The 105,000-nt window shown below is 41.6% G+C and overlaps 5 protein-coding genes and 1 long non-coding RNA gene across 9 annotated transcripts in view; 3 read left to right on the top strand and 3 right to left on the bottom strand.

Moving 5' to 3' along the window:
* plod3 (procollagen-lysine, 2-oxoglutarate 5-dioxygenase 3) overlaps nt 1-8,517 on the bottom strand; it is a 39,317-nt gene extending 30,800 nt beyond the window's left edge. The window contains exon 1 of the mRNA XM_067445369.1: nt 8,303-8,517. Coding sequence (XP_067301470.1) covers nt 8,303-8,384 — 82 coding nt within the window. The 5' untranslated portion in view covers nt 8,385-8,517. The remainder of the gene's footprint in view (nt 1-8,302) is intronic.
* Nucleotides 8,518-10,042: 1,525 nt separating this feature from the next.
* On the top strand, nt 10,043-22,161 carry asgr1a (asialoglycoprotein receptor 1a). The gene is made up of 9 exons (XM_067445411.1): nt 10,043-10,114; nt 14,630-14,752; nt 16,433-16,549; nt 18,040-18,144; nt 20,243-20,314; nt 20,408-20,482; nt 21,100-21,251; nt 21,653-21,762; nt 21,851-22,161. Exons 2-9 carry the CDS (start codon nt 14,647-14,649, stop codon nt 22,002-22,004), a joined length of 891 nt encoding a protein of 296 aa, XP_067301512.1. The 5' UTR covers nt 10,043-10,114; nt 14,630-14,646; the 3' UTR covers nt 22,005-22,161.
* A 2,712-nt stretch (nt 22,162-24,873) lies between these two features.
* LOC137078201 (FH2 domain-containing protein 1) lies at nt 24,874-36,005 on the bottom strand. 3 transcript variants are annotated; one of them, XM_067445312.1, is made up of 12 exons: nt 35,873-36,005; nt 34,106-34,660; nt 33,416-33,477; nt 33,220-33,322; nt 31,197-31,282; nt 31,024-31,124; nt 30,880-30,950; nt 29,167-29,274; nt 28,955-29,019; nt 28,729-28,846; nt 28,484-28,648; nt 24,874-26,371 (listed from the first exon to the last, which is right to left on the bottom strand). In XM_067445312.1, the coding sequence occupies exons 2-12, from the start codon at nt 34,529-34,531 to the stop codon at nt 25,085-25,087; spliced, it is 2,592 nt and encodes an 863-aa protein (XP_067301413.1). In that variant the 5' UTR covers nt 34,532-34,660; nt 35,873-36,005; the 3' UTR covers nt 24,874-25,084. The 3 variants fall into 3 exon arrangements, with proteins under 3 accessions (XP_067301413.1, XP_067301414.1, XP_067301415.1); XM_067445313.1 differs by having other exon boundaries at nt 35,778-35,910; XM_067445314.1 differs by lacking the exons at nt 28,729-28,846; nt 28,955-29,019.
* Nucleotides 36,006-46,037: 10,032 nt separating this feature from the next.
* LOC137078251 (C-type mannose receptor 2-like) lies at nt 46,038-97,365 on the top strand. Its single transcript, XM_067445405.1, has 5 exons — nt 46,038-46,072; nt 71,386-71,424; nt 91,056-91,457; nt 91,690-92,031; nt 96,962-97,365. Exons 2-5 carry the CDS (start codon nt 71,388-71,390, stop codon nt 97,315-97,317), a joined length of 1,137 nt encoding a protein of 378 aa, XP_067301506.1. The 5' UTR covers nt 46,038-46,072; nt 71,386-71,387; the 3' UTR covers nt 97,318-97,365.
* Nucleotides 55,173-61,927, top strand: LOC137078260 (C-type mannose receptor 2-like). 2 transcript variants are annotated; one of them, XM_067445417.1, is made up of 3 exons: nt 55,173-55,221; nt 59,330-59,704; nt 59,937-61,927. In XM_067445417.1, exons 1-3 carry the CDS (start codon nt 55,185-55,187, stop codon nt 60,299-60,301), a joined length of 777 nt encoding a protein of 258 aa, XP_067301518.1. In that variant the 5' UTR covers nt 55,173-55,184; the 3' UTR covers nt 60,302-61,927. The 2 variants fall into 2 exon arrangements, with proteins under 2 accessions (XP_067301518.1, XP_067301517.1); XM_067445416.1 differs by lacking the exon at nt 55,173-55,221 and adding an exon at nt 57,949-58,320.
* LOC137078274 (uncharacterized) lies at nt 69,549-70,567 on the bottom strand. Its single transcript, XR_010905280.1, has 3 exons — nt 70,495-70,567; nt 70,330-70,394; nt 69,549-70,256 (listed from the first exon to the last, which is right to left on the bottom strand). It is a non-coding gene; the product is annotated as an uncharacterized lncRNA (long non-coding RNA).
* Nucleotides 97,366-105,000: the final 7,635 nt, after the last annotated feature.

Raw genomic sequence — 105,000 nt, 5'->3', positions numbered from 1 at the left:
CCAAATCATTATAAAGTCATTGATTTGTTGACTAGATGCTTTAGCAGCGGAAGAACAGCAGTATATGTACTTTGTCGTCGAGGCTGACAGGACGCTAATGTTAGCAGCTACGGTTACCTCAAGCATTTAAAACTGAGAAACTTTTTTTGATGTGAGAAACTGTATCATGCATCCGACAGAAATATACGCATTAGACGTCAATACATATGTTGTGATTTTGATACGAAAACCGTTGTGTTCTAAAAAAGCGAACTGTTTGGATTTATATGAAATGATAACACTTAATATAATACAATAATATTCCATTTGTAACATTAAGTAAGGTTAATAAATGCTGTAGAAGTATTATTCACTGTTAGTTTTATCTGTTAACCTTTTTATGCACTATGAACTAACATGAATGATTAAGGGAGAATTGTATTGCTCGAATATTAATACATGCTGTAAAATGAACATTACATAATGCATTTAGTTCATGTACGCTAATAAATAAATACATCATTGTTAACAAATGGGATTTGCAGTCTGTTACCTGACATTTACACACATGTTTCTAGGTTATAGCGTAAGAAACATTTATTTGTAATATTTTAATGTTTTAGTTATTTTCTGAAGAATTTTATTTCGGTTAGAACTCATTTTAATATTTTCATGTTTTCATATGAAATTTAACACATTTTCATGGTTCAGTACTTTTTAAAATTTCTTGTAATAAAGTTCAGCACTGCTTTTTTACCTGTTATTTTATGCATTATTATTATATTTTAATCTAGTATCTTTTTAAAAATTATCGGTCGATTAATCGGTTATCGGCAAGCGAGGTCCAACCTAGCTATCGGTATCGGTATAATCCACTATCGGTCGACCTCTAGTTCTAACCTGCTTGTGATTTTTTTAAACTGTATTGTGTCTTAAAAACGGCGGTTGCTAACAAGTTGCTAAAAGGGACTACATCCTTTGGCGGGACTTTAGACGTCATCGTGACAAACAGGAGATCTCACCAGCCCGCGTTTCAGTCACTTCTGAATTCTGTAAGTAAATGTTTAATAAAAATAAAAAAATAGCCCGCGTTTCAGCCTCACGTTTTCAGATGTTTAACTTTCAGTTAATATACATAACGTTATATATTTAGTCCTTTCAAATAGTAGTGTTTCCAAATATTGTTATACACAGAAATCTGTGATATTAAGGTAACCGATCACCAGTTCTTCATTTCTGTGGAGAGACTAGTGTTTTGTTTTGTCCCGAGATGGAAGCACAAGTCGTCGAATGAAAGCTGCGCTGTTCTACATGTCCGGATTTATAGCGGTTCTCTCCTCGATCAATCGTCTAAGAAAAAGGACATACGATTGTAAATTGATACGGCTATAGCTTACGCCGTTAGTGCTTCTGAGGTGGTAAAGACAGGTTTTTTTCCTGGCAAATTAGCAAATGGTATGCAAACATACAATCAAACACAATACAGTGAAAGATAATCTTTAAAGTCTATTTGGGGCACGAGGATCAGGTATAATAGCCTAATCTTAATCACAAAGAAAATAGTATTAAGGTTTATATAAACTAACAAAATAATAAACAAATAAATAAAACATTAACAAACGAGAAAACAAATCTCAGAGAGGCACGCATAAACCCAATTCGTTTCTAACATTTTTGGAAAAAAACGAATGGTCAATATTTCTCATGAAAAAGTGGATAAGTGTTCATCCACAGCGCAGATCATAATGAGCGAACGTGTTTTTTAAATAAAGTTTGAGGAAGCCTGATGATGACGTAGATCCGCGACTGTGTGCTGTCGTCCGTTTATAGCCTACCGTTAGCATTTTATATCTGACGGCTTTATTTAGGCTTCAAACGGTATACATGTTGGATTCACTTGTAAAGATTATCTTGATAGACAAAACGTGTAAGGGTCATAACTCTTTGTTGAACACAGATCTTATTTGTTGCGATTGTCCAAAAGTCTATGGGGAAAATGCATAGCTTTTGATCGAGGGAACCCATGCGCCGCTAACTTCCGGGTTGGCCTATGAACTAGAGGTCGACCGATAGTGGATTATACCGATACCGATAGCTAGGTTGGACCTCGCTTGCCGATAACCGATTAATCGACCGATAGTTTTTAAAAAGATACTAGATTAAAATATAATAATAATGCATAAAATAACAGGTAAAAAAGCAGTGCTGAACTTTATTACAAAAAATTTAAAAAAGTACTGAACCATGAAAATGTGTTAAATTTCATATGTAAACATGAAAATATTAAAATGAGTTCTAACAGAAATAAAATTCTACAGAAAATAACTAAAACATTAAAATATTACAAATAAATGTTTCTTTAGCTATAACCTAGAAACATGTGTGTAAATGTCAGGTAACAGACTGCAAATCCCATTTGTTAACAATGATGTATTTATTTATTAGCGTACATGAACTAAATGCATTATGTAATGTTCATTTTACAGCATGTATTAATATTCGATCAATACAATTCTCCCTTAATCATTCATGTTAGTTCATAGTGCATAAAAAGGTTAACAGATAAAACTAACACTGAATAATACTTCTACAGCATTTATTAACCTTACTTAATGTTACAAATGGAATATTATTGTATTATATTAAGTGTTATTATTTCATATAAATCCAAACAGTTCGCTTTTTTAGAACAACGGTTTTCTTATCAAAATCACAACATATGTATTGACGTCTAATGCGTATATTTCTGTCGGATGCATGATACAGTTTCTCACATCAAAAAAAGTTTCTCAGTTACATCGTTTTAAATGCTTGAGGTAACCGTAGCTGCTAATATTAGCGGCCTGTCAGCCTCGACGACAAAGTACATATACTGCTGTTCTTCCCCTGCTAAAGCATCTAGTCAACAAATCAATGACTTTATAATGATTTGGCAACATGTACTGAAGTGTTCTGCATTCATACCGTTTCTCTGTTGGTGTTTTAAACGCGCGTCAGATGTGCAGCGTTCAGTGAAGCGCGGAGCCTCACGTGTCCTCACGTGTTAATGTAAACAGTGATAGTTCTTCATTTGTCCTCTAGGGGCCGCTCACGTGCTATATAATGCCAGCAGACCCTTCTCAGAGCTCTCGTAGGCTACTGTGTAATGACAGCAGCCTTCTCAGCCGCTCCCGCAACGGACGCAAACCGGAAAAACTATCGGTATTGATTTTTGCCGATAACCGATTGTTCCACCAATCAGCTATCGGTGCCGATTAATCGGCAAATCCGATGAATCGGTCGACCTTTACTACAAAGTGACGTCATGACTTCGGCACTCTATATTCAGTCCCTCCAGGATTTCGCAGGCCTTTTTTGTGATTGTTGCAGTCTAAAATGCCTGCTGTTGCGGCCACTTTTCTCAAAAGATGGATGGCTTTTGTTTTTCTAGGTTAAAACGGCAAAGGAAGATCAATTTTTACTTAAAGTGCTGATCATGCTTATTTGCTTTTCCCTTTTCTTTATTGTGTTAGAATATCTTTTTTGTTTATGTTGTAGGTTAACAAAGTGAAAAAGTCCAAAGTGCAGTTCTTCCCCCATGAAAACGCTGTTCACCATCTGCTCAATTGTAGTCCAGCCTTTACAACTTTGTAACACACACTATAATGCTCTCCTAGCTGCTAGCATGAAACACCCTCATCATTAATTTGAATAATTAAATCATTATAAATTAAAAAGGATACCAATAAGGAGAACAAAACTAACCTTTAGTAGCCCTAAAAAAGGGAAGACAAACAATTTAACGACAGCAAAATAGAACAAACTAAGCTTTATTTTTAAACAAGATATGCACCAGCAAAAATTTAAATGTGCATTATAAACAAAAAAAGTGTAATCGAAAGCAAACGTCTGATTATATAATAAGCGAATCGAAAGCAGAGATGTATGGAGATATGTCTGCAGCCCACACTGATTCAGAAAACACTTGTTTATTAATTTTACCTCTTTATTTTTTTCAGACATACAGTAGGGGTATTATTAGCCCTCTTTTGCCGAAAAAAAGCTATATTCATCCATGCAACCCGTATTTCAACAGAAATCTAAATATGAGATTAGTCGACTACTTGCTTAACCCCTTAAGTGTCAACCCCCTTTTTGAAAATATACATGAAAATTCACTATCCAAACTTAAATGGTTGCAATTCAAGAATGCTTTGGAATATAGACGTAAGTTTGGTCTCATTTTAAAGAAAACAGTCAGCAGAGTATTGCTCAAGTGAAATCACTTACAAAAGTGGTTAAATTTAAACCAAAATTTAAGTATAAAAAGTTATGGAAGTTTAAATGTACTGTAAATTAAATATACTGTACTAGATATTTAATATTTAATATAAATATATATATATGTTACAAAATAATGTGTACTCTAAAATTACTATTAAATCAAAGCCATATGTCTAATTAATTTGTGTTACAAATTTGAAGTTGATATCACAAAAAATTAAGTTCCCATGAGATTTTGTTTAGGTGTTGCACCACAAATAGCCACCGGGTGTCATTGAAATTCCATTGATATTTTTTAATGCAATTTCCTGTGTCAAATGTATATATTTTTGTGTAAATATCACAAAACAGTTTGCAGATATAGAACCGTGAGACTCAGACCTTTCCGACGATATGTGTTTTGTCAAGATAAGAAAAGGTTTTTATAATAAAGTAGTTAAATAAATATGAAACATGACGACGTCACTTGGGGAGGAGCCCGCTGGAATAATTTAGAGCACCGTTTCCATGGTAACGCAAGGTCCGATTTCAAAACGGTTTGCACAGGATGAATCTTGAGTTCGTAAGCTTTCAAATTATATATAGTTTGTCAACATTAGATCAGGATAAATATAGGATATAATTGTTTTAAACATGCAGTGGCAAATGGGCCCACCGGTGGGCCAGTGACTTTTAAGGGGTTAAATAAATGACTACTAGTTGGCTTGAAAAATCTTTAGTCTATGACAATTCTAATCTATACGTTGTTTACTATATTTAATTAGTATTTATAGCTCTTTACATTAAATTAGTTGAGTTAACAATTAGTTAATGAACTAATAAAATAATAAAACAAAGATTAAATTAAGATGCTAACTCTTTATTTCTATATAGCATTGCTTGTTCCACCACAAAGGACTGTTGTCTTCTCTTATAAAGATGAAAATTGACATTACATTAATTAAAAAAAAATGCACATAATGCTGTAAAACAACTTATGTTCTGTTAGATGTTCTGCGTTTTAAATACATTTTGAATTTTGTATAATTATATCTCAAGGTAATAAAGATACGAGTAGGAATATAGTGCGGCCCCTTAAAGAGTTCACTGCAGAAAATGCTTTTCCTACTCAGTATTTTTGTCTTGTTTCTAGTCCAAACATCTAAAACATTTACTAGACAAGCAAAAGTTATTGTCTTGTTTTGGGGAAAAATAACTCAAAATGAAGAGAGTTTTTGCTTAAAATAAGATAAATAATCTGCCAATGGGGTGAGAAAAATAATCTTGGTTTCTGTTTTCTGCATTTTAGCCAAAGGAGTGCCTTTGATAGGGTATTTTCATCTACAATAGCCTATAACTCTTTGGATATTTTCATATTTACTAACATTAAACATATTAAAAGATCACAACTCGTTATCATACTTTAATGTAACTTTTGCTAAGATTTCATATTCAGCATTTAATATGATTATCCTACCCCCTAGGCCTATTCAACTTGTTACACACTTTTCACGTTAGAATAGCCTAAATAACTGGATGTTATGTTTCCAAAACGAGAAATCGTCCCTAATATAAAAGAACCCGTTCCAGATAGTGTTTACAAGCGGAGCAGCAGTCGATATAGTGTCTGACTCCATAGCGACCGAAATGATCGCCGGTTCGTGCCCCGCTCTTTACAAGGTCTGGTTTGAAAGAGTTTAGCCCATTTGCTAAATTAGATATAGGCGATTTTAGTTGACCCTCACTCTATCTGAAATATAATGTGGATAACACTGAATATATATTGTCGATATTAATTGATCACTCAAACCCTTAATTCAAACCTCTCTTAACCGTCGGACTCGCACATCCGCCACGTTTTAGTTAAACACTTTTTATCCGCGTTTGTAGTTCTAATCAAATCCTTGTTCAAATCGCAATAGGTTGTGGGTGCCTTCTTATATTTATATCTCATTCTGTAACTGAAAAAGAAGGGAAGATCGGCTCATGTGCGCATGATCCGCTTGATCTACCGCTTACACCGAGGCGCTCAGTCACGCTTTAGTAAAGAGCGTGACATCTACTGTTTGAATTTTGATACAAATTAAACTGAACTTGAAAGCAGAACCTTTTTTTCGTATTAAAACAAAGCACGAATATTATTGCAAATATTGGATATGGACGGATATACGGTAGGCTACGCCTGAAACCGATCAAAGTAGTCAAATAGTCATATGATTTAATATGAAGCGTCCGTAACCGTCACGTCCGTAACCGTCACGTCCGTAACCGTCACGTCCGTAACCGTCACGTCCGTAACCGTCACGTCCGTAACCGTCACGTCCGTAACCGTCACGTCCGTAACCGTCACGTCCTTAACGGTCACGTCCCTAACGGTCACGTCCGTAACCGTCACGTCCGTAACCGTCACGTCCGTAACCGTCACGTTCTTAACGGTCACGTCCCTAACGGTCACGTCCCTAACGGTCACGTCCCTAACGGTCACGTCCGTAACTGTCACGTCCGTAACCGTCACGTCCGTAACCGTCACGTCCGTAACCGTCACGTCCGTAACCGTCACGTCCGTAACCGTCACGTCCGTAACCGTCACGTCCGTAACCGTCACGTCCGTAACCGTCACGTCCTTAACGGTCACGTCCCTAACGGTCACGTCCGTAACCGTCACGTCCGTAACCGTCACGTCCGTAACCGTCACGTTCTTAACGGTCACGTCCCTAACGGTCACGTCCCTAACGGTCACGTCCCTAACGGTCACGTCCGTAACTGTCACGTCCGTAACCGTCACGTCCGTAACCGTCACGTCCGTAACCGTCACGTCCTTAACGGTCACGTCCCTAACGGTCACGTCCGTAACCGTCACGTCCGTAACCGTCACGTCCGTAACCGTCACGTTCTTAACGGTCACGTCCCTAACGGTCACGTCCCTAACGGTCACGTCCGTAACCGTCACGTCCGTAACCGTCACGTCCGTAACCGTCACGTCCGTCCGTAACCGTCACGTCCGTAACCGTCACGTCCGTAACCGTCACGTCCTTAACGGTCACGTCCCTAACGGTCACGTCCCTAACGGTCACGTCCGTAACGTATTTTTATGCTTGCTCAGAGCAAAGTAGTGAGATGAATTGTCGATCCTAATAAGCATAGACATAATTTAGCTTTGTATAAAAAAAGTTTCAAGCTATTTGTATTTATAATTGTTATATTATATAAACTTAACCTTTAAAACGTTATGAACGTGACAGAGCATTAAACTGCCATGACCTCTTATTTATAGTCCTTATAAATTTAACAGGAAGTGCTGTTATGACAAAATCAGTTCATTTCTCAGATATGCCTGCATCTTTCTGCAAAATGCTTACTGTTAAAATAAATTTTAAGAAGAGGGGTCTTTGATCCCTCTTTTAAAAAGCATTCAATATGGTTAGTTAATAAATGTAATTTTAGCATTGTTCCTCATTTCCATTTTCTAATATATGGAAAAACATAAAGTTGAAAAATTTTCTTCAAATTGTGACAATTGGCCAGAAAGCACCAGCCAACAATGCTGAACATCTCAAAATGATCAAATGTTGGTCAATATATGCTAAACAACACCAGTGTTCAATAAATTATTGTTCCATTATTTATTAATATAATCCCAACAGTAAAATTATTTCTGAAACCCAGTTTCTTCTGTAGAAGCTTCTGGAACTCCTGCCTGGTTCTGAGGATCCAGAAGCTGAATGACCTTATTTTTAACACATTTTCCTCATGTTTAGTCACCCTTAACAAATTTACCATGGCATCGTTTCCACCATAGTACTACCTGAACGGTAACTGTTAGTTAATATGAATAGTTATAGGAACTAACTCAAACAGTCAGTGTAAGAACTTTAATGCTTCACTTCTTTGAGATGACAGTAGGGTAAATGTCGATTTTACCATGATTTTACTCTATTTTGACCCAAACAATAATGAGCTTATGTTCGGTTTGGTTTTGGTCGGTTGACGCAGAGACTGTGATTCGGATTGGCAGTTACATTCAAATTCAAATCTGGACATTTAAATTTTAACTAACGGTAAATAATTTAACGGTTCTTACTGGGTTTCCCGGGCCGCGGCTCGGTTCGGCAGAGCTGGACGAAGCCCAGGATCACGATCAGGAGTACGCGCACGGAAGCCATCGCGCTCGCGGGTCTCGTTCAGGTGCGGTTCCCGTTTTCACGGAGCTCCGGTGCAGAACTCTCCCGAAATTCGCGTACGGGGGACAGGAATTTCAGCGTCAACACGAAAAACCCGCCTTGTTTCCGCTCGGACAGCAAATGACCGCGGAGCAGAAGATGACGGACAGAAAAGCAGCCAATAGGAATAAAGAACGCGATGGCGTTCGACCAATCAGAGGCAGACAAATGGAACGTGTTTCTCCTAAAAAATCAACCCCTTCGGCCACAGAAAGAGAGTTTGAGGGAGGAGTGCCACGTTTTAGGAATATCTTCAGTGTTTCTAAAAATATAATTAATAAATATGTATACAATACAAATATGTTGCCTACTTTTAAAACACACACACATATGTGTTTACATTTACATGAAAAAATCTCTATAATTTGTTTATTTCGTTTATTTATAAGTTATGCTTTTAAAGATACACATTTGGCCACATTCAACTATTCTTGAAAACTAAATAACAGAAACCTAGTTTAGTTTAACCCAACATTTGTTATAAGACTCATGAGCTTTGGAGAACAATGCTATAAATATGTGTTTCTGCTTACAAATATACACTGAATCCTTCCTTGTGAAACGAGATTTTTACAACCAACCTCAATAATATCTATACATATAGACTGGGTCAGAGCATCTCCAAAACTGCAGCTCTTGTGGGCTGTTCCCGGTCTGCAGTGGTCAGTATCTATCAAAAGTGCTCCAAGGAAGGACCAGTGGAGAACCGGCCACAGGGTCATGGGCGGCCAAGGCTCATTGATGCACGTGGGGAGCGAAGGCTGGCCCGTGGGGTCCGATCAAACAGACGAGCTACTGGAGCTCAAACTGCTCATGAAGTTAATGCTGGTTCTGATAGAAAGCTGTCAGAATACACAGAGCAGCTCAGTTTGAGGCGTATGGACCAGTCAGGGTGACCTCTGACCCCGCCGAAAGCACCAACAGTGGCACGTGAGCATCAGAACTGGACCACGGAGCAATGGAAGAAGGTGGCCTGGTCTGAGGAATCACGTGTTCTTCTACATCACGTGGATGGCCGGGTGTGTGTGTGTGTGTGTGTGGCTTACCTGAGGAACACACGGCCCCAGGATGCACTATGGGAAGAAGGCGAGCCGGCGGAGGCAGTGTGATGCTTTGGCCAATGTTCTGCTGGGAAACCTTGGGTCCTCCATCCATGTGGATGTTACTTTGACACGCTCCACCTACCTAAGCATTGCTGAGACCATGTTCAGCCTTTGATGGAAACGGTATTCTGGTGGCTGTGGCTCTTCCAGCAGGATAATGCTCCTGACACAAAGCACAAATGCTTCAGGAATGGTTTGAGGAGCACAACGACCAGTTTGAGGCGTTGACTCGGCCTCCAGATTCCCCAGATCTCAATCCAATCGAGCATCTGTGGGATGAGCCGAACAAACAAGTCCGACCTCACAACTTACAGGACTTAAAGGATCTGCTGCTGACATCTTGGTACAGCATACCTTCAGGGTTATATATATATCTCCTATATATATATATATATAACTATTGTTGAACTGAGGTCAGCTGGACAAACGCACTGTGTTTGGAGCTCCTGTTTGTACTCCACATGCATGCACAAAGTAAATATTCATCCACTTCATCAAGCTCAAAGTACACTCACAGACACACACACACACACACACACACACATAAGAATCTCTATTCCCGTGCTTGAGGTAAGTAGAAAATTAATGTCTATTTTCAAGAGAAATCCCTGAGCAGCTCATGAATTATAAATAATGTATCAATTACCCGAGTGTCTGATCTCGTTTAGTGAAATATTCACAATCTTAAAGTGAGAAACTCAGATTTTGTGAAATCAATCAGTGGCATCGAGTGGAAAGTGTGTGTTTTTACACACTGTGGATGTTCTGTGATGCTTTGCTAAAGTAGTTCAACTTCCTCTAACTCTGAACCATTTCTTCTTCTTCTTCTTCTTCTTCTTCTTCTTCTTCTTCTTCTTCTTCTTCTTCTTCTTCTTCTTCTTCTTCTTCTTCTTCTTCTTCTTCTTCTTTCCGCCTGTTCGGGGTTACTGCGGTTCTTTAGAGTTTAATAAAGTTCTGGATGTTGCATCATATGGTTCAATGTTTTGCCTTCTAAAGTGGAAAGTATGACCAGAACTACACTGTAAAAATTTTTTGTTGCTTTAACTTAAAAAAGTAAGTAACCTGGTTGCCTTCAAATTTTGCGTTTATTAAAATTAAAAAATTTAGTTGACACAATGAAGGAAATTAGTTTAATAAATAGAAACTCAAAATATTATTGTATCTGAACCACATAAAACATTTGATAAATCATGAAAATAGCACAATTTGGCTGCGTCATCACAAATAAAACACACAATTACCCAATATGCTCACAACATCTGTTAATAATATTCGAATAAAGGTTGTCGATTCTCAGAAATGTTCATTGTATTAACTCAAATTTTTAATTTAAGTGAACTTAAAATTTTAAGGCAAACAGGGAACTTTTTTTAAAAAAATAATGTAGATATTTGCCTTTGATGACTTAAATCGGTAAAATCCCCGAAAAATCATCTAACTGGGGCTTTAATTTATTAAGTTTCTCTGAAAGTCTAAATCATTTTTAATATGTCAGTAGTGATTGAATGCTACATTTCCAAATTTCCGTTTATTTCCTCTTAAAATGTCGTCATTAAAGGGCGCTCAGTGTCAGTCAATCTCATGTCAATCTTGAGTACCTATAGAGTAGTATTGCATCCTTCATATCTCCGAAAAGTCTTTAGTTTTATTATATTTATAAAAGAAATATGGGCTGTACCGAGTCTTTCTGGAAAAAACCGAGCGCCTGGAGGCGTATCGTGTGGGCGGAGCTAAAGAATGACGAGGCGTGTCGTGTGGGCGGAGCTAAAGAATGACGAGGTGTGTCGTGTGGGCGGAGCTAAAGAATGACGAGGTGTGTCGTGTGGGCGGAGCTAAAGAATGACGAGGTGTATCGTGTGGGCGGAGCTAAAGAATGAAGAGCGCCCAAAGCGGTGACGTCCTCAAGCGTGGAGAAACCCATGGCTATCGATCCAGAATCAGATCCGGAGGCTGAAATAAACTGAACAGGAGAAGCAGCAGCAGCAGGACGTCCGTCTCTGTGGTATGGACTGTATTTAGTGGCCTGTCAACATTTGTGTGTCTTTACTCGCAGTTTATGAGGACATGATTCGGTTTATGGACTATTGTATGTGACTTAACGGTAGCAGTAGCAAGCAAAATGGTTTTGCATGTCAGACTAGTGTAACGTTATACAGAGAACAGCAATGGAGTCCGTTAGCGCATTTGAATGACGAAGCACGCGATCGTGTCGTTTACTGATGTTTACTCACGCGACGATAGCCGACAGCACAGACATCTGAAGCAGTTCAAATGCAGCGCTGCCTTCCCAGAATGCTGTGCTGAAGCGTTGAAGTCGCTCGACGTCACCCATAGGAATAAAGTGGAGCGCGGCGCGGACTATAACGACAGAAGTGTTCACGGACGACTGGATCTGCAGCTGAGAGTGTTTATGAACGTGCGTTTCCTCTCTCGCTCTAGTCACGCGCGCGCACCCTACCGGGAGAAGAGCCCGTACGGCCCATACAAGGACCTTCCGCTCTATTAACGTCAAGCCGACCCATACTCGAAAAAAACTCTCCGAAACTTGTGAGAAACCGGAAGGAGTATTTTTGACACAGAAATACTCCATCAAACGTCCAACATTAGTTTTTGAAACTTTGTCTATGTTTAGGATGGGAATCCAAGTCTTTAACAGCGTAAAGCTCAGTATGCATGAAACAGCATTTCACCGCCCCTTTAATGAGCAGTTAAAGGTGAGTCTGTTTGGTGTTTTAGTGTTTCTTAACTGTCTATTTTTGCTCTATAAAGCTGAATTAATAACTGGAAATCGTTATAATGCGTGTGTTGAAAGCGAACTAGACATAAACAGATGACAAACGCACGTGGACCGGAGCACTCTCATGTGAAGCGGTTCATCTTCTGCGGACTGCGGCGAATCAAAGTTCAGGCTTGCTGAAATCTGACCTGTGAAAGAGATATAGAACAAAAACATTCAATCCAGTTCAATAACAGTGTCAATGTTGCAAAGTTCATAAATTATTAAAAATTAATTCAATTCAGTTTAGTAAGTGTCAATGCTGCAAAGTTCATGAATTATGAAACAAATTAAATTAAATTTGATTCAATTCATCAAAATTTATTTAAAAAAAATGGCAATGTTACTTCTGTCAAAAAATATCCCCCATAATATGGACTCTTGAGACGCAGAGCTTTCAGACGATATGTATTTTGTCCAGATTATAAAAAGTTTTGATTATAAAATATCTCTTGACCCCGCCCACTAAGGGGGAGGAGTCCGCTAGAGTAGGTTAGTACCATTTCCATGGCAACACAATGCCTGATTTCAAAATGGTTTCCGCTGAAGTTTTTAAGCTTTCAATTGGCGTCTAAATTGTGATGATTACTAAAATATGTGAAAAAAAGACAACGAGGAAAACAAGAGAGATTTGATTCAATTCAGTTTAGTAAGTGTCAATGCTTATCAATTATGAAACAAATTCAATTCAATTTGATTCAATTCAGTTCAATAACAGTCAATGCTGAAGAGTTTATCAACTATGAAACAAATTCAATTCAGTTTAATTTGATTCAGTTCAGTTCAATTTGATTCAATTAAATTCGATTGGATTTAATTTAGTTCAATAACTGTCAGTGCTGCAAAGTTTATCAATTATGAAACAAATTAAATTAAATTTGATTAAATTCAGTTCAATAACAATGTTAAATGTTAAAAGGTTCATCAATTATTAAATTAATTTAATTCAGTTCAGTTTGATTAAATTCGGTTTAATAGCAGTGTCAATGTTGCAAAGTTCATAAATTATTAAATTAATTAAATATAGTGTAAATTGATTCAATTTAGTTCAGTTCAATTTGATTCAATTCAATTCAATTCAATTTGATTCAGTTCAGTTCAATTTGATTCAATTCAGTTCAATTTGATTCAATTCAGTACAGTTCAATTCAATTTGATTCAATTCAGTTCAATTCAATTCAATTTGATTCAGTTCAGTTCAATTTGATTCAATTCAGTTCAATTTGATTCAATTCAATTCAGTACAGTTCAATTCAATTTGATTCAATTCAGTTCAATTTGATTCAATTCAATTCAGTACAGTTCAATTCAATTTGATTCAATTCAGTTCAATTCAATTTGATTCAGTACAGTTCAATTCAGTTTGATTCAATTCAATTCAGTTCAGTTCAGTTCAATTTGATTCAATTCAGTTCAGTTCAATTCAATTCAATTTGATTCAGTTCAATTCAATTTGATTCAATTCAGTTCAGTACAGTTCAATTCAATTTGATTCAATTCAGTTAAATTCAATTCAATTCAATTTGATTCAGTTCAGTTCAATTTGATTTAATTCAGTTCAATTTGATTCAATTCAATTCAATTCAATTCAGTACAGTTCAATTCAATTTGATTCAATTAAATTCAATTTGATTCAATTCAATTTAGTTCAGTTCAGTTCAATTCAATTTGATTCAATTCAGTTCAGTACAGTTCAATTCAGTTTGATTCAATTCAATTCGGTTAAATTTGATTCAACTCAGTTCAATTAAGTTCAATTCAATTTGATTCAATTCAATTGGATTCAATTCAGTTCAGTACAGTTCGATTCAATTCAGTTCAGTTTGATTCAATTCAGTTCAGTTACAGTTCAATTCCATTTGATTCAATTCAGTTCAGTACAGTTCGATTCAATTCAGTTCAGTTCAGTTCAATTTGATTCAATTCTGTTCAGTAACAGTGTCAATGTTGCAAAGTTAATCAATAATGAAATTAATTTAATTCAGTTATAAAAAGCTCAATAAAAAGCCAATCTTGTCATTATTCAGATAAATTCAGTTCACGTTTTGTTTTCATCTGATAGTGTCAGTGCAGTTAACTCAATAATATGAATATTAGATATATAGATATAGAATATTAGGTATTTTAACTGTTTCCCGAATTGTGACGGGTTGGAGGCATTGAAGAGAGATTTGACTAGTGCTCAAAAATCAAGAGGTCGGATGATTGGCTGGAGAGATTGACCTGTGATTGGTCGAACAGGCCCTTGGCTGAGGATCTTCCTATAGAATATTAAATGAATGAATATGTAATGTTGTGTGTGTTTGCAGGTCCAGATTTGCTCGTTATGAGGGTCGTTAAATCAGACAGCGGATCCGTCGCCGTGGGACACCAGTATTCAGACGAGCTGGACAATCCAGAGGCCGGTGACGACACGGAGTTCTGGAGGAAAGGTCAATAAACGGATAATTCGTGCTTTAATTAATGCAATACAGACCTGCGGCTCGGCTCTTTTTAAAAGAAGACAATTCGCAGATTAAAAATAATTATATAAAATAATTAAAGTATGAAAAAAGTTATAGAAGTTTACGTTTATAGTTTATATGAATTAAATATTTTACATTATATTATTTACTCTGAAATTGCCTGAAAAAGTCATGCGTCTCAATAAGTTATGTTCCAAATTTGAAGTTGATATAAAATAAATTGAGCTTCCTGTGAATTTTTTAGGCGTAATACCAAAAACAGCCACCGGGTAAAACTCAAATCCCACTGAATTTAATGCGTCACAAATTTATTTAAATATTTTACATTATGTATTTTTAATCTAAAATTGCATTTTCAAAATGTTATGTTCCAAATTTGACTTCGATATAAAATAATAAATAATTTAATAATAATAATACATTTCTGTGAATTTGTTTAGGCGTAATACCAAAAACAGCCACTAGGTGAGACTCAAACGCCATTGAATTTGATGCGTCACAAATTTATTTAAATATTTGGCATCATATATTTTAACTCTGAAACTGCTACAAAATTAAAGTCATGTGTCTCAATAAGTTTTGTTACAAATTTGAAGTTGAATTTAATGCGTCTCAAATTTATTTAAAAAAATGCCAATGTTAAAATTAAATCGACGTCTAAATTATGATGATTACTAAAATATGTGAAAAAAGACAACGAGGAAAAAAAAGAGCGGCAAGGGTTGAAGGGTCACGGGGTTAAAGCGTGAACTAACGTTAACCAATGAGACCTTACTGTGAAGCGTCGATGGAAAGACCTCACAAACAAACGGATGTGTGTGTGTCAAACATTCCTCTGCTATTTGACTGGATAGATAGTTTATACAGCTGCTCGACCTGACCTTTAACCTCAACGTTTGACACACACACACACACACACACACACACACACACACACACACACACACACACACACACACACACACACACACACACACACACACACACACACACACACACACAGCCCCTAAACCTACCTATCACAAACACACACACACACACACACACACACACACACACACACAGCCCCTAAACCTACCTATCACAAACACACACACACACACACACACACACACACACACACACACACACACACATACACACACACACACACACACTGCCCCTAAACCTACCTATCACAAACACACACACACACACACACACACACACACACACACACACACACACACACACTGCCCCTAAACCTACCCATCACAACACACACTGCTACTAAACTTACCCACCACACACACACACTGCCCCTAAACCTACCCATCACACACACACACACACACAAAATTATTGAATAGTAATTAGTACAAGAAACTAAGCTCATAAATCCAGCCCTAAAGAGAGTATAACCTGCGTCTCTCTCTCTCTCTCTCTCTCTCTCTCTCTCTCTCTCTCTCTCTCTCTCTCTCTCTCTCTCTCTCTCTCTCTCTCTCTCTCTCTCTCTCTCTCTCTCTCTCTCTCTCTCTCTCTCTCTCTCTCTCTCTCTCTCTCTCTCTCTCTCTCTCTCTCTCTCTCTCTCTCTCTCTCTCTCTCTCTCTCTCTCTCTCTGTGTGTGTCTCTGGTCTCCCTCTCTCTGTGTGTGTGTGTGTGTGTTAGACTCGTCTGTGCCCAGGTTTGTGGCAGCGCCCTCTATCGGCCGCTGGCGGTGGCGCGTGTTTGCGGCCATCGGTGTAACGGCTCTGCTGGTGTTGATCATCGTGGTTTCTGTAAACCGTGAGTAATAAACTCATATTCTCATATTGACAACATGCTGTATACTATTTTTAGTCTTTATTAATTCCTTAATAATCGGCCTATATTGTCAATGTATTAACCCCAAAACGTAAAACGAAGATGGAATACCCAGCAACAGATCGTCGTTTTATTTTTATAACTATATGCTAACTGAAAGGTGTAATTTTTTATAAACAAAGTATATTTTGCAGATACGTTTTATTAAAAACCTGGATTAGATCAGTCAAAATGCATTATAAAACGCAACTTTATAGGTAAAAAATATTAAGAAGTCATAAAGTCTTTATCTCACCTAACCAATAACAAACTTTACAAATTCAGGGCGTTAATATATTTTGTCACAATCTCTGTATTGTGAAAAGTTTACCCGAAATGATCATCAATGTGAGAAAAAAATTCTAATTTACAGAGTTTTAGTTTCAGTTCTACATTAAACTTCTACACTGTAAATAAACAAAATAAATGAAAATGCAGGTCTCCAATTGAACATTTTCTAGTGACTGATCACATTTAAAGTTTTTAGTTGGCCGAATTGAATTTCTGTTAATTAAATCCCATCAATTCGCAGAAATTACTGAACATTTTGATGTGATCAGTCACTAGATTTACAGTTGGAGACCTGATTGCTTTTTCTTTTTACAGTGTATATATAATGTTAAAATTAAAAATATAATGTGTAATAATGCAGTGGGGAATGTTTGCGGGTCCTGATAATGATGACTTCTGTCACCAGTAAAAGTGACCCACGTTATTTTAAATATATATAGTAAGTGAGCGAGTGCAAGCATATTCGTCTAAAATAATTTATTGATTGATTGAAAAAACTTCAGAATCATATTTTTATTCTTATGTCAGCTTTGCATTGGGTTCCCATCAACAAGTCCAAACCTTTTAATTTCCGCTGCCAATGTAAAACCAAATTTAGCATTTTAATCAACAGGACATTTTTACAATATTTAGTCTTAGAATATGGGTGGACAGGGGTCAGCACTGGCAACTTCTGGAGCAGTTTGAGCTCCAGTAGCTCGTCTGTTTGATCGGACCCCACGGGCCAGCCTTCGCTCCCCACGGTCATCAATGAGCCTTGGCCGCCCATGACCCTGTGGCCGGTTCTCCACTGGTCCTTCCTTGGAGCACTTTTGATAGATACTGACCACTGCAGACCGGGAACAGCCCACAAGAGCTGCAGTTTTGGAGATGCTCTGACCCAGTCGTCTAGCCGTCACAATCTGGCCAAACTCGCTCAAATCCTTACGCTTGCCCATTTCTCCTGCTTCACACACATCAACTCTGAGGACAAAGTGTTCACTTGCTGCCTAATATATCCCACCCACTAACAGGAGCCGTGATGAAGAGATCATCAGTGTTATTCACTGCATAATGTTATCCCTAACTGGAGGATATTTTAATCATTTGCAAACTAGAGCTACCAATATGTCGTCTAATTTCTGTGATTTTTGTTTTGTTAGACGTAAAGTTTGACCGGAAGTTCTCGACGACAGACACAAACTTGGAGAATCTGACAGAAAGGATCCTGAGCATCATCACCAGAGCAAACGCCCTGGAGGAATACGGTAATATTAGTCTTCATAACCTTTTATCAAATTGAAATTATTACACCCCAGCGCTGGACTGGGGCTAAAGTTCGGCTCTGGCATACCCAGCACATCCGGCCCATGAGTTCCCCGTGAGTGTTTTTCTGGGGTTGGGGCCTTAAATTGGCGTACATAAATAAAACTAGGACAAGGACAAATAATGATAGATATTATCGAATTTGCTACAAATGCAGATAAACTTAATAGTGCTTTTTTGTCACGCAGAAATGCCCTTGGCAGTAAAGCACTGATGATCTAGAGCTAGGATGCAGTACATTTTCTTCTTTTAAATGCTGTCATCATTCACTCACTCTCGTGTCGTTCCAAACCTGCATGACTTCTGTGAAACACAAAAGAAGATGTTTTGAAGAATGTTGGCGACCGAGCCATTTTGGTTAGGCTACCATTAGAATATTGTATGAACAAAAAAACAGAATTATTTTATTTCTCAAATTATTTTATTTAATGCTACACAGAAATAAATTCATTCAGGTTTGGAATGACATTAGGGTGAGTAAATGATCACATTTCTGGGTTGAACAATCATATTTTTCAAGAGTTAACACATCATTTAAGTAAGACACAGATAACTGTCTTTCATGAGGCTATTACATTTCATTAAATCTATTAAAAAAAAGGTAATAAAACTTTTAAAGAAGAAAAAAAGTTTGTCCTTTAAAGGTGCACTATGCAGCTTTCTGTCCACTGGAGGTCGCCTGTTGAAAACAAATTCGTAGTTTGATGGCGCAAAGTGTGAGCGCAGTATCTCGAGAGATGTGGTCTTCTCATCACAGCCGGTGGAAAATAGGACTCGGGCAGAAATCACGTTCATGCATGCGGTTATTAACGTTACTGTAGTGTAAAGCAGAGCAGGACCGAGTGTTGTGGACCTGAGCACAGCTGCTGGAGCGATTGTTAAACAAATACCCGCCTCGCGAATACCGGGACTTTTATTATGACGGGACGGGACACAGTCGCCGGGCGCCTGCACAGATCCGCTCTTCCGGTTATGATTTTGAGGTAATGCAGCTCTGTTTATCATATTAGATACATTTAAGTGTGTTTAAAACGATGTTATGACGTTACTCTGTGCGTTCACTTGTTCACACTGCTAAGAGTAAAGCGCTCCTGCCAAATAAAAGCCGAAACCGAGGGTAACGCAGATATGACGCGATTGACAGGCGACTCCCTCAAATGCTATGCTGAAACGTCCCTGTCCTGAGTTAAAATAGCAATTTTCTCACAATTTACAAATAGTTGGAAACATCTGGGATATTGTAGGTACTCAACTGAACAAAATATATAACACCGGCCTAGTGTTTTTTTGATATTTTACTGCAAAAATACTACATAGTGCACCTTTAAAGCTGTTTTATAGACTGTAGTTTAACTGTAGGCCAGTTTTATTTAAATGTAAGATCATGGCAGTCACCGGGTAAAAAACAGACTGTACAAATCTTGCTCCTCATTATATGGCTATATGGTTTCTAAAACTATATAAAACATATATAATAAACTATTATATTTGTAAGTAAAAAAAAATGTAAAAACCTGTAGAAAACAGCCTCTATAAAAGTGATTTATATTCTGCCGTTTTCCACTTTACCTCGTCATAAACACATGCTCGCGGCTGTGTTCAGCTGATTCACCACAGCACCTGTAATGTTCCCATAGGCTATCATACCATAGTATAAAACAAAACTTGGAGTCCAAGTGCCGTATAGAGCAGCATTTAAACGCAGAGTACGTTGGTCAGCGGCTGCGTTGGGTGGATATTCACCTTTTGCGGTTCCATGTGCTCAAATAATAATAAATAAATAAATAGAAAAAAAGCGCCTAATATGGAGGGGAGGTCTCTCTCGCTTCGGCTCGTCAATTCAGAAGACAAACCAATGGGCCGCTGTCGCTGCATGTTGTCAGTGGCACACACAAAAAAAAACACTACCGGCCCCAAAGTGTGTCGGCCCACCGGGCAAATGCCAGATTACCAGTCCAGCCCTGTTACACCCTACACCTTATACTAATTTTCTTGACTGGATTGTAACTGCATCACACTCGGTCTAATGTGTGTGTTCAGGACATAAAATGTATACGGACATCAGCAATCTGGAGTTTGACCAGGAGACGATGCAAAGAACGATGACTGAGTGTAAGAACCACACACACATACACTAGAAACTAACTGAACGCCACTGTCGATCTTAACAGATGTGTGTGTGTGTGTGTGTGTGTGTGTGTGTAGTGTCTGATTCAGCACAGGCTCTTCGTGACAAAGTTTCGCAGCTAAACTGCCAGATCGACAAGTACATAAACAACAGTAAGTGAAGCTGTAGTGGTTTGTGCAGGTGTTTCACTGTCTCTGACCGACTGACGTGTGTGTGTGTCATATGAGGACACAAATGTGTATAATGCCATGGGTATGACACAGGTATTACAGGAGAGGGTGAAATATGAGGACATTACCCATGGCCCCACTTTACAAAAGGCTTATAAATCACACAGGAGGAGTTTTTATGAGAAAGTAAAAATGCAGAATGTTTCCTGTGATGGGTAGGTTTAGGGGCTGTGTGTGTGTGTGTGTGTGTGTGTGTGTGATGGGTAGATTAAGGGGCTGTGTGTGTGTGTGTGTGTGTGTGTGTGTGTGTGTGTGTGTGTGTGATGGGTAGATTAAGGGGCAGTGTGTGTGTGTGTCTGTGTGTGTGTCTGTGTGTGTGTGTGTGTGTGTGTGTGTGTGTGTGTGTGTGTGTGTGTGTGTGTGTGTGTGTGTGTGTGATGGGTAGATTAAGGGGCTGTGTGTGTGTGTGTGTGTGTGTGATGGGTAGTTTTAGGGGCAGTGTAAGGGGATAGAAAATATAGCTTTTACAGTTTAAAAACCATTACGCCTATGGAATGTCCCCACAATTCACAAAAACAAACGTGTGTGTGTGTGTGTAGACACCCAGGAGCTGTGCTGTCCTGACGGATGGCTTCTCTTCTCCACACACTGTTATTTCTTCTCTGATGAAGGGATGCCGTGGGATCAGGCTAAAGACGAGTGTGAGAAGAAGGGAGCAGGGTTACTCATCGTAAACAGCAAACAGGAGAAGGTCAGATCGATCAGTGCTGTACCACTCATCATTTAGTTCATAATCAGTGTGTGTGTGTGTGTGTGTGTGTGTGTACTTGATGACCAAATGTCCCCACAATGTAAATGGATTCATAAACAAATAAATAGTTTTTTTGAAAATGTAAAAATGCAGAATGTTTCCTGTGATGGGTAGGTTTAGAGGCAGTGTGTGTGTGTGTGTGTGTGTGTGTGTGTGTGTGTGTGTGTGTGTGTGTGTGATGGGTAAGTTTAGGGGCAGGGGCAGTGTAATGGGATAGAAAGAACAGTTTGTACGGTATAAAAACCATTACACCTATAAAAAGTTGCCACAATTCACAGAAACCTAACGTGTGTGTGTGTGTGTGTGTGTGTGTGTGTGTGTGTGTGTGTGTGTGTGTTCAGAGCTTTGTGGTGAGTAAGACCAGGCCTCTGTACTACTGGTTGGGTCTGACTGACGGCCGCACCGGTGAGTGGGAATGGCTGGACAAAACGCCATATGTGCACGTCAGGAGGTGAGTGTGTGTGTGTGTCCGCCATCAGAAGCCTCATCTACAGTCTGCCGTTTGACACGTGTGTGTGTGTGTGTGTGTGTGTGTGTAGTGAATGGATGCCCGGTCAGCCTGATAACTGGCAGAATCATGGTTTGGGTGGCGGTGAAGACTGCGCTCACTTTCACCACGACGGCCGGTATAACGACGACCACTGCACTCGACGTTATCGCTACGTCTGCAAAGCTCACGCATCCTCCATCTGACACCAACACTCAGCATATTTAATCATATTAAACACTTACTGTACATCAGAAACTGATATTTTATGCCTGACAGTTTCAGTTTTTCCTGATTCTCTTCATCCAGTTGTCATACAAACAAAAGTTGTTCTGAATAAAAGCATCTGCTGAACCAATAAAATATGTGCATGTTTCTGTAACACTTAACTAGTAATAATATTTCAGTTACACTCACCTAGAGGATTATCAGGGACACCTGTTCAATTTCTCATTAATACAATTATCCAATCAACTAATCACAGTTGCTTCAGTGCATTTAGGGGTGTGGTCCTGGTCAAGACAATCTCCTGAACTCCAAACTGAATGTCAGAATGGGAAAGAAAGGTGATTTAAGCAATGTTGAGCGTGGCATGGTTGTTGGTGCCAGACAGGCCGGTCTGAGTATTTCACAATCTGCTCAGTTACTGGGATTTTCACACACAACCATTTCTAGGGTTTCCAAAGAATGGTGTGAAAAGGGAAGAGCATCCAGTATGAGGCAGTCCTGTGGGAGAAAATGCCTTGTTGATGCTCGAGGTCAGAGGAGAATGGGCCGACTGATTCAAGCTGATAGAAGAGCAACTTTGACTGAAATAACCACTCGTTACAACCGAGGTATGCAGCAAAGCATTTGTGAAGCCACAACACACACAACCTTGAGGCGGATGGGCTACAACAGCAGAAGACCCCACCGGGTACCACTCATCTCCACTACAAATAGGAAAAAGAGGCGACAATTTGCACAAACTCACCAAACCTGGACAGTTGAAGACTGGAGGAATGTTGCCTGGTCTGATGAGTCTCGATTTCTGTTGAGACATTCAGATGGTAGAGTTTGACGTAAACAGAATGAGAACATGGATCCATCATGCCTTGTTCCCACTGTGCAGGCTGGTGGTGGTGGTGTAATGGTGTGGGGGATGTTTTCTTGGCACACTTTAGGCCCCTTAGTGCCAATTGGGCATCGTTTAAATGCCACGGCCTACCTGAGCATTGTTTCTGACCATGTCCATCCCTTTATGACCACCATGTCCCCATCCTCTGATGGCTACTTCCAGCAGGATAATGCACCATGTCACAAAGCTCAAATCATTTCAAATTGGTTTCTTGAACATGACAATGAGTTGACTGTACTAAAATGGCCGCCACAGTCCCCAGATCTCAACCCAATAGAGCATCTTTGGGATGTGGTGGAACGGGAGCTTCGTGCCCTGGATGTGCATCCCACAAATCTCCATCAACTGCAAGATGCTCTCCTATCAATATGGGCCGACATTTCTAAAGAATGCTTTCAGCAGCTTGTTGAATCAATGCCACGTAGAATTAAGGCAGTTCTGAAGGCGAAAGGGGGTCAAACACAGGATTAGTGTGTTCCTAATAATCCTTTAGGTGAGTGTATGTTGCTGTTTTAAAGTTATGGTACTGTTGTGGTAATAATGTTTGGATACTGTGGTAATTTAAATATATAACATTATAATATGTTATATATTTGCTTTAGATAAAATATGAAATCATGTAAAATCTCATTTGTTCAGGTTTTAATTCCCATGTATAATTAATATAACATAATATATAATTTATATTATATAGTATACTTAATGCAATATATCAATTGTTATTAATAATGAGCAAAACTACATTTAAAGGGAAAATTAAGTGATAGGTGGGTGGGTGGATGGATAAGTGGATGAATGGATGGGTGGATGGATGAATGAATGGATGGATGGATGATTGATGAGTGGGTGGATGGATGAATGAATGGATGGATGGATGAATGAATGGATGGATGGATGATTGATGAGTGGGTGGATGATTGATGAGTGGGTGGATGGATGGATGATTGATGAGTGAGTGGATGGATGGATGATTGATGAGTGAGTGGATGATTGATGAGTGGGTGGATGGATGGATGATTGATGAGTGAGTGGATGATTGATGAGTGGGTGGATGGATGGATGATTGATGAGTGAGTGGATGGATGGATGATTGATGAGTGAGTGGATGGATGGATGATTGATGAGTGAGTGGATGATTGATGAGTGGGTGGATGGATGGATGATTGATGAGTGAGTGGATGGATGGATGATTGATGAGTGAGTGGATGGATGATTGATGAGTGAGTGGATGGATGGATGATTGATGAGTGAGTGGATGGATGGATGATTGATGAGTGAGTGGATGATTGATGAGTGGGTGGATGGATGGATGGATGATTGATGAGTGAGTGGATGATTGATGAGTGGGTGGATGGATGGATGATTGATGAGTGAGTGGATGGATGGATGATTGATGAGTGAGTGGATGGATGGATGGATGATTGATGAGTGAGTGGATGGGTAGATAGATGGATGGATGATTGATGGGTGGGTGGATGGATGGATGGATGATTGATGAGTGGGCGGATGGATGGATGATTGATGAGTGGGTGGATGAGTGGATGGGTGGATGGATGGATAGATGGATGAATGGATGGATGATTGATGGGTGGGTGGATGGATGGATTATTGATGAGTGGGTGGATGGATGGATGATTGATGAGTGGGTGGGTGGATGAGTGGATGGATAGATGGATGGATGATAGATAGGTGGGTGGATGGATAGATGGATGAATAGATAGATAGATAGATAGATAGATAGATAGATAGATAGATAGATAGATAGATAGATAGATAGATAGATAGATAGATTTTCTGAGTCTAATGGGCTTTTTCAATGCAGAAACTTTCAGTGTGGTTGATAAGGTACTTAGGGTGGTTGCGATGCGGTTGCTAGGGTACTCTGGGTGGTTTCTATGGTGTTGCTAGGGTATTTTTGGTGGTTGCTATGTTTGGAGTTTGTAGAGTTAAAGCTCTAGTCAGAACAATAATAATACGTTTATTAGCATTTGGCTCTCTCAAGACAACTTAAATGCTGTTCTTTTAGACATTCTGCTGGATCCTGAAAAATAAAATGCATCACGGTTTCCAGCACTGATGATAATCATAAACGTGTGTTGAGCATCAGATCCTCATATGAGATTAAATCTCCAAATGTTTGAGCTCTAGTTTGAGTCATTACCCCGCTCTCTACCGCCAGACGGGTTTGGCAGGTTTATCACGTGACCTGCGGATGAACACCGAGAGGGCGGAGCTGCTTTTCCTCGGACGGCCAGCCGGAGTCCGAGTGAGCAGAGGCGGAATCTGAGTGAGTGAAGGCGGAGCCTGAGTAAGTGGAGGTGGAGTCTGAGTGAGTGGAGGCGGAGCCTGAGTGAGTGGAGGCGGAGTCTGAGTGAGCAGAGGCGGAATCTGAGTGAGTGAAGGCGGAGCCTGAGTGAGTGGAGGTGGAGTCTGAGTGAGTGGAGGCGGAGCCTGAGTGAGTGGAAGTGGAGTCTGAGTGAGTGAAGGCGGGTTCGGCTTGTGTATGGGCGGAGCCTGAGTGAGTGGAGGTGGAGTCTGAGTGAGTGGAGGCGGAGCCTGAGTGAGTGTAGGTGGAGTCTGAGTGAGTGAAGGCGGGTTCGGCTTGTGTATGGGCGGAGCCTGAGTGAGTGGAGGCGGAGTCTGAGTGAGTGGAGGCAGGTCCGGCTTGAGTGGAGGCGGAGCCTGGGTGAGTGGAGGCGGAGTCTTCGGCGTGGCAGTGCGTTTTGCAGATGCCGCAGTGCTGCGAGCGAGGCCGGAAGGTCTGATGGCGGAGGAGGTTCGAGGGCTGCGGCACATCTTCTCCCGAACCGCTGCCGTCTTCTTGGTGTTGCTGAGGGCGGGAATCTGAGTCTGGAGAGGAACCACCTTCCTCAAACACGTAGAGGAGGACACTTTAGAGGAAGAGGAAGGGCTGTTCTTAGAGCTGACAGGTCGTTTGCAGCTTGATTGTGTTGCTCTAGTTTCATTTGTAGCTGTAGGTTTAAGAGCGTCCTCTGATTTCACCTGTGATGGGTCAAAGGTCACCATCGGGGTCACTTCTGTATTTCTGACTTGTGTTTGGTCGTTATTCTGCGACTCCTCTATGGAAAGGTTTGTACTTTCCATTAAGGAATCGTTCTTGGTTCGTATCTCTGGCTCCTCCGTCATGCTGTGCGTGATGGAGAGCGAGTGTATAGGAGGGAGTGGATCTGCAACCCAGGGGTCAGAGGTCACGGTTTTCTGTCGCCGCGGGCGACGAGCACTGCCGAAGCACATCAGCGAACTGTGAGGGCTCGTCATCAGCAGCTCCAGAAGCCCCTCCCTCTTTAACGCCGCCTCCACGTCTGCTTCGCTATTGGACCGCAGTCCGAAGGCCCCGCCCACACCCTCATGCCCCGCCCACGAGTGCCGCTTGTCCTCCGCCTCCTTCAGACGCTTGCGCCGAGACTCCTCCCTCATTTCTCGCTCCACGTTTTCCTGAGAAAAGAGAAGATCAACGTCTGAAAAAACTAAATAAATAAATAATAAAAATTATGATTAAAATAAATTTATATATAATATATAAATATATTATATTTATATATATATTTTAAAATTATATTTAAATAAATATTAAAAAATATTAAATTATACATACACATATACAAGTGTTGTCACAGTTACTTTGAAAAAGTAATCTGATTACTGAGTAATCCTTAACTCTTTCTCCTTAAAATTTCCGTTATTTGTGAGAAAACACTTCCAGGCCAATAACGGAATTTTCTGTGTTTCCGTGTTTTCACTTCCGGGCGCTAGGGGGCGCTATTGCGCATCTTCTGAATGAGTACTGAATCTCCTGATCAAAACACACGTGAGGAAGACGCAGTGAAACGAGCGATCGCATGTAATCATATGCATATTAAAAATAACCTGATCATCATCAATAAACAGCATATGAATCAAAACTGCCTAATGTGGGCGAGCTCCAGGACTGAAGCGTTAGGGGGGATTGATGGACTCGATCTCCTCATCTGTGTTTGATCATCTCTGAATCTGATCTGGAGTCAGTCTTTCACAAAAAAATGATTTTCTCAGTTTTTTGTTCAAAATGTTGCTTTTTTTATGAAACCTACCCATATTCAAGTGTTGATAAAAAAGGAATGTATCAAGCTAGAATAAAATGTTTTTGTTTTGTTTAAAAGAAGAGGGTCAGCTCTTTATTTTGATATATTGCATGCTCAGATATTCATTCAACTAAATATTCTATGCACTGTTAAATTTTGGTGAAAATTGTCAAAAACCCTGGCGGTGGCTGGCAACTTTTTTTTAAACGCTGGTGGGGAAAGAGTTAAAAAGTAACTTAGTTTCTTTACAGATTTCTTCATTTTAAAAGTAACTAAGTAAGATTACAAGTAACTTTATTAGTTACATTCAGCAGTTGCCGCCTCAACACAGAAATGATGACCGTTTTTGCCAACACACACTTTATTGAAAGTGCATTTTTAACAGTAAGGTCAACAATGTATCTCCTGACATTTAAAGTTTTTAAAAATATTTCCTGAAACAGTACTCTCCCCAAGACGCAAGAAGAAAACAAAAATATATTTTTTAAATTTTTACTAAGGAAAAAGACTAAAATAGTAACTCACAGTGACTTGGATAAATTACTTTAATCTGATTACTGGTTTGGAAATAGTAGCGCGTTAGATTACTCGCTACTGGAAAAAAGTAGTCAGATTAGAGTAACGCGTTACTGGCATCACTGTACGCATAGTGATAAAAATAAATACATTTTGAAGTAATAAATTAATAAATAAGTTCAGACTCAGCTCATCCCACAGATGCTCGATTGGATTGAGATCTGGGGAATCTGGAGGCCGAGTCGACGCCTCAAACTGGTTGTTGTGCTCCTCAAACCATTCCTGAAGCATTTGTGCTTTGTGTCAGGAGCATTATCCTGCTGGAAGAGCCACAGCCACCAGAATACCGATTCCATGAAAGGCTGAACATGGTCTCAGCAATGCTTAGGTAGGTGGAGCGTGTCAAAGTAACATCCACATGGATGGAGGACCCAAGGTTTCCCAGCAGAACATTGGCCAAAGCATCACACTGCCTCCGCCGGCTCGCCTTCTTCCCATAGTGCATCCTGGGGCCATGTGTTCTCCAGGTAAGCCACACACACACACCCGGCCATCCACGTGATGTAAAAGAACACGTGATTCCTCAGACCAGGCCACCTTCTTCCATTGCTCCGTGGTCCAGTTCTGATGCTCATGACCCTGTGGCCGGTTCTCCACTGTTCCTTCCTTGGAGCTCTTTTGATAGATACTGACCACTGCAGACCGGGAACAGCCCACAAGAGCTGCAGTTTTGGAGATGCTCTGACCCAGTCGTCTAGCCGTCACAATCTGGCCAAACTCGCTCAAATCCTTACGCTTGCCCATTTCTCCTGCTTCACACACATCAACTCTGAGGACAAAATGTTCACTTGCTGCCTAATATATCCCACCCACTAACAGGAGCCGTGATGAAGAGATCATCAGTGTTATTCACTGCATAGGTGTATAGCTGACATGCATGGTAAGGCGTTTCTTTTTGTAGATGTTTTACCTGAACTGCTTTTTTGAATTTGGAGCAGAAGTTCTGGAAAATTCGGAAGCACTCGTCCAGTTTGAAGACGTCTTTGTCTTCGCAGAAGAAATCGACCAGAGCGTCTCCTTCCCTCTGAAGCTCTTCGATCCTGATCCTCAAATCCTCCAGAGCCTCAGCTGTGCTCTGAAAAACCCAATCAGAGGAACAGTTCAAAAGAGTTAGTGGAAGTGGACGAGCAGTAAAGGTCAGAGGTCAGGGGTCACCTTTAGGAAGGACTGCAGCTGCGTCAGGAGGTCATCGTCTGTGTGGAGATGCTGCTCTAAATGATCAACTCTTCTGCTCAGAGAATCAAACTCTACATGGATGCTGTCAACACACACTCTACACACACACACACACACACCATTGTTTCTCTAGCAGGATAATGATATGTCGTTTTCTGTCATGTTTATTAGTTTCTTCTGAATGGTTTTATTGGTTGACTCTCACCGAGATGCCTGCTGAACATGCAGAAGTTTCTCTGGAAACATGAGCAGATCTTTCTTCTGAGCTTCCTGTAAAATGTGCATGTTTTGCCTCAGTGAGATGCTCTCTGACCTTTGTGGCATAAAAGAGCCTGTGTGTGTGTGTGTGTGTGTGTGTGTGTGTGTGTGTGTGTGTGTCACATTACAAATCAGACCAGATCACACCGACACACTCACCAAAGCGACAAAGTGCAGCAGGTTCATTCCAGGTTTGTTGGCTTTAGTATCGGCCAGAGACAGCAGAGAGGAGAGCTTGAAGCCCACGGCATCACCGGCAGACCCACCCTACAGACAGACGGACGGATGGATGGAGAGAGAGACAGATGGATGGAGAGAGAGACAGACAGACAGATGGATGGAGAGAGAGGAGAGACAGGCGGATGGAGAGAGACAGACGGATGGAGAGAGAGACAGACAGACGGACGGAGAGAGAGACAGATGGAGAGACAGACAGACAGATGGAGAGACAGACAGACGGATGGAGAGAGAGAGAGACGGATGGAGAGAGAGAGAGACAGACAGACAGACAGATGGAGAGACAGACAGACGGATGGATGGAGAGAGAGACAGATGGAGAGAAAGAGGGACAGACAGATGTGGAGAGAGACAGACAGAGATATGGAGAGACAGACAGATGGAGACAAAAAGAGACAGATGGAGACAGAGAGAGAGAGAGAGAGAGAGAGAGACAGACAGACAGACGGATGGAGACAGACAGATGGAGAGAGAGAGAGAGACAGGCGGAGAAAGAGGGACAGACAGATGTGGAGAGAGACAGACAGAGATATGGAGAGACAGACAGATGGAGAGAGAGAGAGAGACAGGCGGAGAAAGAGGGACAGACAGATGTGGAGAGAGACAGACAGAGATATGGAGAGACAGACAGATGGAGACAAAAAGAGACAGATGGAGACAGAGAGAGAGAGACAGACGGATGGAGACAGACAGATGGAGAGAGAGAGAGAGAGAGAGAGAGAGAGAGAGAGAGAGAGAGAGAGAGAGAGAGAGAGAGAGAGAGAGAGAGAGAGAGAGAGAGAGAGAGAGAGAGAGAGAGAGAGAGAGAGAGAGAGAGAGAGAGAGAGAGAGAGAGAGAGACAGGCGGAGAAAGAGGGACAGATGTGGAGAGAGACAGACAGAGATATGGAGAGACAGACAGATGGAGACAAAAAGAGACAGTTGGAGACAGAGAGAGAGAGAGACAGACAGACAGATGGACAGATGGAGAGAGAGAGAGACAGGCGGAGAAAGAGGGACAAACAGATGTGGAGAGAGAGACAGAGATATGGAGAGACAGATAGATGGAGACAAAAAGAGACAGACAGACATAGATAGATAGATAGATAGATAGATAGATAGATAGATAGATAGATAGATAGATAGATAGATAGATAGATAGATAGATAGATAGATAGATAGATAGATAGATAGATAGTGATAATAATATATGTTTAAAATACAGTTTATAATATTCACGTTTTGTACCAAAACATTTTTTTTTTTATTGGTCATTACATTAAGTTTTAAATATGTTCTTAAGTTTTTGTTTTTGTTTTTGTGTAATGTGTGAGAAGCATTAATGTTGAAGGTTAACTGTTTTTAACTATAGAATTTTTGGGCAATTAAACTGAAACCAATAAGGGTATAATTACCAAAATAATTAACCAATTTGACCCAGGATATAACGAATACACCCAGAATATTAATTTATATATATATTAAATGTGATGTAGTTGTGCTTGTTGTGTTCCTGCAGTTCAAACATGATAAAATGAATATTTTAAATGCACTGTAAATCCCTTTGGATAGAGGCGTCTGCTGAATGCAACTGTGAATATACTTTGATTTATTCTTTATTATCTTCTTATATGTGTGAATGTGTTCATGACTTACAGCATTCATGATGTTTCCAGATTGCAGCACTAAATGAAGGACATTGTGAAGCTCCTCACAGTTCAACAGCTCTATACAATAAAAGGATTTAATATTTATTAACCTCACAGCACAGTATTTAGAGAATAAGGACAGAGATATCACCGTTAATGGCGGTCAGGACCATGGCGATGTCGTGTTTCATGAGTGTGTATGAAGGGAAAAACTCTTCCTTTAGCAGCAGAGCCTTGAGGCGGAGCTCATACCTGCGGAAGAACCAGCTGGATGAGGATCTGGACCACACCTGATCGCTGCCACATTCAGACACTTTACTGTACCTGGGCAAATGGATGAGCTGGTGTATGAAGGCATCAGGCGGCGGCAGATCTTTAGGGTTCCCGCTGAACATCTGTAGATTCTTCACCTGTCAATCAATCAATCAATTCAAACCAAACTGAATCAAATCATCAAACCAAGCAACCAAACCATCAACCAACCAAACCACACCAAACCAAACCATCAACCAACCAACCAACCAACCAAACCACACCAAACCATCAAGCAAATCAACCAACCAAACAACCAACCAACCAAACCAAACCATCAAGCAAATCAACCAACCAACCAAACAACCAACCAACCAAACCAAACCATCAAGCAAATCAACCAAACCATCAACCAACCAACTAAACAACCAAACCAACCAACACACCAAACCATTAACCAACCAACCAAACCAACCAACACAACAAACCATCAACCAACCAACCAACCAACCAACCAACCAACCAACACACCAAACCATCAACCAACCAACCAAATCAACCAACCAACCAAACACACCAAACCATCAACCAATACACCAAATCAACCAACCAACCAACACACCAAACCATCAACCAAACCAACCAACCAACACACCAAACCATCAACCAACCAACCAACCAACCAAACCATCAACCAAACCAACCAACCAATACACCAAACCATCAACCAACCAACAAACCAAACCAACCAACACACCAAACCATCAACCAACCAACCAAACTATCAACCAACCAAACCAACCAAACAAACCAAACCATCAACCAACACACCAAATCAACCAACCAACCAAACCAACACACCAAACCATCAACCAACCAACCAACCAACACACCAAACCATCAACCATCCAACCAAACAACCAACCAAACTATCAACCAACCGACCAAATCAACCAACCAAACAACCAACCAACCAACCAAGCAACCAAATCATCCAACCAAACCAAACAACCAATTAACCAAATCAACCGAACAACCAACCAAACTATCAACCAACCAACCAAATCAACCAACCAAACCAAACAACCATCCAACCAACCAAATCAACCAACCAACCAAATTAACCAACCAAACTATCAACCAACCAACCAAATCAACCAACCAACACACCAACCCATCAACCAAACAACCAACCAACCAAATCAACCAACCAACAAACCAAATTAACCACACAACCAACCAACCAACCCAACCCAATCAACACACCAAACCATCAACCAACCAACCAACACACCAAACCATCAACCAACCAACCAAACCAACCAACCAACACACCAAACCATCAACCAAACAACTAACCAAACTATCAACCAACCAACCAATCAACCAACCAAACCAAACAACCAACCAACCAAACCAACCAAGACACCAAACCATCAACCAACACACCAAATCAACCAACCAACCAAATCAACCAACACACCAAACAACCAATCAACCAAACCAAACAACCAACCAACCAAACCAACCAACACACCAAACCATCCACCAACACACCAAATCAACCAACACATCAAATCAACCAACCAACCAACCAAACCATCAACCAACCAACCAACCAACACACCAACCAAATCAACCAACCAATCAAAACAACCAACCAAACACACCAAACCATCAACCAATCAAAACAACCAACCAAACACACCAAACCATCAACCAATCAAAACAACCAACCAACACACCAAATCAACCAACCAATCAAAACAACCAACCAAACACACCAAACCATCAACCAACACACCAAATCAACCAACCAACCAACACACCAAACCATCAACCAACCAACCAACACACCAAACCATCAACCAACACACCAAACCATCAACCAACCAACCAACACACCAAACCATCAACCAAACCAACCAAACAACCAACCAACCAAATCAACCAGCCAAACTATCAACCAACCAACCAAACCAAACCATCAACCAAGCAAACAACCCAATGACCAACCAACCCAACAACCCAACCCATCAAATAACCAACCAAATCAAATATTTAAAGCGCAATAATCCGTCAGTGGCCTGTCTACCTCGTCCTCCTCCGGCAGGAGCTTCAGCAGCTCTCGGAGAGACTCCACACTGTAGATGCCGGTGTTCCCATGGAGAACATCATCCAGAAGACACTCACTGGACCTGGACATACAGACACACAGGGAAGGAATGAGAGCCAAGGAACCAAACACAAACACACACACACACACACACACACACACACATCTGTCTTACTTTTTTAAGTGCTTAAGGAAAATGGAGATATTCAAGCTTCTCTTGGAGTCCAGGATGCTGATCTAAAGACAAACACACACACTTATAGTAATCTGAATTATATTTTATATTTTTATGTTACGTAAAGTTTTAGTAATTTTATTGCGTGTTTTTGTCTTTTATTAGTTTTTGTTTTTTATAAATAAATCTCTGCTTTATCTATTTTAGTACTTAAATTCATACGAAATGAAAATTAGAAGTGTTACCTTGGCAACTAACTGAAATAAATTAAATGATTCATGATTCGGATCGCCGAAGTCACGTGACTTCAGCAGTTTGACACACGATTCGAATCATGAATCGATTCACTGACTCATAACGGTTTGAATCATGAATCGATTCACAGACTCATAACGGTTTGAAGCTTTGTTCTGAAATCGGCCATCACTATATAAGTCGTTATTTAGTGTTTTTTGCGCTCTAACTCTATTCTGGCCTCTTCATCAATGATTGTAGAGCCGCTGTAGTGAGATGGGCTTTGTAACGACGTCTTTAGTGCCTTTATGGGTCTTGAGAGAGGGTAAGTAATTAATGACAAAACTAACCCTTTACATTTTTTTAGATATATTTTAGTTCATGAAAATGTTACTGGTTTTATTTGCCGATAATAGCAGACCCCCAGGAGTCTTGATGGTTTATGTTGAACCGCACCTGCTGTCTTAAATCTTTCCCAGAAGTTTGTCCTCGTTCGACATTTTTCCCGCTGGATTGTCCGACAGTTTTCCCGCCGGATGCAATGGATGACGGCTCATCCTCATATTGTCCGAAAAGCTCCTCAATGGCTCTAATGTCGATGTGGAATGCCGGCTTTCTGCTGTAACGTCCCAAAGTCCACAGATTCGGCCCATCCTGCTTTTTAACACGATCTTCAGGAATCGGTTTCCAAAAGAAACTTCTCACCCTCCTCTTCTTTTCTCCTGGTTTTCCCACAGGAAGGGGCGGAGGAAGGGGAGGAGCCGGAGGCGGGGCGTACAAGGGGGCGTGGTCATGCAATACAGGAGGAGGGGTCATTAAAACACCATCCCCGCCCTCTTCATCAAATCTCTGTCTCTCATTGGCCAACGAGACACTGCTCATAGTAGGCGTGGGCGGGGTCAGAAGATGATTGACAGCTGTGCTAGTTGACTGTATCACATCATCACAGTGTTTCTTAAAGCCACGGCCACCACATATGGACGCCTGAATGTCAACATGAAGATGCAGCTTCTGTAATAATAATTAACACAAAACACGGCTAGATTTGGATATGTCGATAAATCTGCTGGCATTCGTGCACAATTAAACACACTTCAGTGATGATACACACACACAGAGGATCCAAAGAACGACAAACTCATCACTGTTTTATAGGACACACATCCAGTTTTTCATAAAAAATGTATGAGCAGTTACACAAGCAAACACTGCAAAAAATGCTTTTCTTACTCAGTATTTTTGTCTTGTTTCTAGTCTAAATATCTAAAAATTCTTAAAACAAGAAGTATTTACTAGACAAGCAAAAGTAATTGTCTTGTTTTGGGGAAAAATAACTCCAAATGAAGAGAGTTTTTGCTTAAAATAAGATAAATAATCTGCCAATGGGGTGAGAAAAATAATCTTGTTTTCTGTTTGAATTAAGATTATTTTTCTCACCCCATTGGCAGATTATTGATCTTATTTTAAGCAAAAACTCTCTTCATTTGGAGTTATTTTTCCCCAAAACAAGACAATTACTTTTGCTTGTCTAGTAAATACTTCTTGTTTTAAGAATTTTTAGATGTTTGGACTAGAAACAAGACAAAAATACTGAGTAAGAAAAGCATTTTTTGCAGTGAGAGCAAAGACGGTAAGAAAAAAAACACTAAATTAGATTAAATTAACAGACACCCTGTGGGATACTGAGGGTTTAATTCAGATATTCAATCACTAATATGTCTTTATGACATTTATCCAGTTTATTACGGAACAAAATATTAATCAATATCAGTTCTTTAGCACACAGCAAATATTGACACATGCAATCGGGACAACCTGTATGGAAATTATGCGTAACATACAAAAACCTCCAACAAATGTAAGGCAGATTCAGTTTCAACTTTTGGAGATGAATATGATGGTTTTTTTTCATAAATAAAACAGTAGAAATCATTCATATGAGTAAATTTGGTTACTCTACAACGGAATAATTAGGCATACATAAACTCACGGCGTTTAAACAGCTGCTTCATGAAGATAACACTTATATTTAATCTTTAAACTTATATTTAATGTAAGACGAAAACTATGACACAACATATAGTAGTGCAATATGTTCAAAACTGATCAGTAAAGAGAATAAACTTACCTTTATGTGCTAGTGAATGTTCCTAAAGACTCTTTTAACTGATCATAGCCGTAATAAAATGCATCTGAGTTATTTTCAATAATTCATTACTTTACCTTAATTCCATAAAAAATTGAGGCAAGTGAATATTCCCTGCGTCCGGTTAGTCCGACCGAAGCTTGCACGCATGCGCACACCACACACACACACACACACACACACACACACACACACACACACACACACACACACACACACACACACACACACACTATAATAAAACACTCATATTATTATTAGTACAGACTCATCTAAAGCAGAGTAGTGGACCAACATATGGCATACATTTATGTGAAATGGAAATGTTGCATTATTAAAGAAGATGTGTATACAGTGTGTGTGTGTGTGTGTGTGTGTGTGTGTGTGTGTGTGTGTGTGTGTGTGTGTGCGTGCCTGCGTGTGTGTGTGACTGATAACAGCTCTGCCCGTCACACCCAGCATCAGTAAACTGTCAGTCCTGCCATTTTCAATGCATTTCATTATCTGCACGATTGCTGTTCAAACAGATACAGTTTTGCTCAGAATTATTGTCACTCTTCATGAGTAAAGAAGGCTGTGAAAATAAAGCTGCATTGTTAAACGTAAATCTTACTGTTAATTGGATATATTTGTCTTGAAACCCTCCCGAACAACATGTGGTGATGTAGGTGCTGTTTGATATTATTTTGAGGATTTCTGATCCTTTGACTCAAATCATTTCTGCAGTCGACCTAATGCTCTTCGCGGCAGCCTCTCCCAATCCCGTCTCTTGAGACTGTGTTCCTGACTCAGCAAGACATTTTGGACAATTTCACGCTCCTGACTTTGTGGGATCAGCTTGTGGACGGCCCCTTCCTGTCCCAGCATGACTGCGCTCCAGTGCACAAAGCGTCGCTCCATAAAGACATGGATGAGGAGTTTGGTGTGGAGGAACTTGACTGGCCTGCACAGAGTCCTGAGCTCAACCCGATAGAACAGCTTTGGGATGAATTAGAGCGGAGACTGAGAGCCAGGCCTTCTCGTCCAACATCAGTGCCTGACCTCACAAATGCTAATCCTATCTCTAAAAGGTCCCGTTCTTCGCGTGTTTTCGAAGCTTTGATTATGTTCACAGTGTGCAATATAACATGAGTTCATGTTTCGCGTGTAAAAAAACAGTATTTTTTACACAATTGACTTATCTGTACAGCGCTGTTTCCTCTGTCCTAAAAACGGCCTGATGATTTCCTTGTTCTGTGAAGTCCCTCCTTCAGAAACACGTAACGAGTTCTGATTAGGCCAGCGCTTCCCGTGTTGTGATTGGACAGCAGCTTAGCGAACTTTGCCTGGCACTTTGTCCCTCCTCTTACCATATCGGGGAGATGCAAGCGCTGAATGCGAGCTCTTCTCCACGTGGGAGAGCAACGAGACCACGCCCCCTATTTTGCGTGTTCTTGTGGGCGGAGCGTTAGTCAGTTAATCACAGCAGGAAGTGCAGCGGTGTAGTCCAAACCGGCCATTCGTAGTCCAAACCGGCCGCTCGTAGTCCAAACCGGCCGCTCGTAGTCCAAACCGGCCGCTCGTAGTCCAAACCGGCCGCTCGTAGTCCAAACCGGCCGTTTGTAGTCCAAACCGGCCGTTGGTAGTCCAAACCGGCCGCTCGTAGTCCAAACCGGCCGCTCGTAGTCCAAACCGGCCGTTTGTAGTCCAAACCGGCCGCTCGTAGTCCAAACCGGCCGTTTGTAGTCCAAACCGGCCGCTCGTAGTCCAAACCGGCCGTTTGTAGTCCAAACCGGCCGTTCGTAGTCCAAACCGGCCGCTCGTAGTCCAAACCGGCCGCTCGTAGTCCAAACCGGCCGTTTGTAGTCCAAACCGGCCGCTCGTAGTCCAAACCGGCCGTTTGTAGTCCAAACCGGCCGCTCGTAGTCCAAACCGGCCGTTTGTAGTCCAAACCGGCCGTTGGTAGTCCAAACCGGCCGCTCGTAGTCCAAACCGGCCGTTTGTAGTCCAAACCGGCCGCTCGTAGTCCAAACCGGCCGTTTGTAGTCCAAACCGGCCGTTGGTAGTCCAAACCGGCCGCTCGTAGTCCACACCGGCCGCTCGTAGTCCAAACCGGCCGCTCGTAGTCCACACCGGCCGCTCGTAGTCCAAACCGGCCGCTCGTAGTCCACACCGGCCGCTCGTAGTCCAAACCGGCCGCTCGTAGTCCACACCGGCCGCTCGTAGTCCACACCGGCCGCTCGTAGTCCACACCGGCCGCTCGTAGTCCACACCGGCCGCTCGTAGTCCAAACCGGCCGCTCGTAGTCCACACCGGCCGCTCGTAGTCCACACCGGCCGCTCGTAGTCCACACCGGCCGCTCGTAGTCCACACCGGCCGCTCGTAGTCCAAACCGGCCGCTCGTAGTCCACACCGGCCGCTCGTAGTCCACACCGGCCGCTCGTAGTCCACACCGGCCGCTCGTAGTCCAAACCGGCCGCTCGTAGTCCAAACCGGCCGCCCGTAGTCCAAACCGGCCGCTCGTAGTCCAAACCGGCCGCTCGCTGTCGGCTTTGAAAGGGAACTTCTGTTAAATAAAATATCTCGCTTGGCATTGAACTTTGAGCTTTATAATCTTACAGGTATTATTTATGCTCTAACAGCAACATTACAGACTAACTAAAGTTTGAAAGATGGGATCGCAAAGAACAGGACCTTTAAGACTTCCATCACGAGGGTCAATCAATGACCTGCAGGCATTTTTGGTCAATGATTTGAGTCTTGATTTCAGGCTGGCATCTTCTCACATGATCCTGAGACCCTGGCCTGAATACGTGCCCAAAGTTTGAGGCAGACCCAGTCCTTTAATGGGATAGTGCCTTGGTGTACCAATCCCAAGCTAACCCTCATTACTAGATCCGACACCAGGCCCAGTTTTTGAGTTCCATGCCTGGTCGGTCAGCCCTTATACTGGGCTAGATATGGTGTTATTCCCCTTACTCATTTTCAAGTCATTTTGTCTTGTTTCTAGTCTAAATTAGCCTGCCTTGGTCATCCTCAGCTCTAGTCAGAATATGAGTCTGAGTCTCCATGGGGCTGTGATTATGGGGTGTGTTTCAACTCAACCAGGAAAGACCTTGATTGGACAGACCGACAACCAATCAGAGCAACGAAGCGATGCATTGTCAAACGTCAACAGAGCTCAACTGCACTGTTACAAAGTCCGTGTTTTTTTTGTCCACGGGTTGAAGCGACTATTATATGATATATAGACCCATGAGTGCGAATTTTAGCAGCAACCTTGCCAAAATAACACACATTTTATCCCCCCAACACCTTTTTTTTTCCGGTGAACTCCCCCGAGAAGCTATTGTTCAGGGCTAGTAGTTGGCGGGTTTTGTTGTAAAAACTTGGCAACCCTGACTGAACGCGCTGGAATAAACGATCTTTGCCGGTATTGTAAAAAAAGACCAGAATTTAATGATACACAGAGCACTTACCCAACATGATCATCATTTCTGAGAGAAATAGTGAAGGTGATGCAGATATGAACAAGCTCTCCGTTTAGGATTAGAACAAATATAACCCAAGCCCCTTTGATGACGAGATGATTACGCTACTGTTGATCATCTGTCCGTCATCGGCTAAAGCCCGCCCTGATGATCTCATTGGTCAGTTTCTGTTGATCATCTGTCCGTCATCGGCTAAAGCCCGCCCTGATGATCTCATTGGTCAGTTTCTGTTGATCATCTGTCCGTCATCGGCTAAAGCCCGCCCTGATGATCTCATTGGTCAGTTTCTGTCGATCATCTGTCCGTCATCGGCTAAAGCCCGCCCTGATGATCTCATTGGTCAGTTTCTGTCGATCATCTGTCCGTCATCGGCTAAAGCCCGCCCTGATGATCTCATTGGTCAGTTTCTGTCGATCATCTGTCCGTCATCGTCTAAAGCCCGCCCTGATGATCTCATTGGTCAGTTTCTGTCGATCATCTGTCCGTCATCGGCTAAAGCCCGCCCTGATGATCTCATTGGTCAGTTTCTGTTCGGGGTTAATTACTCCTCTATGGAGCGAGGCCAGACCGAATCGCCCGACCTAAACATTTTGTGGGTAGGGCTGAGGACCCACCCACACGGAGACGCGTTTAGCGATATACGTATACATTTTGTACCGTATCAGCGTTTCGTCCGCACGGATCCGGCGTTTTTGAAGCATGAATCCGATATTTTTCGAAACCGGGTCCCAAAGCGGATAAATCTGAAAACGATCATCTTCCGTTTTCGTGTGTACAGCGAATCCGTATATTTTCTGAAACGTTGATGTCATCACACTACGTCCGGCACGGTGAAGAGTTACGGGATACAACTACGGCACTGGTCATGAGCTCATCAATATCGCCTCATTTAATGATCGTATCTGCATTACTGTACGGGTATGTTTAGGGTTGGGGTAGGCGTTAATAAAACACATCTGTTAAGTAGCAAATGTATTTATTGTTATTTTATTGTGAGATTTCGCCTCACCGCCGACCACTGCTATACCCCTGTTAGCCACAACTCTTCTTCTCCGTTTTTAGTGTATTTCTGTGGCAGAATTACAGCGCCACACACTGGCCTGGCATGCAAACCACAGCGTTTTTAGTCAGTTTGGGTAATCTCGAGTGGACGCAGATATTTTTTGAAACAAGGGAAAAAAAAGATTGGATTGGGAAAGCGCTGGCTTCGTGTGGACGGGGCCTAAGTTCGACTGGCATCCAGGATAAGTCTAAATATGTAACAATTGTTAAATCAAGATGCATTTACTATATAAGTAAAACAACATTTTGTGATAAATGAAACCAAAATGAGTTTTTGCTTAAAACAGGCAAAATTATCTGCCAATGGGGTGAGAAAAATCTTGTTTTCGTCCCAATCAGAAATAAGATTATTTTTCATGTTTTAAGCAAAAATATCTTAGGTCATTTTACTTATCTGTCACCTTTGGCTTGCTCAGTTGGGGACACTAACATTATGATCCAAGTTATTCAACTAAATATCCAAATAAAATGAATTAATTAGGTTTTATTTAATTCTCTAAACTATAATAGTGATCTGCCAACATTGTCTCTCTCTGATAAATTAAAATAAGCTGATAACATCACTGTTTACTCCAGAACGACTGTACAGCCAAATCTAATTCTGCTGCAGTATTGTCCTGTTTAACACTGAAGTAGTGATGTTATGTATGACACTGAAGCTTCGATGCGCGTATTGCGTATGTGAGACCATTTCAAGTGAAGCTCCGTATCGGGGTGTGTATTGGTTTCCCAGAGTCACGTGATCGATGACAAATGAAGCCTCACTTTCTGTCCAATCACGTGCGCGTTTCGCTTTGCGTCTCAGAAGGTTCGAACTTCAGATCGAGTTGTTGGCTCAGTCAGTCTGATTGATGTATTTGCGAGGAGAGTGCTGTACTTTAAAAGTTAATCAATAAATGTCATTTAGATAACCAAAATGTAGTTGTCACTATTTATTTCTTTGTCTCTTTTTCTTTTTTTTTTGGTAAAACATTTGCTTTTTTTAGGTAATTCGGTGTTAGTGTTTGTATTTAGAGTAATTGAAAAGAAAAGAGTAATGGCCGGCATTTCCCTATCTGGGTATATTTTGAGTTTACAGCTTTCAATGTGTGTATGCTTTACAAAATAAATAAATGGGGAACTACTGTCTAAGAGAAGAAATAGACTCTGTAAAACAGCTTTTATGTCTTAATAAAAATAATTCAAAACTTTATCACTTTTCTGTCATTCACTGTACACAAGTATTATCATTCCTAAGTGTCATAAGCACATTTAATGATCATATCACACAATGGCCTTATTCACTGTGTGTGGAGAGAATATGCCTACATTAGATCTTGAATCACATATAAAGCTCATATATTTTATTGTCACACTTTAATTGGTAAATTCATTTATTTAATGGACAAATTAAACACAAACATGTAAGGCTTTTATTTGTACACATAGCATTGAAACGGTAGAGTGTGATGTGATTGCTTTATCGGACAGAGCTTCGATCTTCCACAGGCTTCTGTCCGCTTTATTTTAAATAAGCACCAGATGGCGCTGTTCTTGACACTCGCGACGCTTCGAATCTTTTCCCGAAACAGTCAGGGTAACGCCTCACTGCTTCATGAGGCTTCATTTCCCCATCCCTACACTGAAGCTGCTCTGACACAATCGGCGTTGGAGAAGAGCAATAGAAATAAAGATGACTGATTGATTGACGAGAACAGACAAAGGACTAGAAGTACTAAAGCAAACAAGGCTAATGAGATAATTAATTGGACGACAGGTGGACTGAATAAGGCTACCAATAGAACAAACTAGAAACTTGGTCAAAGGACAAGACGGAGAAAAAAATAAGACACACACTTTACACTCGGTGTGCATTACAAGATATTAATGTGCGATGTGGAGGCAAATATCCACCCGAATTGCTGATTATCACACGTTTACCATGATCACTGTCATTGATGCAGCTTCCAACCAAACATACGATTATAGTTTCTATCAATGTTTTGAAATAGTTTTTATTTTTATTTTATTTTAAGTGTTTCTTTATATATATATGTGGTGTACTTCAATAACGAGGCAAGGCACGCGTTTTACTCTTTATCAGTGAAGAGGGGTGAACACATGATAACTCTACATCAGGGCATTACAGACACGACTTCCTGTATCTATAACATGCGCAGAGGGTACCCCAATACTAACTATGGCAAGTCTTCAGGCCCAACCTTAATGCACATATTAATAGTATCAAATACACCACATTACCTCCCCTTTTTAAAATTAAAGGTAATTTCAACATAGTGCAATAGCATAACACCAACTTTAACTACCCCTCTTACACATAATAGTAATTTCACTCCGGTTAACTAAATGAACCATGCTTAACCTTACAATTAACTCAACCCTCTTTAATAACTGCACAAGTCCAGTATTATACTATATTTAATCTCTGTAACGTGACGGTCGCTTAGTTATGCGCTCCGAGCGCCTCAAAGTCACTGTCTCTGGATCAGACAACTTGGGCTGGTCCAGCGTAACAGGTGGTATGGCAGGTGTTGCAGAGACTGGCACATCAAAGTCCCCCTCCTGCTCAGCTGACTGGGTTGCTCCTTGAGGCTCTGGCTCTGAAACGCCCTGAGGGTATCGAGGTCGCAACTGGTCTCCGTGACGCCTGTACACTTGGTCAGTTAACCTTCCCTGCACCCGGTACGACACCGGACCGGTCTGTTGTGTAACTACCCCTGGGATCCATTTGGGTTTATCTCCTGCAGTATTGCGTAGATACACAGGATCATCCACATCAAACTGTCTCTCAGCAGCCCTACTGTCATGTTCTTCCTTCTGCTGATACTGTCTCCTTCTCACTCTCATGGCGATGTTTGGCTTTAGAAAGTCCAGCCGCGAACGTACATGCCTCTTCAGGTGCTGTGTGCTGAATAACGGCTCCAATTCCGTATGCTGAAGCATCACATGCGAGAGAAAGCGGCAGGCTCGGATCATAGTGAACTAACACCTGGTCACTGGCTAACATTTCTTTGCACTTATCAAAAGCGCTCTGCTCCACCTTACTCCACCCCTATTTTGTTTGGTCCTTCAGCAGTCTGTAAAGTGGGGCCAAAACAGTACTTTGCTGCGGCAAAAAACGACCATAATAGTTCACTAACCCCAGGAAAGCTCTGAGCTCTTTGATGTTTGTGGGTGTTGGAGCATCATGTACGGCTCTGACCTTATCTTTAGAAGGGTAAACTCCTTTTCCATCCAACATGTGACCTAGGTATTCGATTTCTGTTTTCCCAAAGTCACACTTCGCTTTCTTTACTCTCAGGCCATTTTTCTGCAACCGCTGTAGAACTCTGTCCAGGTTCGTCAGATGCTCAGTTTCGTCCTTGCCCATCACCAGCAGATCATCCAAATAGACCACGACGTTGAGGTCCTTCATCACGTTCTCCATGATCCTTTGGAAAATACTGACAGCAGAATTAATGCCAAAGCAAAGCCGATTGTATACAAACAGTCCCTTATGCGTGTTCACTGTTGTATATTTTTTTGACTCGTCATCCAGAAGGACTTGTTGGTAAGCGGCTGCCAGGTCAATTTTGGAAAATATCTTTCCCCCACATAATGCTGCCAGCACCTCTTCAATGCGTGGTAGTGGGTATGTTTCAGTGTTTGTAGCCATGTTCACAGTTACCTTATAATCGCCGCACAAGCGGAGTCCACCATCCCGTTTGGCTACAGGGACCACTGGAGCAGCCCACTCGCTGTGCTTCACAGGGCTGATAACACCATCTTTTTCCAGGCGCTCCAATTCTTTTTCTACCCTTTCTTTCATTGCGAAGGGCAGGACACGGGCTTTATGGAACCTTGGAACTGCGTCAGGCTTTACAGAAATTGCTGCTTTAATACCTTTTAATGTCCCCAACTCGTCTTTGAAAACATCCGCATATTTATCTAACACATCTTGGATAGACTTGGATTTAGTTGTTGGGTGCGAAACGCTTTCCACGACTTTTTTAACTGTTTTCCAGTTCAGCTTGATTTTATCCAGCCATTCACGCCCACACAGCGAAGGACCTCCACCAGCCACTACTACGAGCGGTAGATCAGCAATCTGATTTCCATAAGTCACTCTTGCAATGAACTGTCCTTTCACTGGAATGGTCTCTCCTGAATAACCCTTCAGCGTGACGCTGCTGCCCTCCAGTGGCACATGTGAGAATGACTGCTCATACACATTTTCTGAGATAATGCTGACTCCTGCTCCTGTGTCAATTTCAATCGGCACTTGTTTTCCATTTACATCAAAAATGGCCCTGTATGGCCCTCAGCCAGCCCCACTTGCACTGAACACTGAAAACATCAGAATGTCGTCTTCTATCTCGTCAGCCTGTACGTAGCCTGTCATTGCTTCTTTTCGCTCACTGTTTCTCTTTCCCTTTTTCTCGAGCCCCTCACGTGTCCGCCCTCGAGCCCTACATGCTTTCTGAATATGCCCGACTTTGCCACATTTATGACATTTTATATTTTTGTAGTAACAATCACTGGCGCTATGATTCTTTCCTTTACATCTATAGCATCCCTCTTGTTTTGCCGGCGAGAGCCATCTCCCCTTTACCTTGTGAACAGCGGTGACATCATCACCTTTCCGCAACTGCTGCGCATCTCGGTGGGCTGTCTCCATGTTAACAGCTAGCTCCACAGCTCTCGCAAAAGTCAGCCTATCCTCTGAGAGTAACTTGCGCTGGCATGCCTCAGAACTGACTCCGCTGACAAATCCATCACGTAGAGCTTCATCCAGCTTGTCTCCGAAATCACAGTTCGCAGCGAGTTGGCGCAGCTCAGCAGCATACTCCGTCACTGTCTGGCCGCTTTTCTGGACACATTTACGGTACCTGAATCGTTCGGCGATGACCAATGGTTTAGGTTCATAGTAATCCTTTAGAATGGTCACAATCTGATTAAAAGTTTTGTCCTTTGGCTTGACAGGCTGGACTAGGTTTCGTAGAAGGCCATATGTTGCTGCGCCGACCGAGCTCAACAATATTGGAACTTTTTTTCCATCATTGACTTCATGAGCTTCGAACAGCAACTCCATGCGCTCGACGTATGCAGACCACATTTCATGTTCAGGCTTGAACTCGTCCGGTCTTTGGGAAAAGTATGCCATTTCACGAACTAAACCGATTTTCCTCGTCGCCAATTATGTGGTGTACTTCAATAACGAGGCAAGGCACGCGTTTTACTCTTTATCAGTGAAGAGGGGTGAACACATGATAACTCTACATCAGGGCATTACAGACACGACTTCCTGTATCTATAACATGCGCAGAGGGTACCCCAATACTAACTATGGCAAGTCTTCAGGCCCAACCTTAATGCAAATATTAATAGTATCAAATACACCACACTACCCATCACACACATTCACTTACACACACTCTCACTTGCACACGCACACACACACACACATAACCCTTGCCCTAAACCTGCCCACCGCTCTCTCTTACACACACACACAAACATTAACCCTAAACTTACCCATCACACACATTCACTTACACACACTCTCTCACTCACTCACACAAACACACACACACCCTTCTGGTCAGTGCATCGCCTTTGGGCAAGAAAGGAGAAAACAAACAAACAAATAAACCACAGAAGGGATTTTTTCCAGATCTGGGAGGAGCAGAAGGAGAATTAATCCTCAACATCAGTGTGTGCTGTCAGAGAACAAACACACACACAGAGAAATCAGCACATCCACAGGTGAGAGACTCGGAGTCTGAGACGGTTTACACTGACAATGGCAGGATTGATTTAGCTGAGTTTATGTGTTGGCTGATTTAGCCGAGTTTATGTGTTGGCTGATTTAGCTGAGTTTATGTGTTGGCTGATTTAGCTGAGTTTATGTGTTGACTGATTTAGCTGAGTTTATGTGTTGACTGATTTAGCTGAGTTTATGTGTTGACTGATTTAGCTGAGTTTATGTGTTGACTGATTTAGCAGAGTTTATGTGTTGACTGATTTAGCTGAGTTTATGTGTCGGCTGATTTAGCTGAGTTTATGTGTTGACTGATTTAGCTGAGTTTATGTGTTGACTGATTTAGCTGAGTTTATGTGTTGACTGATTCAGCTGAGTTTATGTGTTGACTGATTTAGCTGAGTTTATGTGTTGGCTGATTTAGCTGAGTTTATGTGTTGGCTGATTTAGCTGAGTTTATGTGTTGGCTGATTTAGCTGAGTTTATGTGTTGACTGATTTAGCTGAGTTTATGTGTTGACTGATTTAGCCGAGTTTATGTGTTGACTGATTTAGCCGAGTTTATGTGTTGGCTGATTTAGCTGAGTTTATGTGTTGACTGATTTAGCTGAGTTTATGTGTTAGCTGATTTAGCTGAGTTTATGTGTTGACTGATTTAGCTGAGTTTATGTGTTGACTGATTTAGCTGAGTTTATGTGTTGACTGATTTAGCCGAGTTTATGTGTTGGCTGATTTAGCTGAGTTTATGTGTTGGCTGATTTAGCTGAGTTTATGTGTTAGCTGATTTAGCTGAGTTTATGTGTTGACTGATTTAGCTGAGTTTATGTGTTGACTGATTTAGCTGAGTTTATGTGTTGACTGATTTAGCTGAGTTTATGTGTTGGCTGATTTAGCTGAGTTTATGTGTTGACTGATTTAGCTGAGTTTATGTGTTGACTGATTTAGCTGAGTTTATGTGTCGACTGATTTAGCTGAGTTTATGTGTTGACTGATTTAGCCGAGTTTATGTGTTGACTGATTTAGCTGAGTTTATGTGTTGACTGATTTAGCTGAGTTTATGTGTTGACTGATTTAGCTGAGTTTATGTGTTGGCTGATTTAGCTGAGTTTATGTGTTGACTGATTCAGCTGAGTTTATGTGTTGACTGATTTAGCTGAGTTTATGTGTTGGCTGATTTAGCTGAGTTTATGTGTTGGCTGATTTAGCTGAGTTTATGTGTTGGCTGATTTAGCTGAGTTTATGTGTTGACTGATTTAGCTGAGTTTATGTGTTGACTGATTTAGCCGAGTTTATGTGTTGACTGATTTAGCTGAGTTTATGTGTTGACTGATTTAGCCGAGTTTATGTGTTGGCTGATTTAGCTGAGTTTATGTGTTGGCTGATTTAGCTGAGTTTATGTGTTGGCTGATTTAGCCGAGTTTATGTGTTGGCTGATTTAGCTGAGTTTATGTGTTGACTGATTTAGCTGAGTTTATGTGTTGACTGATTTAGCTGAGTTTATGTGTTGACTGATTTAGCTGAGTTTATGTGTTGGCTGATTTAGCTGAGTTTATGTGTTGACTGATTCAGCTGAGTTTATGTGTTGACTGATTTAGCTGAGTTTATGTGTTGGCTGATTTAGCTGAGTTTATGTGTTGGCTGATTTAGCTGAGTTTATGTGTTGGCTGATTTAGCTGAGTTTATGTGTTGACTGATTTAGCTGAGTTTATGTGTTGACTGATTTAGCCGAGTTTATGTGTTGACTGATTTAGCTGAGTTTATGTGTTGACTGATTTAGCCGAGTTTATGTGTTGGCTGATTTAGCTGAGTTTATGTGTTGGCTGATTTAGCTGAGTTTATGTGTTGGCTGATTTAGCCGAGTTTATGTGTTGGCTGATTTAGCTGAGTTTATGTGTTGGCTGATTTAGCTGAGTTTATGTGTTGACTGATTTAGCTGAGTTTATGTGTTGACTGATTTAGCTGAGTTTATGTGTTGGCTGATTTAGCCGAGTTTATGTGTTGACTGATTTAGCTGAGTTTATGTGTTGGCTGATTTAGCTGAGTTTATGTGTTGGCTGATTTAGCTGAGTTTATGTGTTGGCTGATTTAGCTGAGTTTATGTGTTGGCTGATTTAGCCGAGTTTATGTGTTGACTGATTTAGCCGAGTTTATGTGTTGACTGATTTAGCTGAGTTTATGTGTCGGCTGATTTAGCTGAGTTTATGTGTTGACTGATTTAGCCGAGTTTGTGTGTTGACTGATTTAGCTGAGTTTATGTGTTGGCTGATTTAGCTGAGTTTATGTGTTGACTGATTTAGCCGAGTTTATGTGTTGACTGATTTAGCCGAGTTTATGTGTTGACTGATTTAGCCGAGTTTGTGTGTTGACTGATTTAGCTGAGTTTATGTGTCGGCTGATTTAGCTGAGTTTATGTGTTGACTGATTTAGCCGAGTTTATGTGTTGACTGATTTAGCCGAGTTTGTGTGTTGACTGATTTAGCTGAGTTTATGTGTCGGCTGATTTAGCTGAGTTTATGTGTTGACTGATTTAGCCGAGTTTATGTGTTGACTGATTTAGCTGAGTTTATGTGTTGGCTGATTTAGCTGAGTTTATGTGTTGACTGATTTAGCTGAGTTTATGTGTTGACTGATTTAGCCGAGTTTGTGTGTTGACTGATTTAGCTGAGTTTATGTGTTGACTGATTTAGCTGAGTTTATGTGTTGGCTGATTTAGCTGAGTTTATGTGTTGGCTGATTTAGCTGAGTTTATGTGTTGGCTGATTTAGCTGAGTTTATGTGTCGGCTGATTTAGCCGAGTTTATGTGTTGACTGATTTAGCCGAGTTTATGTGTTGACTGATTTAGCTGAGTTTATGTGTCGGCTGATTTAGCCGAGTTTATGTGTTGACTGATTTAGCCGAGTTTGTGTGTTGACTGATTTAGCCGAGTTTATGTGTTGACTGATTTAGCTGAGTTTATGTGTTGGCTGATTTAGCTGAGTTTATGTGTTGGCTGATTTAGCTGAGTTTATGTGTTGACTGATTTAGCTGAGTTTATGTGTTGGCTGATTTAGCTGAGTTTATGTGTTGACTGATTTAGCTGAGTTTATGTGTTGTCTGATTTAGCCGAGTTTATGTGTTGACTGATTTAGCTGAGTTTATGTGTTGACTGATTTAGCTGAGTTTATGTGTTGACTGATTTAGCCGAGTTTATGTGTCGACTGATTTAGCTGAGTTTATGTGTTGACTGATTTAGCTGAGTTTATGTGTTGACTGATTTAGCTGAGTTTATGTGTTGACTGATTTAGCTGAGTTTGTGTGTTGACTGATTTAGCCGAGTTTATGTGTCGACTGATTTAGCTGAGTTTATGTGTTGACTGATTTAGCTGAGTTTATGTGTTGACTGATTTAGCTGAGTTTATGTGTTGACTGATTTAGCTGAGTTTATGTGTTGACTGATTTAGCTGAGTTTATGTGTTGACTGATTTAGCTGAGTTTATGTGTTGACTGATTTAGCCGAGTTTATGTGTTGACTGATTTAGCTGAGTTTATGTGTTGACTGATTTAGCTGAGTTTATGTGTTGGCTGATTTAGCTGAGTTTATGTGTTGGCTGATTTAGCTGAGTTTATGTGTTGACTGATTTAGCTGAGTTTATGTGTTGGCTGATTTAGCTGAGTTTATGTGTTGACTGATTTAGCTGAGTTTATGTGTTGGCTGATTTAGCTGAGTTTATGTGTTGACTGATTTAGCTGAGTTTATGTGTTGGCTGATTTAGCTGAGTTTATGTGTTGTCTGATTTAGCCGAGTTTATGTGTCGACTGATTTAGCTGAGTTTATGTGTTGGCTGATTTAGCTGAGTTTATGTGTTGTCTGATTTAGCCGAGTTTATGTGTTGTCTGATTTAGCCGAGTTTATGTGTTGGCTGATTTAGCTGAGTTTATGTGTTGACTGATTTAGCTGAGTTTATGTGTTGTGTGATTTAGCTGAGTTTATGTGTTGGCTGATTTAGCTGAGTTTATGTGTTGACTGATTTAGCTGAGTTTATGTGTTGACTGATTTAGCTGAGTTTATGTGTTGGCTGATTTAGCCGAGTTTATGTGTTGGCTGATTTAGCTGAGTTTATGTGTTGACTGATTTAGCTGAGTTTATGTGTTGTCTGATTTAGCCGAGTTTATGTGTTGTCTGATTTAGCCGAGTTTATGTGTTGGCTGATTTAGCTGAGTTTATGTGTTGACTGATTTAGCTGAGTTTATGTGTTGGCTGATTTAGCTGAGTTTATGTGTTGGCTGATTTAGCTGAGTTTATGTGTTGACTGATATAGCTGAGTTTATGTGTTGACTGATTTAGCCGAGTTTATGTGTTGTCTGATTTAGCCGAGTTTATGTGTTGGCTGATTTAGCCGAGTTTATGTGTTGTCTGATTTAGCCGAGTTTATGTGTTGGCTCCCATACGGAAATGTAATATATGTCTATATATGAAATATCAATATATGCGATATATGTGATATATAAAGTAAAAACATATATGAACATATTAGAAATTGGAACAATTCCATATATTGACATATATATGTATCCCATATATTATATATGTTAATGTATGTATAAAACATATTTTGACATATAGGTCTCATATATGAAATATCCTTATATGCTCATATAGAGTAAAATCATAAATGCACATATATGCACAGCATCAGAAATTCCATATATTGACATATATCTTTAGTCCACATATTATATATGTTTAAATTATATATGTGACAAATCAGTATCACTGTCAAATGCTGTAGAGTCTTAAAATCTATACTATGTATTAAACAAATGACATTTAAAATATAAAATATTTATAATGTTACTTATTGTCAGGTTAGGCAAGAGATGAAGGACTCAAGGGTGCAGAGGTTAATGGGCTTTTTATTAGACTTAAAAAATAAACAATCGAAACAAACAAACCCCTTCATGCTTGTAACTGGCTCGCCTTCGTTTTTTATACAATAAGAAATCCTCAAAAACACGGGAATTCACTTTTGCCAATAGTTTGTGTTCAAACTAACTGTAAGATTCTCAATGAGGGAGTGAAAATAAATTGTATCTATTTAACCACTGAATGAGATAACATAGTAACAATTAGCACATGGATGGAAATCCAAGACAACATTGTGCATATCAAAGCTCAACACTATAAGTAAACAAATAAACAGTAAATCAATTTCAAAACCCAAAATACTAGTGATACACAAACAAAAAACAGTACCAAACAATTCAAAATGCCCTAGAGGGAAAAGGATATACAGTCTATAATGCAAGTCTATTGAGTGTTGTAGAAGTCCCAGTCCTAGCAGGCAATGAAGATATACAATCCTAAATCCCAGATAAAGCACTGGCACAATCCAACACAGGTAAGAAGTAGGTATCAGTGCACTCAAGCCCCATAACAGAGTCCTCTGCAAGCTTCTCTGCAAACTTCCAAACACTATGAATTAACATGTTTATGGGTACATAAAAATGTGCATTTGAATAAGATTGTAAAGCATTAGAATGTACAATTCACTTAACTCTCAAACACAATGTGATTCCAGGCATTTTCACCCATTCTCCATTGCCATGCCTCTCCTCTATGCTACTCGTAACCTTAAAACCACTTCCTCCCTCTGTTGCCCTCTAGAGGACAGGATGAAAAATGTCACCCATGTACCAGAGTAACCGTTACATGGAACACAGAACAAAACATGAAAGTACACGCCATGGCTATGATGAGCACAAGCCGCATGCTAATCAAATAACCCTAAACACATGGACAAAAGAGTGTATACTGCCCAAGCAAAACTAGATGCTCACACGAGACCAAGCGAATGCTCAAACTGTACACCTACAACGGGGAGAAAAACACACATGGAGCTTTTAATGTCCGAAGCCTGAACCAAAACCAAATTATGAAATGCCAGGATTCAAACACCACTATATAAATCCATATAAAATCCTATACAAGCATACTGAATGTTTGCATATATTATGTTTAAATAAACTTACATATATAAATTCAACATATATTGTTTACATATATGGCATTAACATACAGTACCATATAAAAAATCATCATATAAATAATTTTAATATATGTATATATAATAATTATTCTATGGGTATTTCATACATGGTATAAACCTATATCTTCATATATCATGAGAATGTATATATGGGCTAATAATGTATTGCCTTATATGAAACATATATGACATCACTACTCGGATATAGGGACATATATGTACATATATTACATTTCCGTATGGGCTGATTTAGCCGAGTTTATGTGTTGGCTGATTTAGCCGAGTTTATGTGTTGACTGATTTAGCTGAGTTTATGTGTTGACTGATTTAGCCGAGTTTATGTGTCGACTGATTTAGCCGAGTTTATGTGTTGACTGATTTAGCTGAGTTTATGTGTTGGCTGATTTAGCTGAGTTTATGTGTTGGCTGATTTAGCCGAGTTTATGTGTTGGCTGATTTAGCTGAGTTTATGTGTTGGCTGATTTAGCCGAGTTTATGTGTCGACTGATTTAGCTGAGTTTATGTGTTGGCTGATTTAGCTGAGTTTATGTGTTGACTGATTTAGCTGAGTTTATGTGTTGACTGATTTAGCTGAGTTTATGTGTTGACTGATTTAGCTGAGTTTATGTGTTGGCTGATTTAGCTGAGTTTATGTGTTGGCTGATTTAGCTGAGTTTATGTGTTGGCTGATTTAGCCGAGTTTATGTGTCGACTGATTTAGCTGAGTTTATGTGTTGGCTGATTTAGCTGAGTTTATGTGTTGACTGATTTAGCTGAGTTTATGTGTTGACTGATTTAGCTGAGTTTATGTGTTGACTGATTTAGCTGAGTTTATGTGTTGGCTGATTTAGCTGAGTTTATGTGTTGACTGATTTAGCTGAGTTTATGTGTTGGCTGATTTAGCCGAGTTTATGTGTTGACTGATTTAGCCGAGTTTATGTGTTGACTGATTTAGCTGAGTTTATGTGTTGGCTGATTTAGCTGAGTTTATGTGTTGACTGATTTAGCTGAGTTTATGTGTTGACTGATTTAGCTGAGTTTATGTGTTGACTGATTTAGCTGAGTTTATGTGTCGACTGATTTAGCTGAGTTTATGTGTTGACTGATTTAGCTGAGTTTATGTGTTGACTGATTTAGCTGAGTTTATGTGTTGACTGATTTAGCTGAGTTTATGTGTTGACTGATTTAGCTGAGTTTATGTGTTGACTGATTTAGCTGAGTTTATGTGTTGACTGATTTAGCTGAGTTTATGTGTCGGCTGATTTAGCTGAGTTTATGTGTTGACTGATTTAGCAGAGTTTATGTGTTGACTGATTTAGCTGAGTTTATGTGTCGGCTGATTTAGCTGAGTTTATGTGTTGACTGATTTAGCTGAGTTTATGTGTTGACTGATTTAGCTGAGTTTATGTGTCGGCTGATTTAGCTGAGTTTATGTGTTGACTGATTTAGCTGAGTTTATGTGTTGACTGATTTAGCTGAGTTTATGTGTCAGCTGATTTAGCTGAGTTTATGTGTTGACTGATTTAGCTGAGTTTATGTGTCGGCTGATTTAGCTGAGTTTATGTGTCGACTGATTTAGCTGAGTTTATGTGTTGACTGATTTAGCTGAGTTTATGTGTTGACTGATTTAGCTGAGTTTATGTGTTGACTGATTTAGCTGAGTTTATGTGTTGACTGATTTAGCTGAGTTTATGTGTTGACTGATTTAGCTGAGTTTATGTGTTGACTGATTTAGCAGAGTTTATGTGTTGACTGATTTAGCTGAGTTTATGTGTCGGCTGATTTAGCTGAGTTTATGTGTTGACTGATTTAGCTGAGTTTATGTGTTGACTGATTTAGCTGAGTTTATGTGTCGGCTGATTTAGCTGAGTTTATGTGTTGACTGATTTAGCTGAGTTTATGTGTTGACTGATTTAGCTGAGTTTATGTGTCAGCTGATTTAGCTGAGTTTATGTGTTGACTGATTTAGCTGAGTTTATGTGTCGGCTGATTTAGCTGAGTTTATGTGTTGACTGATTTAGCTGAGTTTATGTGTTGACTGATTTAGCTGAGTTTATGTGTTTGCTGATTTAGCTGAGTTTATGTGTTGACTGATTTAGCTGAGTTTATGTGTTGACTGATTTAGCTGAGTTTATGTGTCGGCTGATTTAGCTGAGTTTATGTGTTGACTGATTTAGCTGAGTTTATGTGTCGGCTGATTTAGCTGAGTTTATGTGTTGACTGATTTAGCTGAGTTTATGTGTTGACTGATTTAGCTGAGTTTATGTGTTTGCTGATTTAGCTGAGTTTATGTGTTGACTGATTTAGCTGAGTTTATGTGTTGACTGATTTAGCTGAGTTTATGTGTCGGCTGATTTAGCTGAGTTTATGTGTTGACTGATTTAGCTGAGTTTATGTGTTGACTGATTTAGCTGAGTTTATGTGTCGGCTGATTTAGCTGAGTTTATGTGTTGACTGATTTAGCTGAGTTTATGTGTCGGCTGATTTAGCTGAGTTTATGTGTTGACTGATTTAGCTGAGTTTATGTGTTGACTGATTTAGCTGAGTTTATGTGTTGACTGATTTAGCTGAGTTTATGTGTCGGCTGATTTAGCCGAGTTTATGTGTTGACTGATTTAGCTGAGTTTATGTGTTGACTGATTTAGCTGAGTTTATGTGTCGGCTGATTTAGCTGAGTTTATGTGTCGGCTGATTTAGCTGAGTTTATGTGTTGACTGATTTAGCTGAGTTTATGTGTTGACTGATTTAGCTGAGTTTATGTGTCGGCTGATTTAGCTGAGTTTATGTGTTGACTGATTTAGCTGAGTTTATGTGTTTGCTGATTTAGCTGAGTTTATGTGTTGACTGATTTAGCTGAGTTTATGTGTTGACTGATTTAGCTGAGTTTATGTGTTGGCTGATTTAGCTGAGTTTATGTGTTGGCTGATTTAGCCGAGTTTATGTGTCGGCTGATTTAGCTGAGTTTATGTGTTGACTGATTTAGCTGAGTTTATGTGTTTGCTGATTTAGCTGAGTTTATGTGTTGACTGATTTAGCCGAGTTTATGTGTTGACTGATTTTTTTTTGACTCTGTCTCATCTTTCCCTCAGGAATGGAGAAAATCCCGCTAACGTCTCTCCTGCTCTCAGGTGAGTGAGTGTTTAATGCTGAGCTTCACCGCTTCTGGAGCTCAAAGTGTTAAAACGTCTCAGAGTTTGAGCTTCAGGCAGGAATCAATCCCAAAATCAGAATCAGACCCACAACTTGACTGTTCACTGCAAAAAATGCTCTTCTTCCTCAGTATTTTTGTCTTGTTTCTAGTCCAAACATCTAAAAATTCTTAAAACAAGAAGTATTTACTAGACAAGCAAAAGTAATTGTCTTGTTTTGGGGAAAAATAACTCAAAATGAAGAGTTTTTGCTTAAAATAAGATAAATAATCTGCCAATGGGGTGAGAAAAATAATCTTAATTCAAACAGAAAACAAGATTATTTTTCTCACCCCATTGGCAGATTATTTATCTTATTTTAAGAAAAAACTCTTCATTTTGAGTTACTGTCCCCCAAAACAAGACAATAATTTTTACTTGTAAAGTAAATACTTCTTAATGTAAGAATGTTTAGATATTTTTACTAGAAACAAGACAAAAAAACTGAGTAAGAAAAGCCTTTTTTGCAGTGCAGCCAACAGAGCAAGTGTGAAAGTTGTGTGCGATGGACATTTTAGAGATTAAACATTGTGTTTTTACATTTACATTTAGATTTATGCATTTAGCAGACACTTTTATCCAAAGTGACTTACAACTCAGGAGTACAGGAAGCGATCCGTCAAGAAGAGGCAAAGAAACGCAAAACGTGCCCCAAATAACAAGATTTGTATACTACTCAGAGTAGCAAAAACCAGAAAAGGGAAGAAGAAAAGAGAAATAGAGGAGGAAGAGTTTTATTTTTATTTATTTTTATAAAAAGATTGAGTTTTTTACCTGATCGTTCCACCAACCAGGAACAATGAAATAAATTTTCATGCCACTCTGTGATGGTACCACAAGCCTTCGCTCATTAGCTGAGCGAAGGCTTCTGGTGGGGGTGTAGACTCGTAGGAGTGAGTCGAAGTATGCGGTGCTGAGCTTGTGGAAGATCCATAAGCAAGAGTCAGGGCTTTGAATTTGATCCGGGCAGCGAGTGGTAGCCAATGCAGAGAGATGAATAGAGGTGTGACATGAGCCCTTTTGGGCTCATTGAATACAAGACGTGCCGCAGCGTTCTGGATCATTTGCAGCGGTTTGATTGCACAAGATGGAAGTCCAGCCAGAAGCGCATTGCAATAGTCAAGTCTAGAAATGACCAGGGCTTGGACAAGAAGCTGTGTTGCATGCTCTGTAAGGAACGGTCTGATTTTCCTGATGTTGTGCAACGCAAACCTGCATGACCGAGCTGTCTTTGAGATGTGGTCTTTGAAGGACAGCTGGTCATCAAAGATTACTCCAAGATTTCTGACCGACCCTGAAGGAGTAATCAAAGATGAACCTAGCTGGATGGTAAAATCGTGTTGTATGGTCGGATTAGCAGGGAAGACGACCAGCTCAGTCTTTGCTAGATTGAGCTGCAGGTGATGTTTTTTCATCCATGCCGAGATGTCCGCCAGACAGCTTGAGATTCGTGCAGCTACTGTGGGATCATCTGATTGACATGAGAGGTAGAGCTGTGTGTCATTTGCATAGCAATGGTATGAGAGACCATGTGCCTGAATGATGGCTCTCAATGATGTAGTGTAAATGGAGAAGAGAAGAGGTCCAAGCACTGAGCCCTGAGGAACCCCCGTGGTCAGTTGATGTGTTTTGGATACCTCTCCTCTCCAGGCAACCTTAAAAGACCTACCTGTGAGATAGGACTCAAACCAGTGGAGAGGAGTGATGAGAGGGTGGACAGAAGAATCTGATGATTCACGGTGTCAAAGGCAGCAGACAGATCAAGGAGGATGAGGACTGATGATCTGGATGCAGCTTTAGCCAGCCGCAGGGCTTCAGTAACTGACAGTAATGCCGTCTCAGTTGAGTGGCCCTTTTTGAAGCCTGACTGGTTTACGTCCAGTTGATTAGTCTGTGAGAGGAAAGATGAGACCTGGTTGAACACAACTCTTTCAAGTGTTTTCGCAATGAATGGTAGGAGAGAAACAGGTCTGTAGTTCTCTACAAGTGATGTGTCTAATGTGGGTTTTTTAAGCAGTGGGGTTACCCGAGCCTGCTTGAATGTGGTGGGGAAGATGCCGGTGGAGAGAGATGTGTTGATGATGTGTGTGAGTGCTGGTAAGAGTGTAGGGGAGATGGCTTGTAGGAGATGTGAGGGGATGGGATCTAGAGGGCAGGTAGTGGGATGGCTGGAGAGGAGAAGCTTAGATACTTCGTCCTCAGTGAGTGTAGAGAAGGAGGAGAGAAGATGTTTGGCTGTGGATGTGGCTGATTTGAAATCGTGTGTGTGTGTGTGGAGGTGTGAACTGACTGCTGGTGAGTTTTATCTGTGAAGAAATGGGCAAGATCGTCTGCAGAAAGAGAGGTGGTGGGAGGTGGCGGAGGGGGACAGAGGAGAGAGTTAAAAGTGAAAAGTGTGAAAAGTGTGCGTGAGTCTGAGGTGCTGTTGATTTTTGTGGAAATATGAGGATTTAGCTGTATGGACGTCCTGTGAGAAGGAAATGAGCAGAGATTGGTACTTACTCATAACCAAGGGTTAGAGGGAGTAACGCTAGCTGGTCTAGAAGACAGAGGGCAGATAGTATCTAGACAAGTGGTTAAAGTGGAACATAAAGTGTCTGTTGCAGTGTTGACATCCATAGAGGACAATTGTGTGGGTGACGGAAGAGAGGATGACACAACGGAGGAGAGGTGAGAGGGAGAAAGAGAACTCAGGTTTCGTCTGAAACTAACTGGTAGAGGAGGTGGAAGTGTACGGGTAGTAAGATGTAGATTAAATGTGATGAAGTAATGATCAGAGAAGTGTAAGGGTTTGACCAAAGTGTTTTCTGTAGTGCAGTTGCGTATGTAGACAAGGTCAAGTTGGTTGCCAGATTTGTGTGTGTGTGAGGTAGTAAGAAGTTTGAGATCGAATGAGGAGAGAAGGGAGTGAAAATCTGTAGCATACGGTTTGTCCAGGTGGATGTTGAAATCACCAAGGATTACAAGTGGGCTGCCATCCTCAGGGAATGAGGACAGCAGCACATCTAGTTCCTCAACGAAGGTGCCCCCACAAAAAAGGTGATATAATTGTTTGTAATTATACTATAAAATATAAGCCCAATAGGATAAATTAACAAGGATTTGGGGCACCAACATAATAAAAATCATGAAATTTGAAATATGAGGTGCAAAAAAATGCTTTTCTTACCTGGTATTTTTGTCTGGTTTCCAGTCATATATCTACAAATTCTGAAATCAAGATGTTTTTACCTAATAAGTAAAATCACATAAAACAGAAAATATTTCTCACCCCATTGGCAGATCATTTTGCTTGTTTTAAGCAAAAACTCACTTCAATTTGATTTTTTTGGTAACACTTTACGCTACAGCTGCGTAGTTTATCTACAACTAATGCTTAACTAATGCAGATAATCATGAGGTAATGTATGACTGATGAAGAACTAACACATTTATTAATGATCACTGCATCAGCAACTAATGAACATTCTACATGATTAATAGATTAAGTAATATATGATTTGCTATCAATTAAATGTGTCATTATGTATTAATTCCTTAATAACATGTTGTTTGCTTTAACTAATCATTAGCGATTTACAAAGGTATCATGATGTTATAACTTTACCTGTTAAGGCATATGACTATTAACTAATATGTAATTGTGGTTATGGGTTTTTAATTAATTCTGAGTTAGTTAATAGTCATGTGCCCCAACAAGTAAAGTCAGAACATAATGATACCTTTATAAGTCATTAGCTAATGATTAATTAAAGCAGACACTGGAAGCTGAAAAGCATGGCTTTGACCCAATGTGGTAATTCACATGTTAATTTACATTATTAGTTAATATAATAATAATAATATTATTTGAATGTGAATGTGATGCTGATGAGAGAGTTCACTCAAGCTCAAGTCAACACAAAGACCCTAAAATATGATGCATTTCACTCACTCATATTCTCGCTATAGCTCACGTTAGCAATCCCTCAATGAAGCGTCTGGCTGTTTGAGCTCCTGAAAGTGTGTTGATGAGTGTTGAGATCTGTGTGTATTCGTCTCTCCTCAGCCGTGGTCAGTTTGTCTGCAGGAGCTCTGCGTCAATATTACTTCGGGAATCAGAACCTGAACTGGACTGAGGCTCAGAAATACTGCAGAGACAATTACACAGATCTGGCCACGATCACCAACACACAAGATCAGAATGAGGCGGAGCTGGTTATGAATGGTGGCCCTAACAGTGTGTGGATTGGGCTGAGGAGCACAAAAGACTCATGGATATGGTCTCTGAGTAACCTCACGTTCTACACAGAGAACGAGTTTCAGTACAGGAACTGGGAACCAGGACAACCACAAGGAGATGGAAACTGTGCTTTTATGAATAATAATGGACATTGGCATGATATAACCTGCACTTCCACAATGCCATTCATCTGCTATAATGGTGAGTTCAGCTGTAGAAGCACACACTGAAATGTGCTAAAGGACCAGATTGAGTATTTCCATGTACAATAATAAGACTTGAATGATAATTGCATGAGTGAATTTGTCTTATTGTCCTTATGTTCTTATGTCATTGACCTTAAATATTTTCTTGCTTTTGATAAATTTAATTTCACTAATGTGAGATATTCTCTAATATCACAATATTAGTCAAATGTCTCTCTCTTTTATAGCCAGCAGTAAAGAATTCGTCCCTGTACAGGAGCGGAAGAACTGGACTGAAGCTCAGAGATACTGTAGACTGTATCACACAGATCTGGCCAGTGTGAGGAACGACACTGAGAATGAAGAGATTAAGGACATCATAGCACACAACCCACCGTCACCTAATGATGGAGCCTGGATCGGTCTGCGCAGACTCTGGTTTTGGTCAGATAACAGCACCTCCAGATTCACACACTGGCAAGATGGTGAACCCAATTTCGAAATGCTAAGAGATCAAGTCTGCACCACGATTGATACCAAATACTACCAAGGACGATGGACAGATGAGGATTGTAATTTACCATATCCTTTTGTGTGTTATGACGGTAAGTAGACTCTCACACATACACGATCATCTGAACAAACACTAGTCTACATGTGAAACAGCACAAACTCTCATCAGAGGAAGAGTGCACTACAACTTTAACCCAACACTAATCACACGTGTTCCTGACTGGGTTATTATAGTGGATAGTTCACCTAAAGATTAAAATCCATTTCAGTTCAAACCAAAAGGACCTCAAAACACAAATTAAGATATTTTTAATGAAACCTCCCATGTGTCACATGCATAGACTGTAAAAAAATATGGCTGTAGTGTCCGTGACGTCACCCATAGGATTCTGATAAGCCGTTCGAAGCGTAAAGTAGGGTCGAGCTGGGCGTCGCCATCTTGTGAGCGAGTCATCGCGTGTCACTCCCGGATAACAGAAAATGGGCAAAAAGGCGGGATGTGCGCGGAGCTTAGGTGACGCAATGACTATAGACGGCGGATAAATGGCTATCCACCTGTAACCACGCCCTTAATTATGCAGAACTTTAAGGCTTTATATAACGTAAAGAATGAGTTAAAAAAAAAAATCCCCCCCCCTCACAGTCGTCATGAAGCTCAAAATTAGCCGTACAGGCAATAACCACAATTTGTACCAGACTGTAAACATGTTTTTTTTTTCTGCTGTAAAGTTGGGCGTTTTAACATGAGGCTCAATGAGATTCTGCTCCTTCTGGAGCCGCTCTAGTGGCCAGTGGAGGAATTGCAGTTTACATTACTTCCGTATTGGCTTCAAGAGAGATCGCGGGAGGTTGCCACTTGGTCACATGTCACGCCTGTCCCGGACTCCATTTCCCATGATCCTCCCTGTTCCACATCTGAACTCACTTCCTCATTCTCATTCTTTGCCTGGATTCCCTGCATTTAGTCCTTGTCATCTGCACTCCCTTTATATTGGACTCTCTTCCCTGCACTCCTTGTCCGTTCTATTGCTATGTTTGTCTTTTTTGGCAGCCCTGAAACTCCTCCTCTGCTGCACCACACGACTGGTTTAAGTAATCAAAACGTCCAGAACAATAACGGCACTGAAAAACTAATCCATATGAATCGAGTGGAGTGTGAAGAGATGGGAGTTAATTTAGGCTCTTAAAACAAGGCCATTTTACTTACCTCACTGGCAGATCATTTTACTTGTTTTAGGTAAAATCTCCCATACTCTCTTGCTCTGCTGGAACCAACGGTTGACAGCTGGAACCTCCGAGGGCTCACCCGACCCGGGGGATAATGGAGGTTGCTATCCTAAGATACACAGGAATAAAGTGAGTCCTGTGGTGGATTGTCTCAGGGAGATCTAGGCGTACTCAGCCCAAAGAAAATGGCTCCAGCTGGCCTGGTTCTGGTGGCTGTAATCTCTCAGTTACCTCCAGATCTCTTGAATCTTCCGCTCAGTCTGGCTCATTCATTTGAGGGTGATAACTGGAGGAGAGGCTTACTGAAACTCCCAGCAACTTGAAGAAAGCCTTCCAGATATGAGGGATAAATGGGGGACTGTTATGTTCCCCTTTCTCCGTCTAGGCGTCGGAGAGGAGGTAACAAATGAAAAAGCATAAAAAGGAATACAAAACAAAAGGCGAAGGTGAGAACACACTTCAATCCTCTGTCCCAGAGTGAAGATGGGATGACACCGGATGAAAGGTCAAAGCAATAAAATTAAGAGAGAAGGCATAACAAAGATTAATGGGGAGCAATGGCTCAGGGGAGAGCAAGGCCTAAAATAACAAACAAAAATGTTCTCTGACTAATTTAGGGAGGGATTCTAACTAACCTAAGACAAAACAAACAAATAAACAACATAAACTTCCCTTAACTCCCTGGCTGTAGAAAAACAGGGACAAAAGCAGTATTAAAAGAAAAAGGCACTCTCCCCCTACAGCTTACCTTACAATAGTAACAATAAAATAAAATAGCGAGCACACTACTTCTCACTTCAGTTGATGGTAGGACCGGATCACTGGTCACTTGCTAAATTCAGTTAGCCACTGCTAACACACAACTATTTTGATTGCAATTCAACGTCAAAACACACGTTCAGTCTGGAGCAGGGGAAAGTGTGTCTCATCTCACTGCAACCAGCACCGGACTGCCCCAATATACTCTTCTCCTCAGGCACACGCTCACGCTCACAAACGAGCTACAGGTGGTGATGATTTGGCCTGTGAGGGAGTAGAGAGGGAGAGAGAGACAGCCAGCAGGCAACAACTACGCCCAAACCCTCAGGGGTTAAGCAAATCAAAAAGGATCAACAAAATAATAAATACATAAATATGTCTTTGGACTTAACGGGGACAATGGTCCAATGTGATGTTGTTTCATATGTTCTGTTTCTGGCACTCTGTGGTACTTTTATGGGTAAGTTTATCTGTGCATTGTTTCTGTATTCTATTTCTGTAGGCTTTCGGAGATTTTTGTTTCATCATGATTAGTTTCCCCCAGGTGTTCCCTATTAGCCACCCTCTTGGTATATTGTTAACCTTGTTATATATATATATATATATATATACGCGCGCGCACACACACACACAGGTGCTGGTCATGTAGCTAGAATTTCATCAGAAAGTTGGTTTATTTCACTAATTCCATTCACAATGACATACGTCATTGCATACGTCTGTGCGCATTGGTTCTTAAAGCACTGACTCCAGCAGCAGTCCACTCTTTGTGTATCTCCCCCACATTTTTGAATGGGTATTGTTTTACAATACTCTCCAGGGTGCTGTTATCCCTATTGCTTTTACACTTTTTCTACCACATCTTTTCCTTCCCTTCGCCTCTCTATTAATGTGCTTGGACACAGAGCTCAGTGAACAGCCAGCCTCTTTTGCAATGACCTTTAGTGTCTTGCCCTCCTTGTGCAAGGTGTCAATGGTCATCTTTTGGACAACTGTCAAGTCAGCAGTCTTCCCCATGATAGTGTCGCCTACAGAACTAGACTGAGAGACCATTTAAAGGCCTTTTCAGGCGTTTTGAGTTACTTAGCTGATTAGAGTGTGGCACCAGGTGTCTGAGATATTGAATTTGGGATTTTCCTTAGTTGTCAGTTATAATCATCACAATTAAAATAAATAAACATTTGAAATATATCAGTCTATGTGTAGTGAATGAATATAATATACAAGTTTAACTTTTTGATGATATTCTAACTATATTACCATCACCTATCTATATATATATATATATATATATATATATATATATATATATATATATATATATATATATATATATATATATATATATATATATATCAGGTCTTGAAACTGCTTTAAAGGGTGTGGGTAATCTCTTGAGGGGAATTAATTTGCATGCCTCTGAGTAGCGATTGACAATGACAGACACACAGGTATGGTTGTTTGAAGAGAGAAGGTCAGTTATGAAATCTATCCTCAGATGAGACCATTAACTGTGTGGAATGAGGAGAGGAACCAGCTTGCCTTCAGGAGTGTTAGCGGAGCAGACTGAGCATCCTTTGATGTACCAGGAAACATCCAGTAGCAATGACGTAGGAGTGAGAGCGTATGTTGATTACCTGGGTGTCCAGATCCCGGAGACGTGTGAGAGTCCAAGAGGGGTTAGATGATAGTTGGATGGTACGTAGAGGAGCCCATCCCAGTGGAGCAGGTTCGGAGCGATTAGCTTAAGCAATTTGCTCAATAATGGACCACTAGATTAGCCTAGAAATCTAGACGCACCCTAGCGGCAGCAAATCTAGTTTGCAGCCAGGGTAGTTTAGCAACTCTCCACAGACTTGCGAGCTGGAAAAAACTATTTATGGTCAGGCCAATCACATCGTGTATAGAGTCGGTGGGTGGGCTTAACATAATGACGGCAGAGTTGCGTACTACTTGTAAACAAAGAATCTGGCGAACGGCGGTCTTTCAAATCAGCTTTGGCTGCAAATCTGGAAGACTTGTTGTTAAGCTTTTCTTTGAGAAAAGAACAAATAACAGCATAGAAGTCATTCTTAAGAAGGGAAGATTAGATGCAGATGACTGGAGGGGAAGCAGACCACAGGAAGGTGGAGGAAGACAGATGACGGGGAAGGATCTTAGAAGCAGGTAGGTATCAGGTAGAGTCTGTGTAGTGTTTGTAAGGACGAGACCAGACAAGTGAGTGTTAGAGGAAGTGTCTCTTTCCCCCAGTCCCAAATGGCCCCCTAAACCCTCACGGTCTTCCTCTGAGTCCGCACTTTCACGACATAATGTCGCTTTGACTGCCAGGAAGAAGTCTGGTGTGAACTGGACAGAATTTCGCATCTCGACTTCAAAGGGGGTGCTCACGAGCAACCTTCTGAAGCCTAAAATGACAAATCGGACACCGTTTCGACACTCTCAAATGGGACACTCTCGTGGATTTAACGGACACATGCACACAGCGGCCATTGTAAGTCCACAAGGCCGAAAAGTGCACATGAAGTGTGCCATTTGGGAAAGGGCCTTTATAGTGTGTGTTGATGATTAGGTGCAGGATTCTGGTGGGAATTTGGAGCTTGCTGATCTGGTGATGATGGGTGGACTTGTGATGTTTGTGGCCCTGTGACACTAATGATGACATTTTCAATTTCTGGAGGAACTTTAACATAAAAATGCTTCATTTTTTTGTTTCTTGTTTTTCTTCATAATCATAATGGCAGTGAAAAACAAGTTGGCAAAAGAATCTGACAAAAACGATAAGAAATCATTATTTTTGTTTCTTGATCTGTTCCAGATAAGATGGTTCTGGTCAGAGAGTATCTGACATGGACTGAAGCTCTGAGGTATTGCAGAGACAGACACATGGACCTGGTGTCGGTGGACTCGGAGGACATCCAGAACCGGGTGAAGAACGTGACAGCGAGTGCCTCCTCTCCTCACGTGTGGCTGGGTCTCCGCCACTCCTGTGTGGTCGGACTCTGGTTCTGGGTGAACGGTCAGACCTTGTGCTATGGTCAATGGGCTTTGGGTTATGGTACCGGTGAGGAGAACTGCACTACGACAGTGAGATCTGGAGCCATTCAAACCAGCGGCCAGCGCTGGATCAGCCTTCCTGAAGACGAGAAAAACAACTTCATCTGCGTCAAGTGAGTGTCGAATAACGGGTTATGAGGATTAAATCAAGCCGTTTGGATTCAAATCATCGCCATTTAAACTCTATATAACCTATACTTCTCTGAGATCAATTCGTGTGGTGATGGATTCAAACATTTACAGTGGGGCAAAAAAGTATTTAGTCAGACACTAATTGTACAAATTCTCCCACTTAAAAAGATGAGAGGCCTGTAATTTTCATCATAGGTACAATTCATCATAGGTAAACTTCAAATATGAGAGACAGAATGAGAAAATTGTCAGATTTTTAAAGAATTTATTTGCAAATTACGGTGGAAAATAAGTATTTGGTCAATAACAAAAGTTAATCTCAATACTTTGTTATATACCCTTTGTTGCTAATGACAGAGGTCAAACGTTTTCTGTAAGTCACCACAAGGTTTTTACTGGTAGTTTGGCCCATTCCTCCATGCAGATCTCCTCTAGAGCAGTGATGTTTTGGGGCTGTTGCTGGGCAACATGGGTTTTCAACTCCCTCCAAAGATTTTCTATGGGGTTGAGATCTGGAGTCTGGCTTGGACGCCCCAGGACCATGAAATGCTTCTTACGAAGCCACTCATTCATTGCCTGGATTGTGTGTTTGGGATCATTGTCATGCTGAAAGACCCAGCCACATTTCATCTTCAATGCCCTTGCTGTTGGAAGGAGGTTTTTATTCAAAATCTCACGATACATGGCCCCATTCATTCTTTCCTTTACACGGATCAGTCTTCCCGGTCCCTTTGCAGAAAAACAGCCCCAAAGCATGATGTGTCCACCCCCATGCTTCATAGTAGGTATGGTGCAACTCAGCATTCTTTCTCCTCCAAACACGAAAAGTTGAGTTTTTTAACCAAAAAGTTCTATTTTGGTTTCATCTGACCATATGACGTTCTACCAATCCGCTTCTGGATCATCCAAATGCTCTCTAGCAAACTTCAGACAGGTCCGGGCATGTACTGGCTTTAGCAGGGTAACACATCTGGCACTGCAGGATTTGAGTCCCTGATGGTGTAGTGTGTTACTGATGCCAGCCTTTGTTACTTTGGTCCCAGCTCTCTGCAGGTCATTCACTAGGACCCCCAGTGTGGTTCTGGAATTTTTGTTTACCGTTCTTGTGATCATTTTGACCCCACAGGGTGAGATCTTGTGTGCAGCCCCAGATCGAGGGAGATTATCAGTGGTATTTTATGTCTTCCATTTTCTAATAATTGCTTCCACAGTTGATTTCTTCACACCAAGCTGCTTACCTATTGCAGATTCAGCCTTCCCAGCCTGGTGCAGGTCTACAAGTTTGCTTCTGGTGTCCTTTGACAGCTCTTTGGGCTTGGCCATAGTGGAGTCTGACTGTTTGAGGTGGTGGACAGGTGTCTTTTATACTGATAACAAGTTCAAACAGGAGCCATTAATACAGGTACCGAGTGGAGGACAGAGAAGCCTCTTAAAGAAGAAGTTACAGGTCTGTGAGAGCCAGAAATCTTGCTTTTTTGTAGGGTACCAAATGCTTTATTTTCCACCATAATTTGCAAATAAAATCTTAAAAAATTAGACAATGTGATTTTCTGGATTTTTCTTCTCATTCTGTCACTCATAATTGAAGTGTACCTATGATATAAATTACAGGCTTCTCTCATCTTTTTAACTTCCACAATTAGTGGCTGACTAAATACTTTTTTGCCCCACTGTATATGGGTTTCTTTCATTTATCGTTATTGTTTAATTAGTTTAGTGCATATTATCCAGTAGTTGGCACAAAATGGCATGGGATTTTCCTTTTATTTGTTAGTCACTTTGGATAAAATTATCTGCTAAATAAATAAATGTAATGTAATTTTAATCTTGTATTGATTAAAATATATAATGGAATATTTGTAAAGAACATCAGCAGAAGCATTTCAATGAACTGGTGGAGGTTAAAATGTGTTTATACTTGAATAAAATTGTGACCTAGAAATTGACAGTGACATCAAAAATTATTTGGACTTATGGATTAAAAATAACAGAATTTTTGCACAGATGACACTTGGTTTGATATTTTTTCTCATCTAATGCAATAAAACTCAGATATTTTCAAGAGTCTGATTATTTTTTGAGGCTGCTGTGCTTCTCTTCTATCAGCTAACCATTAATTTGGGGCATATAATTACCTAAATAACTGTCTGTATTAGAGCTGGGTTTAAAATATGAAATTATTGATTTAAATCGATTTTCATTTTTATAGTCTGCGGTAGAATAAAAGCTCCACTGCTCTCCTCATTACAACCCCGCCCTGCTTCATATTACCATAAAGTTAATAAATCTGTAATACATTAGCTCATGAATATGATTTCTGCCCGAGTTCAGTCTGATTATTTTCCACCAGCTGTAGATGAGAACAAAAAAGTTCCCACACTCTCAAAAAAAGGTACAGTGGGGGTACACTTTTGTTCCTGGGGGAACAAAACGTATAACTGTACCTTTAAAGGTACACAATTGGTCCTTAGGGTACAATTATACCATTGTTTCCTCTACTTTAGTAGGCAAGTTCGGTCTTAGTGAGCCGCTGTCCTCCAACCCTGAAAGACGTCTACAGAAGCTCTTATTCAGAGTTAACAGAGGGTTAGATATTTTATTGATAATGTTTGCTCACCATTATGGAGATCAGTGTTTCCTTTAGGTGGGCAGTTTGACTTTTGGCTTTTTATGTGAGCTTGTGCTTTTTGTTGCAGTGTTAACAAAACACATAATCAGTTCAAATCAAAATAAGCCGTGAACAAAAATTGTCATGAAGTGTTTGACTAAACTCATCACTGACTAAAAATGTTAATAAATAATATTCACCAACAATACTTTCTTGCCACAGATCAAGCATCCTGAATTCAGATCTTTAAATACATTCTATGGAGAAAAGGTTTAGATGCACACAGATATCAAGAATCAGCGACGATGGTGACATGCATAATGCTGCAATGCATGCTGGGAGTCATGCGTTTTATACTGTGATGGGTTAGTAGGGTTGGAGCTAAAATCTGCAGGACATCGGCTCTTTAGGACCGAACTCGCCTAACCTCTGACTTAAGGGTACCACCCCAGTGACGGCCACTTTTACCTTAAAAGGTACAATTTTGTTACTTTTTTTTTAGAGTGCATGATACCTCAAAATCAAGGCGTCATCAAGCCATGGCTTTGTTTTGTAGAAGTGACCTCTAGTGGCAAAACATTACATATTGCACATTTAACATTATAGTATAGTTTAAAGCATTATTTCAGAGATTTGTTCCCTGTTTAGAAACACACACAGAGAACCCGATATATTTAAATGAATTGATATTGAGATTGAAGCTCATGAACTGAAATTGAATCAGATTTTGAGTTTTGCGTCAATACCCAGCCCTAGTCTCTATTTAAATATATTTTAAATGTCAGTTGTTTTTTGTTCTTTGCTGGATTTCTGTGGGTTTGTGATTCATACTCATTAATAAATAAATAAATAAAGCTTCATTTGACATTGATGTCTTTTGTCTTGTGTAAATGTGATCTACTTCATCGCATGCTTAACAATGTGTATTCTGACATATGTGTTCTTTATGATCCTCGTGGTTTGAAGCATGATTTCAGAGACGAACACATGATAGTACCAGAGGGAGGCGAGTGAATCAGGACGTCCCGTACAGACGGTGCGGATGTGGAGATCTAGATGTGTCTCGCCTTGAAGGGTCTAAAGCTCTAATTCCCGGTCTGCAGTGGTCAGTATCTATCAAAAGTGCTCTGAGGAAGAACCAGTGGAGAACCGGCCACAGGATCATGGGCGGCCAAGATACTTTCGGTTTAGGACCCAAGGTTTCCCAGCAGAACATTGGCCAAAGCATCACACTGCCTCCGCCGGCTCGTCTTCTTCCCATAGTGCATCCTGGGGCCATGTGTTCCCCAGGTAAGCCACACACACACACACACACACACACACACACACACACACACACACACACGGCCATCCACGTGATGTAGAAGAACACGTGATTCCTCAGACCAGGCCACCTTCTTCCATTGCTCCGTGGTCCAGTTCTGACGCTCACATGCCACTGTTGGTGCTTTCGGCGGGGTCAGGGGTCAGAGGTCACCCTGACTGGTCCGTACGCCTCAAACTGAGCTGCTCTGTGTATTCTGACAGCTTTCTATCAGAACCAGCATTAACTTCTGGAGTAGTTTGAGCTCCAGTAGCTCGTCTGTTTGATCGGACCCCACGGGCCAGCCTTCGCTCCCCACGTGCATCAATGAGCCTTGGCCGCCCATGACCCTGTGGCCGGTTCTCCACTGGTCCTTCCTTGGAGCACTTTTGATAGATACTGACCACTGCAGACCGGGAACAGCCCACAAGAGCTGCAGTTTTGGAGATGCTCTGACCCAGTCGTCTAGCCGTCACAATCTGGCCAAACTCGCTCAAATCCTTACGCTTGCCCATTTCTCCTGCTTCACACACATCAACTCTGAGGACAAGGTTTTTTCTCCACATGATTTATGGATCTGGAATGATAGATATATTAGTAAACAGCTCTCAGTCACGTGACTGGAAACTATGATAAAGACCCAAACAATATTTCTTGCAGTGTGACGTCATCTTACAGAAAATATTTTTGTATGTAAATCAGTGTAATATTTTCTGACTATAAATGGTGGGTGGCCATCTCAGATTTGCATGTTTGACACACACTTCATGGCAACTGAATGTTATTGTAACACCATAGCAACAATGATGCACATTGTCCTTTGTTCTCCAACAATCTCCATCATTTCAGTGTTTCTGGTTCAGTTTAAGTCTCGAGCTCACCTGCACATTTACTGTACCTGTTCTCCTCAGGGATAGGCCATTCCCTCCACACCAATCCTGTTCAATTAACTATTCTGGGTTCATCCAGTCTCTGTAACAGATATTGCATTGCTGTGTTATTTCATAATGCATCAGTAATAAATGGAAAGAGACACAATGCTCACATTGACATGGTTTTGCATATAGCCTGAGCACCGCCCCTGGTTTCCTGGTTTTCCATCTCCTCCATCTTGAGGAACAATGGCACACACAAACGGTCAACAGACAATAAATACATTTACACCTTGTTTTTCTGAAATAATTCATTATAGATCAGGTGAATGATGAACCTTCAAAATAAAGATGTGGAAAGAGCTGTGAAGTCTGGTGTGTGTGAAGCTGCTGGAGTGGAGGAAAGCTAACGGTGTACTTCAGATGTTTTCTTTCCTCTAGTCTGAAACAACATTTTCTGGAAAAAAAAAGAATAGCCCAAAATCTCACAATTAAACAGAGCAAAAAACAATGTTTTTGCCTATAGTAAACACACACACACGCAAACACACACACACACACACACACACACACACACACACACACACACACAGAGACTCACTCACAAACTCACTCACACACACACTACCCCTACCCCTAAATCTATTACACACACACACACACACACACACACACACACACTAACCCTACCCTTAAACCTACCGATCTCACACACACACACACACACACACTAACCGTAGCCCTAAACCTACCCATCACACACATTCACTTACACACACTCTCACTTGCACACGCACACACACACACATAACCCTTGCCCTAAACCTGCCCACCGCTCTCTCTTACACACACACACACACACACACAAACATTAACCCTAAACTTACCCATCGCACACATTCACTTACACACACTCTCTAACTCACTCACACAAACACACACACACACCCTTAGGGTCAGTGCATCGCCTTTGGGCAAGAAAGGAGAAAACAAACAAACAAATAAACCACAGAAGGGATTTTTTCCAGAGCTGGGAGGAGCAGAAGGAGAAATAATCCACAATATCAGTGTGTGCTGTCAGAGAACAAACACACACACAGAGAAATCAGCACATCCGCAGGTGAGAGACTCGGAGTCTGAGACGGTTTACACTGATGATGGCAGGATTGATTTAGCTGAGTTTATGTGTCGACTGATTTTTTTTTGACTCTGTCTCATCTTTCCCTCAGGAATGGAGAAAATCCCACTGACGTCTCTCCTGCTCTCAGGTGAGTGAGTGTTTAATGTGTTAAAACGTCTCAGAGTTTGAGCTTCAGGCAGGAATCAATCCCAAAATCAGAATCAGACGCACAACTTGACTGTTCACTGCAAAAAATGCTTTTCTTACTCAGTATTTTTGTCTTGTTTCTAGTCCAAACATCTAAAAATTCTCAAAACAAGAAGTATTTACTAGACAAGCAAAAGTAATTGTCTCGTTTTGGTGAAAAATAACTCAAAATGAAGAGAGTTTTTTCTTAAAATAAGATAAATAATCTGCCAATGGGGTGAGAAAAATAATCTCAATTCAAACAGAAAACAAATACTTCTGAACTTTTACTCCAGTAATGAAGTTGTGTAGTTTGTCCACCTCTGATTATCAGTCACTGAGTTTCATTACAAATGGCCCACTGTATACTAATACTCAGTATTTTTGTCTTGTTTCTAGTCTAAATATCTAAAAATTCTTATATTAAAGGGTTACTTCAGCAATTAGCATATGGCTTTGTATCAGTAGAAACCCTGAAGTATAATCAAATGATTGTGCTTTCCCCCCTCATATCCCCCTGAGACAAGAGATTTATGCATTTTATTTCTGGAAAAATTCCTCCTATGATGCAAATTGACGATATTTGCATCATAGGAGGAATGTTTGGAATAAGGCTAAAGACTACAGCCAGCAGAGGGAGCCATTTCCGCATGTTTTGAACTCACGCATGGGGGATGGGTTACTACACTCATGGGTTACACTCAGCTCGCAGGGAGAGCTCAGCAGGAGCAGGCAGCTGCAGGCACTCATTTAAACGGAGCTATGGTGAGCAATGTAATTGTTTTAACTTCTCAAATTAATTTCTATGAAAGTTAAGCTTGCAAAGGCATGAACTGAAAAGCGCCAGACTGAACTCGCGTTGTGAATGTATGCCGCGAGTGTAGTCGCGATTACCTCAGCTCTCATCACAAGCTCATTTCTCTCACTCCTGCAGTTAGTGATCAGTGCTGTGATACTCGCGCGGTGACTCACTCATTATATTGAACAGACACGTTCAGGTTTTAATTGTAGTGTCTTCAACTCAGTCACACCCTGCGTCCCAATTCGCATACTATCCATCCTAAATAGTATTCGAAAATAGAATTAGTATGTCCCAAATCGTAGTATGTTGAAAAGAGTATTCCAAAGGTACCCGGATGGTTTACTATTTCCGGTCCGAATTCACAGTATGGATCGATGTGCACTCTAACGGCTGATATTGCCCACAACCCATTGCGAGTTGGACGAGGATTCAATTAGAACTACAAACGCGGATAAAAAGCGTTAAAAAACTACAAACATGACGGGTGTGCGAGTTCGACGGTTAAGCATGCGGTTAAGTAGAGAAGTTTAGATAAAGGGGTTTGAGTGACCCTATCAATAATTAACCTGACAAAAATATATTTATTCAGTGTTGTCCACATTATATTTCACATGCAGCAGCATTGTGAACTTTTGTAATGACACGTTTGGTCATTAACTTTTAAATGCATCATTATACTTTAACTACAAACACATGAGGAGAGTCTCTGCATTAAAGACCCACAAATGGCAGATCAACGTGCGGCTACATTTCTCTCCGATACGGTAGGAGATTAATCTGTATGTGGAGGATTTGAACTGTGACGAATCTGACGATGATTGACAGGGCAGATAAACGGTGACGGGATGCACGTAACTAAGCGACAGAGTCCGTTAAAGATGGCGAAGTAGTATGTCCCGAAGCTTGCATACTTTTCAGCTACACACTCAAAAGTATATACTTTTTCTTCACAAAAAGAGTGCATACTTTTAGGACGTAGTATAAGTAGGCGAATTGGGACGCAGCAACAGTAATCCAGTAATTTAGGTGGCTTTGGGAATGGCCTAACAGGGCAGCGAAGCATTCTGGGAATTGTAGTCTTTCATCCCCATGAGACAAAAATACATGTTCTGTCTTTTCTCAGTCTAGAAGGCAACAAATTCAAAAATAATTTCACATTTCTACTACATTGATGACCCAGTTTAAATACAGATTCATCTTCCCAGCGCTGAAGTACCCCTTTAAGAAACATTTACAAGACAAGTACAAATTATTGTCTTGTTTTGGGAAAAATAACTCAAAATGAAGAGAGTTTTTGCTTAAAATAAGATAAATAATCTGCCAATGGGGTGAGAAAAATAACCTTGTTTTCTGTTTGAATTAAGATTATTTTTCTCACCCCATTGGCAGATTATTTATCTTATTTTAAGAAAAAAACTCTCTTCATTTTGAAGAAAATGTTTTCTTAATGTAAGAATTTTTAGATATTTTTACTAGAAACAAGACTAGACAAAAAACTGAGTAAGAAAAGCCTTTTTTGCAGTGCAGCCAACCGAGCAAGTGTGAAAGTTGTGTGCGATAGACATTTTAGAGATTAAACATTGTGTTTTTACATTTACATTTAGATTTATGCATTTAGCAGACGCTTTTATCCAAAGTGACTTACAACTCAGGAGTACAGGAAGCGATCCGTCAAGAAGAGGCAAAGAAACGCAAAACGTGCCCCAAATACCAAGATTTGTACACTGCTCAGAGTAGCAAAGACCAGAAAAGGAAAGAAGAAAAGAGAAATAGAGGAGGAAGAGTTTTATTTTTATTTATTTTTTATAAAAAGATTAAGTGCTCATGGAAGAGATGAGTTTTTACCTGATCGTTCCACCAACCAGGAACAATGAAATAAATTTTCATGCCACTCTGTGATGGTACCACAAGCCTTCGCTCATTAGCTGAGCGAAGGCTTCTGGTGGGGGTGTAGACTCGTAGGAGTGAGTCGAAGTATGCGGTGCTGAGCTTGTGGAAGATCCATAAGCAAGAGTCAGGGCTTTGAATTTGATCCGAGCAGCGAGTGGTAGCCAATGCAGAGATGAATAGAGGTGTGACATGAGCCCTTTTGGGCTCATTGAATACAAGACGTGCCGCAGCGTTCTGGATCATTTGCAGCGGTTTGATTGCACAAGATGGAAGTCCAGCCAGAAGCGCATTGCAATAGTCAAGTCTAGAAATGACCAGAGCTTGGACAAGAAGCTGTGTTGCATGCTCTGTAAGGAACGGTCTGATTTTCCTGATGTTGTGCAACGCAAACCTGCATGACCGAGCCGTCTTCGAGATGTGGTCTTTGAAGGACAGCTGGTCATCAAAGATTACTCCAAGATTTCTGACCGACCCTGAAGGAGTAATCAAAGATGAACCTAGCTGGATGGTAAAATCATGTTGTATTGTGGGATTAGCAGGGAAGACGACCAGCTCAGTCTTTGCTAGATTGAGCTGCAGGTGATGTTTTTTCATCCATGCCGAGATGTCCGCCAGACAGCTTGAGATTCGTGCAGCTACTGTGGGATCATCTGATTGACATGAGAGGTAGAGCTGTGTGTCATTAGCATAGCAATGGTATAAGAGACCATGTGCCTGAATGATGGGTCCCAATGATGTAGTGTAAATGAAGAAGAGGAGAGGTCCAAGCACTGAGCCCTGAGGAACCCCCGTGGTAAGTTGATGTGTTTTGGATACCTCTCCTCTCCAGGCAACCTTAAAAGACCTACCTGTGAGATAGGACTCAAACCAGTGGAGAGGAGTCCCTGTGATGCCCAGAGATGAGAGGGTGGACAGAAGAATCTGATTGTAGTGAATGTTCGTGGGATGTGAAGGAAGAAGACGGGGTCGGCTTTGACTGGTACTCGCTCTCTTTATTCAGTCTTGTTCAAAAACAAATAACAACCACACATGTGTGTGTGTGTGTGTGTGTGTGTGTGTGTGTGTGTGTGTGCAAACTCAGTTTCTCCACGATATGGATCGCTCCTTCTCTATCAGACTTTCTTTCTGAGTTTCTCTCAGTTTCTCTGCTGTGCACGCGAAGTCCCAGTCCAGGTCTCTCTCTCTTTCTCTTTCTCTCTCTCTCTCTCTCTCTCTGTTCTGCTGGGGTTTAAATGCTGTCTCTCCACACCAATTATTGCAAACAGACACAGGTGTTAGTGATCTGCACTTGACCTACTTGCTCACCGCTCGGCTCCGCCTCCTCTCTCCCGCTACAGACCTCGCGAAAGAGAGGAAGTTCGCCACAACCATCTGAACACCCGGCCTGTGGACCACCTTGAACTTAAACGGCAGTAAAGCGAGATACCAACGGGTGATCCACGCGTTGGTATCTTTCATGCGGTGGAGCCACTGCAAGGGGGCGTGATCCGAGCAGAGGGTGAACTCTCGCCCCAGGAGGTAATAGCGAAGGGTGAGGACGGCCCATCTGATGGCCAAACACTCCTTCTCTATGGTGCTCCTGAGACAGGACTGCGCCCACGCCCCTGTCCGAGGCGTCGGTCTGTAGGGAAAAAGGGAGAGAAAAATTAGGAGCTTGTAAGAGCGGCCCACCACAGAGAGCAGCCTTTATCTGGGTGAAAGCCTGCTGGCACCGCTCCGTCCACTGAACCGTATCTGGTACTTCCTTTTTTAGTTAAATCCGTCAGAGGGCTAGCGAGGTCCGAATAGCCCCAGGAACTGTCTAACCTCCTTTTTGGTCTTAAGCCTTGGACAGGTCGCAATAGCTGCCGTCTTATCAATTTGGGGACGCACCTGTCCAAGACCTAAGTGGAAGCCCAGATATCTTACTTCCACCCGCCCAATCGCACATTTCTTAGGGTTTGCCGTGAGTCCCGCCCTTCTCAGCGACTTAAGGACAGCCCGCAAATGCTGCATATGTCGTTGCCAGTCTGTACTGTAGATGGTGATATCATCCAAGTACGCAGCGGCACATGCAGCATGCGGCCGGAGAATTCTGTCTATCAGACGCTGGAAGGTTGCGGGCGCCCCGAACAAGCCGAAAGGAAGGGTGACGAATTGGTGTAATCCGAACGGCGTGGTGAAAACGTTTTTTTCTTTAGACATTGGAGACAAGGGGATCTGCCAATAGCCCTTTGTTAAGTCCACTGTCGAATAAAAGCGAGCGGTTCCTAGCCAATCAAGCAGTTCGTCAATCCTTGGCATTGGGTATGCATTAAATTTTGACACCACGTTCACCTTTCTGTAGTCTACACAGAACCGGACCAAGCCGTCAGGCTTTGGAACCAAAACTATCGGGCTCGCCCAATCACTGCTAGACTCTTCTATTACGCCCATATCCAACATAGCCTCTAATTCTGCCTGAACTATTTTTTTTTTGTGTTCTGGCAAACGATACGCCCGGCTCCGCCTCAACGTGGTGCTGAATGAGGTCGGTGCGACCCGGTAGGGGCGAGAACACGTCCGCAAAAGCTGCCTGTAATGTTCGTATGTCGGTGAGCTGCAAAGGGGGAGAGGTGATCCCCCCCCCCCGGGGCCAGAGCGAAAGATTGAGGTTTTTGAACCGCTTCTGGCCCGAGATCCTCCTCTCCGCTCACTACCGTCGCTAGAATCAACGACTCCGCCTCTGACCACTTTTTTAACAAGTTGAGGTGGTAAATTTGACGTGCCCCATCCCTATCGGATCGTACCACCTCATAGTTGAGGTCTCCCACTCGCTGTGTAACCTCAAAAGGCCCTTGCCACTTCGCGAGTAATTTTGAACTGGAAGTGGGGAGTAATACCAACACTTTATCTCCCGGTGCAAATTGACGTAGTCTAGCTCCCCTGTTGTACAGCTGCCTTTGTCTGTCCTGGGTCTGTAACAAATTAAATCAATCAATCAATCAACTTTATTTATATAGCGCTTTTACAATCACGATTGTGTCAAAGCAGCTTCACAGTGTCAAACAGGATAATATTGTGACAAAATTAGATTTGGCTGTACAGTCGTTCTGGAGTAAACAGTGATGTTATGAGCTTATTTTAATTTATCATATAGCGACAATGTTGGCAGATCAGTATTATAGTTTATAGAATTAAATAAGCCCTAATTCATACATTTTATTTGTATAATAAGTTGAATAACTTTAATCATATTTTTAGTGTCCCCAACTGAGCAAGCCAAGCCAAAGGCGACAGTGGCAAGGAACCAAAACTCCATCGGGGCATGATGGAGAAAAATAAACCTTGGGAGAAACCAGACTCAGTCGGGGTGCCAGTTCTCCTCTGGCCTATTAACACACCATGTACGATTATTATTCTGGCAACCTTACAGGTCAGAAATCATATTAGATTGGAATATTCAAAATTTCAGGGTATCACGGAAGAGACGGATTTATTTAGGATGGGGCGTCGATTACACAAGAGTATGAATACATGAAATTCTCCATTGATAGCCGCCCCAACGTGTGAAGTTTTGTTCTCAGGTCCAGGACATACTGAATTTCATTTTTCGCAGCGGAAGGTCCGTCCTCCCAAGCCTCTCTAAGGACATCCAGCACCCCCCCGAGGCTGGCGCCCATAGAGAAGCTCGAAGGGGGAAAACCCCGTGGAGGCTTGCGGGACCTCGCGTACAGCAAACAACAGAGGTTCTAGCCACTTATCCCAATTTTTGCGTCCTCGTGAACGAACTTACGAATCATGGTCTTCAACGTGCGATTAAAACGTTCCACCAGACCATCTGTTTGTGGGTGATAGACGCTGGTGCGAATCGATTTAATGCCCAATAATTCGTATAGTTCGCGGGCCGACCGTGACATGAACGCCGTGCCTTGGTCGGTGAGAATCTCTTTCGGGATACCCACCCGGGAGATTAAACAAAACAGTGCGCCCGCCACACTCTTTGCCGAAATAGTGCGGAGGGGCACGGCTTCCAGGTATCGCGTTGCATAGTCCACTAGGACCAATGCAAAGCGATGCCCTCGTGCAGACCGCTCTGATGGCCCATTGAGGTCCATACCAATTCTTTTTAGAAGGGGACCTGCACTAGTGGAAGGGGGCACAATGGTGCTTTTGGGGTGGCCGGTGGATTCACCAACTGACATTCACGACAAGTGCACGTTCTCGTGAACGTTCTTGTGAACACCACCTGTGCACGTTCTCGTGAATGCCCGGCCAAACGAAGCGGGCCATTAGACGGTTAAGTGTTGCTTTTTGTCCTAAATGCCCTGCCATTGGATTACAATGAGCCGCCTGGAATAACATTTCCTGACGGCTTTTAGGTATTAACAACTGGGTTGTATCCATTTTTGTCAGGGTATCTTGGGTCACCCGATACAACCTATCCTTCAAAACTGCAAAATACGGATAGGTGAGCGGTTGTCCCGGTTGGAAGAAGTGGCCGTCGATGGAACGGACCTGCTCAAATGCATGTTTAAGCGAATCATCTTGGGACTGTTCCAGGGGAAAGTCATCGCGATCTGTGAGAGGAGTCATCTCCAGACCACTCGGTTCCCCTGAAACAGCTTCCCGAGGTCCCGAATCCACCTCTCCCAACTGAGCGACCGCCTCCCTCGGCTGCATATCCTTCCCCCAAGAAAATGGACTGCATTTATATAGCACTTTTATCCAAAGCGCTTTACATTTTTGCCTCACATTCACCCATTCATACACCGACCGCGGTGTCAGCCATGTAAGGCGCCATCCAGCTCGTCGGGAGCAAGTGGGGTTAGGTGTCTTGCTCATGGACACTTCGACACTTGGTCAGGTGGAACCGGGGATTGACCCACCAACCTTCTGGTTTGTAGACAACCTACATGAACCACTGAGCCACCGCCAAGAGGCATCCGCACATAACTGCCCTAATAATTTATGGAATGCTGGCCAATTGGTTCCCAGAATCAACGGATGCTGGAGATGCGGGTTAACTGCAGCCTCCACACTATGCTTTTGTCCCCGAAATTGAATAACGACCGGCACTAAAGGATACTTCACCACTTCCCCGTGTACACACCTCACCGTAACCATGCAGCTGTTACCCAATGCCTTGGGCTGTATCAGGCTTTGGTGGATGGAGGTCTGGTTACAACCAGCTTGCGGCGCGTCGGGGACCCGGACCAGCGTGCCCACCTCCATGATGGGACAACGATCAATGAAATGTCGCGGATCCCCGCAGTGCCAACAAGCTGGCCCAGGCCTCACCGCCGCCCTAGTGGCCGGAAGCAGGTCGGCAGATTGGCGTGAAGAGAAGGCGGGATTGGAGGGAGAAGAGACAGTGTCCGGCGCCGGCCCCCCACCTCTCGGTGCCGGGCGGGGAGGTGGCAGAGGCTCCCCAGATCCGCCCGTCCACCATCTTGGGGCCGGTTTGGGCGGCACTCCCCCGCGAGACCTGGGAAAAGGGATAGGGCGAGAGAGAGGGGGATTCGTAGCAGGAGAGAGAGAGAGAAGCAGATGGTAAGTGTTCGCCGACCCCGAGGCACGCCACCAGCTGATCCTCCGCCAATTGGATGGTTCAGCGACGTCGTGCGGTGGCACTGGACCCATTGCGCGGTCTGCTTGGGAAGCCGCGCGACGAACTGCTCCAGTATCACTCGATCTATGATGCCATCGACGTCGCTTCCACCTGCCATCAGCCACTTGCGGCAGGAGTCCCGGAGGTGGTGCGCGAAGGGCCGGCCGGAGTCGTCGAGGGTCAGGGTCCGGAACCGCTGCCGATGTTGTTCCGGAATCCGGCCGACCCGCTGTAGAATGGCGCGTTTTAGGTCTTCATAGACCAGGAGATTCCGGACTGGCAGTTGGTGGGCGGCTACTTGCGCCTCCCTGGACAGCAATGGCAGGAGCCGCATAGGCCAGTCCGAGCGGGGCCATCCCCTGGACTCGGCGGACCTCTCGAAGAGGTAGATGAATGCCTCCGGGTCATCCTCTGGCCCCATCTTCGATAGTTGGAACAGGGTCGCCGAGTCGGATGTAGCAGGGGGGGTGGCCCGAATCTCCCGGTCGATCCAGCTCCCGGTCTTCATGCTGAGCACGAAGGAGGACTTCAAACCGTTTTTCCTGGTCCTCCCTCACGGCCAGCAGGATTTGATGTTGCTCTTGGTGAAGACCGGCGAGCGACTGGACGATGTCCGCAAATGGCGTCTTTGGCGGGTTCTGCATGGCGGCGGCGATCTTCTTCCCTCCCGGGTTTCAGCACCAGTGTAGTGAATGTTCATGGGATGTGAAGGAAGAAGACGGGGTCGGCTTCTTGTTCAAAAACAAAAAACAACCACACATGTGTGTGTGTGTGTGTGTGTGTGTGTGTGTGCAAACTCAGTTTCTCCACGATATGGATCACTCCTTCTCTATCAGACTTTCTTTCTCAGTTTCTCTCAGTTTCTCTGCTGTGCACGCGAAGTCCCAGTCCAGGTTTCTCTCTCTCTCTCTCTCTCTCTCTCTCTGTTCTGCTGGGGTTTAAATGCTGTCTCTCCACGGCAATTACTGCAAACAGACACAGGTGTTAGTGATCTGCACTTGACCTACTTGCTCACCGCTCAGCTCCGCCTCCTCTCTCCCACTACAGACCGTGCGAAACTACGCCCCTCCTGCCACACTGATGATTCACAGTGTCAAAGGCAGCAGACAGATCAAGGAGGATGAGGACTGATGATTTGGATGCAGCTTTAGCCAGCCGCAGGGCTTCAGTGACTGACAATAATGCCGTCTCAGTTGAGTGGCCCTTTTTGAAGCCTGACTGGTTTACGTCCAGATGATGTGTGTGAGTGCTGGTAAGAGTGTAGGGGGGATGGCTTGTAGGAGATGTGAGGGGATGGGATCTAGAGGGCAGGTAGTGGGATGGCTGGAGAGGAGAAGCTTAGATACTTCATCCTCAGTGAGTGTAGAGAAGGAGGAGAGAAGATGTTTGGCTGTGGATGTGGCTGATTTAAAATTGTATGTGTGTGGAGGTGGGAAATAACTGCTAATGAGTGTGGTTTTATCTGTGAAAAAATGGTGGTGGTAGGTGGCGGAGGGGGACAGAGCAGAGAGTTGAAAGTTCTGAAAAGTGTGTGTGTGTCTGAGGTGCTGTTGATTTTGTGAGTCACTCTGGGCTGAAAGATGGCGCTTGTGTGTTGGGCTTGCCGTCTGCCGCTCTTGTGGTTGCTCGTCTGGTTGTCTGCTCTATTTTTAAACTGTTACACGCTTTTAACCTACGACCGTCAAGCACTTTTGGATATTCGCAACTCGGTTGCGACCTCACTTTCAACCGTTTACACTCTAGATGTGGACTGCTCTTTTAACAAGACTGATGAGTCGACCACATCGGCTGTCCCATGGCATATTCGCCGATGGCCCCTCAGCATCCCGCAGAAAAAACGAAGGAGGAAACGAGGAAACCGCGGAGGTTATATGGTGAAGCTAAAAGCTCACCTGCGGGCTGGTTTTCTCTCGGATCCTTCACTCGCATCACTTCACGGCAGTTCTACCTGGCGCCCACGGGACGTGGCATACCAGTGGCTTCGTCATGTGCTCCCTGTGCACCCGAGCCCGGTTTTTCGTTCCGGTGTCTACCGCATCGGCCTCGGCTCCGGATGTCGGGGACGGGGAGTGACTCACAGTAATCTGCGCACGCTGGAAAGAGCGTCCTCATCTCCCGCTATTATCCCTCCACCGAAGATGGCATTATTAAATGCCCGTTCTCTGGTGAACAAGACCTTCCTACTAAATGACTTTTATTCAGCACTCAACTTGGATTTTATGTTCATCACGGAATCATGGATAAAGGTTGGTGATCTAACTCCGTTTTCTGAACTGATCCCGACTGACTGTACATTTTTTAACTCTCCTCGTCCGAGTGGACGCGGGGGTGGCATAACGGGTTCTGTTCCTGCTGACCTTAAAGTCGCTACAGTCACTCCTCTGCTCAAGAAGTCTTCTCTGGACCCCACTGTCCTAAAAAATTTTCGTCCCATTTCTGTTCTGCCTTTTATTTCAAAAGTTTTAGAGAAAATTGTGCTGAATCAACTTCAACACTTTATGACTAGTAATTCTATTTATGAGGTTTTTCAGTCTGGTTTTAAATCCGCTCACAGCACTGAGTCTGCCCTTCTGAGAGTTGTTAATGACATCTACATCTCCACTGACTCTGGGGACTCTGTGGTTCTTATTCTCTTAGATCTGTCGGCTGCTTTTGATACCATAGACCACTCCTTACTATTATCTAGACTAGAGTCCTGGGTAGGCCTAAAAGCAAATGCTCTGAAATGGTTTCATTCTTACCTATCTGACAGAAAATTTTCAGTGAAACTGGGCAATTTTTCCTCCTCCCCCACCCCTCTGACCTGTGGCCTCCCTCAAGGCTCTATTTTAGCACCCTCTCTATTCTCTCGGTACATGCTGCCTCTGGGCTATATTCTAAGAAAGCATGGTGTGTCCTTTCATTTCTACGCAGATGACACTCAAATCTATCTTCCTGTCAAGAAAAATAAGGGGGGGGGGGGGGGGGGGAATAACAACAAAAAATGAATAACAAGTAAAAATATAGAATACTACAAACAATCAACCAACACAGAAAACAGAACAGAAACAGAGCTGATGGTGAACAAAAACAGAGCTGATGGTGGACAGAAAACAGCTGATGGTGGAAGTCTCTGTTAGCTCCGCAGCACACTGTGGTCCACTCCATGTTTCAGATTTCTCCCAGCGGCAGTGTGTCCCGATGACATCGCCGAGGCATGACAGCTGAAGACCAGATGATGGGTCTTCTTCATGATGATTCAAACGATGGGGATCGCCGCAGCACCATGCAGGAGGCAGAACATTCCACCGGGCACTTCTGTGGACACACCGGGGCCGGCGCAGATGTCCAAGCCGCTCCACGGTCGCAATGCAGGACGGAACAGCGGCGCAGCCGAGAAGCAGAACATCCCAACATCATGCCGGACGCCGACGACGAGAGCCCGGATGACGCTAGCCCGGTGCAAACTTCAGCCACCATGCAGCCCAAGCCCAAGGGAGACCACCAGTGAGCACCCGCGGCGAGAAACATCAAATGTCCTCCAAACCAGAAACCAACCGCAGCAATTCAAACGTAAACATTAGAGAAGGTTGAAAACGGCGAAACGACGAACAACGACCTCTCAGTTCAGTTCAGTTCAGTTTCAGTTTATTGTCCCCTAAGGGAAACTTGTCTTACAGCCAGGTAAACACACAGGTAGCACAACATGTAAACACCACATACACATACAAATAACAATACAAACTATTTAGTTAAAAACACTGTTACATACACTACTACTCGTCTAATTCAAGAACTATGCAAGTTTAACAACCGAATTGCACTTGGTATAAAAGAGTTATTTGTCCTATTGGATTTAAAACGAGGGACTCTGAATCTCCGGCCTAAGGGGAGGACCTCAAAAGAACAATGAAGGGGGTGATTTACACAGCCCAATATGGCATCTGCTTTCCTCATAACCTGCCTCTCATAAATATTTGTTAAGGAAACCTGTGGGCAGCCTATTAACTTACCAGCCACTTTTACAATATAGCTGAGGTTATTTTTCTCCCTCAGGCTGATGCCCCCATACCAGGCAATAAAAGCAAAAGTAAGGACAGATTCAATGAAAGATTTATAAAATAAAGACAGGATAACCTTATCAACATTAAAAGAGTTAAGCTTCCTTAGGTAGTACAATCGTTGTTGTCCCTTTTTACAGATCATCTCTGCATTTATGTTAAATTTAAGTTTATTGTCCAACACAGTGCCCAGATATTTGTACTGCTCTACCACTTCTATGCCGATTCCTTTTATATAGGTGGGTGGAGGACAACCAGATTGTTTTCTCCTAAAATCTATGAGCATATCCTTGGTTTTAGAGGTGTTAAGATGGAGAAAAGACCTGTCGCACCAACTTACAAACTCATCGACCACTGGCCCATGCTGAGATTCATGTTTCTGCAGTAAACTGACAATAACTGTATCATCCGCATATTTCAGAATGTGTCTATTACTATAATGACTCCTACAATCGTTAGTGTAGAGGATGTATAGTAATGGTGAAAGTACACAACCCTGCGGGGAGCCAGTGGAAGAGACACGCTTTCGAGAGAGACAACCATTCACCTTAACTCGCTGTGTTCTGTTAGTTAAAAAGTCCATAATCCAGCACACAAGATTACTCTCAATGTTAAATTCTGATAATAATTTACTGACTAAAATGTGTGGCTGGATAGTATTAAAAGCAGAAGAAAAATCCAAAAACAAGAGCCTGGCATGTGTACCAGGACCCTCTTAATGTCTATAGAGGAGATCTAAGAGTGCAATCTGGGCATCCTCTACCCCTCTGTTAGCCCTATATGCAAATTGCAAAGGGTCCAGGGCCCCACCCACACTGAACAGCAGAAGCCGCTTAACAATCCGTTCAAATGACTTCATGACCAATGAGGTCAATGCCACTGGTCTGAAGTCATTTAGTGTGCTCACAGAGTTGCCCTTTGCCACTGGAACTATGATAGACTCCTTCCAAGCCATCGGGACCCTCCCCTGTTCCCAGGACATCTCAAAGATTTCAGCAAACACCCCACAGAGCTGCTCTGAACAGCACTTCAACAATCTCCCAGTAATTCCATCCGGTCCTGGACTCTTATTTACTTTAATTCTCTTAAATACAGACCTAACCTCCTCTTTTGTAATTGAGAAAGGAGTAGATTTTACCTGAGCCTGTTCCTCCGTTAATTTCTTTAGTTTGTCTGAAAAGTCATGATTATCAAAACGTGAAAAAAAGGTGATCAATGCTTCAGATAACTCACTATCATTTGTATACATTGGCAATTGGACTGATTTGCAACCAGCAATCAGCAACAGTCCCAATTGTAGCTCTGACTGTTAGACTAGTCACAAACATAAGGACATAAAATAAAATGTAAATCTAATAGTACATTAACATGATTTGTTGTGGGTGGAGAAGCGGCGAACAGACAACGCCAGCGTCCTCTCCCCCACGTTGCCTAGCAACTCCCTATATAAGCCCTGAGCTAGAAAGTTTATCCGCTTTTAGATCGACAAGGGTCCAGAACCTAGGTATTATTTTTGACCAGCATTTAAAATTTGACAGACATATCTCCTCTGTCATTGGATCTAGTTTTTATCAGCTTCGTCTTCTGTCTAAAATTAAAAACTTTCTCTCCCCGAAAAACTCTAGAAATGGCTGTTCACGCATTTGTTACATCGCGTCTAGATTACTGCAATTCTTTATATTGCGGTATATCTAAATCTCAAATTGCACGACTTCAGCTTGTCCAAAATGCTGCTGCCAGATTTCTTTTAAAGCGTCCTAAATATGAACATGTCACTCCTATTCTCAGATCACTTCATTGGCTGCCGATTTGTCAGAGAATAGATTTTAAAATTCTCCTCTTCGTCTATAAATCCCTTCATAACAAAGCGCCTGTCTATCTATCAGAACTCCTTCACTCCTATACTCCTTCCAGAAGACTCCGTTCTTCTGATCATGCTTTGCTGGTCGTTCCACGAGCTAGACTGAAGCGTAGAGGTGACCGTGCATTTGCGGTAGCAGGGCCACGACTCTGGAATACCCTGCCTTTAGAGATCAGGCTGGCCCCTACCCTGTCTATTTTTAAGTCACTGTTAAAAACTTTTCTATTTTCTTTAGTGTACTGATTACCCTGATGTGTTTGACTTTTAAAAGTTGTGCTTTTTATTTTTTACTCTGTTCTGGTTTTATTTCTATGTATGTATGCTATTCTTGACCTTCTGTAAAGCACTTTGGTCAGCCTGGGGGCTGTGGGAAATGTGCTATATAAATAAAATTGAACTTGAACTTGAACTTGATTTTGTTGTGGAAATATGAGGATTTAGCTGTATGGACGTCCTGTGAGAAGGAAATGAGCAGAGATTGGTACTTACTCAGGTCAGATGGTTCGTTTGATTTGTGCCATTTTCTCTCTGCTGCCCTAAGTTTGGTCCGGTGTTCACGAAGAACATCAGATAACCAAGGGTTAGAGGGAGTAGCGCGAGCTGGCCTAGAAGACAGAGGGCAGATACTATCTAGACAAGAGGTTAAAGTGGAACATAAAGTGTCTGTTGCAGTGTTGACATCCATAGAGGAGAATTGTGTGGGTGACGGAAGAGAGGATGACACAACGGAGGAGAGGTGAGAGGGAGAAAGAGATCGCAGGTTTCGTCTGAAACTAACTGGTAGAGGAGGTGGAAGTGTATGAGTAGTAAGATGTAGATGAAATGTGATGAAGTAATGATGAGAGAAGTGTAAGGGTTTGACCAAAGTGTTTTCTGTAGTGCAGTTGCGTATGTAGATGAGGTCAAGTTGGTTGCCGGATTTGTGTGTGTGTGAGGTGGTAAGAAGTTTGAGATCGAATGAGGATAGAAGGGAGTGAAAATCTGTAGCATACGGTTTGTCCAGGTGGATGTTGAAATCACCAAGGATTACAAGTGGGCTGCCATCCTCAGGGAATGAGGACAGCAGCACATCTAGTTCCTCAACGAAGGTGCCCCCACAAAAAAGGTGATATAATTGTTTGTAATTATACTATAAAATAAAAGCCCAATAGGATTTTCATAAGTAAATTAACAAGGATTTGGGGCACCAACATAATAAAAATCATGAAATTTGAAATATGAGGTGCAAAAAAATGCTTTTCTTACCTGGTATTTTTGTCTGGTTTCCAGTCATATATCTACAAATTCTGAAATCAAGATGTTTTTACCTAATAAGTAAAATCACATAAAACAGAAAATATTTCTCACCCCATTGGCAGATCATTTTGCTTGTTTTAAGCAAAAACTCACTTCAATTTGATTTTTTTGGTAACACTTTACGCTACAGCTGCGTAGTTTATCTACAACTAATGCTTAACTAATGCAGATAATCATGAGGTAATGTATGACTGATGAAGAACTAACACATTTATTAATGATCACTGCATCAGCAACTAATGAACATTCATCATGATTAATAGATTAAGTAATATATGATTTGCTATCAATTAAATGTGTCATTATGTATTAATTCCTTAATAACATGTTGTTTGCTTTAACTAATCATTAGCTAACGATTTACAAAGGTATCATGATGTTATGACTTTACCTGTTAAGGCACATGACTATTAAATAATATGTAATTGTGGTTATGGGTTTTTAATTAATTCTGAGTTAGTTAATAGTCATGTGCCCCAACAAGTAAAGTCAGAACATAATGATAGCTTTATAAGTGTAACGGTGATTAGTGATGGGACATCTGAAGCGAGGCTCCGGAGCTTGTGTCGAGCAAAAAGCCTCAGTGGTTTAGGAAGCCTCATTTGGCCAGCACTAACAGTGATCCACTGGAGAGGGGAGGTTGATGATCCCAAGTGCAGTTTATCGACACTTAACATGAATCAAAGCAAAACAGAACAAAGACTTGACTTGAATAAACTTGGCTTGACAAAACTTGACTTAAACGAACACTCACCAACAGCGGGTTACACATACAATAACTGACAAAGACTATGGCAAACATGAGGGCTTAAATACACAAGGGCTAATGACAAAACGAGGGACACCTGTGAACAATGATTAACTCATAAACCAATGACAAGACACAGGAACACGAGGCAGGAACACATGAGGGCATGGAATCGCATGACAATAGACCACATGACAAAACCAGGAAGTGCATGACAACATGACAGTGAACATGAAAACCTTAAAACATGAAACCTACACCAAAACACCCTGTGACAATAAGTCATTAGCTAATGATTAATTAAAGCAGACAACTGGAAGATGAAATGAATGGCTTTGACCCGTTGTGATAATTCACATGTTAATTTACATTATTAGTTATTATAATATGTTATTAAGGAATTAATACATTATGACACATTTAACTAATAACAATTTAATGATTACTTAATCTATTAATCAAGTATTATCTTCAATAGTGGCTGATAGTAATCAATAATAAATGTGTTAGTTCTTCATGAGTCATACATTAACTCTGTGCATTAGTTAAGCATTAATTAATGCATATTAGTGGACCTGTATTGTAAAGTGTTGCAATTTTTTCTCTCCAGAAAACAAGAAAAAAACGTATTAGGTAAACACATTTTGATTTAACTTCCTAAAACCCAGGAAATCAAAGTCTTTTGAATTTAGTATTTCATGTCATTACATTGTTTAGTAGTGTTGTAGTCAAGACCACCTAAACCGAGACCAAGACAAGACCAAGACTTTGAAGGGCCGAGACCAAGACAAGACCAAGACTTTGAAGGGCCGAGACCGAGTCAAGACCAAGACCAAGACAGGCCGAGACCGAGTCAAGACCAAGACCAATGCATGTCCCCACACTTATGATAAAATGTGGAATATGCATATGATTGGCACTTCTCTCGTATGTGTGGGTGTGTAAGTGTACCATGAGAGAAGTTTTGATCAAATAATCAAAAGGTATTGCAGCTTTGTGGGAATTATTCTTTTTCTTCTATAAGCAAATAACACTTTAAAAATAAAACTTTTCGTCAATGGAAGGCACTGAAGATGACGTGTCCATATTGTTTACAGTCTATGGTGGACACAAACACCAAACTGACACTAACAGAGCTTTGTGTTTTGTTTTGTGAAAAGTGCTCAATCCCATTTTAAAACTCAAAGTTCCCTAAGAATGCTAATCTGGATGAGGTATTAATCTCAGACACAGTCCATTATGTCTTAAATGAATGTGAATAACAGGAGGTGGAAGATGTATCATACAGATATGCATTATATGCTGCTTAAGCAAATTATTTTACATATGTACATATTTTTCATTTACAATTGAAAATGTTATTGTGCAGCTTTATTGTGCAACAACAAGGAAAATAAACCCTGTACTTGCATTATTATGTATGATCTCTTATCTTGATATTTCTTTTGTTCCAACAGGTTGAATTGTTTTGGTATATGATCATATCAATATTAGAAATAGCATTAACAGTTAACAAATAGCCACATTTTCTGCCATATACAATTTAATAAAATTATCAGCTAGCTAACAAACAACTTTGTTCTGTTTTCACCTCACTCCAGTCTCTAAACTAAATGATTTTAGACTATTTATTTTACTACACATTCAACATACATAAGCTGAAATACTGTGGATATTTAAAACTAATAAATCTTACTCTCCACTCTCGCTAAATTGGGTAAGCACACTTGCGTTCTCATTTCTGAGGTGTTCTGAGTAAATGATTAAACTGATTCGTTCAGTTCATTGTTGAACAGATCAGTTCTTATTACCGTCGTTAAAATGATTCGGTTCAAATGAGTCATTTGGTCGTGAATCGGACATTAGCAGACCCGTTGTGTGTGAATCACGGCTGTCAGAACATCGCGGAAGGTTTGTCACACAGAAAACACTTCATAACTGGATAGAAATTGTTTCCTGTTTATTTAATGTATGATTTATGTCAGCTGTTTAGCTGGTCAAACGTTTTTTTGAGCGCAATTCACACCGAGCGGTACTTCAAAACAGTTGTTCGAACGCGCAACGTTCAACATGGATTCGATTTTCTGAACTTTTGATTTAGCTTAATATGTGAAGTGTCAGAGAGAGCTTATGTGCTTATTTTGAAGACAGAGAGAGTGCGCGCAGGGTGGAGTTCTCTGCTCTTTATATGCCTTCAGCTGTGGTCTTGACCGGTCTTGAGACAAAATCCCGAGTCATCTTCGCCCGAGACCGAGACGAGACCGAGTAAAAATGCGGTCGATACCGAGACGAGACCAAGACCTTTAAAAAGTGGTCTCGAGACCGGTCTCGAGACCAAGACCGATCTCGAGTACTACAACACTATTGTTTAGTGCATAAGAGACAAATGGATTGTTTTTTTTGTTGCTTTTTATTATTAATAATGTGTTATGCTATGTCCATTTATGCGGACAGCGGGACTTAGTTGTGTAAACATTAAAATAACATGAAATTACACGTATAGGCAAAAACAATGGGATTTATTTTTTTCCATTCACCAATCAATTTTCAGGTTTCAGGATTTTTTAAAAACAAACTTTGTTAAAAAATGATTGTGAACTATGTTATGAAATATATAACACAATGCAGTGATAAACAATTTTACTTTATGCAATATGTGTGTAAAATGGCCGTACTTGGGTTTTCCCATTCAATGCAGTGTATTTCTAATTTGCATATTAATGTGTTCTTGGAGTGAAAAAAATTGTATTGGGAGTAATAGTTGGCAATATTTTCATTATAATATCTTATATTTTATAGGAACGTGGATATGTAATTTCTTTTCATATTCACTTATGATTTAAGTCCCGGAGTCTCTATTGAGGATATTTATGAAATCAATTTAGACTGAAAAAAAAAAAAAAAAAAAGATGAACAGCTTTCTTTTATTCCAGTTCATATTTATATATTCAAAATATTATTATATTGGATTTTTAAACTAATTTAAATGAAAGAATCTGACATTGGGTATGTATTATTATTCACCAGTTTTACGCGCATGCATTTAATAAGGTGTGAATAAAAACTGCACTTGTAAAGGTAAAAAATTAGCCCACCAATCAATTTAAGTGGCAAACATTGGTCATAATGGGACCGACGTCAGTCATCGATCAGAAGTGCTCATAAAACATCTAAGCCCTAATATTGTTATGTGTGTGAATGTGATGCTGATGAGAGAGTTCATTCAAGCTCAAGTCAACACAAAGACCCTAAAATATGATGCATTTCACTCACTCATATTCTCGCTATAGCTCACGTTAGCAATCCCTCAATGAAGCGTCTGGCTGCTTGAGCTCCAGAAAGTGTGTTGATGAGTGCTGAGATCTGTGTGTATTCGTCTCTCCTCAGCCGTGGTCAGTTTGTCTGCAGGAGCTCTGCGTCAATATTACTTCGGGAATCAGAACCTGAACTGGAAAGAGGCTCAGAAATACTGCAGAGACAATTACACAGATCTGGTCACGATCACCAACACACAAGATCAGAATGAGGCGGAGCTGGTCATAAAGCGTGCAAACCCAAACCCAAACCCTGCTGCTGACTCTAACCGTGTGTGGATTGGGCTGAGGAGCACAAAAGACTCATGGATATGGTCTCTGAGTAACCTCACGTTCTACACAGAGAACGAGTTTCAGTACAGGAACTGGCAATCAGGACAACCAGAAGGAGATGGAAACTGTGCTTATATGCATGATAATGGACAATGGCATGATATAACCTGCACTTCCACAAAGCGATTCATCTGCTATAATGGTGAGTTCAGCTGTAGAAGCACACACTGAAATGTGCTAAAGGAAAAGATTGAGTATTTTCATGTACAATAATAAGACTTGAATGATAATTGCATGAGTGAATTTGTCTTATTGTCCTTATGTTCTTATGTCATTGACCTTAAATATTTTCTTGCTTTTGATAAATTTAATTTCACTAATGTGAGATATTCTCTAATATCACAATATTAGTCGAATGTCTTTCTCTTTTATAGCCAGCAGTGAAGGATTCGTCCCAGTACAGGAGCAGAAGAACTGGACTGAAGCTCAGAGATACTGTAGACTGTATCACACAGATCTGGCCAGTGTGAGGAATCTCACTGAGAATGAAGAGATTAAGAAGATCACAACACCTAATGCTGGAGCCTGGATCGGTCTGCACAGACTCTGGGTTTGGTCAGATAACAGCACCTCCACATTCACACACTGGCAAACTGGAGAACCCAATTTCGAAGAGAAAAGAGATCAAGTCTGCACCACGATTGATATCCAGAACTACCAAGGACGATGGACAGATCAGGGATGTACAGAACCACATCCCTTTGTGTGTTATGATGGTAAGTAGACTCTCACACACACGATCATCTGAACAAACACTAGTCTACATGTGAAACAGCACAAACTCTCATCAGAGGAAGAGTGCACTACAACTTTAACCCAACACTAATCACACAAGATCCTGACTGGGTTATTATAGTGGATAGTTCACCTAAAGATTAAAATCCATTTAATTTCAAACCAAAAGGACCTCAAAACACAAATTAAGATATTTTTAATGAAACCTCCCATGTGTCACATGCATAGACTGTAAAAAAATATGGCTGTAGTGTCCGTGACGTCACCCATAGGATTCTGATAAGCCGTTCGAAGCGTAAAGTAGGGGCGAGCTGGGCGTCGCCATCTTGTGAGCGAGTCATCACGTGTCACTCCCGGATAACAGAAAATGGGCAAAAAGGCGGGATGTGGGCGGAGCTTAGGTGACGCAATGACTATAGACGGCGGATAAATGGCTATCCACCTGTAACCATGCCCTCAATTATGCAGAACTTTAAGGCTTTATATAACGTAAAGAATGAGTTATAAAAAAATTCACCCCCCTCACAGTCGTCATGAAGCTCAAAATTAGCCGTACAGACCAAAACCACAATTTGTACCAGACTGTAAACATGTTTTTTTTTCTGCTGTAAAGTTGGGCGTTTTAACATGAGGCTCAATGAGATTCTGCTCCTTCTGGAGCCGCTCTAGTGGCCAGACGAGGAACTGCCGTTTACATTACTTCCGTATTGGCTTTAAGAGAGATCGCGGGAGGTTGCCACTTGGTCACATGTCACGCCTGTCCCGGACTCCATTTCCCCTGATCCTCCCTGTTCCACATCTGAACTCACTTCCTCATTCTCATTCTTTGGCTGGATTCCCTGCACCTGATCCTCGTCATCTGCACTCCGTTTATATTGGACTCTCTTCCCTACACGCTTTGTCCGTTCTATTGCTATGTTTGTCTTTTTTGGCAGCCCTGAAACTCCTCTTCTCTGCTGCACCACACGACTATAACACTATGAAGGTTTAAGTAATCAAAACGTCCAGAACAATAACGGCCCTGAAAAACTAATCCATATGAATCGAGTGGAGTGTGAAGAGATGGGAGTTAATTTAGGCTCTTAAAACAAGGCCATTTTACTTACCCCACTGGCAGATCATTTTACTTGTTTTAGGTAAAATCTCCCATACTCTCTTGCTCTGCTGGAACCAATGGTTGAAAGCTGGAACCTCCGAGGGCTCACCCGACCCGGGGGATAATGGAGGTTGCTATCCTAAGATACACAGGAATAAAGTGAGTCCTGTGGTGGATTGTCTCAGGGAGATCTAGGCATACTCGGCCCAAGGAAGAAATTGGCTCCAGCTGGCCTGGTTCTGGTGGCTGTAATCTCTCAGATACCGCCAGATCTCGTGAATCTTCCGCTCAGTCTGGCTCATTCATTTGAGGGTGATAACTGGAGGAGAGGCTTACTGAAACTCCCAGCAACTTGAAGAAAGCCTTCCAGATATGAGGGATGAATGGGGGACTGTTATGTTCCCCTTTCTCCATCTAGGCGTCGGGAGAGGAGGTAACAAAAGAAAAAGCATAAAAAGGAATACAAAACAAAAGGCGAAGGTGAGAACACACTTCAATCCTCTGTCCCAGAGTGAAGATGGGATGACACCGGATGAAAGGTCAAAGCAATAAAATAAAGAGAGAAGGCATAACAAAGATTAATGGGGAACCATGGCTCAGGGGAGAGCAAGGCCCTGAGAAACTAATCCATATGAATCGAGTGGAGTGTGAAGAGATGGGAATTAATTTAGGCTTAATTTAGGGAGGGCCTAAAATAACAAACAAAACAGTTCTCTGACTAATTTAGGGAGGGATTCTAACTAACCTAAAACAAAATAAACAAATAAACAACATAAACTTCCCTTAACTCCCTGGCTGTAGAAAAACAGGGACAAAAGCAGTATTAAAAGAAAAAGGCACTCTCCCCCTACAGCTTACCTTACAATAGTAACAATAAAATAAAATAAAATAAAATAGCGAGCACACTACTTCTCACTTCAGTTGAAGGTAGGACCGGATCACTGGTCACTTGCTAAATTCAGTTAGCCATTGCTAACACACAACTATTTTGATTGCAATTCAACATCAAAACACAAGTTCAGTCTGGAGCAGGAGAAAGTGTGTCTCATCTCACTGCAACCAGCACCGGACTGCCCCGATATGCTCTTCTCCTCAGGCACACGCTCACGCTCACAAACGAGCTACAGGTGGTGATGATTTGGCCTGTGAGGGAGTAGAGAGAGAGGAAGAGAGAGACAGCCAGCAGGCAACAACCACGCCCACACCCTCAGGGGTTAAGCAAATCAAAAAGGATCAACAAAGTAATAAATACATAAATACGTCCTTGGACGTAACGGGGACAATGGTCCAATGTGATGCTGTTTCATATGTTCTGTTTCTGGCACTCTGTGGTACTTTTATAGGTAAGTTTATCTTTGCATTGTTTCTGTATTCTATTCCTGTTGGCTTTCAGAGTTCTTTGTTTCATCATGATTAGTTTTCCCCCAGGTGTTCCCTATTAGCCACCCTCTTGGTATGTTGTTAACCTTGTTATATATATATATATATATATATATATATATATATATATATATATATATATATATATATATATATATATATATATATATATATACACACACACATACATAGATACATACATACATACATACACACAGGTGCTGGTCATGTAGCTAGAATTTCATCAAAAAGTTGGTTTATTTCACTAATTCCATTCAAAATGTCATGTCTTGCATATGTCTGTGCGTAGTAGTTCTTGAAGCACTGACTCCAGCAGCAGTCCACTCTTTGTGAATCTCCTCCACATTTTTGAATGGGTTTTGTTTCACAATCCTCTCCAGGGTGCGGTTATCCCTATTGCTTTTACACTTTTTTCTACCACATCTTTTCCTTCCCGTCGCCTCTCTATTAATGTGCTTGGACACAGAGCTCTGTGAACAGCCAGCCTCTTTTCCATTGACCTTTAGTGTCTTGCCCTCCTTGTGCAAGGTGCCAATGGTCATCTTTTGGACAACTGTCAAGTCAGCAGTCTTCCCCATGATTGTGTCGCCTACAGAACTAGACTCCGAGACCATTTAAAGGCCTTTGCAGGTGTTTTGAGTTACTTAGCTGATTAGAGTGTGGCACCAGGTGTTCACAATATTCAGATTTTCTGAGATACTGAATTTGGGATTTTCCTTAGTTGTCAGTTATAATCATCACAATTAAAATAAATAAACATTTGAAATATATCAGTCTATGTGTAGTGAATGAATATAATATACAAGTTTAACTTTTAGATGACATTCTAATTATATTACCATCACCTATATATATATATATATATATATATATATATATATATATATATATATATATACCCCAGCGCTTTAGTTGTTTTCTTGACAGATGTCCTATGGAAAGCTACGGAACAGGTCTTGAAACTGCTTTAAAGGGTGTGGGTAATCTCTTGAGGGGAATTAATTTGCATGCCTTTGAGTAGCGATTGACAATGACAGACACACAGGTATGGTTGTTTGAAGAGAGAAGGTCAGTTATGAAATCTATCTATCCCCAGATGAGACCATTAACTGTGTGGAATGAGGAGAGGAACCAGCTTGCCTTCAGGAGTGGTAGCGGAGCAGACTGAGCATCGTTTGATGTACCAGGAAACATCCAGTAGCAATGACGTAGGAGTGAGAGAGTATGTTTATTACCTGGGTGTCCAGATCCCGGAGACGTGTGAGAGTCCAAGAGGGGTTAGATGATAGTTGGATGGTACGTAGAGGAGCCCGTCCCAGTGGAGCAGGTTCAGAGTGATTAGCTTAAGCAATTTGCTCAATAATGGACCACTAGATTAGCCTAGAAATCTAGACGCACCCTAGCGGCAGCAAATCTAGTTTGCAGCCAGGGTAGTCTAGCAACTCTCCATAGACTTGCGAGCTGGAAAAAAACTATTTATGGTCAGGCCAATCACATTGTGTATAGAGTCGGTGGGTGGGCTTAACAAAATGACGGCAGAGTTGCGTGTTACTTGTAAACAAAGAATCTGGCGAACGGCGGCCTTTCAAATCAGCTTTGGCCGCAAATCTGGAAGACTTGTTGTTAAGCTTTTCTTTGAGAAAAGAACAAAGAACATCATATAAGTCTTTCTTAAGAAGGGAAGATTAGATGCAGATGACTGGAGGGGAAGCAGACCACAGGAAGGTGGAGGAAGACAGATGACGGGTAAGGATCTTAGTAGCAGGTAGGTATCAGGTAGAGTCTGTGTAGTGTTTGTAAGGACGAGACCAGACAAGTGAGTGTTAGAGGAAGTGTCTCTTTCCCCCAGTCCCAAATGGCCCCCTAAACCCTCACGGTCTTCCTCTGAGTCCGCACTTTCACGACATAATGTCGCTTTGACTGCCAGGAAGAAGTCTGGTGTGAACTGGACAGAATTTTGCATCTCGACTTCAAAGGGGGTGCTCACGAGCAACCTTTTGAAGCCTAAAATGACAAATCGGACACCGTTTGGACACTCTCAAATGGGACACTCTCGTGGACTTAACGGACACATGCACGCAGCGGCCATTGTAAGTCCACAAGGCCGAAAAGTAGACATGAAGTGTGCCATTTGGGAAAGGGCCTTTATAGTGTGTGTTGATGATTAGGTGCAGGATTCTGGTGGGAATTTGGAGCTTGCTGATCTGGTGATGATGGGTGGACTTGTGATGTTTGTGGCCCTGTGACACTAATGATGACATTTTCAATTTCTGGAGGAACTTTAACATAAAAATGCTTCATTTTTTTTTTCTTGTTTTTCCTTCATAATCATAATGGCAGTGAAAAACAAGTTGTCAAAAGAATCTGACAAAAACGATAAGAAATCATTATTTTTGTTTCTTGATCTGTTCCAGATAAGATGGTTCTGGTCAGAGAGAATCTGACATGGACTGAAGCTCTGAGGTATTGCAGAGACAGAGACATGGACCTGGTGTCGGTGGTCTCGGAGGACATCCAGAACCGTGTGAAGAACGTGACAGCGAGTGCCTCCTCTCCTCACGTGTGGCTGGGTCTCCGCCACTCCTGTGTGGTCGGACTCTGGTTCTGGGTGAACGGTCAGACCTTGTGCTATGGTCAATGGGCTTCGGGTTATGGTACCGGTGAGGAGAACTGCACTACGACAGTGAGATCTGGAGCCATTCAAACCAGCGGCCAGCGCTGGATCAGCCTTCCTGAAGACGAGACAAACAACTTCATCTGCGTCAAGTGAGTGTCGAATAACGGGTTATGAGGATTCAATCAAGCCGTTTGGATTCAAATCATCGCCATTTAAACTCTATATAACCTACACTTTTCTTAGATCAATTCATGTGGTGATGGATTCAAACATTTACGGTGAGGCAAAAAAGTATTTAGTAGGACACTAATTGTACAAATTCTCCCACTTAAAAAGATGAGAGAGGCCTGTAATTTTCATCATAGGTACAATTCATCATAGGTAAACTTCAATCATGAGAGACAGAATGAGAAAATTGTTAGATTTTTAAATAATTTATTTGCAAATTATGGTGGAAAATAAGTATTTGGTCAATAACAAAAGTTAATCTCAATACTTTGTTATATACCCTTTGTTGGCAATGACAGAGGTCAAACGTTTTCTGTAAGTCACCACAAGGTTTTTACTGGTAGTTTGGCCCATTCCTCCATGCAGATCTCCTCTAGAGCAGTGATGTTTTGGGGCTGTTGCTGGGCAACATGGGTTTTCAACTCCCTCCAAAGATTTTCTATGGAGTAAAGATCTGGAGACTGTCTTGGGCGCCCCAGGACCATGAAATGCTTCTTACAATTTTCTTAAATGCTGCCACTCATTCATTGCCCGGGTTGTGTGTTTGGGATCATTCTCATGCTGAAAGACCCAGCCACATTTCATCTTCAATGCCCTTGCTGTTGGAAGGAGGTTTTTATTCAAAATCTCACGATACATGGCCCCATTCATTCTTTCCTTTACACGGATCAGTCTTCCCGGTCCCTTTGCAGAAAAACAGCCCCAAAGCATGATGTGTCCACCCCCATGCTTCACAATAGGTATGGTGCAACTCCGCATTCTTTCTCCTCCAAAGACGAAAAGTAGAGGTTTTTTTTTACCAAAAAGTTCTATTTTGGTTTCAACTGACCATATGACATTCTACCAATCCTCTTCTGGATCATCCAAATGCTCTCTAGCAAACTTCAGACAGGCCCAGACATGTACTGGCTTAAGCAGGGTAACACATCTGGCACTGCAGGATTTGAGTCCCTGATGGTGTAGTGTGTTACTGATGCCAGCCTTTGTTACTTTGGTCCCAGCTCTCTGCAGGTCATTCACTAGGACCCCCAGTGTGGTTCTGGAATTTTTGTTCACCGTTCTTGTGATCCTTTTGACCCCACAGGGTGAGATCTTGCATGGAGCCCCAGATCGAGGGAGATTATCAGTGGTATTTTATGTCTTCCATTTTTTAATAATTGCTCCCACAGTTGATTTCTTCACACCAAGCTGCTTACCTATTGTAGATTCAGCCTTCCCAGCCTGGTGCAGGTCTACAGTTTTGCTTCTGGTGTCCTTTGACAGCTCTTTGGTCTTGGCTATAGTGAAGTTTGGACTCTGACTGTTTGAGGTTGTGGACAAGTGTTTTTTATACTTATAAAAAGTTTAAACAGGAGCCATTAATAAAGGTAACGAGTGGAGGACAGAGAAGACTCTTAAAGAAGAAGTTACAGGTCTGTGAGAGCCAGAAATCTTGCTTTTTTGTAGGGTACTAAATACTTTATTTTCCACCATAATTTGCAAATAAAATCTTTAAAAAATTAGACAATGTGATTTTGTTTGTTTTTTTCATCTCAATCTCCTAGTTAAAGTGCACCTATGATGAAAATTACAGGCCTCTCTCATCTTATTAACTTCCACAATTAGTGGCTGACTAAATACTTTCTTGCCCCACTGTATATGGTTTTCTTTCATTTATCATTATTGTTTATTTAGTTTAGTGCATATTATCCAGTAGTTGGCACAAAATGGCATGGGATTTTCCTTTTAGTTAGTCGCTTTGGATAAAATTATGCTAAATGAATAAATGTAATGTAATTTTAATCTTGTATTGATTAAAATATATAATGGAATATTTGTAAAGAACATCAGCAGAAGCATTTCAATCAACTGGCGGAGGTTAAAATGTGTTTATACTTGAATAAAATTGTGACCTAGAAATCGACAGTGACAGCGACCGCTCTCCTCATTACACTCCCGCTCTGCTTCATATTACCGTAATGTTAATAAATCTGTAATACATTAGCTCATGAATATGATTTCTGCCCGAGTTCAGTCTGATTATTTTCCTCCAGCTGTAGATGTGAACAAAAAAGTTCCCACACTCTCAAAAAAAGGTACAGTGGGGGTACACTTTTGTACCTGGGGGAACAAAACGTATAACTGTACCTTTAAAGGTACACAATTGGTCCTTAGGGTACAATTATACCATTGTTTCCTCTACTTTAGTAGGCAAGTTCGGTCTTAGTGAGCCGCTGTCCTCTAACCCTGAAAGACGTCTACAGAAGCTCTTATTCAGAGTTAACAGAGGTTTAGATGTTTTATTGATAATGCTGCTCACCATTATGGAGATCAGTGTTTCCTTTAGGTGGGCAGTTTGACTTTTGGCTTTTTATGTGAGCTTGTGATTTTTGTTGCAGTGTTAACAAAACACACAATCTGTTCAAATCAAAATAAGCCGTGAAGAAAAATTGTCATGAAGAAAAGTGTTTGACCAAACTCATCACTGACTAAAAATGTTAATAAATAATATTCACCAACAATACTTTCTTGCCACAGATCAAGCATCTTGAATTCAGATCTTTAAATACATTCTATGGAGAAAAGGTTTAGATGCACACAGATATCAAGAATCAGCGACGATGGTGACATGCATAATGCTGCAATGCATGCTGGGAGTCATGGGTTTTATACTGTGATGGGTTAGTAGGGTTGGAGCTAAAATCTGCAGGACATCGGCTGTTTAGGACCGAACTCGCCTAACCTCTGACTTAAGGGTACCTCCCCAGTGACGGCCACTTATACCTAAAAAAAGGTACAATTTTGTTACTTTTTTTTGAGTGCATAATACCTCAAAATCAAGGCGTCATCAAGCTATGGCTTTGTTTTGTAGAAGTGACCTCTAGTGGCAAAACATTACATAATGCACATTTAACATTATAGTAGAGTACAGTTTAAAGCACTATTTCAGAGATTTGTTCCCCGTTTAGAAACACATACAGAACCCGATATATTTAAATGAATTGAGATTGAAGCTCATGAACTGAAATTGAATCAGATTTTGAGTTTTGCGTCAAGACCCAGCCCTAGTCTCTATTTAAATATATTTTGAATGTCAGTTTTATTTTTGTTCTTTGCTGGATTTCTGTGGGTTTGTGATTCATACTCATTAATAAATAAAGCTTCATTTGACATTGATGTCTTTTGTCTTGTGTAAATGTGATCTACTTCATCGCATGCTTAACAATGTGTATTCTGACATATGTGTTCTTTAAGATCCTCGTGGTTTGAAGCATGATTTCAGAGACGAACACATGATAGTACCAGAGGGAGGCGAGTGAATCAGGACGTCCTGTACAGACGGTGCGGATGTGGAGATCTAGATGTGTCTCGCCTTGAAGGGTCTAAAGCTTTAAAGGGATCCCATGGTGTTGAGACTTGTATGGCTTAATATAACATAAATGATGTCTCTTACTGAATTATGTAGTAGAAAACCCATGAAAGATCTACATTATTTAAAAAATCGATTTTATATTTGGACCATGGGCCGCGCCATTTTGTTTGCGTTCTAGGTTGATGACGTAGAGTGGTTGAACTCCTCAATCAGCTGGCGTTACCCGTAGCTATTTTTACCACAACGCAACTCGAAAATTGTTTCAGAGTTAAACAAAACCAATGAATTGCTTTGTAATTGTACTTAAAACACACTCAAACATACATGTGCACACAAACTCACCTACACACGTCACAAACAGATCGGTGCACACACACCTGACAGACTGCGCTGTCTCAATCGAGATGTTGGGCTGCTCAGTCTCCACGGCAGGGGCTGAATCCGAAATCGACCCCCTATACCCTGAAATAGGGCATTATTTGAAGGGACGGCCATTTGTAGTGTTGTCCGACACCATAGTGGACATGTTTGAGTGCACACGTTCAATCTCACGCAATAACGAGTGTACAGCCGATTTACAAACAGCTGTCCGACTTCACGCACCCAAACATACATGTGCACACAAACTCTCTCTCTCACACAGACTCACACACACCCCAACAGATCGGCGCGAACACACACACACACACACCAACAGATCGGCGCGAACACACACACGCACTGCGTGCGCGCATACATAACCCTCAATCCCTGTGTTGATATCATAGATAGACTGTTGATATGCAGTAGATTAACTGTAATGCCTAATGTATCCAGCAGAGGGAAATATCTAGGTAGGACGATGGGATATAGGGTAACGTGAGGAAGAGAGGCAGGATGTTTTGGTGATGATGGATTGGTTTGTGCATTAAAGTTTGAGCACAAGCTCAGTGAATTAACCTCAATCTTTAAACTTTCACTTTTAAGACACAATAACATTCCCTACTGTTGTTCACTAATACAACTTGAAGGAGTGACTGAAGACGAGTGCGTGAAGTCGGACAGCTGTTTGTAAATCGGCTGTACACTCGTTATTGCGTGAGACTGAATGACTGCACTCGAACATGTCCACTATGGTGTCGGACAACTCTACAAATGGCCGTCCCTTCAAATAATGCCCTATCTCAGGGTATAGGGTCGATTTCAGATTCAGCCCCTGTCGTGGAGACTGAGCAGCCCAACATCTCGATTGAGACAGCACAGTCTGTCAAGTGTGTGTGCCCGGCCGCCGATCTGTTTGTGACTTGTGTAGGTGAGTTTGTGTGCACATGTATGTTTGAGTGTGTTTTAAGTACAATTACAAAGCAATTCATTGGTTTTGTTTAACTCTGAAACAATTGTCGAGTTGCGTTGTGGTTTGTGTGCACATGTATGTTTGAGTGTGTTTTAAGTACAATTACAAAGCAATTCATTGGTTTTGTTTAACTCTGAAACAATTGTCGAGTTGCGTTGTGGTAAAAATAGCTACGGGTAACGCCAGCTGATTGAGGAGTTCAACCACTCTACGTCATCACCCTAGAACGCAAACAAAATGGCGCCGCCCATGGTCCAAATATAAAATCGATTTTTTAAATAATGTAGATCTTTCATGGGTTTTCTACTACATATTTCAGTAAGAGACATCATTTATGTTATATTAAGCCATACAAGTCTCAACACCAGGGGATCCCTTTAATTCGCGATCTGCAGTGGTCAGTATCTATCAAAAGTGCTCCAAGGAAAGAACAGTGGAAAACCGGCCACAGGATCTGTGGTCTACTCATTCAAAAAATCCACCATCATCCCTGTCCCTAAGAACAGTAAACCCTCTTGCCTAAATGACTATCGCCCAGTGGCTCTCACGTCTTTAGTCATGAAGGTCTTTGAGAGACTCATCAAAAACAACGTTTGCTCCTCCATCCCTGACACCTTGGACCCTCTTCAGTTCGCTTATCGTCCCAATAGATCGACTGAAGAGGCCATCTCTCACGTCCTCCACTCCTCCCTCACACACATCGACAGCAAGAATGGGAACTATGTAAGACTGCTATTTATTGACTATAGTTCAGCCTTTAACACCATAGTTCCCATTAAGCTAACTAACAAACTCCTGGATCTCGGACTGAACTCTTCTCTCTGTCACTGGATTGAAGATTTCCTCACTGGCAGACCTCAGGTGGTGAGAGTAGGACAGTTCACCTCCACCTCCATCACCGTGAGTGTGGGAGCTCCACAGGGCTGTGTCCTCAGTCCCCTGCTCTACTCTCTCTACACGCATGACTGTTTGTCCACACACAGCTCCACCTCTGTCATCAAGTTTGCGGATGATACTGTTGTCCTGGGCCTCATTTCCAACAACAATGAGACCGCATACTTGGATGAGGTGGAGCAACTGACATCATGGTGCCAAGACAACTGTCTCCTTCTGAATGTGAACAAGACCAAAGAACTGATTGTGGACTTCAGGAAGAGACAGCAGCGGTCATATTCCCCTCTCATGATCAGCGGGACACCAGTAGAGAGAGTGAGCAGCTTCAAATACCTGGGTGTCAACATCTCCGAGGACCTGACCTGGACTGCACATATCCAGTCTCAGGTGAAAAAGGCCAGGCAAAGACTGTTCCACCTGCGCCAGCTGAGGAAATTCCGGGTCTCACCAGCTATCCTGAAAACTTTCTATTCAGGGGCGATAGAAAGTTTACTGACTCAGTGCATCACAGCGTGGTATGGTAACAGCACCAGTCACGACTGCAAAGCCCTGCAAAGAGTGGTGCGCTTGTCCGAGCGCATCTCAGGGTCAGCTCTCCCGTCTCTGCAGGACATCTACATCAAACGATGCAGAGGCAGAGCTACAAAAATCATCAAGGACATTAATCACCCGGCCAACCCCCACTTCACCCGGCTGCCTTCTGGTAAGCGCTTCCGTAGCCTGATGGCCAAAACTGAGAGACTCAGGAGGAGTTTCTTCCCACAGGCCATCAGACTCCTGAACGCTGTCACTTAACAACACGTGACTTCACCTCACTCAGTATTAACAAACTCACATACTGATATTGCACTGCACTTTATTCTTGTGTTCCATGTAACTACTCATTATAATGCTGTTTGCACATTACACTCCTGCACTTCTGTTATCCACAGATTTATTTTTATAGTCTCCAGTTTACTTTATCTCACTTATTTTATTCCACATCTCTTATTTCTTTTACTTGATTTAATCATAATTCTACATATGTATATATATAGCACCTTATCCTATCCCTATTTTATAATTTATTGTGCTTTTTTTGTTAATTGTTATTTGCTGTCCATGGAGCGGACCTGTTTACATTTCACTGCCGGTTGTATTCTGTATAACTGTGTATGTGACAAATAAAACTCTTGAACTTGAACTTGAAGGATCATGGGCGGCCAAGATACTTTCGGTTTAGGACCCAAGGTTTCCCAGCAGAACATTGGCCAAAGCATCACACTGCCTCCGCCGGCTCGTCTTCTTCCCATAGTGCATCCTGGGGCCATGTGTTCCCCAGGTAAGCCACACACACACACACACACACACACACACACACACACACACACACACACACACACCCGGCCATCCACGTGATGTAAAAGAACACGTGATTCCTCAGACCAGGCCACCTTCTTCCATTGCTCCGTGGTCCAGTTCTGATGCTCACGTGCCACTGTTGGTGCTTTCGGCGGGGTCAGGGGTCAGAGGTCACCCTGACTGGTCCATACGCCTCAAACTGAGCTGCTCTGTGTATTCTGACAGCTTTCTATCAGAACCAGCATTAACTTCTGGAGCAGTTTGAGCTCCAGTAGCTCGTCTGTTGGATCGGACCCCACGGGCCAGCCTTCGCTCCCCACGGTCATCAATGAGCCTTGGCCGCCCATGACCCTGTGGCCGGTTCTCCACTGGTCCTTCCTTGGAGCACTTTTGATAGATACTGACCACTGCAGACCGGGAACAGCCCACAAGAGCTGCAGTTTTGGAGATGCTCTGACCCAGTCGTCTAGCCGTCTGGCCAAACTAGCCGTCTGGCCAAACAATCTGGCCAAACTCGCTCAAATCCTTACGCTTGCCCATTTCTCCTGCTTCACACACATCAACTCTGAGGACTAAATGTTCACTTGCTGCCTAATATATCCCACCCACTAACAGGTGATAAAGAGATCATCAGTGTTATTCACTTCAGTCATCATACTGTTATGTCGGATCAGTGCCGTCATTATGA

This window comes from Pseudorasbora parva, chromosome 6 (assembly GCF_024679245.1).
Source record: "Pseudorasbora parva isolate DD20220531a chromosome 6, ASM2467924v1, whole genome shotgun sequence".
Lineage (NCBI taxonomy): Eukaryota > Metazoa > Chordata > Actinopteri > Cypriniformes > Gobionidae > Pseudorasbora > Pseudorasbora parva.
The sequence above is the reverse complement of the archived record's forward strand: the minus strand, read 5'-3'. Positions and strand labels throughout refer to the sequence as shown.

Coding starts and splice junctions, on each gene's coding strand:
- asgr1a (XM_067445411.1), top strand. CDS start 14,647: ATGAGGGTCGTTAAATCAGACAGCGGATCCGTCGCCGTGGGACACCAG. Junction 16,550..18,039: donor CATCGTGGTTTCTGTAAACC/GTGAGTAATAAA, acceptor TTGTTTTGTTAG/ACGTAAAGTTTGACCGGAAG. Junction 20,483..21,099: donor CGACAAGTACATAAACAACA/GTAAGTGAAGCT, acceptor GTGTGTGTGTAG/ACACCCAGGAGCTGTGCTGT.
- LOC137078201 (XM_067445312.1), bottom strand. CDS start 34,531: ATGAGCAGTGTCTCGTTGGCCAATGAGAGACAGAGATTTGATGAAGAG. Junction 30,951..31,023: donor GGTCCTGACCGCCATTAACG/GTGATATCTCTG, acceptor TTTATTGTATAG/AGCTGTTGAACTGTGAGGAG. Junction 29,275..30,879: donor CTGGAAACATCATGAATGCT/GTAAGTCATGAA, acceptor GTCTGTCTGTAG/GGTGGGTCTGCCGGTGATGC.
- LOC137078260 (XM_067445416.1), top strand. CDS start 58,269: ATGAGGACAGCAGCACATCTAGTTCCTCAACGAAGGTGCCCCCACAAA. Junction 58,321..59,329: donor AAGGTGCCCCCACAAAAAAG/GTGATATAATTG, acceptor GTCTCTCCTCAG/CCGTGGTCAGTTTGTCTGCA. Junction 59,705..59,936: donor GCCATTCATCTGCTATAATG/GTGAGTTCAGCT, acceptor TCTCTTTTATAG/CCAGCAGTAAAGAATTCGTC.
- LOC137078251 (XM_067445405.1), top strand. CDS start 71,388: ATGGAGAAAATCCCACTGACGTCTCTCCTGCTCTCAG. Junction 71,425..91,055: donor GACGTCTCTCCTGCTCTCAG/GTGAGTGAGTGT, acceptor GTCTCTCCTCAG/CCGTGGTCAGTTTGTCTGCA. Junction 92,032..96,961: donor TCCCTTTGTGTGTTATGATG/GTAAGTAGACTC, acceptor GATCTGTTCCAG/ATAAGATGGTTCTGGTCAGA.